Here is a 143,624-nt window from a genome sequence, read left to right on the forward strand (position 1 = left end):
TAAGTCTTGTCTGGTGGGTTTTATTAATATTATTCACTAGAAATAAAATAAAAGGGTTTGGTTGTGAGAATAGGAAGGAATTTTAAGAGCTGGGAGAAAGTGTGCCTGGTCTAGCAGAGTGAGAACATAAATGGACCAGGAAACAACCATGACTGGCGCTAGCACTAAGAAGCGCTTGTGGCGAGGGACCATTGTGGATGTGCATGTGTGTGGTTCCTTCCAACAACATTCAGCTGAAGAGGTGTAGGTGTAGAGCCGAGTGGAGGACTGGATTTAAGCTAGTAACAAGTTTTTAGAAAGTAAAAATTTTTTTAAATCTAAATTTTTTTTACCCTTCCCCCCAAAAAATCTAAATATTTTTATATTTTATATTTAATTTACTGTGTATGTGCATGCCACGCACATGTATGGAGATCTGAGGACAATTTTATAGGAGTTGATTCTGTCCTTCCACCCTGTTGACTCAGGTTGGTAGGCTTGGCCTTAACTTGCTGAGCCAGCTTCCAGCCAGTTCCCCCATCAGACTTCTTGAGCTAAGGGCTGGGCATGTAGCTCAGTCGGTAGAGCGCATGCCTAGCACTCAGGGGACCCTAGGTTCCACCCCAGCTCTGCACAAAACTGGGTGTGCTGGTGCACGCCTGTCATCTCGGCACTTAAGAGGAGTCAGAGGGTAGAAGGTCAGAAATGTAAGGCCATCCTTGGCTACACAGTCAGACTGGGGCCTGCTTAGGCTACAGGAGACCTTGTCTCAAAGACAAAACGAAACAAATAACCCAGAGTGCTCGACCTTAAACCACCCACGTGAATGTATGCTGTTCATTCTTGGCGTAGTCTGGCTTTTCCAAACCATGGTTTGCCCATCAACAGGATGTTCAAACAGCCTTTAGACTCATTTCTGTGTGTGTGTGTGTGTGTGTGTGTGTTTGTCTTGGCTTAGTTTCTTCCTTTATTTCCTGGGTTCTGCCTGCCTTATCTAGCTGTTTTATGGCTACCCGAATTCTGACTTGAGCTACTAATCCCAAAGCGGTTCTTAGGGTAACATTTCAAAATTCCTGCTCTAGGAGAATGTTGGAGACGTCGCTCATCCAATCACCACTCCAATGGCCAACTCTGTTCAGTTATTATGTGCTGTGTTCTTGTGTTTCCACCTCCTCCAGACAGCAGCCCCATAAGTCATGGTCTCTGGAGGGACCAGTTTTCTTTGATTCCTGGCATAAGATGAGGTGCTTTAGAGGACCATCTACTGGACGCTCTATGTTTTCACTTTTAAGCATTCAAATCTTTCACTGACCTAGGGTCAATTCTGATATAATTTGAATCTTTTTATTTCCAAATATTTCACTACTTGTCCTCATAGAGTTTATCAAATTATTTGAATGCTAATTTTCACCACCACCACCACCACCACCACCACCACCACTACCACCACCACCTCTCAAACAGCCTTCAAATCTACCTTATTCTTTACATCCCATTGTTAATGCCCTAGCTCAGGTCACTTCCTGCCAAGCCCTATCTAGATGACTGCCACAGCCTCTGACTCTTGCTGTTTGGTCCCTTACACACAGCTCAGACAGAATGACTTTTGTAGAACATAAAACTGATGATGTTGCTTCCACATACAACCTTTCAGCACTCATCCAGTTTTCTAAATATGAAGGGCTGAATGGCGTTAGCTTATTTATCTAGACTTATTCAGACTTGCAAGTGTGTGTGTGTGTGTATGTGTGTGTGTGTGTGTGTGTGTGTGTGTGTGTAACTACACCTCATGGCCTGTCCTAAGGGCTTTTTTTTTTTTTTTTTTTAGCATTCAGAACATTCCATGGTATGCCTCACTTTCCGACATCTGCTCTACTTTACCTCTGACCTACCTCCTTGTATTTTGGATGACCAAGTGTTTTGGATGACCAAGTCATCCACCCTTCAGATTTCACTAGCACAGCATGTCCTTAAAAGGGTATTTTGTGGGGGCTGGAGAGACGGCTCAGGTGTTAAGAGCACTGGTTGTTCTTCCAGAGGTCCCGAGTTCAATTCCCAGCAACCACGCAGGCAGAACACTATATACGTAATGATGATCTTCCTTGAGCCTAGAGAGTAGAAGCTTCTCCTGTGCATACTCTACTGCCTATACTTTCCCACCACAGCTCTAATTATGCAGAGTGGCAATATCTTATTCACATCTCTTCTAGATTGTAAACCACGGGAGAACCCAGCACAGAGGCTGCCTGGGTCCATTTTATCTGTTGGCGACACAGCCGAGCCTCACCCAGGAGCAGGGCCTCAATCGATGAGTCGCCTACATGAAACTGACCTGTGGGCATGCCTGGAGGGGATTGTCTTGATGGTTCGTTGATGTAGGGGAGCAAAGCCAACTGTGGGTGGTCTCCAGGCAGGGAGTTCTGGGTTGTGTAATGAGGCCAGCTGACCGTGAGCGTGCATGAGTCATCGAACGGCATGCCTCCACGGTGTCTGCTGTATTTCTTGCTGGGAGCGAGTTGCCTGCCTGGTTAGAAGGAATGCTTCGTGGGATAGTAAGCATGCCTGCCTTCGAGTTCCTGCTTGAGTTTCTGATCTCGCTTCCCTCAGCGGTAGACCGTGACCTAGAAGTATAAGCTAAATAAACTCTTTCCCCTCCGCTGTGTGGCTTTCGGTGAGAGTGTTTTATCATAGCACCTAGAACAGTGGCCCACGACTGTAATCCTAGCACTTGGGAGACAGAGACAGAGAGAGATCCATAGTTCAAGGCCACCCTTACCATGGGGAGTTTGAGCCTACCCTGGGTTATGAGAGACATTGTCTTAACAATAAATACCTTTTCTTTTTTAAAGGTAGGAAAGATGGCTCAAGCCCGGTGACCCGAGTTTGGTCCCTAGGACCCACATGGTAGAGGAGGGAACTGACTTTGGCAAGTTGCACACCACGACACTTACATAACTCCCCTGTACCTCACCACTACCACGACGCCACAGAAGAGAAATGTCATAAAAATCAACAACAATGAAAACCTTGTAAAACAGAATTTTATGTTCTACTCCATAATCCCTAGGACCTAACACATAGTAAGCTTGTTTGTTGGTTTGTTTTCTCTCCAGTGTTGGAGACTGACCAGGGTTGGTCTCTCAAGTAGCAGGCAAATGTTCTTTCCTCATCCACACATAGTAAATTTATGTCAATATTTTCATATTCTTTTTTTTTTCATTGGTGGCATATATTCTGTGGCTGTGTTTTGAATTCACCAAAAACGTATCAACTACAAGGATTATAGTAGACAGTAAACATAGAATGGCAAAATCATTTCAACTTCTGGGACGGAGACACACAGTAAACACAACAGTTGTATGGAAACAGTTGGAGTGTGTGTGAGAGAGAATTGTGTTGAATGGGATGGCCTGCGCTTGATCTGGACTCCGATACTAAAAAGGGAGAATAGGATCCTGCATTACATGCTGTGGTGTACTCACACCAGCCCTCACAGACATCACATCACACATAACAATAACAATGCATACGTGAAAATGTAAAGAGAAAGAAAATCTTAGGTTCACTCGGACGGCTTCAGTTTTAATCTGCTGCTGCAGGACTCATCTCAGCTTTCCCAGACACTCTTAGTTTTTCTTTTGACACACAACCTGACAAAATATAAAATGTTAAGCACATGTTGTATAACTGGGCTATACCTAAGGCTCTAAATGTTTTGTTTAAAATTAAGTTTTATATGGTTAAACATGTTGATATGCTTCTTTATGATTTTCATACGATTTTAGGCTTCCTGCACATGGCTGCCCTGTCGATCCTACTTCCTTATCCACAGGTCGGATAGTCACTATATTTTATTTTTGTTAAAGAGTTTTAAAAAGTTATACTTTTAACTCCATCCATCTGGAACTTATTTTGCTTTACTTTTAGCCATTGGGCAGATATTTCTAATACATGAGGAATATTATTCTAATGCCTTCCCTAATTACTACAACTTTTTATTTCCCATCTAAATCTGTCTTATTTTGACTTTGTATATGTTGAAATATTACATTTTTGGTAGTTAAATCTATTAACCATTAGCCATTTATCCTTGCTTTTCAGCTTAGAAAGGCCTCACTATTTAGAGATTTAATATACACGTATACTTTCTTTTTTTTCTCCTTCTTGCTCCTCTTCCTCCTCTTCGGCTTCTCTTATGGTTTGCATCAAGGCAGCTTTTGGTATACAGAACTACTAAGCTTGTCTAAATTTGTTTCAGCCTCTTGGGGGCTTACAGAGCAAGAAAACCATGGGATCGGGATTGGGGTGCGTTTCTTTATATCACGACCCTCTTTCCTTCCTTCATAAAACAACAACAACAGCAGCAGTTCAATGTCGAGTTTCCCAATACATAGTCATGTGTCTGGCAGTTAATAAACTGTTGAAGTGAAGGGTTATCTTTAGATATTTGGTGTATAAATTTAGCCATTTCTACTGAGAGAATGAAAAACAAAACAAAAAACAACAACAAAAAACTCAACCCGGCTCGGTTCTGAGGAGGTACTGCTTGTGCTCCTTACACCTTGGGGTTCTGTTGACGTCACTTCCCTTGAAGTCAGTGGGGTTCTGCGCAGGATGACTGCTCCAACAGCACCCCAGCCTCCATCCATACATGAAGGTGCGAACTGCCATTCCGATAAACCATTCGCAGTGTGTGTGGTGGGGGAAGCATTGGTTTAATACGCTTGGTGGCTGCCCTGCAGATCCCACTGTCTGTGAAAGCTTTGTTGGACCGGAGCAAACAAGACCGTTTTGAATCTTGACATACAAGGGTTCATTCAGTAGAGCTTCCCGTTATGAGGGGAGACACAGTGCTGGGCAGACATCGCCCGTTCTGAGCCAGCACACTGAGGGCATTTCTCTCACAGCCTCTCCATCTGTAAAGAGTCTGTTTTCAAGTCCCCAAAGTGATTTTCCTATAGATTGGAGGGATGTATAAATATTTTATGTGTTTATGCTCATGCAGAATGGAGAGCAAACTGCAATCGTATAAAAGTAGCCAGGCCTTTCCGATACGGAAAGAGAATTCTTTGCAAATTTTACTTGTAAAGAGGGTACTTAGTGAAAAGCAGAGTGTGTCATAGAAACAATGGGAGAAGCATTTATATGAAGACTGTATTGGAAACAGAATGGGATACAGTTGCTTTCAGCTTCAGGGGTACTGTTTTGTCCATCAGTCTACAGGATTCGCCTCCATCACCCATCCCAAGGTCCACTTCAGTTCGTTAGAGCCTAAATCAAATGATGGTTTTGGGCTCTTAATCCTATGAACACTAGAATGAAGAAGAGGTCAAAAAAGAGGTGGATCAGGGATCCTCCCACACCTATCCTATCCACTCGCTTTATAATGGTGTTTTCTTCCTGACTCCCTTCATACCATTTTGCTCTGTTTCCAGGTTTTTGCTTAGACTGTAGCACACACTCAACTTTAAAAGGCTTCTCTTGCAAGCCTGTCTGCAGGGCGCTATGCCAGCACATGGTCAGTTTTCATTTTGGATACCATCGGAGTAGAGGAGACATTTTCAACTTAACATTTGAAATTCCTTTTTTCGGAAAACCTGTGTCCAGAGTTACATTACAGACACTATTTACATCTTTGAAACTGAATGAGATAACCAACGGAGGAAATATAGATGAAGAAGAGAAAGGATGGAGTTCTGGGTATTTCAAATGTAAGAGATTGAGGGGAAATATGAGAACAACCTATCTTGGAGACCTTGACACAGCAGTCCATAAGGACTGACATCACTTTTTGAAATAACAGTCACATGGAAGGCCAGGTATGGTGAAGCCTATCTGTAATCCCAGGTTTTGGGAGACTGAGGCAGGGGTTTCCTAGTTGTGATTTGAACTCAGGTACAGCCATACTTAAAAAACAAAATTCTGGGGTTGGGGATTTAGCTCAGTGGTTGAGCGCTTGCCTAGTAAGCGCAAGGCCCTGGTTTAAATCCTCAGCTCCAGGAAAAAAAAAATCTGGAATCCTTTGATGTTTCCATATTTCCTATACTTCTTATAAATCCTTTAAAATATTAAGTTCCATCTGAGAGTTGGTCTTCAGATCATGAATGATGGGAGCGGTCTCCTCAAATGAATGACTCTGTTACTCAGTCTGCATTTATCACAAGATGCGTGGCAGCCTTACAGCTCATTTCTATGAGTCCACAACTCATCTCCCTAGCTGGCACTTTTATTCTCTTCTGGAGCTTGGAGTTCTTGGTATTCTCTGTAACGTCCTGTGCCTCGTGCACAAAAAGCACGCAATAAACACTTGCAGTGGGTTAGATCCAGGGATATTTCAAATTAAACATCTTTCAAATTGGGAATCACTTTGGATTTCTACATATGTATGTATCTTTTTAAGAGCCTTGAACTTTCTCTGGTAGGAGTAATAAAAGTTCAGCCGTTAATTTACTGTAAGAGAAACATTTTAAGTGTGTGTAGCTAGGAGTTATTGCTTAATTCTCCGTTCTTCCTTCTCCAAAGGTCGTTGGAGAGAACATTGGTCAGAGAGCTTTCTCTTGCTGTCTCCAGGAACACTCTATTCCCTGCTCCCCAGTATCATCTCCACGTGTGCTCTATTTTTGTAGGTGAGATGCTCTGCCCGTGAAATCCACTTTGCACGTGCGTTTCTGCTGTTTCAGAGAACGACTCAAGACTCTGCGCTTGGAGTCATTCTACATCCTTGGCATCTCTCCACGGCCACCGTTCAGAACGGTCCTGGGCTGCTGGGTTCCTCACCCTCATACACTCTGTGGAGACTAGAAAAGGACTCTATTACACTGCCTTGAGAATGTGATGGAAAATGAGACTTGCTCTACCAAGAAAGGAAAATGCTAAAATCTTAAAACAATTTTTGGGAGGTCCTGCTCTTCTAGGGCTTTAAGCACATAGGTTGTAAGCACATACATTGCCCGCATATTGGGTTTCGTTTGTAGGAATGTAAGAGATCTGATAAGGACCCAGTCTCAATACAGTATAACAAACCATCTGCCATGGTCACATCTGGGGAGAGGAAGGAGCCAGGGAATTGGGGTTACTAGTAGTAAAGAGGTACTTTCACGTTTTACCCCCATCCTCATCATATACAACCCAAACGTTGTCATTTATTACAAAAAAAAGCGGCAATTATAAATGGAAATAAAATGGTTCGCTGTTCCTTGTGCAGTCTACATTTAACACTGAAGGGCTTGGACAATGTTTGGTAAGTGCTAACATGGTAGTCCTGAGGACAGCTGAAATCATTCTTCAAGTGGAGGGTATTGACTTTGCTTTCCCGTCCATTCAATAGCATGGGCTGGATTACTGTCCATCTTAAGTTTCCTCATGCATGGGGTCTAGACGACACTAGCATCACTACATTCACTGAGCTCTTTGAGTTGACCTCTGGATGGATCCTCCTAGTGTCATTTTGCTAAACTCTCACAAAGACACAAGTTGGGCATCATTAGTTATCGTTTCATAATTCAAGAAACAGGGCCATGGGCTTGTAAGATGGCTCAGTGGTAAGGGCGCTTGCTGCCAAGCCTGAGGGATCTGAGTTCTGTCCCTGAGGGTCCGTGTGCGGATGGAGGAGCACTAACTCTCTCAACTTGTCCTTTGCCACGATGCATACCTCCAACAAACTAATAAATAAATGCGATTTAAAAATAAGAGAATCAGGCCCGAGAAGTTTGTCTCGCACAAGCTGGTCTCATGACTAGAAAGTATTGGGGCTAAACGGTCTCTCCCTGGCAGTCTATCTTCGTATTCTGCATAAGAAGGAGGGAATGGAACTGGTCTGTGGTTTAAGATTTTGATTTTATTTCATCTTTGGCATATACACTTTTGTCTAATTGGGAGGTAACTAAACAGCCAGCATCTGGGGCTGGCTGATGTGTTGGTTGAAAATTACTATTATTATAAGGATGATTATTATAGTATTTAGTAATTATGCAGTGCTTTATACTTCAAAGACCTGTGCTTTATAATCCTTTATTAGCTATGTCTCAAAACATCTCTATGATATAAGGATGCATTTATCATGTGTATTTTGCAGGAGGAAAAGCTGAGGCCGACCGAGTAAGATGGGCAACCATTTTTTAAAATAAAGTGAAAAATATTTATTATGTATGTGTTTGTGTGTGTGTGTGTGTGTGTGTGTGTGTGTGTGTGTGTGGCAGGAGGGTGTGTGTGTGTCAGAGGACAACCCACATACCATGTGGGTTCCAGTTATCAACCACAGGTCACTAGGCAAGCACGCATTCCCACTGAGTCATCTTGCTGGTTCCTTGGCCACCACTTTGATTAAAAATAATAATAATAATAATAATAATAATAATAATAATAATAATAATAGAGTGGGGGTGGAATGTAACCTCTTCATTCTTCACATTCATTTAAATAGCTCAGTCCTGGTAACAAGAGAGTCAGTTAATTTAACCCCTTTAAAGAACAGAGTAAGTTCTAATACTTTTTCTTAATAGCTAATTAAAAATAAAATGTGAAATGTGATTAAAAAAAAATTGATGCCCACTCCCTTTGAGGTTATTTTTGAGGTTTTGCTACATTTGTGTCAAGGCGACATTTTTGCTCAAATGCACTCTTGCTGTCTCCCATTTTCCCACCCCAGCACGATCTGACTACAGATACAACTTCCAGTGTCAATCATGTATCGTGTTAGTTTGCATCCATCCCAAGTGAGAGAAAAAACTTTATTCACTACAGCCTGAGGACTCAGTGATAACTTTCGATAAAAAAACAAACTTCACACAAGTAGCCTTTGAGAAGTTCAGAAAAAATTCAGATGCCTGGCAGTTTGTACACTTCAGAATGAAGATGATAAACGTGTCAGTATGTCGTGGGGAGCAGAGAGATGAGAGGATCTGGTGGGTTTACTACAAATTCCTCTAAAAGGCCTGGAGGAGAGGAGCATGTTCTTCCATAAATCGAGTGTCTTTCAGGTGGGAGGCAGTCATGGCTACGTCACATGGGAAAGGCTCAATAAATATTAGTTTAGTGGTTAGGACCGTGTCTCTGGAGACAGATTGTCTGTGTTCTAATCCTGGCTCTGTCTCCCGCTATCTACCTTAACCAGCTATGCGGCTGGTTCTGTGGCTGTTTCTCTGTTCAGAACAAAGGGGACAAAAAGATCAGATCTCAACCTCATAGAGTTGCTTCCAAGTATCTGATACTGTCTTTTCTCTTCCCAAACAGTTGACAACTGGTATCTACAGCTCCTTTAAGTTGTTGGTGGTAGGTGATCTGGGCACGCAACTCAGTTGTTCCAGTATTTACCCAACATGCTTCTAAAGCCCTGCCTGCCATCCTTCCATCTCCAGCACCTTGTAAACTGGTGGCTCAGGGCATCCTCTGCTACATAGTGAATTCAAGACCAGCCTGGGCTACTCATTTATTAAAACAACAACAAAACCCATTGGTGTTGACTATATAATTTGTTATCTATACTTGTCTTTTGGGGAAATCTCATGATCTACTCTCCAAGAAAATACTTTTAAACTCTTTCAAAGCATGTTCAAATAAATAATTATGACGAGGTTCTATACTCGTTTCTTTAAAATATCCATGTTCTCTTCTTCCCCAGTGGCCCCAGACTTAGTGTCGACAGTACAGATTTTACTTGGGAGGGAGAAGAACTCATTAACCTTGATGAAGAAGGTAGAGGCTTGTGAACCAAAGACAATGGTGCCTTGTGCCAGATATTTGCCAGAGTATGTTAAATTTCAAGAGTTGCCAGGAAAAAAAATTTGAGACAGGGTGGGTCTCGAACCCTGAACTTCCTGTCTCTTCTTCCCAAATTCTGAGATTATAGGCATGCACCAGCACTCTTGTGCTCTTAAAAAAACAAAAAAACAAGCAAAAACCCCCAAAACAAAAAAACAAACAAACAAAAAAAAAAAAAAACTTTAATGTGGTCCTGAGGAGTCAAACTCAGGGATTAAAAAAAAAAAATTCATTTACTTAAATTTATTTTATGTGCATTGGTGTGTGAAAGTGTCAGACTCCCTGGAACTGGAGTTACAGACAGTTGTGAGCTGCCATGTGGGTACTGGGAATTGAACCCAGGTCCTCTGGAAGAACAGTCAGGGCTCCTAACCACTGAGCCATCTCTCTAAACCCAAAGCCAGGGAGTTGTATAGGTAAACACTCTACAAACTGAGCTACATCCCCAGTCTCAATTTTAAAGCTTTGGATTTATAAAGCTGGAGAGATGGCTCAGCCTGTATGGTTCTTTTGCTGAGCGTGGTGGTGGATGTCTTTTAATTCTAGCACCTGAGAGGCAGAGACAGGAAAGTTCTGTGAATTTGGGGCCAGCCTGGTCTACACAGTTGGTCACAGTCCAGCCAGGCCAGCTAGGAAGACACGGTGAGACACTGTCTCAAAGACAAAACAAGAGGCAGGACAGGAGAGAGCTCCGTGGTTAGGAGCATGGGCTGCTCTTCCAGAGGACAGGGTTCGATCCCCAGTGCTCACGGCAGCTCACGATCATCAGGAACTCCAGTTTCAGGGGGCCTGATGCCTTCTTCTGGCCTTTGGACTGCATGCACATAAGTGCACAGACATACATGGAGGCTAAACACTCATACACATAAAAACAAACAATTAAAAAAAAACAAATTCACAGCTGGACACTGGTGGTGCACACCTTTAATCTCAGTACTTGGGAGGTAGAGGCTGGAGGATCTCTGAGTTCAAGGCTAGCCTGGTCTACAAAGAGAGTTCCAGGACAGAAAGGACTAAATGGAGAAACCTTGTCTTGAACCCCCGCATCCCCCCCCCCAAAAAAAACAAACCAACTCACAAATAATAAAAACTACTACTACTACTACCACCAGTAACAACAAACAAGACCACATGCTGCCCCCAAGTGTTCCTAGTACCAACAGTGGGTGGCTCACAGTCAAAAGACACTTAAGTCCCTGACCTCCACAGAAAGCTGCCCTCATAAGTATATATACTCACCCGCAGACACACGCCTACACACGTAATTAAAAATAAAATAAATCTCGGGGCTGGAGAAAAGGCTTGACGGTTAGGAGCAAAGACTGCTCTTGGAGAGGATTTGGGTTCGATTCCCTGTACAGACGTGGTGGCTCACAACCATGGATAAGTCCAGTTTCAGGGGATCCCGTTCCCCTCTTCTGACTTCTGTGGGCACAGACAAAGCATTCATATACATAAACTAAATCTAAAAACAAATCCAAAAAATGAAAAAAAAAAAAACTTTACAAAAAAAGAAGCAAGCTTTGTGTTTGTTTATTTATTTATTTTTTTTTGGTACAAAACTATGGGACGAACACATTCTAGAGCCGATTTTCAAATCTTTATACATACACTTAAACACATATAGTGTACCCAGCGCTACTACTAAAGCAATGCTTTCAAGCACTGTCCCAAAGAAGGACTAAAAGTTGAGGAAGACAAGGTGTGCTCATCGTCACATTTAAAAAAACTCTAGTCAGGCGCGAGTGACATTCCTCTGTGACCCCAACCCTTGGGAGGTGGAGGCCGGAGGATTCAGAACTAGAAGTTAGCCCGGAACTACTCAGCAAGAAAACATTTGAACCGCTCTTGAGTTTGGGAAGATTTGACGGTATCGGAGAGGGCCGTGCAAAATGCCATGGTGAAGTGTGGAGCCTAAGCCTTAAGCTGGGTGGTAAAGGAGCAGGCCTGTGTTAAAACAAACAAGGCCCAGACAAAGAACCTTATTATCTCAGGGCCTGGCAAAGGGTGAACACAGAAGTGCACAGCTCTTTTTGTTTAATCAACTGCCTTAGTGGGTCTGGGGATCGCCGCCGCTTAGCAGAGCCAGGGGCCCTGCCTTGCAGAGTTCCTAGAGGCATGGGGTCTGTGTGACTGGTACCCCCTGGAGCAACATTCATGCTGTATTCTTTGTGAACAGCACCTCCTGGGATGGCGGAACCGGCTATTAAGTCCGTAAAGATGGCCTGGAGTCTGGCCTGAGATAAAGATTAAGCACTAAATCCTCCCACATAATAAAATAACAGGAATTTTAAGTCTTCCTGGGGGGGGGGAGGTGGAGGCAGGAGGGTGGAGTGTGCTTGGAATGGAAAGGGGAAAAATGGTTTAGATTAAAAGTGCTTTTGGGATGAGGGTGGGCTAGCATTTGGTAACGGAGCAGAATCTGTAAACCTTGTAAGAAATTCCTGTCACTTAAATGACACATTTGGGAGGGTGGCAGGGGATAAAACCCAGGGTCTTGGGCATGTTAAGCATACTGTCATTGAGCCATACCCCAGCTCCTTGATTTTTAGTCAGGGGCTCACGATATAGGTCAGGCTGTCTTCAAACTTGTAACTGCCTCCACTTGCTAAACACTGGATTACAAGCACGTGTGTGAACTTCTGCTCCCTGTTCTCTGTGTAGTTTTAAAAACACACACAGAAGAGGGTGGTGGTGGCACATGCCTTTAATCCCAACACTCAGGAGGCAGAGGCAGGAGGATCTCTGTGAGTTCGAGGCCAGCCTGGTCTATAGAGCAAGTTCCAGGACAGCTGAGGCTACGTAGAGAAACCCTGTCTCGAAAAAACCTAAACCAAACCCAAAACACCCAAAACAACAACAAAAAAGATCCTCTGTTACTTTCTCTATCCTTTAGGAGAGGAGACCCTGGCAAATGAATTTAAACAACTATTTTTGGGGGGTGGGGCACTCTTCTCTATGAACCAAGGGAAGAACCATCAAAAACCTCAATGCCTAGGCTCACAAACGCCATGCGTGTCTAAACGCACAAGACCATAACTTGTTAGAGCCTTTTTACTGTTTTTCTTCAAAGAGCTAAAAGCACTTTTATTTCCTCATTTATTTTGACATTCTACTGTGGGAAGGGCAGATTTACGATAACATTATTTATAGACGGAGAAATTGGAAATAGAGATGAAATCGCTTACTCAAGGCTGCATAGCTAGGGTGGTGGAGCCACTGGAATTTGGTTCTCCCGGCCCCAGCCACAAAATGGAAAGAGCATGCGCGTTGGAATTAGAGGGATCTTTGAGCAATCCTGTTTCGACCCCGTAACAAGAATGTGGCCTTAAGTCAATTGCTTCACCTCAGTCTCAGCTAGTCTCATTTGTAAAAGTAAGACCGTAAAAACCCCACAGCACAGTGAAGATTAATTTAGAAAATGCAGGTAAAGCCTCGACACTGAACAGTCCTCAAGTATGATTTGTTTCCTCCCCCCGCAACCCAGAATTATCTGGTTCAGTTTCAGTACAGATCCAAAAGAATCTCCATTAAAACTCATTTTCCCCGACCTCATCTCTTGTCGAGAGAAAAAGAAGATGAATAAGAAATGTTCCAAAATGTCATTTAATTAACGGAAAGACCTTTTTTTTTTTTTTTTTTTTTTTTTTTTTTTTTTTTTTTTTTTGGCTGACTGGGAATGTAGCTCAGTGGCTGAGAGACACACTTCAATCCTCATCACTACAAAACAAATACTAATCCTCTCCTCCCCACAACAAAACAATCCCATGCTGTAGATTTACCACAATTAAACAAAGAATACGTGAAAAGCAGGCTTCTAGAGCGCTGCAGTTCTTTAACTGGAGAGCTTATCGGAATGCCCTGGTTGGGGAGGCGGGGTACTCCAAACAAAGATCGTCAGGTCTTATCCTAAAGTTACAGCTTTACGAGGTCTGGGGCGGGGCTTGGTAATTTGCATCTTTAACAAGTCCGCAGGTGATGCTGGGCTGCCAGACCGGCACACACCTCGAGAAGCGCTATCCTGGGTGAGTGGAAGGTTGGGGATGGGGCCAGCAATGCCTTTAACAGGCCCTCCAGGTGACGGCCATGCACTTTCACGCTTAAGAACTGCTTGGCAAAGCGGTGAGAATACAGATTCACTTTTAAATCCAGGCTACAGCGCTTACCAGTTAGTTGAGAGTCTGTGATTGAGGATTCCTCCTCTCATTAGGTCTCTAGGCCTTGGGGCATGTGTGTGTGCCTGGGATTGGGGGTGGGGGTGGTAATGGCTAGAGACAACTTAAATTTTGTCCGTGCAGGCTGTTTTTTTTTTTTTTTTGTTGTTGTTATTTATTTATTTATTTTTGTTTTTGAGACAGGGTTTCTCTGTGTAGCTTTGCGCCTTTCCTCGAACTCACAGAGATCTACCTGGCTCTGCCTCCCGAGTGCTGGGATTAAAGGTGTGGGCCATCCCACCTCCCACTCCCCCACCCCTGGCTGTAGGCTCTGTTTTTTGCTTCACTCTACTAGGAAGCATGGAAGGATGCTTGAACTTGGGAATTATGGAAGTATTTACAAACATTTCTGCAATTACATAAAACACAAGGCAGTATTTTAAATACAACACTTGTGATGGGATTGTTTGCATCTTAAGTTTGTAATAAGGGGTTTTCTTTTACCCTGTCTTTCTGTTTTAAGACTCCTCCCTGAAGTACTTAACAGACACTATGAATTCTTAGTCTCTCTCTCTCTCTCTCTCCCTCCCTCTCTCCCTTCCTCCCTCTCTCTCCCTCCGTCTCCCTCTCTCTCTCTTCCTCTCTCTCTCCCTCTCCCTCTCCCTCTCCCTCTCCCTCTCCCTCTCCCTCTCCCTCTCCCTCTCCCTCTCCCTCTCCCTCTCTCTCTCTCTCTCTCTCTCTCTCTCTCTCTCTCCTGGCTGGTTTTGGAACTCATTATAAAGCCTACACTGGTCCCACACTGCGTCCCTGCCTCATCCTTTAGACTGCCTGAAAACAGACACAAGGTATCTCTTAGACTGCTGGGAATACAGACACAAGGTATCTCTTAGACTGCTGGGAATACAGACACAAGGTATCTCTTAGACTGCTGGGAATACAGACACAAGGTATCTCTTAGATTGCCGGGAATACAGACACAAGGTATCTCTTAGACTGCAAGGAATACAGACACAAGGTATCTCTTAGATTGCCGGGAATACAGACACAAAGTATCTCACTAGGCTTGAGCCCCTTTTCCTTTTTTTCTTTCCAGTGGAATCTAGCTTCAGACAGAAAACCTGCCTCCGCTATTTGATGCTTTTCTGATTTTTGTGGTCAAGGAAATCTTTTAAGATCGTCCCTCTTTCCCTCTCCTGGCGTCTGACTCTGTGGGTTCTCTCTCATACTGTCTTTGGTCAGAGCTTCAAAATCCCAGGTCTTCTCTAGTGTCTGTTACTGGTTAGGTGTAAGAATCATGGACTTAGTCCTAGGTACTCTGAAATGTTTACCATGCATTAATTATTTTTAACTTCTACAAGCCAGAGATGAACACTACACACACACACACACACACACACACACACACACACACGTTTAAAAAGGTTAACTCTTCTACAATCCAGAGATGAACAACACACACACACACACACACACACACATATACACACACACACACACACACACACAGAGTTTTAAAAGGTTAACTAACTCATCAAGGTGAAAAGTAAAATAACAGGATCCAGGCACTAAGATTCCAGAGCCCCTTATCTCGGCCTTCATTGAAGGTGCAAAGGATGACCGATACAGGGGAATCGAGTTTGGCTCCTGCCTTTGAATCATCTGAAAAGTCTTGTTTGGGGCAGATGAGAGTTCTACACATACCACAAACTAAAATAAAGCCAAGAGCCAGCATCTGTGGTACAGCTTGGTGCCTGGCCGGTTTCCTTCTCTGTAAAGATGTAGAGAAGAGCGCCGGTTTCCCGGAGTCTGAAGGTTATTAAAATAGTTAAGGCGGCCGAGGGGCATTTAAACACACCATCTACCACGCCGCGAGCCTTCGATGAGTGTCCGCTGCCTTTTTAAGCGAGGCAGAAGCCAGCGGGGCTAACAGCGCGGGACAGTCGGCCAGCCGGGTGACGGCACCGGGGCTCGGCTAAACCAGATTCTCCGAGCCTTCCATAGAATCAGGTGGCTGGAGGGGAACAATCCGAAGAGCAGTTGAAAGAAGGGGTGCCAGCCGTCGCCGGCGGGGGGGGGGTCGCGGGGCCACCAGGGTTAGCAAGGAGCCCAGGGGGCGGGGCCGCGGGGCGCCAGGCTCCGAGGCTCCGCCCCGCCCGGGAGGCCTGGCAGCTCCAGCCCGGGAGCAGTTCCGGTGCCAAAACCCTGCCCTCCCCCCGCTCCCCCGGAAGTGCTTGTCTAGGCTTCGGGCAGGAGCGAGGCCTGGTAGACACAGCCGCCGAAGCTCCGTCGGCTCCGGAGTCGCGGGGGGTCGGGGTCGCGCGGAGAGAGTGCGGAGCTCCGCGGCCGCCGCCCCGCGCGCCCTCGCCGCGCCCTGGCGCCGACGGTGAGTAGCCGGGGCAAAGCTGTGAGCGGGCCTGCGCCGGGCGGGTGCCCCCCCTCCCCTCCCCCGGACCCGGTTGTCCCGCTGCAGGTTCAGCCGTCGGGGTCCGGGGGAGGGGGGTCGTCGGCCAGCCGGGGAGCGCGCGCGCCCCGCGGGGGGCCGGGGAGAGGCGCGCCGCGGGCGGCGGAGTGGGCGGGCGCGCGGCAGCAGCGGGTTCCCGGCGCTGCGACCGCGGAGGGGGGACCCCGGAGGAGCGGGGCCGGGCCGCCCGCGCTGCGACCCCCTCTCTCTCCCTCTCCCTCTCTCTGCCCGGGCCAGTGGGCTCGGCGCCCTCCGCAGTGGGGGTCCGTGCGCCCGGGCTCCGGGGAACCTGGACCGCCAGAGCGCACTGGACATCAGTGCCCGACTTGCGTCGCCTCTTGGGTCTGTCCCCCCCCCACTCCCGGCTCAGCAATGATCCTGTGTGTCCCAGGGGTGTCGTCTCCGTCCCAGGGTGGGGCGATGCCTGTGTGGATGCTGGCGATCTTGTGCGGGGCTTTTTCATCCCCGATCTGCGCCAGGGTCGCCTGGGTTCGATTTTGGACTCGGCTTGAAACTGCCGGGGTCTGGGTGTCTGCGTAGGGTCACGGAGCGGGAGCGTTCCGCGGAGGGTCTTGAGTCAACTTGAAAGCTGAAACTGTTGAAAGTCGCTTCTTTAAAAAAAACAAAGATTGGAGGAGAGTCGTAGATTCAGATGAGTTTTTTCCCGTTTTCTTGCTGACGTTTAAAAAAAAAAACGATGCCGATTCTCTTAATCAGTCTTAGGAATTCCTGTGCTCAACCGAAGTCACAGTTGTAAGAGTTCAGTCGGGACGTTGCACAAGTTGACTGCGAAGAGCTGGAGAATGGTATCCTTTTCTACCCCAGATTTGTTTACTTTCATACTTGGAGCTGTCATTTCTTGAGCTTAAAAAATAATGTCCTCAGTTTCTCCTCAGAGGTTCTTTGTATAGTCCAGCTGTTGTTGCAACGCGGCGGAGGTTCCCACAGCTGGCCAGAGGTGTGTGTTTGTTGATTTAAACGTATGAAGTGTTTAGCTCGAATAAACTGAGAATTTCCTAGAGAAGAAAATCTTGTAGGTACTGTTAGTAAACGGAGTTTAGGTGATAAAACTGCCGGTGAAAGGTTTGTAGGAAACACTGGAGATATTTTGCATTTTCGTTTGAGTTTTAAATTATAATCAGAAAGTTCATTTGTTGCAAATGACTTGTGTTGCTGCGGTGTATACGTAAGTTATTTTCATCAAACCAGTGACATTATCGGCTCTTCTCTTATGCTTAGATTCGGATCTATACTGATTTTTTTTTGTCTTGTCTGTCTGTCTGTCTTTCTTGTATTTGTCATTCTCTACCACCGGAAAGGGAAGGTAATACCATGAATGAGGGGAATAGTTTTGAAGTACCATGAACTGTCTTATGCAAAAGAAAAATTATTTCACTAAAAAAGTTTCTCTGTGTAATGCCAGATGTTGACGTTGGGTGTCTTCTTATATTTCTCTTTGCTTTTATTAGTATTGTTGTTGTTGTTGTTATTATTTTGAGACAGGGTGTCTCTGAGCCTGGAGCTTGGAGTTTTGGCTGGGCTGTCTGGTCAGCAAGTCCCAGGTTTTCTCCGTGTCCCCCCAATCTCTGTCCAAGGATTACAGACATGCTGCAGGACTTGATTTTTATGTGGGTGCTGTGGATCCCAGTTCAGGTCCTTTACCTGTAAGCCATCTCTCCAGCTCCCCAAATCTATGCCAAGGTTATTGATATTAAACAGATAGAGGTGGGTGTTTTTTAAGTTTGTGGGGAAAATGTGAGTAAAGCTAAGTTGCACAGTGTTTAGATTTGAATGAAAACGGTGCCTTCTTATATACCTATGTTGGAAGTACTCGATTGTTCAGAGCCTAGGGTTGGGATGTTGAAATTAGAGTCTGGAAAATGAGTCAAGTTAGATTTGGTTATGGATTTGTACTTTGGGTGTAATGTATTTTGAAGGGAAAAATTATGGGAGTTATAAAAGCAAAAAAAGGAAATTGGTGAAAATCAGATGCTTTCAGGCACTGTAACTTTTTAACTGTTGCTCAAGTCAATTCAAATGATACTGAGCATTTTCTATGTGTCAGGCTCTTTTAGGGAACCATGTAGGGACAAATAAAGGTGAAACCATTATGACTTAAGACTCATGTTTTGATAATTTTCCAAGGTGTGTTGAAATCATGAAGAACTGAATTGCACTGTCTAGGAATACTAACCCTCCTTTGAATTGGGACTTAATTTAGAGGGAAGTATTGAGTGCTTCATGAAAAATACTGTGCCAGGCACTCTAAGTCACAGAGATTAAGGTTGGTCTTTAGAAGTTGGGTCTAGTAGGAGATGTAAGGTTTTTGTTCAACAGTTCATAGTATAGATTAATGTCTGGCTGGATGTGGTGACGTGCATGTGGAGGCAAAGGAAGCAGAGGAAGATGATGGTAGCTGCTAGGCAGAGCGACCCTGCTCACAACAAATGAAGACCCTCTGAAGACAGAATGACATGTGTGCAAATACTTAACCACGTGAGTGGGTTTATCTAAAGTTTGGGGTTGTGCAAAAGGAAAATGTTTGTTTTAGCTTAAAGCCTCATGGAAAACTGTAGAGACGTGCTAACACTCAAGGGTAGTCAGTGCTATTATTTATCAGGCACTTAGTTCTATTACTGCTATGCTATCTCAACAGGAGAGCAGCTTCTTTCTGTGCCGACAGGGTCCCAGTGTGCAGGCAGGGTCTCAATGTGTAGGCATCTCTCATAGTCTGGATACTGAGTCTCAATCTGTTCAGTAACTTCCCTTAGAGTTATGTGGCTAGCATAATAGTCTCTATCTGAAGCCAGATCTGCCATGTGGGAAAGTTGGTACTTCCCAATAAACTTGTATTATTTTTATTTATTTGATTTAATTTTTGAGACAGGGTCTCCTGTGTCTTAAGTGGGCCTAAGGCTTGCTTTGCAGTTAAGTATGGCCTTGAACTTCTGATCCGAAGTCTCCACCTCTGTGTTGGGGATTACAGGCATGTTCCACTGTACCCTGCTCTTAAACTGGCAATCTTAAATTAGTTCGTGACTGATGGTTAAACTCTTCTAAAACAAAGATTCAGGAGTTAGGATCTGGTGGATAAAGAAGGCCTTCCAAATTAAGAGAATGACAGTTTTGGAGATGAGAAGGCTCATGATGTAGAGAAGAGTTAGTATACCAGATGACCTGGATGGTTTATTTTGGAATTAGAGATGAAGTTTGAATTTAAGTTGAGGCTGGATTGTGGAGCAAGTTTAGATGCTGTATTTAGAAGTTCAGCATTTGGAAGAAAACGAGAAGTGTGTACCTTGTGATAGTTTAGTGTGCAGAATGATTTGTTATGGCAAGCTATTAATATACTACTGTGCACACTGAGAGTAATGGTAGTGGATGAGAACAAAGGTTCAACAGAGCTCACTGATCAGTAGGTAGATAGGGGTCCTGATAGGAAAGGTTTAGAGGAGGCAGAAAGTGAAAGTTACCCTTTCTGACTGGATGATGTTGATGGTGGTCCTGTTCCTAGGGATAGGAGCAATGAGTTGTATAATTAGGTTTCATTGTTTTAAGATGGGGTAAAGCCCCACATTCATAGCCCTGCCTTTATCTCCAGAGAAACTGTGCTCCAGGCCTGGCTTGCCTGGTTTTAACATATTTACCTGCTGGGACTGCTTAGAGGCTTTTGGAAATGTAGGTTTGCAGTTCAAGAGAGAGGTCAGAGTTAGACATATATTAAACATAAATTAGGGAAAACAGATTATTCAGATAGATACACTAGTTGAGTCTATGTGAGGAAATGGAAGTGTGTAGAGGGAAAATAAAACCAAAGCAAAAACAGCAAAGCCAACCCTGTGTTTAAACGGCATCTGTTTAAAACAGAAAGGAAAAACACTAAGTAGACTATGTTATGCAGTGGGTAAGGAATTTGATAATCTGTGTAGTTTCCTTGAACTATAAATTCAGATGGAATAGAAAAAAATATGTTCATTAAAATTCCAGTTGAGGGGTGTTGAGATGACTCAGCAGGTAAAGGTGCTAGTTAACAAGTCTGATGGCCCGAGTGTTATTCCCGGCACCCACATGGTAGAAGGAAAGATCTCTGATCTCCACGTGCTGGCCATGGTGCCCCTCCCCAGCGCGCGCACGCGCGCGCACACACACACACACACACACACACACACACACACACAAAATAAACAAACAAATCTAATTTTAAAAAAATCTAAAAATCCAATGGGCCATGGAGGTGCACACCCATAATCTCAGCACTCAGGAGGCAGAGGCAGGCAGATCTTTGTGAATTCCAGGCCAGCCAGGGCTACAGAGTGAGTCCTTGTCTCAAAAACAACAGGCAGGCTGAGGATGTAGTGTAGTTGGGAGAATTTTTACTTAGCATGCTTGAGGCCCTGGACTGTAGGTACACTGGGGTTGAAGCCAGCCCAGGCTACCTGAGACCTAGTCTCCAAAACAAACACCCCTCTCCACTGCCCCCCAAACAAACAAATAACAACAAAATCAAGAAATAGAACTTCCTTGAGGTTGCTAGCAAGAATACTGCGTTACGATTGTTCTGTTTTCACGGAGATCAGGCTCTCAGACTCACCGGTTCGGAGTGTCAGGCTGATTACCTCAAAGTCAAATTTGGTTGTTTCCTTTGGGCTTGTCTGGTGAATGATATGTGAGGATTTGGTGGCATTTGATGTAGTATTTCTTTCTTTCCTTTTTTTTTTTTAATGTGTATGACTTTTATTTTTATTTCAATATTAGGAACCTCTGATAGTCAAAGACATTACTCGTGCTTCTCATGACGGTGACTGTTAACATCGCATTTTGTAAAAAATGGTATTTATATATTTTCCCTCTAGCTCTTTTATAATACCCTTCTTATTTTGTGGTGTCTGATCAAACCTGTGACTTCAGGCCATCTGTCTCAGACAAGTGATGTACCACCAAGCTCCATTCTCAGCCCAATGGAAGTACTTTTGATTAACATGAATAATTTTATTCAAATGCTGATTACCATACATAAAAAATTAAGATACTCATATCTGTCACATAATATATGTGAAGATTGTTTTACTCTGAAAATTTTTAAGAGCTATAAATTTGTAGGGTTTCACATCCTTTGCTTTTTAGATAGTTAAATAGGAAGAAATTGTATTTTAACCTGTAAAACATTGTTTGCAGAATGAGGCTCAGGGCTGTAACTTTTTAAAGGCAAGTTTGTTTTTAGTCAGAGTTGCTATAGAAGTATTTCTTTGTTTCTTAAGAATTAATACCTTCCCGCCAGGCGGCGGCGCACGCCTTTAATCCTAGCACTTGGGAGGCAGAGCCAGGTGGATCTCTGTGAGTTTGAGGCCAGCCTGGGCTACCAAGTGAGTTCCAGGAGAGGCGCAAAGCTACACAGAGAAACCCTGTCTCGAAAAACAAACAAACAAAAAAGAATTAATACCTTCCCTTTGCTTTTCAAGAGTATGTTTTTCCGCTCTATCTCAGGCACTAGGGGACGACGTCTAAAGGGTCCTGTGGCAGTGTTGTTGGAGCCAGGAGCCTTGTGTGTGCTTTGTCTGGGTGCTTGGTGTAGTTTCAGTGAGCTTGGTATTAATGGGGCAAAGGTCAGGAGTTCCATTTAGTTTTAGACTGAGTAGTGGCCAAGGGTACACCTCTCACTCCCACCAGCTGTCTCGGAAATGCCTTGGTTGTCATTGGTCACAGAAGGGGCTGGATCAAAGTGAGGCTTTATGCCACTGGGAAAGTTGAGCTTGATGATTGGGAATTGACTCTGGGATGTACAAATCTGAGTTAAAATTCTTGACCTGTGACTTTAGGAGAGTCCCTAAACTTCCTCCAGGCTTCCATTTCTTGTTATTGGAGAGGTTAATACTTGTTTCCAGCATGTTCTGCAGCTGGCTTCTTTGCTCAGGGGCCTAGCTCATTAGGCCTATGCTTCTCAAACACTGTCATCTTATGACACCCTTGTCGGTTGCTGTGTGGAATGAGAATGTAGACTGCTTTTTATAAGGCTAAATCTATTGAATTTAAAAGATAATCTTTTTCCCCCTAAAATTAACATATACCAATTTTGAAGGGAACACGTTAGTTTTTTGATGAAATAGTAATGATCATATAGTTTGTTTTTCTTTTCAGGTTGCTTATCATGTATATAGTACAGGCTGGTCTTGAACCCTCTACTAGCCAAGATTGCCCTGAAACTCGTGACCCTTCTGCTTCATTTCTCTCCACTGCTTACATTATGGGAATGTGCCACTATTCCTGGCAGGTGTGTGTGTGTGTGTGTGTTCGTGTGTTCGTTCTTGGCAGAATGAGAGCTGGCAGTGCTATGCTGGTCTCTCTACCCCTTTTAAAAGATTGTGCTCGTGTGAAATCTGGAAGCCTTGGCTTGGGTCGTATTTGAAGTGGTGGAGAGGGGCGTCCATCTTATGCACTTATGCCCATCCAAGCTAGGTTCAGGCTCCCTTCTGTCCCAATCCCGTGTAGGCGCTCATGACGGTTCTGAATACGGTGGAACATTCTGTCACATCCTGTCACATCCGTACTCCAGCACCCTTCCAGGAGCAGTGCAGACTGTTTTCAGGTGTTTCTTAGGTTCCCAGGAGAGAAGTGGTGAGCTGCTGGGATGGGGCGCTACTTTAAGGCTGTCAGCCAACCAGATAAATCACTTGCCTTTGACGTATGAAGTGAAATAGCAGGAACTGGCTTTCCTGTCCCCTTATGCAGGAAAGACAGAAGCTAGAGTGAGGAAAGCCTTTTTATTTCCTCTAGCAAGTAAATCTTGTATAAAGAAAACACTAGTATTCAGAATGGCTTCCGGGGACAAGGAAGAGTGCGGTGCTGTGCATTGTGGGAGGTGCACGTTGAGCCCCACGCGTCCTCCTGAGGACACAGACCACTGATGAACAGGAGTGTTTATGGAAATGGCACCTGCTGTCTAGAAACTTACTGAGTCCTTGTTCACTTAGGGTCGGGGAGGGACACACCTATCCTCGGCTACTGAACCAAGATGTAATATTAGAGCTGGGTGGTGGTAGCGCACACCTTTAGTCCCAGCTCTGGGGAGACAGAGGCAGGCAGATCTCTGTGAGTTTGAAGCCAGCCTGGTCTACAGAGCGAGTTCTAGGCCAGCCAAGACTACAGAGAAACCCTCTCTCAAAAAAAAACAAAACAAAACAAAAAAAAAAAAAACAAAATAAATAAATAAAGAAGATGTAGCATTAGTTTCCTTTGAGTGCTTTAGCTTGGATAATTGAAAAACTTGGGTGATCTGTAGAAATCCTTGAATTTGGGTTGGGATACCTAAAACAAAATGTTGAGGTTAAGTTGGAGCAGCCCAAGTATCTTGGAGGTTTGCTGCCTTGCATATTAAAAATGGTGTTGGCGTAGAATTTTCCTGTATATAATTGTTTTTGGCAAACTAAAAAAAAATGATATAAAAAAATCATATGTAATTCATTTATTTTAATAATGCTGTTTTTTTTCTACAAGCATTCCCAATGGCAAATGAATTGGATGAGTACCCTTAAAAATCTAGGGAAGAAGCCCAAATATTCCTTTTATAAGTTGAAAAGTCTTTGATGTCTAGAAAGTCTTATTTTATTTTTTAAATTTGCAGGGATTTTGCATTTTGTGTCTTTTATATATGTAAACAGTGTGTAAAGTACTTTCAACTAAAATTGATGTTCCCAGGAATGGCAGTTCATCTTGTAGATGACTTGGTTTATATTAGAGTTTAGTGAGAACTGTCTTAATTTTTTTCTTTTTTTATATACTGTGTGTGTATGTGTGTGTCTGTGTGTGTCTGTGTCTGTGTGTGTGTCTGTGTGTGTGTATGTATGTGTGTGTGTATGTGTGTATGTGTGTGTGTGTCTCTGTGTGTGTGTGTATGTGTGTGTGTATGTGTGTATGTGTGTGTGTGTGTGTATTTAGGTCATAGAGTAGAAGTTGACTCTCTCCCACTGCTCTGTATCCTATCCCTGCTGGCCAGAGACTTAGGGTGATCCTTCTGCCTCAGCCTCTCAGTGCTGTGATCATGGGCATGAGCCACCATGTCTGACTTCCATGATTTTATTTTAATCTTGTGGCAGTTATACCTATTCTATAGTTTTGGAAATTAAGGCTCAGAGACAGCTGATAAAAGGTAGCATTGGAATTCAAACTCCAGTCAGTATGTGTGAGACACTTTTTATTGGCTACAGTTGCTCTTGAAATTGCTGTTAATGTTTATAGTACTTGTACTATTAAATGTACACATAACATATCCATGATTGTTGGCTGAAATAGATTACTGAAAAGGTAGTAATTCCAGTGTAATTATATATTATAATATCTATTTATATGTGAATATAGATATAATGCATGTATCTATATAATAGACATAATTGTATATAATTGTTGAGAGCTTAAGGCTTATATGGAGGGAGTTTCTGCTATTTTGCGTAACTTCAGCTCTCCATAGAGCTTTTATGTAGCAAAGAAAAATCTAAAAGCATCAAGTGATGGAGGTTAGCAAGGCAGATTTTCTGGTGTCAGTTCAGTTTTTTCTAGTTGTTAAACAAGCCCTTAGGATTTGGGTAGGCAGGGATGGAGAGTTGGCTCAGCTCTTAAGAGAACTTTTTGCTCTTGCAGAGGAGCCAGGTTGGATCCCGAGCACCTACATGGTGACTCACAACTGTTTGTAACTTCAGTCCAGGGGAGTCAGTGCCCTCTTCTGAAATCTACAGGCACCAGGCATACATACATGTAAGCAAAATACTCATATACCTAAAAACAAATAAATACATCTAAAAGATTTGGATAATCGGAGGAGTTGACTTGATTATATTGATATTATGTTGCCGTTAGTGTGTATTGCTGGTTAGTATTTTCCTTTGGACTAGTGAATTAGTAGAACCTGGGCCATTATCCAGATTCATCCTTTTCCTTTCTTGGGATTTCTGTCTCCCGCCGTAGCCCATTTGAGTAGCTAGGATTATGGGTCTATGCCACCTCTACTTATTCTGAGTCAGTCCTGGAAGGGCTCAGCAATGACAAGTTGCTGATGGATGCATAAATAGTTCTTGGGAGGGTACTAGGTATCGAGAGCCATGCTAGTCATTGAATGTAAAATCATAAATTAAAATAGATTTTTCTTTTCTTTTTCTTGTCCTCCCTCCTTCCTCCCTTCCCTCTCTCTCCCCATTTCTTATTCATTTATTAAAAATTGAGACAGGGTTTCTTTCGATAACCCTGGCTGCTCTGGAATTCACCCTGTAGACCAGGCTCGTTTAACTCACAGAGATCCTCCTGCCTCTGCTTCCCAAATGCTGGGATTAAATGCATGTGCCACCATGCCTGGCTTTTTAACTTTTAAGGCAGGGTATCACTCTGTAACCCACATTGGCCTGGAATTCACTATGTAGCCCAAGCTGGCCTGAAACCATGGCCGTGTTTCTGTTCCCACCTCCCAAGTGCCGATACTGTAGGTGTATACCACCACATGGACTGAGACATACATGATTTAGTGTGATACTGTAGGTGTATACCACCACATGGGCTGAGACACACATGATTTAGTGTGATACTGTAGGTGTATACCACCACATGGGCTAAGACACACATGATTTAGTGCTGATGTTATAGGTGTATACCACCACATGGGCTGAGACACACATGATTTAGTGTGATACTGTAGGTGTATACCACCACATGGGCTGAGACACACATGATTTAGTGTTGATGTTATAGGTGTATACCACCACATGGGCTAAGACACGTGTGATTTACTGCTATGATGGCAGTCTAGTGTACTGTATCCTTTGTCTGGGGTAGCCATTTCTATATTTAAATTGAACATGTATAAGAAAATCCTATATTTGTGCAATGTGTTTTCTGTCAGGGAAGGAAGCTCTTGCTTAGTGGATTATAAGGGTGTAGGCTTTGGGGTTCAAAACTTCAGTTAAAGGTGATCTGAAAATTATTACTTTCATTTAAATGGAAGCCTTTTATTAAATCTTGAGTTAAACTGTGTTCACCTTAAAGGCTACCATTTTCTATTAAGTTGTCTGTGAATTTGATTCTTATATTTTACAAACCTTAAAAGATGTTGGGGGCTGAAAGGATGTCTTACTGGTTAAGAGCACTTCCTGTTCTTCTAGAGGACCTGAATTTAGTTTCCAGCACCCATATCAGTCAGCTCACAACTACCTGTAGCTCTGTGGGGCATATCCTCCCCCCCAATAATTAAATAAAAAATTGAAAAAAGCTGACTGTTATACTTATTGGTGCATATTTAACTTCTCATTTTGAAGACTCATAAGAAGTTTCATTGGGACTTGCTCACCTAGGTAGGGAAGAAGGTTCTCTGGAAAAAGTGATATTTAATCAGAAGCCTCAAAAATTGAGAATAGGGAGATTAAGGGTAAGAGTATGTCATACACGGAGAATAACACACATTTGACCACAGAACATGTGTTAACATGTATGGTGGATCCCTAGAGGGCCTGAGGTATGCATACCCACCAAACTTGTTGACATGAAATTCTGAATGTTTTGTGGAGTGTGATGGTTAATCTCTATTGTCAGCTATCTAGAATTAGATATATCTGTAGGGAATTATTTTGATTCGGTTAATTCAATTTAGAAGACCTACTGGTGGTGTGTGGCACGGTTCCCCCCATGGTATGTGACATGGTTCCCCAACCTCGGATCCTGGACTGTCTGAGGAGAAAGTGAGCTGAACACTGGCCTGGGTTCTCTTCTTCTTGACAGTAGTTACAATGTAACTGGTTGTCTCAAGCTGGCCGAGACTCCCCCACCTCCTGGGACTCTCATCTTGAGATCTGATACAAAATAAATGCTTTCTCCTTTAAGGTTTTTAAATTATCATTGAAGCAGGAAAAGTAACTAAGAATGAAATATCTTTCTAGGAAAACAAAGCAAAACAAAAAAAAAAAAAAACCCACAGATGAGCCTTCAGGAGTGAACTAAAGTATTTCTGGAGGCAGAGGGAGTAGTATTTCACTTCAGGTAAAGTGTATGAGGATATAAATCAATGAAAACAGATAAAGAAAAAAAGATTCAGGAAGTTTAGAAACTAGAGAAGATATTACTCTTTTGAATAAAATAGTTATTTTGGAGGTTTTCTTTTTCTTTGGTTCTGGGGTAAAATCCATGACCACCCCACATGACAGGTGAAAGCTGTGCTGCTAAACTAGAGACCCCAGGGTTGGAGATAATTGCTTTTTTTTTCTTTTTAAACAGTGATTTCATGTTATTTATAAGCCAACTTTAAAAAAATATTTATGTGTGTGTATGCGTGTTTGGTCTGTATGGACATTTGCATATCAGAGGGTACTGGATCCCATGGGACTACAGTTACAGACAGTTGTGAGCTGCCTTGTGGGTGCTGGGAATTGAACGTGGGTCCTCTGGAAGAATAGCCAGTGCTCCTAACCACTGAGACATCTCTCCATCCCATAACCCCAACTTCTTAAATTATCATTTTGAGCAAAACTGGGATCACATAACTGTATGTGGGTTTTGAAAAAAATGGTGAACAGTGAAGGATTTCTGAATGTGTACCAACCAAAAATTAATTCCGAATCAAACATGCACTGAATCTGAGGTGTTTGTGGTAGTGCTTGTCCTTGATGTGACGACCTCAGTGCAGCCTCACTCTGAAGACACAGCGCGCTCGCTTCACATTGTGTATGCCAGTGTGCCTCGAAATGCCGGTGAGTGGTCCCTGAAGCACCCTAGCACCCTAGCTCAGATTCCAGCTGTGTGTTACCAGCCATGGAGCTTTTACCACCACCACCCCCCCCCCCCGAGGTTTCTGCTCTCATAGAAACCCAGGGGGTTCATTACAGAAAGCAGGGAGTTTTAACATTTCCCTACCTCAGAAAACAGGGACTTTCAACTTTTCTCTACCTTCATTCCTCAGGATGTTCAAATTAGAAATCTTTGGGTTGTATTGTGTTATAATGCTTAAATTTTAAAAAACTTCTGCTGAAGTTGCTGACGTAAGTTTCATTTAAAAAAAAAAGTTAAATGGAGCTGGAAAGATGGCTTGTTGGTTAAGAATACTTGGTGCTCTTGCAAAGACCCAGGATTAGTTCCCAACACGCACATGGCAGCTAGCAACCATTTGTAACTCCAATTCAGTGATGATGCCCTCTTCTGGCCTCCAAGAGTAGCAGGCACACACATGGTACACATACATATAGACAAAACACGTATAGACATACAATGAAAATCAATAAATCCTTTCAAAAGAGTTAAATGGACCGGGTGGTGGTGGCACATGCCTTTAATCTCAGCACTCGGGAGGCAGAGGCAGGCAGATCTCTGAGTTCAGGGCTAGCCTGGTCTACAGAGCAAGATCCGGGGCAGCCAGGGCTACACAGAGAAACCCTGTCTCAAAAAACAAAGCAAAACAAAATAAACAAAACAAACAAAAAACCCCAAAATAAAAAGAAGTAGTTAGTGATTTTTAGTTTGGGATTATGGCAGAATTTCCAACACATTCTGAAATGGCCTAAATATATTTATGCCAGAAAAACAGGAAAATAAAGCAATGGCCCACAAACACAACAGCAGCGGTGACATGAACATACCGCTGCCATTTTGCAGTGGGAAGTGGTATTCTCAGCACTGATGTGCCCCGACCTGAAGAGCTGTGGGATTGACTTGACTGGGACCATAGGGATGAATAGAAATGACGCACACACAAATAGAGGTGGCACCAGAAGCCTGGAAACTCAGGGCATTAGCGCACACGCCTGGATGGGGAGGAGTGTTTATGTGTGAGGGTTAGCTGACCTTGGGAGGGTCTCTCTGGGAGAGCAGTCTCAGACTGCCATCATCCGGGAGGACAAGGCTGTCGTTGGTACTCAGCTTCTGTAGTACTCCGACTTGCGGAAGGTCTTGCCATGCCCATTGGTCTAGGTATTCTCCGGTTCTTGACATGCCCATGGTCCTGTCAACAGTACGCATCGACTCAGGACTTCATTTGATCTCCATTTTGATGACTGCAAAATCAAAGTATCAGCCAGCTCTGAAAGACATTGAAGAGGCTCTACATTGGCAGTGTGAATTCAGCCAAAATTTAATTATTTATGTAAAAATAAGCAGGCACATTCATCTCATTAGTATGCAGTTTTTTTTAAAATAAATGGTAAAATATATATACCAAAGAGTTGTTTTGCAATGATTTATTTTCAGTTACTGTTTGGTTTTATGCCTACTTTATATGTGTAACATACCTGAGGTCACATAAAAATTTCTTGGGCAAAAAGGGGTCATGAGTGGAATCAGTTTCCAAAGCCCTGACTACAGTTTTGTTTGCTGCTTTAAAAAGAAAAATTCTTTTTTTGCATTATGGGGATTGAACGTCTAAGTCTTGTAGCTGCTAGAAGTACTATATGTCACTAAGCTATGCCCTTGTACCTATACTAAGTATTTTTTGTAAAGCCATTTATCATTTTTAATTTTTGCTGTTATAGGAAATTATGTAGAAAATATCCTTGATAGAAATGTTTTTAATTGTTTCTTAAGGACAAATTCCCAGGTATGATTTTAGTTTTTAGATCAAAGGATATCAATAGTTGGAACATTTGATTCCATTGCTTTTCAAAAAAATGGTATTGTGAATGATTTGTTGTCCTTGTTAGATTACTAGTGTTGCTCTGTAGCTGGAGTTTTCTCCAGTCCTGCCTGGCCCACGGTCAGGACAAATCTCTCTCACCCGCCAGTCCTGCAGCCGCTCAGACCCAACCGAGTAAACACGCAGAGACTTATATTGCTTACGAACTGTATGGCCGCAGCAGGCTTCTTGTTATCTAGTTCTTCTATCTTAAATTAACCCATTTCTATTCATCTATACTTTGCCATGTGGCTCGTGGCTTACCAGTACCTTACATGTTGGTACTCATGGCAGCGGCTGGCAACATCTCCTGACCCAGCCTTCCTCTTCCCAGAATTCTCTTCTCTGTTTGTCCCGCCTATACTTCCTGCCTGGCTACTGGCCAATCAGCGTTTTATTTATACAGAGCGATATCCACAGCATTGCTTTTTCCTCGTAACTCAGGAGATGAAAGAGGCCTTACTTTACTGTTCTAATTATGGAGTCCTTTTCTTTATGTAAGTTTTTCCCTGAAGAAAAATTGGTTGTAATGTCATAGTGGCATGAACTTTTAAAATGAGGTCTTTCCTTATAAGTTTCTGGAGAAGCCTCCTGGTATTTGTGCCAGTGTTCAGCAGTGCTGATCTGGAGGTCGAGTCGGCAGACGCTTGTGTTTAGCTTACAGTGGTTCCCTTCACGGTGGCTGCTGGCTTCTGCACTGCCTTCCCTTGTCTTTGCTGTTATCTCTTCAGCCTCAAGCCTTGGCTGCCCCACCGTTTCTTGCTCAGGAGCTCCTGCTTCCTCCACTGGGACTGCCCAGCACCTCATCCGTTTCTCCTCTTCTTGTCATCTTCAAATGCCTGGGCCTGCTGACATGTCAATCTGTCCCTGTAATCTTATCCTTGCAGTGAAGTATAACCATCTCCCAGAACTCTGTCAGTAGACTGTGCTTTTGATAGTCATCACAGAAGTTATATGGCTATTGATGGATGAAGTGTGTTTGTATGTTTCTGTACAGAACTACCAGAAAGCAAGGAATTTATATACCTCTTTACCCTTGTTCATATTTTAGGGGACAGCGATACTTTTTTTGTTTTTTTGCTCATCTGAAACAGAGCCTCATGTAGCCCAGACTCACCTTGAATTCACTATACATCTGGGAATGATCTTAAATTGCTTCTTTAGAAAAATGCATTTTTTTATTTATTTGGGTGGTGGTCGGGGTGCAGCGTGCTGGTCAGAGGACAACTTGTTAGGGTTGGCTGTCCTCTTCCACCATGCATGTCCTGTGGATGGACCTAAGTTTGTCAGGCTTGGCAGCAGGAATTTTGACCCACGGAGCCATCTTCCTGGCCTGACCTTGCTGGAACTTCTGATCCTCCCACCTCCACCTTTCAAGGCTGGGGTTACAGGCATGTACCACCATGCACAGTGCATAATACATGGACACCATGCATAGTACATAAAATGTGGACACTGTGTATAATACATAATACATGGACACTGCATAATACTTAATACATGGATACTCTGTTTAATACCACTATGCATAAACATACTGTTAATGCAGTGCTGAGAATTAAACCCAGACTTTGGATACTCTAGGCAAACACACTATCATTTAACTGATCATCAGATCACAACAAAAGAGAACAAAGCTCTCAAAGTGAAATTAGTTTTTTAAAAAATGGTGCTGGAGCTCAAACCCAGGGCCATGTTCATCCATGCTGGGCAAGCACTCTACCATTGAGTTATATCTCTGACCTTCAAACAATTTAAATTTAGTGCTTACTAAGTAGTAGTCATTGTGTTTAATTAAGTATGTTTTATTTAGCATTCACAGTAACATAAAGTTTTGAGTATTACATATAAAGATCTCCTGTGATATATTTATTGCATATAAAATTGAAAAAAAAAGATTCATGGGAAATCATAAACAGACTTATTTTGAGATGAGGTTTTTTTGTATTGCTGAGACTGACCTCAAACTTTGCCTCAGCCCTTGAAGTTACTGGGAGTATAGGCACATGCCATTGAGCCTAGCCATATTTAAAAAATTTAACTGAAATTTATATCCTTTACTAATTTTTCCCACATAAGGTCAAGGGTCTTCTTTGCGTGTGTGTTCTTCGAGAAGAGTTCTGGGTTCATTTTAGAATAATACTGTCTTAGTTAGGGTTTTATTGCTGTGAAGAGACACCATGACCATGGCAACTCTTATAAGGAAAACATTTAATTGAGGTGGCTCGCTTACAGTTTCAGAGGTTCTGTCCATTATCATCAGGCATGGTGCTGGAGGAGTAGCTGAAAGTCCTACATCTTGCAGGCAGCAAGAAGTTGACTGAGACACTGGTGGTATCCTGAGCATAGGAAACCTCAAAGCCTGCCCCTACAGTGACACACTTTCTCCAACAACCCACTCCAACAAATCCACACCTCCTAATCATGCCACTCCCTATGAGATGATGGGGGCCAGTTACATTCAAACTACCACAAATATGTACCCACGAGGCATTATCTATTAAGTATCTTAGTACTATTCTTTCTTCTTATAGGAGAGAACATGAATAACTTTGTATGTTATACTGTAAAATACAAACTCTTCCTATAGGTATTTGTTTTGAGATGAGTATTGCTATACTGCCCAGACTGGTCTCTTGGCTCAGGCAGTTCTCCTGCTTCAGCCTCCTAAGCATCTTTGACTATTGGCATGTGTCACTGCCCCTGGCTCTGTGTACTTCTGTGCTTGTCTCTGCTATTCTTCTATTCTTACTATTTTTATGAATATATCTGTATCCTGTATATGTGTGGAGGTACCCATAGGAGCCAGAAGAGGGCATTGGATCCCCTGGAGCTGGAGTTTCTGCAGTTGTGAGCCACCTGATGTGGGTGCTCGGAGTTGAACTTGGGTCCTCTTGGAGAGCCCCAGACAATCTTAGCCCGAGACATTTCTCCAGCCCACGGCTCCTGCTCTGTTAAAGCTGTCTTATATGCACCTCATTCCATAACTGTACAAATAGGTAGGGACCTGACAGGATGGCTCCCCTCATAAAAGGGAACTGCTGCCCAGCCGGTGACCTAGGTTTGACCTCTATCCCAGGAGAGAACCTGCTTCTGTTTCTTGTCTTCTGACCTCCGCCTGCCTGCTGTGGTGCACGCGCATACCCCACCCCACCCCACCCCACCCCAGGTTTTTAAAGTTAGCCTAGAGTCTCTCTGAACTTTTCACAGAAACTATCTCTTTCTTGTCGTAATTCGTCAGGTTACCTAACTATAGTGACAAGTTGACATGGACGGGTTTGGGAACCAGTAGCTGTCTTCTCTTATTAAGCATCCTGTTCATTCAGTGAGAGCAGAAGGGTGAGAGTCGTTTACTTAGACGGCTTCACTGTGGAGGAATCAGGGAGAATGGCAGACTCTTGTTTCTGAAAGGACAAGGTGGACTTCTTAAAAGGATTTCTACCGAATTATTCTTCTGAGTTCCATCTTATAGTTGAGAAAACTGAGATGTCAGGAACTCAGTAACCCCAAAGTCAAGTAAATAAGAAAAGACCAAACAACAGGATTTTTACATAGGTCCGCGTAGGTTCAATGTTTGTGTAAGTTTTTATATACTACGGAGGTGCTGGATGCCGTTGAGGTCATCTGATTTATTCAGTCCTTAAGTAGTCTGCAGTGTCTTTAGGCTGGCTTGGGTAGCTTCCTTACCCTGTCTTGTATCCTTGGTCCTCTTTTATTTTGTTTCCTAGTTCTTGTCTTGAACTCTGATTTTTTTCCCCTTTAAAGAGTAAGAGTGGAATTAAACATAATTATTTTAAAAATAATTCGTTGGGCAGGTGCACATGGGGACAATGGCTTAAATACCGTGCAAGGTAGCTGGGTGTGGAACTAATTGAAATTAAAGAAGAAACATTACTGTTCCTGTTGCAATTCCTTAGTGATCTGGAATCTGATCAGTTTTCTTTATCTCTGTTCATCTTTATCTCTTTATTCATAAGCATCAGTTCATTTAGGACTCGAGAACTGTAGGTATAGACATGTATATCTGTTCTAAAGAATGCTTCCATCTTTTTCTGGTACCCACCAGCCTCTTTTTCTGATTAAACTTAATTGTTTTTCAGTTTTTAGAGTCCAGTATGTAGTCTTAGTTTACATTTTACTTTTCTAGAACATTTAAGAAGGTAAGTCACTCTATTTTTATTAATCTTGAACTGAGATTCAGTTTTGTTTTGTTTTGTTTTGTTTTGTTTGAGACAGGGTTTCTTTGTGTAACAGTCCTGGCTACCCTGAAACTTCCTTTGTAGACCAGGCTGGCCTCAGACTCACTGAAATCTGACTGCCTCTGCCTCCCAAGTGCTGGGATTAAAGACATGCACCACCACCGCCGAGCTAGAAATAATATTTTTTTACAAAATAGGTTTTCTACTTAAAACTTTTATTTTAGATTTATTTTATTATGTGTGTGGGTATTTTGCCTGCATGGATGTATGTGTACCATGAGCATGCCTCATACCTAGGGAAGCCAGAAGATGCCATCAGGCTCCCTGGAACTGGAGTTATAGATAGCTGTGATCTACTGTGTGCATGCTGGGAATCAAACCCTGGTTCTCTGCAGGAGCAACAAGTGTTTGTAACCTCTGAGCCAACTCTCCAGCCCTCAAAACACTTTATTTTAGAGATTTACATCATGCTTGTGCCTGGTGCCTGTAGAGGTCAGAAGAGGCCCTCAGATCTCCTGGAATTGGAATTAAAGATGGTTGTGAACCACTGTGTGGGTGCTGGGAAGCACTCCCAGGTCCTCTGCAAGAGCTAAATCACCAAGCCATCTCTACAGCTTCTAGATTTCCTATTTGGAAAAATTATTATTTATTAGTGCCAGGCGCATGTGTAAGGTCAGTTGTGTAATTGGTATGTAGGGTCTAGGCATCAAATTTAGGTCACCAGGCTTGTGCAGCTAGTGCCTCTACCCTCTGAACTCTCTCTCTAACCAGGCTTTTAATTGATCTTACTGAGGACTGTAACTACAGCCAGAGGTTTCTGGTCATGAGATAATTAGTGATACTATCATGAGTTTAGTTCCAGTAAAACCAAACCTAGTTATTGCGTTAAGTCAGGGTTCTCTAAAGGAACTGATGAAATCTTGGAAAGGCTGAGAATCTGGTTGTTGCTCAGTCCATGAGACTGGATGTCTGAGCTGTCCCAATCTAGCACAGGAGTCCTAAAGAATTCTGAAGAAGTTAGCTGTCATACTAATGCAGAAATGCCTCAGTAACAGGATAAATGAACTTGCCATAGAGTGCGACGACGGGCAGGCTAGTGTCATTTTATTTGGGCTGCCACTAGAAGGTGTGGCCCTGACATAGGGTGTGTCTTACCTCAAATAATCAGATCAAGAACGTCCCTTACAGGCATGCCCAGGAGCTTGGATTTTAGTTGATTCCAGTTGACAACCATGGTTAGCTATCACAGGTTCATCCCTTGTCAACTTAATACATAATCACTTTTCTTTGTGTCATACTTAATTTCCAAATGAAAACAATATCCAGGTCATAATTCTGCCTGACATGAAATAACTGTCTTATGTACAGTCACAAAATCATATATTTTAGAATAGGTACCTTAAGGAATGCTCGGTCTTTTAGTGTCTCATAAGAAATACAATAACCACTATAATCGATGTTACATCACATGACAAGAGAACAGAGGGAAGAAAGCACAAGTATCTGTTTAATGTGTGTGTGTGTGTGTGTGTGTGTGTGTGCAAGTATGTTTTTAACAAAATAGAGAAACACTGACGTCAACTACATCCTCATTTCTGCAACTGGTCACATGACCTTCGCTGGTACTTACAGCTGTGTCCCATCAAGGCAGGGAAGCATGGCAGCAGACATGGCAACTGGAGCTGGAAGCTCAGGACTGAAGGTTCACATCTCGAACCCAGACAGGAAGCAGAGTGCAGACCAGGAATGGCATGTGGCTTTGAAACCTCCAAGCCTGCTCCCACCATACTTTCTTCAGCAAGATCAAACCTCCTAAACTGTACAAAAGGGCCGTTAGCTAGGAACAGGAGTGCAAGTGTCCGAGGCTGGCGGGGTGGAGGGGCTGGGGCAGCACATTTCATTCAAACCACCACAGTCTGCTAAGTGCGTTAGTCCAACTTCAAAAGTCCACGCAGTGTTTCCCAGTCTCAACACTGCTTTTAAGTTTAAAAGTTCAACATCCAAACTTTCTTCTGAGGCGTCAAGGCAATCTCCTAGCTGTAACCCTGTAAACTCAAAAAGAAAATCACATACTTCTAGCATACAGTGGCACAGAATATACATTACCACTCCCAAAGGAATGAATAGAAGCACAGTGAGTGGCTGCTGGACCAAAACAAGACAAACAGTCAACAGGGCAAACACCAAAGGCTCCGTGTCTGGTGGTTTCAGATGGGGCTCTGTCCCTTCAGCCTTGCTGCCTGCCTCCCTCTCGTGCTGGCTCTACTCTCTGTATGCACCTCTCCTTGGCATGCATCCCACGGCTCTGACTCTCCAATATCTTGGGGTCCCCAATTCAACCCAGGCTTTGCTTGGCCTTGCAGAGACTCACTCCCCATTTCTGGCTCCTATGCTCTGAAACTGTAGAGGACAATTCCATGGTTCCCTTCTTCATGTGTCCTTTACAACTCTAAAGCCAGCACCAGCTGGATGATACCGGCATTCTTGAGTCACATTTACTGCAGCCCTTTATTGTTTCTTTTTAGCAGCAGAACATTTCTCAGGCCTTTTCACAAGTTGGAAGCTTAGCTGGGTGTGGTCTTGCCCCGAGGGCATCTTTCCCTTTATTCCGGTGCAGATCAGGCCTTCCCTGAATGTCCTTCTCTCTCTCAGCTCAAGACTTGACTGCAACATTGTTTCCTGGTGTCTTTTTTTTCCCTTCTAACTATACATTTTGTATTTCTTTCTGCCCCACTTGGTCTTTTTCATTATAAATCTGCCTCGGTGATTATTAGTAACTGTGTGACAGAGTCAATATTAGGCTGTCTTGAAATCTCTGCCAAAGAATTAGTCCATTACTTCAAAATTTAGCCTTAGGCAAGTTCTTAGGACAAGGGCAAAAAGCAACCACATCTTTTGCTAAAGTATCCCAAGAATGGCCTCTCGCCTAGTTGCTTGTATTGTTGCCCTCGGAAATTTCTGGAGATTTCCCTTAGTCTCTATGGCTCTCAGCATTACTGCCTTCCAAGCTCCTGTTCCTGGATGGCCTTTTAAGCTCCACTTGCAACGACAACCACTCTTCTAGCCCAAAGCCTTCCACATTTCTCCAAACAACATGGCCAGGTCTGTCACAGAAGTGCCTCGCACTGGGTACCACCTTCTGTAGTCGTTCCTTTTCTGTTGCTATGATAAAATACCATGACCAAGGCAACTTGTAAAAGGAGAGGTTTATTTGGGCTTCCAGTTCTGGAGGAATGAGCCCATCACCATCAAGGCAGAGAGGTGTGATAGCGTGCAGGCATAGTGACCAAAGCTGGAAGCTCAGGGCTGAGAGCTCCTATCTCGAACCACATACAAGAGGCAGAGAGAATGGGAATAACATGTGGCCTTTGAAACCTCAAAGAAGAAGCACACTTCTTCCAGCAAGGCCAGACTTTCTAAACTACCCCAAAAGGTGACTAAAACAAGGACAAGTATGCAAATGCCCAAGCCTATGAGGACATCTCATTCAGATCACCACAACTATTTAGTGAACGTATAAAGAGCTATCTGTATTTTGAATAGTGTATAATATTGCAAGCCATTTTTAAATCTTGAAAACTTGTCTTTTAATTTAGATGTTCTTCAAGGTAGGATTGAAAATCGTTGTCCTTACATATGAACTTTAGTGCTTCTGTGTGTGTGCTCATTAGTCTCTTACATGTGTTTATAATTAATGTAATAGACTGTATTCTGATTGTATTCAGCACTTGAGGTTTCTGGAGCTGTAATTAGTAAATTAAAAATTAATAGTTGGTGACATTCTGAAGGTCTATTTTCTTTGTAAATATCACAGTACATCAACACATACTAATTATGTGGCACCACCTCTTGCTTTGAGAATATCTTTGTTTCATGAGTCTCTTTTTGGAGGGGTGGCATTAATCTTGCAAAAGGAAGTCCTGATTTCTTTTTTATATGCTAGCTAATATCTTGTTTTCTAAGATATATTCAAGACCTCTCAGACCATGATTTTGTTTTATTTTATTTATTTTTTATTTTTTTGGACAGAAAACAAAGGTCTTCAAGTCTGTAAAATTTAAGCTGTCTGGTGATGTGGATGTGTGGTGGTGCCCATGTGGAGTTCTCTGGTGGTGCTCATGTGGAGTTCTCTGGTGATGTCGATGTGTGGTGCTGCTCATGTGGAGGCTGTGAGACAGCTTGAGGGGTCAGTTCTCTCCTTCCACCATAGGAATTCTGGGAATTGAACTCAGGTCATCTGGCAAGCACCCTTACTCACTGGGCCATTGTGATTTTTATTCTCAATGGTGAGGGCAGCAAAGCCTGTGGAGTAGAAAATGTGAAGGCAAGTGAGTTGAGGTGAAAGATGGAGAGATGGTGATGGAATGAAGGTAGGTTTTTTTTTTTTTTTCACTTTTCCAGTTGATCTACATTAATGCTACAAGCTAGGGAGGAAGTGAGAAGTGGGAAGAAATAGTTCTACCTAGGGACTCCTAATTCCTGGATTGCCATGAGTTGAGATGTGGTGCGTCTTAAAGGAGGTGATGGAGAAGCAGGAGACAAATGGAAATGGCTGTATTGTCAGACTCATAGTCTGAGGATAAGGGAAGTGGGATGGAGGAGATTTCTAGGGGTAAGAACTGTGTCTAGCAAACCAGTTTACTGTGATATGTACATTGTTGGAGGAGTTCTTCTTTTTTATGTTTTTTTGAGATGAGGTTTCTCTGTATAGCCTTGGCTGTCCTGGAACTTGCTTTGTAATCCAGGCTGGCCTCAAACTCAGAGATCCACTTGAATCTGCCTGCTGAGTGCTGGGATTAAAGATGTGAGCCACTAGCACCTGGCTGGAGGAGTTCTTTTTATGGATTGTTCTGAAGAAGAGGACAGTAGCATTTTGTGTCATATGACTCTCTCTCTCTCTTTTTTTTTTTTTTTTTTAATTGAGACAAGCTCTCTATAGCCTTGGCTGTTCTGGAACTTGGTATGTAGAGCAGGCTGGCTTGGAACTCCCAGACATCTGCCTGTCTCTGCCTCCAGAGTGCTAGGGATTAAAGATGTGAGCCACCATGCCTGGCCATATCATGTGTGCTTTTCAAGAGTACTCTGACCATTCCTCTCTGAAGTGAAAACACACAATGAGTATTCTCCATCTGTTATATCCTGTGAATGTAAAGGTATCCAGTGTTCGTCTCATTTGAAGGAGTAGCACTAATTCTCTTTTCTTTTCTTTTTTTTTTTTTGGTTTTTTGAGACAGGGTTTCTCTGTGTAGCTTTGCGCCTTTCCTGGAACTCGCTTTGTAGACCAGGCTAGCCTTGAACTCACAGAGATCCGCCTGCCTCTGCCTCCCGAGTGCTGGGATCAAAGGCATGCGCCACCACCGCCCGGCTAGAAAAGGATCTTAAACCTGCTGCATATGCGAAACTAATGTCTTGTTTGTAGATAGGAACTGCTCTTGTCTTAAAATCCTTGGCTTAAAAATAATTGCTACATTTGTGCATTTTAAAAGTTGCTTGTAACACACCTTGGGTGTGCTGGAGCTCAACCTTTTCAGCAAAGTAGTCAGACTGTTAGGTACCAGTCCTTTTGGTCTTATTCCGTCTCACAGCATTTAGGGAAATTAAGATGGCTTGTGGAAATCAAGAATTCAATAAATGTCCATTAAATGTAATATGCATTTAAAATATCACTTAAATAGTCCTTAAACCTGTTAAAGTGTGTTGCCATCATCTGAATTAGAAATTTAGCCAAGTATTGCTAAAATGAGAAATGATAGTACCTGTAATATTTTTTTTTTTTTTTTTTTTTTTTTTTTTTTTTTTTTGGTTTTTTTGAGACAGGGTTTCTCTGTGTAGCTTTGTGCCTTTCCTGGAACTCATTTGGTAGCCCAGGCTGGCCTCGAACTCACAAAGATCCGCCTGGCTCTGCCTCCCGAGTGCTGGGATCAAAGGCGTGCGCCACCACCGCCCGGCAGTACTTGTAATTTTGCTGGTGTTCTTTAAGTATATTGCTTATTGCCTTTAGGTGATACTAATTGCATAGCTAGGATTCTGTTAATTAAAACAGTGATTTTCCCTCACTTTTATCTTCCTAATTTTGTTTCATCTAGATCCTGTTAGTGTGTATTTGTTGCCTCAGGATTTGTATGAATTTTGCCTCTCAGTTCATGTGCTTTTTTATATATTTTGTTTTACTCTTAGATAGCTTATAACATTTAAAAACTTCTTTGAGGCACAAAGTAAATTTTCAGAATTTGTTTTGGCAATTTACACACTGTAATGGGTGATATGTTGTGGTAAGCAGGTAGTTCAGAATGCTATATTATATATGTGTGTGTGTGTGTGTGTGTGTGTGTGTGTGTGTGTGTGTGTGTGTTAAGTATACAAAATCCATAAAGGTAAGAACTCCACCTTAAAGTTCCTTGAACTTGAATAGATTATACAGAAATAAATCAATTTCCATGCCATGAGTGATTTATCGTTTGAAATTATCTGTGAGAAGTCCACAGAGCCCTGTCTCTGACAGAACTCTTATTCTCAAGTATGCTAACTGATATTTTAGCCCACTCCTCAGGGCTTCTGTCTGTTTTCCCTGCTGACAGTCTTTCAGTATAACACAGTACACCCTTATGTCCCTCAGAGAAGTGTTAGAACCTGAAGGTCACTGGCTAATAACTCACAGAGCTGAAATATTGTATGTTGAGACAGATAACTCAGGCTGGCCTCGAACTTGTTATGTAGTAGCTGAGGATGACCTTGAACTTCTGATCCTCCTGCCTTCATCTCTCAAGTGTGTCACCATCCTTGGTTTATGTGGTTCTGGGATCAAACTCAAGGCCTCATGCATGCTAGGCAGACACTTTGCTGTATGAGCTAAATCTCAGCCCTACAGCTGGGATTCTAGGTTTCTGTTGTTGTTTGTTTGTTTTGCTTTTGTTTTGAAACCAGGTCTTCTCACCTTGTACACTATTGGCATTTTGAACTGTATGTATTTGGGGGAGGGAGGGAGGGACAGAGACATATGGAGACAGACTCTATCCTGTGCATTGTAGGATATTGACTCTGCAAAGGGCCTGGCTTGTGATAAGGCACCCTCAGCATCTTCTCCCTGCCACTCCCCCAGTGATGGAGATAGAATAGGGACCTGTGTATACTCAGCAAGCATTCTGCAATGGAGCCACACCTCCAGGTAAAGTGTCTTAGTAACGAGAAAGGACCCACAGTTTTCATTTGGTAGATGCTTTGCAGGTTACACAGTGGATGTATAAACTAAGTTACCCACATACAACAACAGTGTATAACTGTACTCTGATATGTAGAGTGTTTTAGTAAAAAAATTACAAAATAGTAGTAGTTTGTAGTTTTTTTTACACAGCATAACTTGGTTAGAGAAGATAGTAGTTACCTTTATTTATTTTTGCCTGTAAAAATAGGTATGCTTCAAACATGAATAAATGTAGTAATGTAATTGGATCTTAGTAAGCAATGTATAACATTTCTGTATATAAGATAGTATTCTAAGCCAGGCGGTGGTGGCGGCGCACGCCTTTGATCCCAGCACTCGGGAGGCAGAGGCAGGCGGATCTCTGTGAGTTCGAGGCCAGCCTGGTCTACAAAGCGAGTTCCAGGAAAGGCGCAAAGCTACACAGAAAAACCCTGTCTCGAAAAACCAAAAAAAAAAAAAAAAAAAAAAAAAAAAGATAGTATTCTAATCTATATGCATTTATAGTCTTTACAACAAGCCCAGTGATTTGTGGGTATTTTAATATCAAATTTATGAGTGAGGAAATAGGCAAAAATGAAATAATGTTACTAAATATAGGTAGTATTCAAAAAATTGAGCGATCAAATATTCTAGAGCCAATTCAGTCTAGTTATTCATACATATTTTTTAAAAGTTATTTATTTAAAAATTGTGTGTGTGTGTGTGTGTGTGTGTGTGTGTTTTATACACTTGCCTGAGGAGTCAGGTCCTCTGGAGATGGAGTTGTGAGTTGTCTGATGTGCGTGCTGAGACTTGGACTCGAGTCTTCTGGAAGAGCATATGTACTCTTAATGGCTGGACTATCTCTCCAGCTCCTGGGTGTATTTTTGACAGTCGGCAAACTAGGATCAAAGATTGAGTGTAGGGTCATAAATGATTAACAGCACCATTATTTATTCATCTCCTACTATGTACCAATCATTTTATTACATGATATGCAACTGTATGCTATGCATAACAAGCATTTCTTTTTATAAATGCCTTTCTGAGTTACAGGCTAGGTATATCCAATAAGTCCAATGGAGCTACTATTTGAACACTTGGAGTCTAGATACACCAAAACGTCACAGAACTATTAGCTGGGTTGGGTCTAGAATATAGAAGCTCTTGAAAATCTGACCGGATAGGCAGGTGTAATGATTATAGGTTCTGTCTTTCCATCGTGTGTTCTGGTGATTGAACATGGGTGTAGATGTAACCAACCGTCTTATTAAATAAGAAACACAGAACCAATGTAAAAGAGAAAGCCGAGAGGTCAGAGCTCAGAGCTAAAATCTCACCCTTCCTCCTGTGGTGGTCCCAGCTTCCCGAAAGAGAGCTATTTCCCTGTGTGTAAGTCGTTTCATAGTCATTCTGCCTTCTCATTGGTTGTAAACCCAAACATGTGACTGCCTCGTCACTGTCTGTATGTACAGCCCCCCACGTCTTAAAGGCATATGTCTCCAATGCTGGCTGTATTCCTGAACACACAGAGATCTATGGGATTAAAGGCGTGTGCCACCACCGCCACACTCTGTCTATGGCTCTAATAGCTCTATGGCTCTAATAGCTCTGACCCCCAAGCAACTTTATTTATTAACATACAATCAAAATCACATTTCAGTACAGTTAGAATACCACCACACATGGGTCATCAGGTGTGGCTGCAAGTGCCTTTACGCTTTTAGCCATATTGCCAACCCCTTGGTTGACTTTGATGGTGAGGTTGCCAGTCGGGGTTGAGGGTGGGGGTGGTGATTCAGAACAGCATGAATTTATTTAGTTAGAGTATTGAAGTTGATATGTGAGTATAATTCTCTAAGTTGAAACATGGAGTTTACTTTAGAATTTGGGGTGAGCAGAGACACCAGGGGATGTGGAGGAAAAAATGGGTTTTAAAGTGGCCATCGTTTGCCGGGCGGTGGTGGCGCATGCCTTTAATCCCAGCACTCGGGAGGCAGAGCCAGGCAGATCTCTGTGAGTTCGAGGCTAGCCTGGGCTACAGAGCAGGTTCCAGGTTAGGCTCCAAAAGCTACACAGAGAAACCCTGTCTCGAATAAAACCAAAAAATAAAAAATAAAAAAAAAAATAAAAAAAAAAAGTAGCCATGGTTCTGGTCAGAGTAGTTTGTGACATTTAGTTTTTAGAGGACCAGTCCAAAATTGAATTATCTCCTTAATACCAGCCTTTAAACTACTCTTTTAGTTGAATGCATTGTATTAAGGGAGAAAATAGACGGTTAAAATGGCTCAGAGGGTAAAGAGGTTTGCTGTCAAGTCTAGTGACTTAAGTTCGCTCCCTAGAATCCACACGGTAGGAGAAAACTGACTTCCTGACTACCTCAAGGTCTTGGACCACCACATGTTGTCACACATGCAATCTGGTGCGAGTGCATGTACCATGTACACACACATGCACACGCACACGCACACGCACACGCACACATGGTGGTGGTGGGAGAATGAGAAGTAGAAGCCCTGAGACTTTCTCATAACATGATTGTTAAGTGCATGCTACCTAAAGCATGTACATCCTACGTTTGGACAAATACTGAGAAGATGACAGAGAAGGAGGGCTGGGCAGTGGGACCAGAGCCAGAGAATGATGAGTCAAATGAGAACCAGGAAAACATGATGATGCTGTAGAAGCCTTACAGCGGTTACAGTGACGCCACTGAAGAGTCAGAAGGTTTGGGACAACTTAATTATGTGATCCTGCTGCTTGGGCATGGTGGTGCATATATGTAACCCTAGTACATGGGAGGCTGAGGCAGGAAGACAGGGAATTAAAGGCCAGCCTGGGCTACATAGTAAGGTCTTGACTCCAGGAGATAAAGAAAAAGATGTGTTTCTGCCTGTTAATATGCACATTAAATTTCTGGGTGCTGATGATTCTCATTTATTTGGATTTTGCTAATCCCCACATAAATTAATGAGCTTCTTGCTGTCTTAACAAGTTTTATCTAGTAAATAAGTGATCGAGTTTGAGAAGGTCCTTGACAATGAAGAGGAGGAACTTGGTTTCAAATACAGTGTGTATTAACTCTTAGAAGAACTCTTAAAAGTCTCGGTCATTTTGTTTTCCGATGCTGGGGGTTGGACCTGGGGTCGGAGCCGCTAGCACATGCCCTGCTGCATCTGCAGCCACATTGCTTTGGCTGCAGTCTTTTGATAGAGATTTACAGGACGAGTTCATTCAATAGCAGTAATTCAACCAATGAGATCTGTGGACAGCACTGTACATAGATGAGACCGTCATCCTTTATATGGATAGCTTCTGCAAAGAAGAGGGGGATTTGTTTTTAGAGATCTGTGTTTGAGAAAATTTTGTTATATATTAGAAGTAGGGAATAATTTTGAAGAGTGGTTAATGAAGTTTTAAAAGCTGACTTCTTTGCATATGTGTGAACCAGAATAAGCACAGAGTAGTTCTTTTTACCTAGATGGCTTTGTGAGGAAAGTGGATACACTGATAGTTCACCTGCGTCTTTGTCGTCCTTGACATGAAGTCCATAGTTGCATTCTATCATCAAACATTTATATTAATCCCTCCCTCCTCGTCTCTGGACGAGATGTATTCTAAGACATGCTAGTAAATGGATGGCTGAAACATACATGTGCTGTTCTTTTTTTTTTTTTTTATTTGCATGCGTGTAATAAAAAACAATTTATAATTTAGGTTACTTAGTAAGAGATTAACAGCAATAATATAGAACAGTATAATGATACACTCTAATGAAATGGTGTGATCGTGGTTATTCTTCAGCGTTATTTTGTAGCAAGGTCTTGCCTTGTCCTCTAGGTTGCCCGTGACCTCTCCCCCCTCCTGTCACCTCACTCCTGTCTCAGGCTCCTGAATGTTAGAATTACATGCATGCATCCCCATTCCTGGCTCTCCACAGTGTCTCACGGAACTGAACCTGCCCTTCTTGTGATGTGAAACTGCCGAGTGCCTGCATAATGAGATGGAGTGAAGTACATGGACATTTTGGTGTTGTGTGAGGCCACGACCTAAGAGCTCCTTGGACATATGTGTTGTAATACTATGGCAATCGGATAAGCAAGGTGGCTGCATGTAGTAGTAGAAAGTTTGGGACATAATGTTTTGGGAAGATAGCTTTGTGGAGCATTTCTCTGCTTTTTCAGTGGTGAGAAAATAGCATTCATTATGCAGCTAACTTTGGAATGCTAATTCCTTAAAATAAAACGGATAAATAATAAATAGGAATTAATCTGTTTAACCATAAGATAAAGTGCTGGATAAACACCAGGGCCATTCTCATTACTAGAGACAAGTTTTGATCCATTGTATCAATGAATAGTATATCCTGTAAGCCTTGATTTATACTTTCAAGTATACGGGTGGTTTTAGTTACATCTAAATAAGAATAGTGCTTAAAAAGACTTGGGGTAGAGAAAGTACTATTAGACATGGAGCTATGTTTCTGCCAGTAACTCAACATTTTGAAAAGAGATAGCATCCCAGTTCCAATTTGAGATTGAGTACAAAAATATCCTAGGGCTGAGAATGCGCATAGTAAATTGTACCAACAAAAAACTGTGTGTGTATTTATAGTGGAAAGAAAACCTTCATTGTGTTTGTACAGAAAAGTGTGATATAAAGGCATAGTAGATAGACCCTCATTTTATGGTTATTCTATATGATTAATCTTTACTGTAGGATCCGGGAATGCTTCTGTACTTGACTCCGATTAGTTTGAGCTCCTCTCTTCGGTCACCTTCCAGTTGAGAAGTGCTTCATTAAGTTTCCCTTGTTTTTGTATTTTCTTTAATGTTTTTATACTAACATAACAGTTCCCTTGGAACTTTAAGAAATTGTGAGACAATAAAGTTGTCTTCAAATGTCTTTTCTTTTCACCCAGCACTGTCTGAATTGGCTGGTAAGACATGCTTATTTTGCGTAATTCTCTTCATGGAGAAGTTACTTTTAGTATTAACACGTCTGGGAATTATTTCCAAATGTAGCTCATTGTCTTACTTGTAAGAGGAGTTGCAGAAGTCTTGGAGGCTCTTCCTACTGTTGTTGGTGTTTGTCCTGTGTCCCCAGAGGACGTTTGCTTTGTTGTTTTAATTGGTTCCTGTAACTCTGAATTGGTTTGCTCTCACATCCTCCATACAGTTAGAGTCATTTTTAATAGTGTCTCCAGTCTGTTAAGGATTTAAAATAGTGCTGCAAATAAAATTATGCAAATAAATTTGGGAAGAACTGATACATATGCTTTAGTGGAGAATACTAATAAATGAATGCCATTAATAATAGATATTTTTGTTAAGTATGGGACTGTTAAATAAACCGTTGATACTGTAATCAGCTCGTAGAGTAAAACTTGGCGGCGGCAGCAGCGAAAGCTGTCCTCTAATGTCTGAAAATTCATAAGCAAAGTTGTGTTGTCTGTTTCTGCAAAGTTACATTTAGGTATAGTATGTTGCTTATTGTAATAATTTCATATATAATAGCCTGTTGTGTATGTGTGGATTTCACAGAATTAAAAATAATAACGTTCTGACTGACCTGTGAGACACCTTAGTGAATGTTACTATTTATGATTTATTTTATGAATATGAGCAGTAAACACTGTTCTAAGTATCTGCATTTTTCTTTTATTTCCTATCATTTTTCATTTTTTGAGATTATAATTTCCTTCTCTCCTTTCCTCCCTCTAACCCCTCCTCTTACTCTCCTTGCTCTCTTTCAAATTCATGGCCTCTTTTTCTTCCAGTTGGTGCTGACTTGCTCTCATTCCCAAATATAATTCTTCTGTTAATAAAATTTTAGATATTAATCTAACACATGGTCAGGATGACGTATACTGAAAATCACAATTATGCATCCACACTACATGACTCCTTAGAGTGGTTAAGAGCATGGATTTTGAGGTCAGGCTATCTGTATTTGTTTCCTGTTTCTACCACTTAATTAGTGTGTGGATTGGGTAGGGGATTCTCCTACCTTAATATTTTCATCTATCAGATGTAGTGTGCACGTGTGTCATAAAGAGGGTTAAATGGATCGTAGAATGCTCCAGACAGTTGCTGACAGATGTAGTGTGTACCTGTGCCATAAAGAGGGTTAAATGGATTGTGGAGTGCTCCAAACAGTTGCAGACACACATGGTGGGCTCTGTTGAAGTGTTGGTTAAATAAATGTCTTGAAATTACAGCTTGCAAAGCAATGTGTGTTCTTTCCCTTGGTTGTGACTGCAGTCACAGGAAGATGTGGGTTGGAGCTCTCCCCCAGTGCCTCTCAGCTGTGTAGTCATGTGACTGCTGTCACTCTCCACCCACCCCACCCCACACTCTACTTCTGCTAGGACCACCAGCACCAGCACCAGCATCAGCACCAGCACCACCACCTCCACCAGTATCAGCACCACTACCAGCACCAGCACCACCACCACCACCAGCACCAGCAGCACCACCACCAGCACCAGCACCACGACTTCCTATGTGTGCCTTTGGAGGATAGATGCAGTGATTTGAAATGATACAGGAGGAAGATTGCTCAGAAAATGGCAGAGTTTGTACTAAGACTGTGGTCCTTTGTTTTTGTATCATGCCACAGCTGCTTCAGAGGGCGGAGGGCGTTGTTGTGACTCCATTTCAGACTCTTCCCCTCCTGCACCCAGGTACAAATAATCACGTATGAAACATAGTCAGGTGGGGAAGTGGCTCGGATGGTTAAGTCCTTGCTGTGCAAATATGAGGAGCTGAGTTCAGTTCCCCAACACTCCTACAAAAACTTGGGTGTGGTGGTGTGCACCTGTAATCCTAGCACTGGGGAGACAGACAGAGGATTCTGGGAGCCTGCTGGCTGCTTGCTGCATTGGTGGGTTACAGGGTCATTGAGAAGCCTGTCTCAGAAAAGATAAGGTGGAGGGCTGGCAGTGTGGCTTAACAGATACAAGTGATTGCAATGAAAGCATGATGATGAGCTTGATGTCTAGAACCTGTGGAGGAAAGAGGTAATCTACTCATGCCACATGTGCTGCAGTGCATACATGTGGATATGCACACACATGCAGCCTAATAAATAAGATGGAGAGTGATAGAGGAAGACACCCTACCCACCCTCTGCTCTCCACAGGTGTGTGCATGCTGCATGGACTAACATGTATTTGCACACATGCATACAGCACACAATATAGCCTTGAAACTTCTGGGTAGTAAATAAATGGGGTTAGTGAATTCAGCAGTTCATCCTTCTGGACATTAGAGGCAGGACATGGCTGTGGCTCAGATGTTTCAGGTGGGAAAGTAATGGGAGAACACAGGCGTCTTCTGATCTTGGTTATAAGGTCTCAGAAGACAGTGAGGGTAAAGGTCCTGGGGCTTGCTGATGTTAGACTAGTGAACGCTTTTCATTTATAACAAGTAATTCTGTGTGCACCGGAAACATGCATTCCATTCATAGCTGTAGAACAGTCATAAGAATTTATTAGAGAAAGAAATATTTATTTTTGAGAGTATTTGAATTTCTGAGAATATAAACTCAATAACTATATGGTGTAATATATTCATTTTTTTATACTGTTGAATTTGGACATATATTAATATTGTACTTTATTTTCAATATACATATATTTATTTTCAATCCCTATTTATAAAGCTATCAACTTATAACCAAATAATTTAGAAGAAACTTTGAAAAGTTGTGGGTATAAATTCTTTGTAATTTTTGTGACTTTTTGCTCTGACCTAGGAGACATTAACTTTTCAAGCCATCAAGTGTCCTGGTGTCTAGAGGACAAACTGGGATAGTAACATGTCTCAGCTTACTGAAAATATTATGGTGTCTGTCATGAAGTTTTCTTGATTGTAAGTGAAACCATGGTGTGTTTCAGCATAGTTATCTGACAGTTAGTGGTCAGTTTTGCTCACAGCGTGAGGACCGGTGGGCTCAGCCTGTGTACAGGTTTGTGGCTGTGACTGACCTTTCTGTGAGCTTGTCACTGGAAAGGGAGTGCAGAAACTGTATGCTCTTGTTCTCTCTCAGATAACGGAATTAGGTTAACTAAAATAATGTGAACATTAATTGAAGTACATGATCCTTTATTAAAGTGCTTTTTAAATTATGGATAACTTGCTTTTAATGTATTATTTTTTTCTTCTCTGGAAGTTCTTTTTAGACTGTTTTCCTTTTTCTTTTTGATTTTGCATGTATGGTTTCTCCATTATTTTTCACTGTGAGAAAATTCATAGAGCAGAAGCAAGAAGGAGAGAGCAGACGTGATTTTTATTCCCATCTCTGTGAATGCTTTTGTATTGCATTTGGGACTGAAGCTGGTCTCTGGGTTTGTGTCCAGGCCCTCCCTTAGCTCCCCCTGCGTTCATGTTTGTGGTTGAGTTCAGTTGTCCTGCTCTTGCGAATTGCCTGTGGTTACTTATGTCTTAGACGTGCCACCTCCACTAGGCACTTCTTGTCACGTTGCCTGGCTGGCCTGGTGCTCCCTGTGCAGACCAGGCTGGCTTTGAACCTGAAGCAATCCTCAGGACGCTGGAATTACAGGCATGCACCCTTCCTGTTCAAGCTACTGTATCGGATTTTTTCTTTCCTCCATCTTCTTTTTTTCTGGTTCTAGGAACAGAATCTCTGGCCTTGCCAATGTTAGGTGAGTGCTCCATGCCTGAGCCCCACTCCCAGCCCTCACCATACAGTTCTCGTACCTCCTCCTGTGCTGCAGATGCGTGGACGGAGGTCCTTGTCTCCAGCGTCTCTCCCTCGTGTCCCCTCGTAGGATGGACACTCAGTGACAGATACTTGGGGTCTTCTTTGGTTGCTGCTTTCTGACTGTTTCTTGTCACAATATAAATTATTTTAAATATTAATTGCCTTAAATTTTGTAATAATTGCTTTAATTATTTTTACACCATCGTTGCACAGTTGGTAAGTGAAGTCTGTCGTGGATCACCACCCTCTGTAAAAGCAAACCAAAGTGGACAGCTTCAGTTTCTAGATGAAAAGAGCTTCGTTAATTGAAAAGAGTTAAATAAATCCTGATGTAGTTTGTGGGTTTAATCTTGTGCTTTGAAGTGTTTTCTTTTTCTGGAATCAGGTTCTTGGTTTAGACTGTAGAAGTATGCTAATTAGATTATATTTAGTTGGTGAATTTGTGCCCACAAAAATGTGACTTTTAAAAAGTTGCAAGTTTGCTACAGTTCTTGTAGATAAGATTATTTCCTGTTTTCTTTTTCATATTTAGTACTTTGTATATTTTTCCCTGAGGAGACCCTTCAGTTATATCATTTGACATTCACATTTAAATATAATTTTAACGATATAAAATGTCAAAAAATGTTTATTTGACCTAAGAGTTGCCCATAATTCCTCAGGTAATTATCCCATGTTAATTTTTTTGTGCTTTGTGCTTGTTAATGCATTTGCAGCTATCTACCAAGTCTGAACATTCTTTGAAAGTTGGACATGTCAGATAATCTCTGAGCTGCATTTTCTTCTTAGGGACAGGCTTCTTCATTCTGAGCAGTTAGGCATTTTGGTTTGATTTAGCCACGACTTGCATTTTTAAGATTTAATTTATCGCCGGGCGGTGGTGGCGCACGCCTTTAATCCCAGCACTCGGGAGGCAGAGGCAGGCAGATCTCTGTGAGTTAGAGGCCAGCCTGGGCTACCAAGTGAGTTTCAGGAAGGGTGCAAAGCTACACAGAGAAACCCTGTCTCGAAAAAAAAAAACAAAAAAAAAAACAAAAAAAAAAAAAAAGATTTAATTTATCTACCTCCTCTCCATCCTGTTTATTTTATCTGTTTGCATGCAAGCGCCAACCTGGGCATGTACGTATGGAGGCCAGAGGTCAGCAGGCGTCTTCCTCTCTTTCTCTCTGCCTTGGTTTTTGACACAGGGTTTCTAGTGAACCTAGGGCTTAGCTTTCTGCGGGAAAGGCTGGCCAGAGCCCTGAGGCCTGCCTACCTCTGCCTTTCACCCGGGGCTGGGGCCATGATCCTCGCACTACGGCCGGCTTTTATGTGGGTGCTGGTGTGCTAACCCAGGTCCTTGTGTCTGTACAGCGAGCACTTTACCCCCTCAGCCAGCCTCCCCTACCTCAAGAGAGGGATGTCCAGGCCTACAATCTTTTTTAAAAAAATTGTTGTGTGTGTGTGTGTGTGTGTCTTTCTCTCTCTCTCTCTCTCTCTCTCTCTCTCTCTCTCTCTCTCTCTCTCTCTCTCTCTCACACACACACACACACACACACACACACAGTTTTTTTCCCTGCCACCTTGTAGGATGCTGAGATCAAGTGCAGATGGTCCAGCATGTGTGCAGTAAGTCCTTTACCTTTCATCTCACCAGCCTGCCTTTGATTTTTTTAATGTAAGGTTTCAGGAAGAATGTTCCGGTCAGTCATGCTTAACTAAAGACCTTCCACCCCCTTTTTTTGTTGTTCTTTAGGAATTTATGTATTTTTGACGCACTGTGTAGCCCTAGCTGACTTGTAACTGGCTGTATAGACCAGGCTGGCCTTGAACTCACAGAGATCCTTCTGCCTCTACCTTCTAAGCACTGGGATTAAAGGCGTGTGCTGCCATGCTGGGCCTTTCTGAACAGGGATTTTTAAAGGAATTCGCAGGTCTGCCCCCCAGAACCTTACAGCCATGTTAGCTGTACAATTCAGCTGCACGCGTGGTCTCCGTTGCCACTGCTTCCCGTTTTGTGTGCAGGGTTTGACACCCGTGCCCACCTCGACCCTTTTCCCTTTCCCTCTCTCGTTCACCCAAGGCACACTGGTTGTGCTAACACATATTCTGTCCTGCCGCAACATTTTCATAGTGAGGACCCAGCCTTGCTACGGGAGTGATTTTGGAAGAGGCTTGCCAGAACCCTCCATAAGTCTTTTTAGATTCTCTTGCAGGTCTGGAGAGATGGCTCAGTAGTTAAAGTGCTTGTCACCCAAGTGTAAGGACCAGAGTTCAGGTCCCTAGCATCCATGTACATGAGGGGTGGATGTGATGTGATCTGTGACAGGACCCCTGGACAAGCTGACTAGTTAGACTAGCTGTATCTGTGAGCTCTGGGTTTGAGAGATCCTGCTCTAACAAATTAAGATAGAGAAGAATTGAGGAAGATTCATGCATACAAATCACATACACACACGTTAGAAAAAGAAAGATGCAGTTGAGGTTTTCCTTTCATACATCTCTGAGTACCTTAGGCACAGGTAATTCCTCCTGCTGTGTCTTGATCCCTGAGAGCAATTCCCCTTTGCTCATTTGATGCTGCGTCTACCGGCGTGTACTAGATGTCTACATTGTGTGGTTACTCTGTCTTCGTTTTCTTGGACTGTGTTCTGAACATTTAGATAACACTGCCACGTTCTGTTGAGTTCTTAGCTTATGATGACAATAAACACTTACTAAATGAATGAAAATAGCCAACATTATGGACTGAATATCATATATTCTGGAAGCTTGTTGTCATTGTGCCCATAATCACCAATGGTTATTGAAAGCTGTCCAAAACCTGTATCTAGTGCTTTTGTTTGGTACTGGTAATCAGAACCACATTGGGATTAGGGATATGGCACAGAAATAGCTTATGTTGTCTATTTTAAAAGCCTGCTTGTGCCTCAGTTTACCTCAAAACAAAATACCTACTCAGTACTGTTGTGATGTTGAAATGAATACATCTGAAGTGCTTTCTGACGCTCTACACACTGTCTTCTAGTTAATCTGTTTTTCAGCCTCATGAAAACATTGTCTGCTGTAGCAGTATTGGAATCTGAGTAACAACAGAAGTGAAAGGCCACATCTAACTAGTATTTAAAGCACTTGGCACCTTTAGGCTTTCATGTTCTGAAATGATGCTTATGGGCAGTAGCAGATCAGGACAGGTAGTAACTTCAGATGGGAGAAGAAATATGCACCGTGTTACATGTCACTGTATGACTTAGACAATGCTTAAACTTGTGTAAATCTGAGGGACTGTTGGTCTATAAAATGGGCATAATGTTAGTAGCTAAGGAATTTGTTGTGGACATTTAGTGAGACGGTGTATTTGCTGTTTTCTTTATACTCATTCCCTCTTCCTAAGGCTTTTCTCCACAGTCTTGTTGGTCAGGGACAGTGTGGTTTTTTTAGGTGTGAGCGATGCTTTGTAACAAAACATGGCTTTGTTACAGCCGTCTCAGCCTCTCAGCCTCTCAGGCCATGCGACCGTACGGCTGTCCCTGCACCTCCGTTAGCCTTGGAAGAGGAGAAGTAGCAGCATGTGTCCTTCTGGTTTGTCGCTCTCTCTGTCTTTTGGTTCCCTGTACACACACTTCTGTTTTCTCTTCGTTCGTGTCCCTTATTTTGATGGAAATTGTTAGCTCCATTTTTACTTCCAGTGTGTGGACTGCCTTCACAGCGTACTCCTCCTGATGGAGTAGTGATTCAGAAGTCGCTTTCGGTCCCTCTCTGTGCTACCTCTCGGCCTCTCATAACAACAGCTCATTTGTAGGATGAACTTGAGTTATCTCATTTTCAAAAAGTTAGATTTTTGTAACTGTTTCTCTTTTATTCCTCTTAGTAAAAACTCCCACTATTTTTAGCATAAGGTGACCAAATTTTTCTGATGGATAGAGATGACTTTTTTTTTTATATATAAAGTAGGTGAATTATGAACAGGAAAGCTTTGTTGTTGTCTTTGGCTTGAAGTCGAGGTTTTAGATAGAAGTTGCCTTCTGTAGGATGACAAACAGTACCTCGTCACAATTGGTCCCCAGTGAGATAGCACCTAACTTACAGGAACACGCTTTTTGCTTCAGGACATATCCTAGGCATTACACAGGGGTAGACCTAACAGACAGGTTCTTCTCTCTTGACAATTTTTCTGTATTGATAACTCCATGATATTTATGAATTATCACAAGTCAGAAAACGAAAACCAGTTTGAGTTGAGTTTCCTGCCCTGGGTTTAGGTTTGTTGTTGTTTTATTACTGTAAGTCTTTACGTAATGTCATGTGACCTTCAGTTGATTTCATCTTGGCGTACATTAATTTCATTTTGACGTTCTTGAAGAGCACGTGAACTTGTTCAGTGGTGGGCCAGCCTGGCCTCAGGAGATCGGTTCCTGAGCTGTGCTGCCTATGTTCCAAGGCCTCAGCCTTTTCAGTCCTGTCATAGCTCTAATACGTGGCATCGTGAGCTCTAAAGTTCTGAACGCCAAATCTCTGTTCAAGTCTGGATTTTTACAGATAACTTCAGTGTATTCGGTATACATTCGTTATCGATCTACGTTTCCAAATGCTTAGTTGCTTTTTTTAATTTAAGAAGACTAGTTGAAAAGACTGTGCTTGATTTTGTTGAAATTAGTATTTTGTTCTTTAACACATCAAGCAGCCTCTCCACATCCACAGGCAGATGATAATTTCCACATCTAATAACAAAATAGAACAGTTGTAGGTACTCACGTGAGATTGCCAGAGTCGCTGTCCTTGAGCTCAGGGGGCTCCTGTTAATAAAGTAAGGGTTGTTTGAGTGTAAACACTCCCACACTGTGACAGCCTGGTGAGCGAGACCACTGTGAAGTGACTAGAGACTGGGTAGATTTCCATCATGGCTGTGCTGTGCTAAGAGACGATTCGCCCGGTGACAGGACAAACCGTGGCGATGGGAGAGCTCATCTGAATGTTACACAGTTGAAGACACATTGCCGAGCTGGGCTGTACAGCTCGGTGGAAGAGCATGAGCTCACCAAGGAGGCTCTGGGCTCTGTCTCCAGTAGACTGCTGCCCACAATCTATCCGTTTGTGTGTAGATGGTTAAACTGTTTATTATCCATAACTGACCACAGATAACAGACACCACGGGCGGTGAAAACGTGACCAGCAGGGACTCCGCGTGGCTCCTTGCTCCTGAGACTTTCATCTCCGAGTTTGCCCTTCATGCAGACTCTGTGTCCACACTGTGATCTGTGCTTTTAGACACTGAGACACGGACTGAGCTTTTAGACACGGGAAAAGCACCCCAGAAACACAGTAGAGACTGGAGCACAATGTGGTGGGAGAATGGAAGAGGAGTGTATACCAGCCAGTATCAACTGGGCACTGCCTTGTGTGCTTGTTCAACAGAAGGGTGAACCGTTGTGCTGTGTAGATGTTTTACTGAGTTATTTGTTCAAACAGAAATTGTTAAAGCATCCTCCCGTGTGTGTGTGTGTGTGTGTGTGTGTGTGTGTGTGTGTGTGTGTGTGTGAGTTTACTCTTTGATACTTCCACAGTTTTGCCATTTGTGGTCTTAAACAAGGTGACTCTTTGGTTAAAGACACTTTGTGAAAATCTCCTGCTAGGACATCTGCTGGGAACACACAGATCAGTGCTGTGTTTTTACTTTGCTTGCTTATTTAGCTGGGCATACCTACTCTACTTCATTTGCTTGCTTATTCATTCATTCATCCATCCATCCATCCATCCATCCATCCATCCATCCATCCATTCATTCATGCATTTATTTATTTATTTGCTTAGCAGGGCACACCTGTTTCGCTTTATTTATTTTTATTTGCTTACTTACTTATGGGGCATACCTACCTCACTCCATTATTTGTTTGTTTGTTTATTTATTTATTTGCTTACTTAGCACACACCTGTTTCCCTCCCTCCCTCCCTCCCTTCCTCCCTCCCTCCCTCTCTCCCTCCCTTCCTTTCTTTATTATTTGCTTACTTAGCAGGGCACACCTGTGGTGATTAGAGGACACTCTGGGAAGTCCTGGGGGTTGAACTCAGGTAGTCAGGCTTGGCAGCAAATGCCCTGACCCACCTGTGTTACCACTTCTTGATAATATTCCTTAGAAGTAGATCATTTTCTAAATTAGGAAAACAATTGCTCAGACCTTATTAAAACAAGGCTGCAAGAAATCCCAGGATAAGCCGTAGATTGAAAGCGGGCGGCACTTTTTCTGTGTATTTGTGTATTTGTTTTTGTTTTTGTTTAAAGAAATTGACCATGCCACCCCCTTCTTGCTGATGGGGTTGGGGAGGTGAGCACACCGGCTCCTCTCCTCGAGGGGTCGCCGGACTCTGGAAGTGGGAAAGCCAGTTCAAGCGTGTCTTCCAGTGTAACGGGCGCAAGGGTTCGTGAATCAGGTCAGGGTAAGCAGGCAGGAACAGTGCCAGAGTCACACTGCACAGGACCCTGTGAGGACGCCAGTGGCAGCTACAGACAGACAGACAGACGCCACGGCCTGTCCCAGTGACACTGCTGGCTTTGGACTGCTAAATGCTGCCATCTCTGCCCCAGACTTGACCTTGACGCGACTGTGCCAGCATCAGTGTGTGGACAAGTTCCTCCTCTCTACTCTCCTGATCACTTGGCCCCTCCTAGTCTGCATTGGATGCGTGTGTGATAAAGTGTGGGGAAACATGGAGCTTCCTGAGGTCATCAGGTGGGGCAAATTCTCCAAGTGGAAAGTGTTTGATCTTTTAAAATAATTATATAGGGAATGTTTTAGCAGACAGGAAGAATGGTTCCCGATGCTCTGCTGCTGTTGAGTCCTCACTCAGTGCCAGGTGCCAGGCTCAGTGTTTTATAAGCATTATCCGATGCCACTCCTACACAAGAGCAGCATTAACGCATCATTTTAGAAGAGAAGAGCTGAGAGAAAGTGACTTACCCAAGGCCACACAGTCAGTCACAGCAGAGTTGGACATACATTCAGAGGCGTGAGTCCAAAGCCTGGGTTTGTAACCAGTGTGCTAAGCGACTTTTCCTTTTCTCCCTGGTCTATTTAGCTCAAAATCTGTGAGGCTGAGTACCTCCTGTGAGAAGTTTATGCCTCTGGTCTCAGATGTGTGTGTCTTTTCTTGCTGAACACCTTTATTGTAACCAACATGCTTAAAATTGGAATAGGCTCTCTGGAGGACTGAAGAGATGGCTGGGCACTTGAGAGTGTGCACACTTCCAGAGGACGGAGTTCAGTTGCTAGCTCCCAGTCAGTCTTTTGATAACCACCTATGACTCCAGTTCCTGAGGGGTATGAGTCCTGGCATCCACGGGCACCTATGCTCATATGTATACCCCCACACAGGCACACACACATACACACATGTCAAAAACAATAAAACGGGGCGCTGGAGAGATGGCTCAGCACTTAAGAGCACACTAGCTGCTCTTGCAGAAGACCTGGCTTTGATTCCCAGCACCCACAGGGCAGCTCACAACCATCTGAAATTCCAGTTCCAGGGAATGTGACACCCTCTTCTGTGGCCCACTCACATACACACAGGCTGGCAAAACACTCCTACACATGAAATAAAAAAATAAGTACATTTAAAAAAAACTTTAATAAACTCCATGCTTCAAATAAATTCTATTAAGTCTGGACAGAGTCCTTTCAGGTAATTAAAGTCTTGTGTCTTATGTATGGCACATGGGCTTGTGAGTTTTAAACTTGAAAATTTGTGGCTTTAGGGGCTGGAGAGATGGCTCAGTGGTTAGAAGCACTAACTGCTCTTCCAGAGGACCCAGGTTCAATTCCCAGCACCTACATGGCAGCTTACAACTGTCTGTAACTCCAAGATCTGACACCCTTACATATACATGCAGGCAAAATACCAATGCAAATAAAAGAAAGAGACTTTGTGGCTTTGACTTTGTTTATGATGAAGTCTCACCTGTTCAGTCCAGGCTGTCCTGGGACTCCGTATGTAACCCAGGCTGGTCTTGACTTCCCAGTTGTCTTCACCTCCTGGAGGGCTGGGCTGGCAGTGCCCCACCAGGTCTGACTAGTCACTTTACGTTTGAGTTGGTGTTTGAAGAATTAACCTTGGGTTTGGTTTTGTGGTACATGTCTCAGACCAGGTGCGTGGTAGACAAGGGCTAGGCTGTTGTCTTTCCGGGCCTAATTTCTGCCTCGTTGGCTCATTTTGTGACAGTTTTCAAATACTTTGATCCAGTCTGTAATCTGATGTTTTCTTTCTGAAAATCTGGGCTTGAACTTGAGTTACTGAGTAAGAAAGAGACAGCTGTCCATGAAGGAGAGGGACGACAGATAAGAGTCACCAAGACTAAGGAAGAGATGTGTTCACACTACACAAGCACACAGACAGACAGAAGCTCACCAGAGAGAGGGACACACTCATGCCGGCCTGCAGGGAGCGAAGTTGAAAAGACTGGGTTCCTTCTGTTGTTAGGTTGAAAGACAGACATTCTGTGGCCTGCCTTTATTTATCATTTTGATGAGTTTGACTCAGTGCTTTCCCTCATAAGTCCCTGCAGGCCAGTGAAGGCGCAACGCCCATCAACTATTGCTTTAGTACAGGTCTGCCCTGCCGCAGCTTTCTCTGGCTACCAGACAGCGCTCCCTAATCATGTGTGCCCTTGCCATGAAATAGCCAGGCTGGTCCTTGGAAAACTGAGTCCTTGGAGTGTCCTTTTCTGCATACCACGTGTGGACTACCGTAAACGTGGAATGCTGACGCAGGGAAGATGTCCACGAGTTAAAAAGAGCCTTTGTTCTCTAGGATTAATGTCCATGTGGAGTACACTGTGCTTCTGTCCCGTCGCCGCCCGCTCTTTTTAAGGCTGTAAGTTTTCACTTGAGAACTGTCAGCTCTTTATAAAAATGTTTGTTTGGGGTCCAGTGTAAGTTGTCTACAATGGATTTTTGTATATATGTTATTAGGATTACATCTTTGAGTCTTTAAGATTATACCCCCCTGTATTAAACCAGCCATCTTCAAATAATCTTTACTCCTTTTGTTAAACAACCAAGTTGAAAATCAGGTGTGTTGATAAATGCCATTTCTTATCTTTAGAGGCATTAGCTAATGGTAAAGTCAGTGGCTCACCTGAGTTATTTAGAACTCTGTATTTCCTAAAATATACACAAATCATTTCTAATTTACGTAACATACACGTTATTGTACTCAGAGTCATGAAATCATCCTGTTTGTTTTTTAAAAGTTGAATTTTCGCCGGGCGGTGGTGGCGCACGCCTTTATTCCCAGCACTCGGGAGGCAGAGGCAGGTGGATCTCTGTGAGTTCGAGGCCAGTCTGGGCTACCAAGTGAGTTCCAGGAAATGCACAAAGCTACACAGAGAAACCCTGTCTCGAAAAACAAAAACAAAAACAAAAACAAACAAAAAAAAAAAAGTTGAATTTTCTTCTTTAAAGATTTATTTAGTTAGACGGTGGTGGCGCACGCCTTTAATTCCAGCACTTGGGAGGCAGAGGCAGGTGGATCTCTGTGAGTTCAAGGCCAGCCTGGTCTACAAAGCGAGATCCAGGAAAGGTGCAAAACTACACAGAGAAATCCTGTCTTGAAAAAAAAAAAAAAAAAAAAAAAAGATTTATTTTAATGTGTCTGATGGCCAGCAGAGGGTGTCAGATCCCGTGGTACTGGAGTTACAGGTAGTTGTGAACCATCTGGTGTGGGAGTGGAGAACCAAGCCTGGGGCCTCTGCAGGAGCAGCAAGTGCTCTTAACTACAGAGTCGGCCCTCTGGTCCCTAATGAATTAATTTTAAATTCTTTAGTGGCATGATCTGTTCTGATTTATAAATCAGACTTTTTTTTTTCTGTGTGTGTGTGTGTGTGTGTGTGTGTGTGTGTGTGTGTGTGTGTGTTTTCTAAATGTATGTTCGACTGGGTAATCCTGGGGGAAAATAACCTTTGTCATGTGAAATCTAGTACTTCTTTACTTTTTAGTTTTTTAAGACAGGGTTTTTCTGTGTAGTTTTGGTGCCTGTCCTGGATCTCACTCTGTAGACCAGGCTGGCCTCGAACTCAGAGATCCACCTGGCTCTGCCTCCCGAGTGCTGGGATTAAAGGTGTGCGCCACCACCACCCGGCGATACTTCCTTACTTCCAAGTAACTTTAGCTATAAAATCTGAAGTGATTTAGTAGGTTTTTGTAGATGTTGTTCGTTTTTTCTTTTTTCTTGCCACTCCCAAAATCTGTTTTGGTATTTCTAATGATTACCATTTTATGGAGTTTGTCCTTTTTACTCTTCCTAACATTTCTGTTCCTTGTGTGACACTTATATTTTATGTGTACAGATGGTTTGCCTACATGTATTTTGGTGTACCATGTGTGTGCCTGGTGCCCACTGAAGTCAGAAGAATGTGTCAGATTCCCTGGCACTGGAGTTATGGATGTCTGTGAGCCACCATGTGGGTGCTTGGACAGGAAGCCAAGTCCTCTACAAGAGCAGCAGCCAGTGCTCTTAACTCTTTGGCCTCCTGTGTGTCATTTAAAGATACACTATTAAGCACAGGTCATTGATATATAATGAAGTGGGTATATGATAGGGAGAGCCATGAATTTCTGGGTAATGTCTTACTGCTGTAATAACTCTAGGGACTTTAAAGATATCGTATTGCAAGTGTAGCTTGTGCTGTGGTTTGTGTGTGCTCGGGGATCCACAGGTTGGGAGGCTGGTTCTCAGTGTGGTCTGTGTGGAGGTGGTGGAACTTTTAATGCAAGATAAGTAAGTCCTGGCAATTGCTGTCTTTAGAATGTGGGGCCCTGGGCAGCTCTCCTAGAGCTGTGCTGACAGAGCAGGATTGGCCACTCCCTGTCTTCCAGTGTCCAGTTCCATGTGATCTTTTTTCTTTGTTGTGATGTTTCCCTGGAGATCCTCACCAGAACCAGCTCCATGCTGTTCAGACTTTCAGTCTTCAAAATGGTGAGCTAAATAAAATTCTTAAAAAACAAACAAACACTCTCCAGGCATGGTGGCACACACCTTTAATTTTAGCACCTAGGGGGCAGAGGCAGGTGGATCTCTGAGTTTAAGGACAATCTGATCATGACAAATTTCAAGCCAGTGAGGCCTACATAGGGAGGCCCTGTCTCAATTAAGTAATTAACCTGAAAATGCAGTGAAAAGTTGATGGAGTAAAGTGGCAGTCTGTATGACACGTGTAAAAACTGAGTATCTTGGTCCCCAGGTAACTCCCTGGAGAGCATAAAAGTAAGTCTATTTTGAGGCCAAGCCTTTCTGCATAGTGAATGTTTTAGGCATTGCATTTAAGTTTATGAAAAAATAAAGTCACAATTCTAGTGATGCTAATTTAGATTTGTATACATCTTTTGTGTGTGATGTTGAAGATTTGGAAGAGAACTTGGCAAGTTTCTACCTTTATTCTAAATAGATCACAGTGGGCAATGTAATAATTTCTGTCTAAAAATACATTTTGTAGCTGGGCAGTGTTGGTGCACGCCTTTAATCCCAGCACTCAGGAGGCAGAGGTAGGCGGATCTCTGTGAGTTGGAGGCCAGCCTGGTCTACAAAGCCAGTTCCAGGACAGCCAGGACTATACAGAGAAACCCTGTCTCAAAAAATAAAACAAATAAAATAATAATAATACATTGTTGTTGGGGTTTTTACTCTTTTGGAGGGAGGCCACCACCCAGCTCCCAAATAAATCACACATGGAGGCTTATTCTTAACTATGAATGCCCGGCCTTAGCTTGACTTTTTTCTAGCCAGCTTTCCTTAACTTTACATTATCCTGACTACCTTTTGCCTCTGGGCTTTTCCATTTCTATTCCTAAATACCTTTCTTTGTTTCTTATTCTGTGGCTGGTTGTGTAGCTGGGTGGCTGGACCCTCGAGTCCTCCTCCTCTGGCGCTCATCTTAGATCTCTCTTCCTAGTTTTCTCCTTCTCTAGATTCTCCCTGCCTGCCAGCCCCGCCTAGCCTTTCTCCTGCCTTGCTATTGGCCAGTTCTTTATTAGACCATCAGGTGTTTTAGACAGGCACAGCAACCCAGCTTCACGGAGTTAAACAAATGCAACATAAGCAAAAGTAACACTCCTTGAAATATTCTACTATGACACATTAAAAAAAAAAAAAAAACATTTTGTGTAGTGGCCTAGAATGTGGGCAGGAAGTCTATATAAAACAAAATTTTAAAAATAGGACATTTATTAATTTTATGAGCATACATAGGAAGAAAGACCAGACAATTACTGATTATAAAGATTGTATATATAACTTTCAAGAGACACCTTGTACATTTCACATGCCATCCAATCCCTTTGAAGCCAGGTCTAAAAGCAAACACTACTAATGATGCCTCAAGTATTGAATTGAAACCACACAGACAATTCCATTATCTTCAGTTGATTATAATTATATTATTGGACATGTTTTGCTGAAGAACACTAAAATCCTGAGTTTTTTTCCTTTTAAATCAGGTTGTATTATTTATAGTCATTACTGTGAGAATGTGTCCTCTCTGTCCTTCCCTCCCCCTCCATCATCCCTACAATGACTTGAGATTCTGAGAGGATGTTTTAAGTGTTAGTTTTTGTTGACACTCCAGGATAAAAATATTTTGAATTAGCATTTACATTTAGTCGTTTGGCAACTTAAAATTGATAGCTCTTGCATATCTCCTCTGTGCAAAGAGCTAGGTTGTATTAATGTTGAAAGACATATTTTTTTTTATTCATAGTGATAATTTCTTTCAAGGAATTTTCATTTTCTCCAAATAATTGAGGGCATTAGTATAGCAAGACCAAGTTATTGAAAGTCTTTAAGGTTTTAAATTACATTTACTTATTGTATGTGTGAGTCTGTGCACACACATGCGCATGGGGAGGTCGGAAGACAGCTCTGAGGAGTCCATTCTTTTTCCACTGCGTGGGTCCATGAGGGTGAACACAGGTTGTCAGGTTGACAAGTACCTTTGCCTGCTTAGCTGTTTGCTGGTCCCGTCATTCATCCTTCAGAGAGCTGAATTTACTAATCTGATTTCTAGATGACAAGGTTTTCTGTTTTAAATAGTCAAGGGTTCTCCCTGCCTCCTTCCCCCAAGTCGGCTTTTAATGCCAGCTTCCTGGTTCTGCTCTGGAAGCAGCAGCCCCTGCTGACTGTATTTCTGGGGTTCTGGGTTTCTTTCCCCATCTTGGGTTATATGATAATAGGTTTGTGAACTTGAAGTGAAAATAGATGGTTCAGATGAAAAGTTGGTTGGCAGTACTTTGGGACAGCTCTAGAGGGTGGATGTGTTTGGTTTGGTCTTCAGGGACTGTTAAATGTGATGACTGAGTCATACTTGGTGCTTCTTCTGTCCCCGGGCTAATCTCGGTTAAACCCGAGGTTTGCCAGCCACGGGACACTCAAAAAGCAGAGCAGGCCTCAGCCCAGGGGGAGTTTGTTTATTTCAAGAAAAAAAAAAATGAAGTTCAGACATTCCTACAGTGTTGCATCTCATTTACTTATGTTAAGAGTTAGTGTGCTCTTTTGATTCTTTCCAGTGGCCACGATGCCTAAAGATAACACGTGAATTTGAAGTAGTTGAACTTTTCCTGAACAGACTTGGCACTTTATAATCACAAACAGAAGTGCTTAAAGAAGCAGGAGGAAGGGAATGTCATTGCTCTTGGGAATTGTTCTAATGGTGCTCACTTGATTAAATCTGAGCTGCTCCTTGTGGAGTTTGGTACCGGGTATTTGGAAACAAAACAGTAAGAAAAGCAATGTAGGAGATACATCTTCACTAATTTTTTGAAGTGAGGAACATAAGAATCTTTTTTTAGGTTTTTTGGGACAGGGTTTCTCTGTGAACAGTCCTGGCTGGCCTGGAACTCATTTTGTAGACCAGGCTGGCCTTGAATTCACAGAGATTACCTGCCTCTGCCTTACCCAGCCACAAATAGCATTTTGTGGATTGTCATTCAATTATAGCATGAGAAGTAGGGAACTGCCAGAATTTGGGTTATTTTTGCAATCTGTAAGAGTGGCAGCTTTTCACTCCCTACAGAAGACTTGTATGCCTAATGGTCTCTGCAATACCTTAAAGGACATGAATGTTTAATAAAAAATACCTGCCCACCCCATGCCTGGTACTTGGCAAAATCATATATTCAGCTCTTCTTCTTCTTGGAATCTTTACCAAAGGTGAAGATGATCAAGCTCCAAGGTGGCCTAGGCTTTTGTTCTAGTTTTGTGGTTGGGAACATGTCTTTGTTGTCTTTTATGGTTTTTTTGTATTGATGAAAAGATGATGATGTAGTTGGCATTAGTGGTGTTTTTGTGGGAGAAATGGTGTTTGAGATGTAAGCATTTTGGCTTAGTGTTTCTGTTTGCTGTGAAGAGACACCACATCCATGGCAACTCTTATAAAGGAAAACATTTAGTAGAGGCTGGCTTACAGTTCACAGGTCTAGTCCATTCTCATCATGACAGGAAGCATGGGGGCATGCAGGCAGACGTGGTGCTGGAGAGGTAGCTGGGGGTTCTACAGCTGGTGTTGTGGGCAGCAGGAGAGAGAGTGAGTGACACTGGGCCCGGCTTGAGCTTCTGAAACATTAGAGCCTGCCTCCTGTGACGCACTTCCTCCAACAAAACCATACCTTCAATTATGCCACTCCTGTGAGTCTGTGGGCGCCATTTTCTTTTCTTTCTTTCTTTCTTTTTTTTTAAACATAATTTCTTTATTGGATCTTTAGGAATTTTACATCATGCACCCCAAATTCTGCTCACCTCCCAGTCCTTCCATATTCTCCCCTCTCCCTTGCATTGCCCCCGCCAATGAAAATCAGTCAATCAATCAATCAAAACCTCTTCCCTCCTCCATCTTTCCTGCCTCCCCACCACCTCTTCATTTGCCCTGGAAGCACTGGGAGCTGCAGTGTGTCACACGGTGTACCCTTTTGTCCAATCAGCTTTACTTGCAAATATTCAGTGCAGTGTGTCATTGGTTTGGTTCAAGGCCTCTGGTTTCTGGTACACCATCATCACTCCTCACCAAAACTCCTCATGGAGATCCCACAGTTATCAATCCACAGGACCAGTCCCTTTATGAGCTCCAGAGGTCCTAGATGGGCTAGATGTTAGGCTTGGCCAACCCCAGTGGGCCTGGGTGATAGTTGAGCTGGTCAGTCCAGGCCGCTGGGGCCTGTGGGTGGAACTAGCTCCCCCATGCCAACTTCCTCGGGGCCAGCTCTCCCCTGCCCATGATGAGGGGTGAGGCTAGCTATTTCAGGGCCATCAAAGGGCAGGGCTGGCTCAGCATGGTCCTGATTCCCTCGTGCATGGCTCACATGGCCCTGTGGGGGCTGTTTTCGTTCAGACCACTGTATATTTAATCAGTTGGAGTTAACCAATAATCAGTTTATTCGTTCTTTGAATAAACATGTATAGAGTACTCATTGGCACAATAGCCATTGTTTCAGGTGCCTAAAGTCAATAAATAAAATGGACAGACTCCCTTTCTTGGGTTTTCATTTTAGGTGTAATGGATAAATAAACAGTGAGTGGGCACTTGCTTCATGGGGTTCAAAACGTGCCATTTTACGGTTTCCTGTGTGTATCTTTTTTGTTCCAGTTTATAAATCACAATCAAAATCTATAAGGCCCAGCAGGAACAAAGGTATTGAGCACTGAAACATTCTGGTCCTATAGGACAGTATGTTTTTAAATCTTACATAACTCTTAGCCCTGCTAATGTTTTCTGTTAGGAGTTTGTTTAAGAACTTTGTTAATAGTCCTTACTGGTCACGATAATGTAATTAACTGTTCTTAAAGAGTTTATGGTTTTATAGTACATGAATCACATTCTCAATTACTGTACTTTATTTCAGAAATGGCTATCAAGAAGTAGATGCCCAGATGTAACGGTGAGGAAATAATCCACGTGTCATGAAGTAAGATGCAGCATAGCGTTCCTCCAGATTAGTAAGTGACCAAGTCTCTCTCTTTCGTCCTAACAGTTCTCTATGCTTAATTAATTAATAAGAATGTGGGCATAAGAGTCACACTAAATTTCTGGTTTTACTGTGTAGTACACATTCTAGCATATGGTTCTAGAAAATTTGGGAGGCAGATGCAGGCAGATCTCTGTGAGTTCAGAGGAAGCCTGGTCCACAGATCTGGGATAGCCAGGGCTACACAGAGAAACCCTGTCTCAAAAAACCAACCAAACAAACAAACAAATGAATAAAATTTAAAAATTTAAAATAGAAAAGAAAGAAAGGTTAAAATAATGGGACCCACTAGCTGAGGAAGAGAAGGGAAGGGCAGAGTACCAAGACTGTTATTTGGCACCGGGGGCTTGTGACTCCCGGGACAGGCGCTGGGGTCAGGAGCGCAGGCTCCCCTCACAGGCTTCTCCTGCCCTGTCGTCCTCCGACTTCAGGATGTTAAGAAGGTCTTGGGATGTACATAGTGTGTTCACGTCTTCAAGGCATTGAGAATGTACTTCAGTAGAAATTCAGAATCTTCTTGCTGTGCTTAAAGCAAAAGTAGAAATTTCAGAAGATTTAATCTCACTAACCTTAAATCTGTCCTTCTTTGCCATTTTCTTTTGGAAAGTGGAATTTAAATCTTCTACATCAATATAATGTACAGTAGATACATAATGATGATGGCTTATAGTGTGTGATACTTTTAGGGCTCCTTTTATTTAGAGGAGGTAAAGTGTGTGTGTGTGTGTGTGTGTGAGAGAGAGGGGGGGGATTTTTTAAATTTATATTTATTTAATGATACTAGGGATTGAACCCAAGGCCTCATATGTGGTAGGCATGCTCCTATTCCTGAGCTATGCCTAAATTCCAGTGTTTTTATTTTGTGTCTGTGTGAGAGGCCAGAGGACAGCCTCCGCTCTCATTTCTCAGGCACCAACCACTTTTTTTCTTTGGAGACAAGGTCTCTTTCACTTGCTTGGAACTTGCCAAATAGGTGAGGCTGGCTGGCCAGAGAGCCTTGGGGGTCCTACCTGACTCTGTCTCCATAGTGCTAGGGTTACAAACACGTATCACTCTACACAGTTTTTTCTCATATGGGTTCAAGGAATCCATCTCAGGTCCCCTGTTTGCAAGACAAGCACTTCACTGACTGAACCATTAGCACACTCTTCATATATCATACATACAATATCACTCTGCTGTGTAGTTAAATGTAATAAAGGGACAGTGCCAACCCTAAAAAATGATTATACATTTTAAAAACTAGTTGAAATGGTAAGGTTTTTTGTTTTGTTTGTTTGTTTGTTTTGGTTTTTTTTGTTTTTTGTTTTTTGAGACAAGGTTTCTCTATATAGCTTTGAGCCTTTCCTGTAACTCACTTGGTAGCCCAGGCTGGCCTTGAACTCATAAAGATCTGCCTGCCTCTGCCTCCCAAGTGCTGGGATTAAAAGCGTGCGCCACCACCGCTTGGCGAGATGGTAAGTTTTACATAGTATATTTTGTTTAAATTTTTGTAAACCTATAAGAGGCCGAATGTGTGAACATTTCAACATTTTACTTAAATTCAGGAATATTGATATTAAAATCTTCTTTAGTTTGTTCCATCATTACTGACTAGTTCACTTAAAGAACCATTCTGTTTTTAATGTTTGTTCTGCATATTATTTTGTTTATAACATAGGTTTCTAAAAAATACTTTGTGTGTGTGTGTGTGTGTGTGTGTGTGTGTGTGTGTGTGCATGCACACGTTGTCTGTGTGTGAAAGTATGAGTATCTGTGTTTGTGAACTTGTATGCATGTGTGGAGGCATCCAGTATTCTCCTGCTCTCTGCCCAATCCTTATTTATTGATTGATTTACTTTGTGTATATGTACGGGCTTGTGCACATGAGTACAGTGACCACAGAAGCCTCAAATCTCCGGGGTTAAAATGGGTGTGAGCCGCTTGATGTAGGTGCTGGGAACCAAACTTGCTTAGAAGGCGCTAAAGGTACTTGTCAGGAGGGCAGTTTCTTAATCTGAAGTTAGGGTCCTTGGGGCTTAGTTAGGGGTTAGGGAACCAATACGTGATGGAGAGGAATAGAGGAAGCGTCTTTGTGTTGCTCTAATAACACACTACCGACTGACAGAAACTGATTTCTCCCCGTTATGGAAGCCCAGAATTCTAAGATCAGGATACAGGCAGGTTCCTTGTCTGATTGCTGCTTCCTGCAGAGAGGAGGAATGCAGTGTCCTGGGATGGCCGGGGCAGAAGAAGAAAGGCCAATATGAAGGTTTCTGTGAAAGCCTTCATCCCTTTCACAAGGGGGAGCTGCATGACCTAATCACCTCTCAGAAGCACCCCCGCCCCGCCCCCACCCCCGCCCCTCCTATCAAGCTGGCCGGTGAGTCTGGGCCTGAATTTTGTCCGGGTAGAATTCAGACTGTATCAGGAAAGGAAGGACTGCACGTGTCTGGAAACAAAGCCAAGGTCGATGCTTTCTGAAAGTAGGTTTTTGTTTTTTAATGTCAATAATGTGAAGTATTTATAAAAAGATTTGATGAGGCCGGATGGTGGTGGCACACACCTTTAGTCCCAGCACTCAGGAGGCAGAGGCAGGCAGATCTCCGTGAGTTCAAGGCCAGCCTGGGCTACAGAGTGAGTTCCAGGAAAGGCGCAAAGCTACACACACAAACCTTGTCTCGAAAAAACAAAACAACAAAATAAAACAAAAAAGATTTTGGTGAGAAGACTAAAAACTGTTGAAGTTGATAATGATTTTCACATTCCAGAGATTGTCAGATATTGATAATGGTTTTCACATTCCAGAGATTGTCAGATATTGATAAAGGTTTTCACATTCCATAGATTGTCAGATATTGATAATGGTTTTCACATTCTATAGATTGGCAAATATTGCACCACTCTTGAAAGGTACAACTCAGAACTGAACAAGTAGCATAGTTCCCTTTTGAGTATCTTTTGTTTTTGAGTCTTATGTATATGCATACCAGTTTCACGATTCCCACTTGGCATACTGCATGTGAAGAACCTAGTGGTTGTCGTTCACAAACGGTAGCCGGGTTTAGGAAGACGGGTGTGGGGTCTTTCTACTTCCCTGCCAGTGGACGCTCTGCTGCGTGAGGAAGATAACAGGAACTAGGGTCAGTCTTTACAGAAGGCCTTCTTTGTTGTTGTTGTTGTTGTTGACATTTGTGTGTGCGTGCACAGTGTGTACACGTGTGCGCGGATGCCGTGGTGCACAGGTAGCTCGGTCAGAGGACAGCTTGAGAAAGTTGGTCTCTTCTTCCTCGAAATCAGGTGGTCAGGCTTGGTGGCAGGCCCTGTACCCACTCAACTATCTTGTCAGCCACCTAACAAGAACCTCGTCGTCTGAAAGTTCAAAAAACATGTATGCAGTTAAAAAAAACATAGTCAGTGAATAATTTAGGTAGTAGTTATTTAATGTTTTTAAATTTTTTACTTTTTAAAAATGTGTATGAATGTTTTACCTACATGTATGTCTGTGTACGGAGTGCCCATAGAGGCCTGAAGTGGGCATTGGATCTTCTAGAACTGGAATTATAGATGGTTGTGGGTCACCATGTAGGTACTGAAAATCAAACCTGAATCCTTTGGAAGAACAGCCAGTTCTCTTAACTGCTGAGCCATCTCTCCAGCCCCAGTTGATTTTATATTTTTATTTAGTATACTTATTTTTTGAGTTTCATTAAAGTAGCATTTATTACATTAATAGGTTCTACCGCTGCTATAGAAAAATATTTCATACATGTTTCCAATTTATCACAAACTTTTAGTTTCGAGTATTCTGGTTTACTTTCTTTAGAAGTTAGATGTCTAGTTTTGTTGGGTAGGCCTTTATAGGTTATAGTAATGAGCAATTTGAATATATTTCAGTGTCAAAGTTTCTCTATTTATTCATAATATGAAAATCACGTATTGGGTTATAAAACTGTTTCTTTTATTCTGAAAGGCTTGATTTGGTTCAGTCCCAGGTACAGCCGAGATATCAAGATTGGTTTTGAGTAGTTCATGTTATCTGTGTCAGTCTAATAAGGTCTTCAGATATGCTTATTACTTGGTTTAGTTGAGCATTTGGAAGGATTAAGAAATTGCCCATGTAGGTAGTAGAATAAAAATACAGATTGATAGTCCATTAATTAAGTGCATTTGGAACTTGAAGTGTAGCAGTTTGGTGGTCCTGGAGACCCACCCCAGAGTCCCTGGCTTGTAGGCAAGTGCTCTCTGCAAGCTTCGTGTCTGAGGGTCAGAGATGGGCTGTGATAGTGAGAAGTGAGGACCGTCGGACTCAGACCTTTTGTTATGTGTCAAGGCCTCACGTGTTACAGTTAAATTGAACTGAAGCTGGACTTTATTCTTGAAACTCAAAAGTTTCACATTTTAACAAGAGTACAGTTGTCTTATAGCGTTTCTGTGTCGTGTTCCACTCATAGACTCCCATATGATTTAGTTGGATTTTGCTGTTTTAGTTACTTGCTTTTAGATTTAAAAAACAAAACCCCAAACTCAGAGTAGGTTGAAAGTCTACAAATTGCTACCACAGAACAAAAGTGCTGATCAAGATGAATCAGGCCCTGCAATGTGTACTGAAAGGAAACCTCTCCTCTCTCCCAGTTTGAAGAACAAGCACTTTCCTTGCCAAGGAGGCCTGACTTTAAATGGACCAGCTGTCCATATTGGGAACAGAGGGTTGCTAAGGTGACCGTGGCTGTTTAGAGAAGAATGCCGCTGGAGGGCAAGTTCTTGATGTGTGAGCTGAGGGAAAGAATGTGGTGTGATTGTGCATCATTCCTCCTGATCACATGCTCACAAAGTGCTGTGTGGGCAGCATGCAGAAACACAGGGCTGAGAGCCCGCGCTGGTGTGTGTTTAACTATCTTGTTTTCATGAGAGCCAGAGACTGACAGTCCAGAAGGAAAATGTCTGTGTGTGTCTGGGGGCGGGCGGGCGGGGGTGTGTGTGTGTGTGTGTGTGTGTGTGTGTGTGTGTGTGTGTGATGTTGAATGAAATAAGAGTGAATTTCTTTTACTTGATGATATAAACAGTCATTATATCCAATATTTAAAAAGTATTTGCCATAAATGTTTACTTATTCCATCTCATCCTTTTTAGTCATGAACACAGTGTTGATAAGTTCCCGGTTTAATGATGTGTTCTTTGCAGTTGTGTGTATTTCTTTGACTTGACACTTTAATCAGAATTATTTGGAAAGCCTCCTCCCTGCTTTCACTAGTCTAAGAACAATCCTCCCGAGCAGACCGGGCAGCAGGCTTTCCCTACTGTGCCTGCCTTGGTTGTCCCCTCCCCCTCCCTACCTCCCTTATTACTCTTTCCAAGGAAGATCCTGTCTTTGTTTTTGATTGTTGTTTGTTTACTTGTTTTTTACTTTTCTTTTTTGAGATTGGATCTTACTTTGTAGTGTGTAGGTGGCCTCAAAGTCATGACTCCAGCCTCAGCTTTCTGAGTGTTAAGATTACAAGTGTAATCTTACCACTTTTGCCCAGCTCCGGAGATCTTTCCTTTGTGTATATGTGTGTTTGAGACAGTCTTTCACTGGACATGTATAGGCTGGCTGGCCAGCAAGTCCCAGGGATCTTTCTGTGTGTTTTCCCAGTGCTGTGGTTATAGGCACATGCCCCCGCTCCCAGCTTTGTGAGTTGGTCCTGGGATCTGAACTCAGGTCTTCTTCTCCTTGTGTAGCAAACACTTTATCCACTGAGCCATTTCCCCAGCCCTGTGAGATCTTAGCACATTGCTCATCCTCTGAAGCATCTGCAGATAGTAGAAAATGCAGTGACTTAAAGGGAGCTGGAGCGACAGCTTACAGTTACAGCGCTTGATTCTCTTCTGGAGAACTGGATTTCAGTTCCGAGAGCTTAGTCGGGTGATTCCCACCTGTACTGACTGCAGCCCCAAGGGACCCAGGGCTTCTTCTACGTGGCCTTGATTCTCACAGACGCAAACTATGTCATAAAGAAACAGTCACTCAGTCACAGTGAGAAAGACCCATCCTCAGGCTTCAGTTCTCAGACCCCTTTTCAGACTACATGAGCACTGCTGCTCACACTGAAGTGAGACATACATGGAGACACAGACTGAAACATGTGTTGTTTGATTTTCCCATTCTTTCCGAATGCCTACAATAATGTCTGGTCTTTGTTGCCATTTTGCTTTTTTGAGACGGTGTGTTATGTATCCCAGGCTTACCTCCAACTTGATGTGTACCACAGATGGCTTTGAGCTTCTGATCCTTCTCCTCTGCCTCCCAAGTGCTGAGATTACAGAGGTGCCACCATGCTCTCTCTGTTTATGTGCTGCCACAGATTGAATCTAAGGCTTTACCCAGGCTAGGCAAGTGCCCAGTCAACTGCGCCCCATCCCCATCCCAATCATCTGTTTCTTTTAAGGCATACAAAGGTAACATTTAAGATGTGAAGTAGTTGGAACAGTTACAGCTCTGTAAGTCAGGTCTTACTGTGTAGCCTACCCTAACTTCAACCAGAAATCCTCCTTCCTCAGCCTCCAAAGTTTCCACTGCACTTGGCTCTTTATTTTCTTAATTTGATTTGACAATTTTTTGTTTGATTAGTTTTATAATTACAAAATATGAAGGGTAACTAAAGAATTACAATGATTTGACCTGTGAGTTCATTTGGCTACTTGACATTTCACAGTAGATCTTGGTAACGTTTGATGCCACCCCACATAAGCAAAGCAGAATCAGTTTACATGCACATACACTCTCACAACAGTCCTTCATTTGGATGGGGTCAGATGTGAAGTGGCTTTTCCTTTACGGCTTATCCTAAGAAAGAAGTTTTCATATACAAGAGTTTTATTTCTGTATGCTTTGCTTTATTGCACTGGACTGTCTAGTCTTGAACCATTGCTTATAGAGGTATGTCTTAGACATGTGTGAGTTCAAGGCCAGCCTGGCCTATATAGTGAGTTCTAGACCAGGCTCAGTTAGAGACCCTGTCTCTAAACAAACAAGCAAGCAAACCTTTAAAAAAAGAATTCCTGGGCATGGTGATGCCTATGCCTCCAATCCCAGCCCTCTAGTGGCAAAAGGATCAGGAGTTTGAGGCAGCCTGGACTACATACATAGTGAGTTCCAACCTGAACCACATAATTAAGTCTGTCTTGGCCTAGGGCTTCATGCATCCTAGGCAAATGATCTACCAACGGGGCTGTATCCCCAGTCCACTGTAGTGAGATTTAAACTTTTCTGCCTTTATTTTTTTTAACTCTCTTTTTCCAAGAAAAAGACTATGCTCCAATTTTAGAGTTTTTAAAATTTGTTCTCTTTTATATATTTGAAACATGTCAGCTAAAAAAAAAAAAAAAAAAGGCATTCTCCAGTAAAAGAAACCATCATCCTTTAGGGAAATGGCTGATTCTAGGACCGAGACAAACAAGAAGCAGCAAAGGATAAACCCTACAAAGATGGGACTATGTCAGAGGACTAGGAACGAAGTAGAAGAGCTCCAGTGGCCAAGATGAAATGGTCTGAGCGACAGTCATGTAAAGTAGCATTAGGTATCACTCGGAATGTGAAAGAATGTCCACGAGTCAGTACTGGTATAAATATGTGACTGAATAGAATAAAAACAGGGAAAGACAACTGTCCTGTGCAGAAGGATTCCAAATAATTGGTCACTGCTGCAGCTGTAGCTGGGTGGAGAGAGTGCCAGCCTAGCGTACCAAGCAGTTTGACAGTGTTTTGTCTTCAAAGTGAGATGAAGTTGCCCCACACCATCTCCTGTGTTGTACATGTCATTCTGGGGACTGAGCCCAGGATCTTGTGTAAATAGATAAGAGCTTTCTCTACCACTAAGTAAGACCATCAGCTGCTTGTGCCCCACACCACTCCCATCCCCGTCCCCAATGCTGCCATTGAACTCAGCCTCGTGAATGCTGGTGACTGTACTCAGGGAACTGCCTTCTAGCCCACATCACTCACCTCTTTTCATTGTGAGATAAGATCTTTCTAAAGTTGCCCAGGCTAGCCTGTAGCAGGCTTTCTTGGACTGCCAGCCCCCAAATCATGACACAGAGACTCATTATTAATTATGAAAGCTTAGCTTTAGCTTAGGCTTGTTTCCAACTAGCTCTTATAGCATGAATTAACCCATTTCTATTGATCTATGTGCTGCTGCATGGCTCATGGGTTTTACCTCTCCTGTGTGTCCTGCTTCCTCTCCGTCTCTTCCTGTGCCTAGATTCATCTCCTCTAAATTTCTCTCTGCCCAAAAGTCCCACCTAACCTCTTCCTGCCTAGCTATTGGCCATTCAGCTCTTTATTAAACCAATCAGAAGGTGCCTTGGCAAAGACACATCTTCACAGTGTACAAAAACATTATTTTACAACACTAGCCTTAAACTTAGAATTCTGCCTTAGCCTCCTGAGTATCTGTGATTATAGGCCTTTACCACCATGCTTGGCTTCCTTGCTTTGGAAGTGTTGGCCTTCTTTCTAAAACATATAATGTGGAATAGCTTCTGGGTGGAGGGAGGCAGGCACCACCCCAGCTAGGTGACCAGGTTCAACATGAGCCACAAGTCCTGCTGATAGTGGTTATAAATTTTATCTCTGGTTCCCCAACCTCATAATTCTGGTCTAATTATAAGAAAAGCATGAAACTAAAGAGCCTTATAAAGTATTTAAGCTAGGATTGCTGAGAATTGGAGAGGTCACCAGAAACAGGGTACATTAGGAGAAAATGTTATAGCAAAGAGAAGCCTTAAGACATTGAATGACTACATAGAATACAGGTATCCTGGATGGAATGAAAAAATATATGTAAAAACTAAGTAATCCGAATAAGTATACACTTCACTTTTTAAATCAATTTTTAAATTGTTTTTGGTTTTCTTCACAGGATGTCACACAGTAGCTAGGCTGGCCTGGAACTTACTCTGTAGCCCATGAGTCCTCCTGCTTCAGCTTCTTGGCTGGTGGGATTAAAGGCTTAAGTTTCTGTGCTGGCCGTAAATGTGTATTTTAGTTGTTAATGATGTTATCTGTGGTGTTCCGTTACTACAACAAATGACCCATCTAATTTAAGATTTTAAAGTGGAGAAAGGTGGGGATGGGGCTATGGGATTTCTCTGCACCATTTCTCAGTGTTCTTCTAGTATTAAACTAGGCCTTTTCAAGTGTTTTGTCATCCCAGAAAATATGTACCTCGTACTTATTGAAAACCATATTTTAGGGCTGGAGAGATGGCTCAGTGGTTAAGAGCACTGACTGCTCTTCCAGAGGTCCTGAGTTCAATTCCCAGCAGCCACATGGTGGCTCACAACCACTTGTAATGAGATCTGGTGCCTTCTTGTCTGCAGGCAGAGTACTGTATACATAATAAAAAAAAAAAAGAAAAGAAAACCATATTTTAAATAATATCACTCTTGGGCAGCTCATGTTTTTATTTTAAAATCTAGTAAATATAGCAGAGGAGTACTTTGCCTGAGGATATTGAGTAAATGATTCTTGCAAAGAGGCCCTGTATTTGGCTGCATTTGTGGCCCTCTAAAGACATATTCATAAATGTTAGAGTTATGGGTTTTTTTTAACTCTTAATTCCTTTAAAGACATTTCAAGTTGGTTTTGTTGTTGTTGTTTGAATATTTAGATTGACTAAAATTCTTAATAATATACTGACTATACTTCAGATTGTGTAATTTTTTTTTTTACCTGTTTTTATACTGAGTTTCTTTCTTTTTCTGTTTAGCTTAACTTGGAAAAGAAAGGCTGCTATGGTAAAGTTACTCAGTTCACTTTATTCTAGTACAGAAGTAGCACTGTGCTGTAATTCAGATGGAGCAGCTTGGGCTTTAATCTATACTTATTTTTGTACAGATTTTTCCTTATTAGCACACAGTTTTAGTAATTTAAAGAGAGATACTGATTTCACATAAGTAACAGTTATTTTTCAGAATAGTTCTGTATTAAACACTTGAATGATCTGGTTATTCTTTTGTTAACAGAGCGAATGCCATCAGGGCCGTGGAGGAGGAACACAGCACTCACTACTTCCTAGCTCATGTATTCTGGGGAAAGGAAGAGTTCTGAATATTTTCCTTTACCACAAGATTTTCTTAGTATTGACAAAATACACACATTCATTTCTGGCATTTTAATTAAAGTGTGAGAACACATATGCTGCCAATTTCAATCATAAACAGTTTCAGCCTTATTAGCAGGAGGAACTTAGAGTCTTTGTGACAACTTTACCCTTAAGGTTAAAGAAGAAGATGAACTTTTTATTCATTGATTTATTTTTCCAAATTTCTAAGTGAACTCGTATAAAGAAAGCTAGTGTTAGAAGAAACTAAGATTCATAAACTGTTATTGCAGTAGTTTGTGATGTTTTAACACTGTTCCTTTTCCGCCGGATGGTGGTAGTGCATGCCTTCAATTCCAGCACTCAGGAGGCAGAGCCAGGCGGATCTCTGTGAGTTTGAGGCTAGCCTGGGCTACAGAGTGAGTTCCAGGAAAGGCGCAAAGCTACACAGAGAAACCCTGTCTCGAAAAAACAAAAACCTGTACTTTTTACTATTTGTACAAATACTCCTGTTTCAGCTAAAGAACTATTTTCAACACACCAAAGATACCAGTGTTGGGATTATATGAGATAAAGTCATACTCAAAGTAGGTGTTAGCTAATATTTAGCACCTTTAAAATGTTTATTTGTGCCGGGCGTGGTGGTGCACGCCTTTAATCCCAGCACTCGGGAGGCAGAGCCAGGTGGATCTCTGTGAGTTCGAGGCCAGCCTGGGCTACCAAGTGAGCTCCAGGAAAGGCGCAAAGCTACACAGAGAAACCCTGTCTCGAAAAAAAAAAAACCAAAAAAAAAAATGTTTATTTGTAAAGATTTTTATTTTGTGTTTATGAATGTTTTGCCTGTATGTGTATCTGTGCACCATGTATGTGCATTGCCCTTGGAAGAGGGAGTTGGGCTGGGCTGGGCGGCGGTGGCGCAGGCCTTTAATCCCAGCTCTCGGGAGGCAGAGGCAGGTGGATCTCTTTGAGTTTGAGGTCAGCCTGGGCTACAGAGCAAGATCCAGGGCAGGCACCAAAACTACACAGAGAAACACTGTCTCAAAAAACCAAGAAGGATTTGAATCCCCTGGTACTGGAATTACAACAGTTGAGAACTACCCAATGTGCATGCTAGGAACCAAACTTTGGTACTTTACAAGATTAGTATGTGCTCTTAATCATTAGGCTGTCCCCAGCCACAATATTTAGCACCTTATGTTAAAAATGAAAAGCTCTTAGCCGGGCGGTGGTGGCGCACGCCTTTAATCCCAGCACTTGGGAGGCAGAGGCAGGTGGATCTCTGTGAGTTTGAAGCCAGCTTCGTCTACAATCGAGTTCTGGGACAGCAAGAGGTGTTACACAGAGAAACCCTGCCTTGAAAAACAGCACAACACAACAACAACAAAAATTAAAAGACCTTAATGCTTTAGGACCAGAAATCCAACATGGAGAGTCATGACAATCTTGGAATCTATTCACCCTCACGTAGATCTATCTTAAAACTTCAGGACCTCTGAGTAATGTAGCTCGGAGGAAACAACAGAGCATGGCTGACAGTTGTTAGCGGCTTTACACACCTGACTATGTAGAGATGCACTACTCTTCAGACATTGAGTCACCTATGGACAGAAACCAGATGGCTGTGCCGCAATCTCTGTAATATGAAAAGTAGACATTTGTTACTGACAGTCTTGGTTGGGATGGGGGGGTACTATTCACTTTGATAACAGTATGATAAACATTCCTTCTAAAAGAAATTTGGGGATGCTGTATCTTTTTCAAAACAATTTTCCCCCACGAACTAGCTGACATTGTAACAGTAAATAAACATGGAAGCCTATGTGGGTATAGGTCTCAGTTAGCGTTTCTGTTGCTGGGAAGAAACACCACAACCACAGCCACTGTTACAGTTTCAGAGGTTCACCCATTGTCATCGTGGTGGGGAGCCTGGCAGAGTGAAGGCAGACATGGTGCTGGAGCTGAGAGTGCCACTAATTGTGGGCAACAGGAAGTTGACTGAGGCACAGGGAGGTATCCTGAGCGTAGGAAACCTCAAAGTCCATCCCCACAGTGACACACTTCCTCCAACAAGGCCACACCCACTCTAACAAAGCCACACCTTCTAATAGTGCCACTCCCTTTGGGGGTTATTTTCTTTTAAACCACTATAGGGTAGTTTTATTAACATTTCCATGTTTCAAAATTTATAGATAAAATTTGTGAATATTTTTTTAAGACAGGTTCTCTTATATGTAGCCCAGGCTGACCTCAAACTTGACCTGATCCTTCTGCCTTAGCATCCAGACGGCTAGGATTGCAGGCATGTGCCACCATACCTTGCTAAACACTGCGAGGTTTTTAGAGATTTATTTTATTTATATGAGTGGTTTGCATGTGTGTCTGTGTACCATGTGCATGTCTGGTGCTGAGGAGGTCACAAGAGGAACATTAGATCTTCTAGAATCAGGCTTACAAAGATGGTTGTGAGCTGCCGTGGGTCCTGGGAATTGAGCCATGATCCTCTGCAAGAACAAGTCTTCCAGCATGGCTGTTTAAATAATGTCCACTCCTAGAGAATTAGTTCCCTAAAGTTTATTGAGAATTTAATATTAGCACAACATACCAGAAAGAGAAGGAAACTTCACCAGCATAACAAAAACATTGCTTTTGTGTTCAGAAAATTTACAGTGGGCGTCGTACTGAATGATGGAAGACCGAAAGCATTTAAGATCAGGAGCTAGCTGGGAGTGGTGGCGCACACCTTTAATCGCATTACTTGGGAGGCAGAAGCAGACAGAGCTCTGTGAGTTAGGGGTTCGAGGCCAGCCTGGTCTTCGGAGTTCCAGGACAGCCAGGGCCATACAGAGAAACCCTGTCTTGAAAAAACAACAACAAAAAACAAACAAGCAAAAACCAGAAAATTCAAATACTGATGAGGGTATAAAAAAATCGGAACCTGTTCACTACAAGTGAAAATGTAAATGTACCAATGTTGTGGGAGACAGTGTGGCAGTTCTTCCAAAAATTAAAAATAGAAAAACTGTATAATATACAGTGCTTAATCTTTTGGGTATCTATCCAAAAGAGCTGTACAGTCTTGAAGAGATGTGCAACCCAAATGGCCCCTGAGGGAAGAGCTGATAAATGAAATGTAAATCCGTCTAGTGGAATACTTACTTCTAACTAAAGGAAATTCAAGCTAGCCATGGTGGCGCAGGTCTGTAATCTCAGCACTTGGGAGGCAGAGGTGGAAAGGTTGTTCCAAATTTGGAAGGAGCTTGTTCTGCTCAGCAGGTTCTGGGCCAGCACAGTGAAAATGTGTTGAGAAAATAAGATTTTGCAGCATACAGTGAGACACAGATGGATCCTGCAGACATGCTAAGTGAGATAAACCAGCTACAAAGATCCTGTAGAGTCTAGGATTTCATTTAAATGACAGACTAGTCAAAAGCAGAGCTGAAGGGGGAATTGTAGTTTCCAGTAGCTGAGGTAATGAACGTTTCTGTTTAATTTACAAGACACAAAGTTGTAGCGATGATAGTAGTGATGACTATATAACAGCATACATGTGTCTAGTACCACTGTGTGTTTTATATGGTTAAGATAGCAATGAGCATTAAGTCAAAATACAGTTAAATGTCATTCATGGACATGCAAATTGTGTCCAGTAGAATGCAATTGGATCCTGGCTATGTTAGTATACCTATTTCACATCAATTTACAAATTCACTTCGGAATTCTTTATTGTGTGTGTGGTTCTTAGAATTTTTCTCCAAACCAGTTCCATCAACAGTTAATTCATGTCTGATATGTTCACATTTTTGAAAAGTCATAATTTTTTTTTTTTTTTAAATAGGGTCTCACTATGTAGACCTGGCTGGCCTGGAATCAGATCTTGTAATGGACCTGGGTTTGGTTCCCAGTAGCCGTGTATCAGGTGGCTGACAACCACCTGTAACTCCAGGTCCAGGGGCTCTGACTCCTCCTTCTGGCTGCCTCAGGCACCTGCATTGATTTGGTGCACATCTATTGGAAAATTGATTGATGGGATCTCACATATCCCATGCTGGGTTCAAACTCTCTATGTAGCTGAGGATGATTTTAGACTTCTCTTTTTTTTTTTTTTTTTTTTTTTTTTGGTTTTTCGAGACAGGGTTTCTCTGTGTAGCTTTGCGCCTTTCCTGGAACTCACTTGGTAGCCCAGGCTGGCCTCGAACTCACAGAGATCCGCCTGGCTCTGCCTCCCGAGTGCTGGGAATAAAGGCGTGCGCCACCACCGCCCGGCTTAGACTTCTCTTTTTTAAAGATTTATTTATTTATTATGCATACACTATTCTGCTTGCACATATCCCTGAAGGCCAGAAGAGGGCACCAGATCTCATTACAGATGGCTGTGAGCTAGCTTGTAGTTGCTAGGAATTGAACTCAGAACCTCTGGAAGAACAGCCAGTGCTCTTAACCTCTGAGCCATCTCTCCGGCCCCAATTTTGGACTTCTTATTTCCTAGCTTCATCTCTTGAGTGCTGGGATTACAGGTGTGTACCACTGGGTTGAGTTTATGTGGGATTGGGGTTGAACCTAGGCCTTTGTGCATGGTTGAAAGGCACTCTGCTAACTGAGCTACATCCCCAGCCTCACTAATCCTTTTTAGTAGTATTTGTGACTGGGGCTGGAAAGGTGGCTCAGTGGTCAGAAGCCCTTTCTGGTTAAGAGAACTTGCTGCTCTTTCAGAGAACCCGAGTTTGGTTACTAGCACTCATACCAGGCAGCTCAGCACCACCTATGAGCCCCAGCTCCAAGGGATCCAGCGTCTTCTTCTGGCCTCCGTAGGTACTTACATTTCCCTACATTCCAACTTGAAGGAGCTGTAGCGAATCATTTCTTAGAGTAAGCTTGGCTCTGGGTTTGTGTGCTTGTGTGTGCATCCTTGATCTGAATCGTACCTTCCTAGCTAGTTCACATCTACCTTTCAGGACCCAATTTAGAAATCTCTCTCCCCAGAAGCTTTCCTTCCCACTTCCTACTCAGTTAAAAGTTCTAACAGCACTTGCCTGTGGTCAGTAACTCTGTCGGGTGTTTTTCTTCTTTTCTGTCTTCCTCCCTGTGGAATCTGTTTTTATCAGGAATTACTGCATCCATTTGATTGTTTTCAGAAAATGTTTATTGGATGCTCCAGTGTGTAAGTAGAGATGACCGCATTTTAATTACCTTAGTATTAACTGTTTACAGATCATTTGAATCTACTAAGTAGCTTTTCTTAGCTTACCTGAAGCAGCTGGGGTTGGGGATTTAGCTCAGTGGTAGAGCGCTAAGGCCCTGGGTACATCCTCAGCTCAAAAAAAAAAAAAAAAAAAAAAAAAGTCTACAGTAGAGAAATACTAAAGCTACTTCAGAAAGTGAAGGTGGTTTAAATATTTGAAATGTACAACTTCCTCTTCTTGGTCATCCTGGTTTCATTTGTGTCTTATAGAGAAAACAAGAGGAATCTGATTTAACTTACAGTAAGGAATTTGATAAGACTTTCTAAATTACCAAATACTTAAGTGATCTGTAAGTTATATAAATGGTTTTTTCCCTAAAGTCAAAAAAGGGCTGGAATGTAAAACCAGGCTTGGTTATACATGCCTATAATACTAGCATTGGGGATGGAGAGGCAGAGGCAGGCTGTTCTCTGTGAGCAAGTTTCAGGATAGGCTCCAAAGCTACACAGAGAAACCCTGTTTCCAAAAACCAAAACAAACAAAAAAATCTAGCATTGGGGAGGTGGAGGAAGGATTACCACAAGTTTGGGGTCAAGTTGGTCTTTATGTAGCAAATTCTAAGCTAGCCAGGGTTACAGAGTGAGACACTGTTTAAAAATAAAACAACCAACAAACAAATGAAACAAAAATCACCACCAACTCACCCAAAAGGGGTAAAGGGCTAGGGAGTCGGTGGTAAAATGCATGCTTGGCATGTATGAGGCTGCCTCAGGTAGCTCCCCAGCACTGAATGGGGTAGGGGAATGTTAAAAAATGGCAAGTGAATGGTTATAAATTGTGAAATGGTTTACTAGTATTTCCCATAAACTTAAAAACCTTAGAGGAGGGCTGGAGAGATGGCTCAGAGGTTAAGAGCATTGGCTGTTCTTCCCAAGGTCCTGAATTCAATTCCCAGCACCCACATGGTGGCTCACAACCTTCTGTAATGAGATCTGGTGCCCTCTTCTGGCCTGCAGGCATACATGCAGGCAAAATACTATAAGGATGTAAGCAAGTACCTGGTGTGCTTGTTTTATGTACAGGTATTTGAAGTCAGATTTGGAATTATTGATTATCTGTAAGTATATGAATTTGGAAGTGCTTCTTTCCATCTGCTTGTGAACTCTGCTTAGTATGTAGGTCAAGATGGGATTCTCTGACGCTCTGATACAGTACATGATAGATACAGTGTAGGTGTTTACTAAGTACCTCTCTGCTTGGGTGAGTTTGATCCCATCTTCTGTTGTGAACAGATTGATCAATAAATTAACGAGGATACAGGGAATTCTTTCTTTTTGTTGTTGTTTTTTGAGACAGGGTTTCTCTATGCTGTTTTGGTGCCTGTCCTGGATCTCCCTCTGTAGACCAGGCTGGCCTCGAACTCACAGAGATCCACCTGCCTCTGCCTCCCGAGTGCTGTGATTAAAGGCTTGCACCACCACCGCCCGGTGGAAATTCTCTTATGACTGTGGACTAATTTATTGTTAGACTATCTTATTCTGTGACTCTTTGGAAGGTTTTTCTTTTTGTTGTTGTTTTGTTTTTGAGACGGTTTCTCTGTGTAATAGCCCTGGCTGTCCTGGAACTCACTCTGTAGAACAGGCTAGCCTTGAACTCATAGAGATCTACCTGCCTCTGCCTCCGAGTGGGGATTAAAGGCGTGCCGCCACCACCGGCCGCCGAGATGTTTTTCTTATCATCAGCTTTCAGATTGGTTAATCTCCCCTGGCTCTGGGCGGGGGGTGGGGGTGGGGGGGGTGGGGGGGTGGGGGGGGGTGGGGGGGTGGGGGGGTGGGGGGTGGGGGGGTGGGGGGGGGGGCGGGGGGGCGGGGGGGGTGGTTGGGGGGGGATAGGGTGTGTGTGTCTGTCTGTCTGTCTGTCTGTCTTATGGAATAGAAGATACAGAGCTGGTTTCTAAAGGAGTCTTGAGTTTGAGGAAGAATCACCAAGAATGCAGGGTTCATGTACTGCACTCTTAAACAGGACTTTAGGTGTAGAAAGGAGCGATAGTTCCAGCAGAGGTGTCTGTTTAGGGAAGTGAACCAGCCAGTATGGTAGCTGTAGTAGAGAAGCCAGAGCCATCAAAGAACTTAGGTGGATACATTGTTACTTTATCTTTTTACAAACCTACCTTAGATATTAAGTAATTTTAAATCAATATTTTAGATACTCGAGTTTGTTTATATAGGTCAGCTGAACTAGTATAGTAGTGCTACCAGAAGCCTCAGAGTGAGAACTTTTATCTTAAATGACTCACTCTCAGGGCTGGGTGTGTTCTTCAGTGGTTAAGAATGTGTACTCAAAGCTGGAAGTGGTGGTGCATGCCTTTAACCCCAGCACTCAGGAGGCAAAGGCAGGCGAGTCTCTGAGTTCAAGGCCAGCCTGGTCTGCAAAGTGAGTTCCAGCACAGTCAGGGTTGTTACACAGAGAAACCTTGTCTCAAAAAAAAAAGAAAGAAAGAAAGAAAAGAAAAATAACATGTACTTAGATTGTATGAGGTTCTGGGTTCAACTGCCAGAAAGAGATTAATTTTTTTTTCTGTTACTTCTAGGTTAAGTAGCAGATGAAGACATTGTATTTTGAAATATGATTAATCTCCTGATGCAGCATCAGAGGCTAACAATATTAATGGCCAGATCTAGGTAAGTTGAAATTTACCTTAAAAGAAAGGACCAATCAACTTAATAGTGTTTTGTTGAATGCAGTCACGTTGTGTTTTGATTTACTGACTCCCCCATTCCCAGAAAATAAATGCAAGTGCTTTAATTAAACAAACACAGTATATCAGGAAGCGTGTGGAAGTTAATCACAGATGAAAGCTACCTGTTGTTGAATGTACTCAGATGTCAGTGTTGTCCTGGGGGACCATAATATCTCTTACATATGCACTGAGTTCTGGAGAAATGTACTCATGAGAGCAAATGGTTATTCAGTGTTTAAAATGCCAGTGAATATTATGAGGTGTCATAACTGAGATGTGGCCTCCAGATACTAATCTGCTCTTCAGAAATGGGAACTATCCAGCACCTCGCCTTTCCCTGTGCCCATGAGACTGTGGGTCAGAAGGAGGGCCTTGGAGATTTGAATGGAAATTTCACATCTTTGGGCAATACACAGCCATTGCAGTCAGGAGCTCTCACCAGCTCTGAAGTCCACACAAGAATGGGCTTGTCCACAGCAGGCATGGGTGGAGGAGGGGCTCAGGGCCCCGCCCCTCGCTGCAGAACCATTTCTTACTGATGAAGTCAGAGAGAGGAGGACTCATTACCTTCAGTTGTCATGCGCTGGTGACCGTGGCAGCTTCCAGTGTTAGTCCCAGTCCAGTAGTCCCTGGTATGGTCCTGGTAAACTGAAGGAGTCACACCAAGACCAGAGTCCAGGAACAGACAAGTGGAAGGAGGATGAAGAGATGGAGAAGACTAGAACAACCAGAGTGCATTTAATCAGCTGATGTCGGGAATGGTAGTTTGTTTATTCTAACTAGAGGTAGGGTAGTTTGACCAAGGCAGAAGCCAGTATTGGTTTTTAAACATGAAAATGGTTAAGAAAAACAAAACGCTGAATTTAAACGGTTTCAATCAGATCTGTAACTGTAATGCTGTGTGGCTCTTGTGTGTCTTTCCCTACCCTAGGTAGCAAATGGCAAATGTATTCTGTTCCTCTGCTATGTTTAGAATTAATGCTTTGACATTCTCTTTTGTTTATTTGGAATGCTCTTGAACACTTATTGTCATCTCTGTAACCTTTTTTGACCTGTAGCTGGAGAATTTCTCTCCAGCTCCTACATCCCACCAGTCCCGGAACCCACTTATAAAATAAAGACACAGACTCTTACATTATTTAAACTGCTTGGCCATTAGCTCAGGCCTATCATTGTCTAGCTCTCAGTCTTATATTTAGCCCTTTTCTATTAATCTATACTTTGCCACGTGGCTCAGCTTACTGGTACCTTACATCTTGCTTGTCCTGGCGGCGGCTCCAGGCAGTCTCTCTCCTCCTTCCTCCTACCTCAATTTTCCTCTCTGTTAGTCCCGCCTATACTTCCTGTCTGGCTATCGGCCAATCAGATTTATTTACATATAGCGATATCCACAGCACTTCTCCTTTTCTTATTTTTTAAAAAGGAAGGTTTTAACTTTAACATGGTAAAATTACATATAGCAAAACAATTACCGAGCAAAAATTACAGTTACAATATTAAAGAAGATGTCCTATCTATCTTATATTTGTGAGTTTAAGGTTTTATATCTAACTTATCTTTTATCATAACTGAGGAAATTACAACTATCTAGTTTTCAACCACATCAAAGACCTGAGAAGGAACATAATGGTACCTGAGAAATGGTAGATGGATGCAAGCAACTTTCGGGAATCTTGTAAGAGTATACCAAGACAGCTGGCAGCCTGGACAGTCACCTAATGTTTCTCAGCATTGTTGGTGCATTCAAATTGGCTACAGGCCTAGAGTATCTGACAGACCATTTTTAGAAGCAGGAATTTTAAGAGACCATCTTACCCTGTCTTGGCAGAGTACAGTGGTCGCTTTCCTTGTGTCCCGCTTGTCCAGAAAGGACAGCATTGCATTCGTACTGTCAGCCATCAAGGCAAGGGCAGTTCTTTGCCCAGTAGGCCATTTTGTGCCAAAAAGACAAACTTCCAAATGGAAATGTCTTAGAAGCCCAACATTCTCTCGGGATCAATTGGTGCAGCCAGGAGCAATTGTGTCTCACGTCAACAGAATTCTAAGTTATTTAAATGCCATATTCTCCAGGTCTATGAAGTGTTTGAAGATTACCTATCTATCTGAAATATATCTATGTATACCTAGAAGACTTAACTAACATGGCTACAGATATGATTATCATAGATGACTAATTATTAATCTATTTTTTAATTATCCATTACAATTTTAAATGAGTTATATAAACACAACACCTCAAACAAGAATAGAAATATATACATATATAGAGAGTATAACAAAATTAACTTCAAGTTTGTATCAATGAACCAAAATTTATACCAATGTAAAACATTTTAAACATAAACTAAAATCTATACCAATGTAAAACATTTTAAACAAGTTATTCTTTAAAAGTAGGTTCATTAATCTACCCTTTTATCTTATCATCTCCATATCCTCCTATGTATCATATCCCCTTTTCTTTTTTAGAAAGAGATCACATTTATAATCAACCTGTTTTAAATAAAAATATTGGTTTTTCTCTGTCCCACACCAGAGGGCTCTTCTGATTTGGGACACAAGAATCCCTTAACCATTTTTTTTTTTTTTAAAGCAATATGTCTGGGTTTAGAGGGGGAGTGAGCCAATTCCACCTCTAAAGCCAGCTTGGTATATTTGGGAATTTGGGCGTAGCATCTCTTACTACTTCCTGCTGGAGGGGGGCGCTGTATCTTATGGGGATGCAAAGAAAATTTTAGACCTATGGGGTAGTCCGTGAGGCTGTATTGTGTGAACCAGTTGCCTTGAAACCGATCTGGATGTTGGATCATCTGGGCCATGGTGTCATCGGAGTCCTTTCAGGGGGTCTTGGCTGGTGAAACCTGATGTATCTTAATCTGGAACAAGTCCACAGCCTCTGGCTTTCTGTGGAAACAAAAGCAGAACCTCTTTTCCAAAGTAACATATCCTTATATCCAAATTTTGAAGTCAAGGTACCTTTAAAATATACATTTTGGCATAACTCAACAGCTTTTGTAATCAAATGTTTTTCTTTAGTTATGAATATCAAAGAGAACATAATCCAGATTCTCTGTGTGGTAGCCATCTTTATGTGGCTTATGTTTTATATTACCTTGAGCCTTGAGCCTATTGCTTTAAACTGTACCATTGTAAGCCTGAAACGGCGCTGTGGCTGCTGGCTCCGCCCACTTCAGCTTCCCAACATGGCAGTGGTACGTTTTCCGCCAGCTCTGGGAGTCATCAAGTCTCAGAAATAGTGGGTCTAAGCTTTTATCAAAGCAGCGTGTAGCCCAGAAACCTCTTTTTTTTTTTTTTTTTTTAAATACTAGTAAAGACTAAATCTACCACACAGCTTAATTTGCCGCTGGCAGATGCCTCATTTCCGCCATACTGCCGGTCAAACGCACCCGCCAGGAACCCGCCAGTGTCCAAACTTGCGTTTTGCCACATCTAGCTGCCCGTATGAGACAAGAAGCAGGAGCCTGGTTTTGGCTCTGTTTAGAATTGGTTATTAAATATTCTCAGGTTTAAGGTGGAAATTCGAGCCGTTGGGCGCCATTTGTAGCTGGAGAATTTCTCTCCAGCTCCTACATCCCACCAGTCCCGGAACCCACTTATAAAATAAAGACACAGACTCTTACATTATTTAAACTGCTTGGCCATTAGCTCAGGCCTATCATTGTCTAGCTCTCAGTCTTATATTTAGCCCTTTTCTATTAATCTATACTTTGCCACGTGGCTCAGCTTACTGGTACCTTACATCTTGCTTGTCCTGGCGGCGGCTCCAGGCAGTCTCTCTCCTCCTTCCTCCTACCTCAATTTTCCTCTCTGTTAGTCCCGCCTATACTTCCTGTCTGGCTATCGGCCAATCAGATTTATTTACATATAGCGATATCCACAGCATTGACCTTCTGTGGCAAAGGATTAAATAGACAAAGGATGTCAGGTTGGCCAGGGTTGTGTGCTTTAATCTACTGGTTGAATTTTGAGTTGACCTTCTTTCTTACTAATGTACTGTTTAAAAGTTGGTATTGTGTGTTGCTTGCCAATGAACTCTTGTCTAATAGGATCCATAAAAGGTTGCATGTCTGTCTTGGGTTATGTACAGCATTAAGGCTTCCTGCGATTGCCCTTGCACGACTATGGGCAAAGAATAGCCGGGCAGTGGTGGCCCACGCCTTTAATTCCAGCACTTGGGAGGCAGAGGCAGGCGGATCTCTGTGAGTTCGAGGCCAGCCTAGGCTACCAAGTGAGTTCCAGGAGAGGCACAAAGCTACACAGAGAAACCCTGTCTCGAGAAAAAAAAGAATCAAAATACCTGTTAGCTAAAAGGATAGCCTCCTTTTTAAAAAAGTGTGTGTGTGTGTGTGTGTGTGTGTGTGTGTGTGTGTGTGTGTGTGTGTGTGTGCTGGCGAGCTGACCTGGAACTCACTCACTATATAAATAAGGCTGGCCTCAGACTCACAGATAGCTGCCTGTCTCTGCCGGGATTAAAGGCGTGTGCTACATGCCAAGTTTTTGTTTTTGTTTTTGTTTTTAAGGGTGAACATGAAATTTCTGATAAGCCATAAAAGATTAGTTTCTTGATGAAGTTGTGGTGGTATTGTGTTCCCCAAAATATGGTGTACTTTAATAAACTTATCTGGGGTCAGAGAACAGAAAAGCCACTAGTTAGGCAGTGATAGCACACGCCTTTAATCCTAGCATTCCAGAGGCAGAAATCCATCTGGAATCTCTGTGAGTTCAAGGCCACATTGGAAACGGCCAGGCATGGTGACTCACGCCTTTAATCCCAGGGAGTGGATGGTCGAAAGCAGGAAGGTATATAAAGCGTGAGGACCAGAAACTAGAAGCATTTAGCTGGTTCAGCTTTTGGCTGGTTAAGCATTCAGGCTTTTGAGCAGTAATTCAGCTGAGACCCATTCCAGATGAGGACTCAGAGACCTCCAGTCTGAGGAGACAAGACCAGCTGAGGATCTGGCGAGATGAGATAGCTGTGGCTTGTTCTGTCTCTCTGATCTTCCAGTGTTCACACCAATAACTGGCCTCGGGTTTGATTTTATTAATAAGAACTTTTAAGATTCATGCTACATGAAGTATTGAATAACTGAAGGCAATTGTTTAGGTAGTGGTACATGGTTTTAGAATAACCAGACATTTATACTGGAAATGTGAGTTTCTGTGCCCTGCCCCTTATATAATTGATTCTCACTAAGCAGAACTGACCAACTAGTTGAATGAAATTTAGTTCTAAACATTAACATCATTGGGCTTTATTTTCTTCATCAAAGTATCATGCCTGTGTGGGATGCTTTCTAGTCTTGTCCCGTTTTTTGCAGTTTTGTATCCTGGTATAGTAATTTTCTTCAAATTGTTTTCTGTGCAGCGCTCACATGGTCTTCTGAAGAAGCCATGGGTAGCTGTTGGAGCTGTCCAGATAAAGACACTGTCCCAGATAACCATCGGAACAAGTTCAAGGTCAGTAAAGCAGCAGAACTTGGTTTTCTTCTTCTGCCTGCTTGGATGTACGCGAACACTGAATTTATCTTGCCTTCGTTCTTTTTATTACCCAGAGTCTTTTATTTCTCCCCCTTTTCCACAGTCCACCTTTTCCTGAGTAAATGATGACACTTTCTTACCAACAATATGGAGTGCTAGTCCGTCTCTCATTACTGTAACAAATGCCTCCATCTGAATACTCAACCAAGAAAAGAGCTTTGTCTAGCTTACACCTTGAGTAGAAAAGTTCAGTCCGCACAGCACTGGCCCTGACCAAGGTGCCCTCTACTAGACTGCCTGCCGTGCTGTGGTGTAGTATCACAGTGGTCTGCGCGAGCAGGACTCTGAGAGACCGGGGACTGTCTGGAGTCTCACAGGTCCTATGTTGAGGGCTCACCCCCTAGTGACCCGAGGACCTCCCAGATGCCCGCCTCTTCAAAGTCAGTCCTGCCACCCCAGCACTGCCACAGTGGTGACCAGGCCTGCGGCAGATGAACGACTAGGGGAACAAACCATGAGAGGATCCTCCTTAGTTTTCCTGTGGTCCTTCGTGTCCAGGTCACCACACAGTTGTGGTTATCGTTTCTTTAAAATGTCACCTTACAGTCGTCCTGTCACGTGTCAGCTTTCTGTCACTGTCATGAAGTCTGATGTTGAAGACGAGTTTTATTTCGGGTCAGTCTTGGAGGTTCCAGCACATGATCCATCAGCCGCTCTACAGGACAGTGGTGCAGTAGCACACCAGGACACAGCAGAAGACGCAGCCGGGGTCTTCTTCATAGACGCACCACACTCACCAGAAGACCCCGTCCTTTATAAGTGGTGCCGCAGACCGGGGTCTGTGCCTTTAACACTCAAGCCTGAGGGAGATACTTACGATCCAAACTGTAGCACCATCATTTAGACGTCTGCGTGCGTGCTTGGATGACTCTTTTTTTTTTTTTTTGGATTTTTTTGTTGTTGTTGGGGCTTATTTTGTTTCTTTCTTTGATTGTTTTTGGTGTTTGGTTGTTTTTGTTTTGTTTTTTGTTTTTTTAATTTTGTTTTGCTTGGTTTGGTGTTTTTGAGACAGGGTTTCTCTGTGTAACAGCCCTGGCTGTCCTGGGACTTGGCTTTGTAGGCCAGGCTGGCCTCAAACTCAGAGATCCGCCTGCTTCTGCCTCCTGAAAGCTGGGATTAAAGGCCTGCGCCACCATGCCCAGCCATTTTTTTCTCTATAAGATGGTCTCACTGCATACCCAAGGCTGCCTTGTAGCCCAGTCCTCCTCTTTTCTGCTCTAGCTGGGACCGTCGGGTTGAGCTTCCGTCTGGCTTGATTTCTTCACTGCACTGCACTTGCAGTCACCTGGGAGCCATCCCGTGGTTGCCATGCACTTGGTCCTCGTCCATCCTTCAGTAACCTGTGCTAACATAGGCTAAATACTCCCAGGGCTATTTAGTGTCACTTACAATCCACCCTCGGGTGTGTTGTGTTTTAGCTTCTGGATGGCATGTACCTTGTGTGGCTTCCAGCTGTGTTCCTTAACAGCTTTGCGCTCTTGGGCAGTCTGTATGATTAGTAAGTCTTACTTCCATTGGTTCGATGGAGACCTGTAGTCTCGGGTTGTTACGAAGATTAAATGGGGAAAGTACACGCCAACCACCTGTCTGTGCCCCAGGAGCATGACACCTTCTCCACAGATAGCACCCTTCCGTCTCAGTCTTTGCCTGTGTTCTCTGCTGGCAGCATGAGGAGTGGACGAGTGGAGCCAGGGCCTCGAGCCTGCTAGTCCAGGGCCTCGTGCCTGCTAGTCCAGGGCCTCGTGCCTGCTAGTCCAGGACCTCGTGCCTGCTAGTCCAGGGCCTCGAGCCCGCTAGTCCAGGGCCTCGAGCCTGCTAGTGCTAGTCCAGGGCCTCGAGCCCGCTAGTCCAGGGCCTTGAGCCCGCTAGTCCAGGGCCTCATTCCTGCTAGTCCAGGGCCTCGTGCCTGCTAGTCCAGGGCCTCGTGCCTGCTAGTCCAGGGCCTACAACCTGCTAGTCCAGGGCCTCCAACCTGCTAGTCCAGGGCTTCCAACCTGCTAGTCCAGGGCCTCCAACCTGCTAGTCCAGGGCCTCGAGCCTGCTAGTCCAGGGCCTCGAGCCTGCTAGCCAGGGCCTCGTGCCTGCTAGTCCAGGGCCGTCTCGGGGTTCTGGAGCTCAGCACTACAGTCCTTTCCTTAGACGGACTTTGGGGCTGTCTTAATTGCTCTCTTTAAAGGTACTTGCTTTCCTCTGTTTCAGCATTGTGTCTTCATGTTGTGTTTGTATCTTGTGAGCCACCAGACTTCCCTCTTACTGGATTCCCTCTCTAAAGTTAATCATGCTTGAGTCTAGTTGAAGATCCTCCCTGTTTTCTTCAGCCACCTTAGGCATTTGTTGCTGCCTGTAGAGTCTCAGTTGCATTCATTTGTCAGCTAATCTAATAGAGTTTGATTGGCGTTTGATTTCTCCAGTGGAAACATAAACTCTTTTTTGGGTTTTTCGAGACAGGGTTTCTCTGTGTAGCTTTGCACCTTTCCTGGGACTCACTTGGTAGCCCAGGCTGGCCTCGAACTCACAGAGATCCGCCTGGCTCTGCCTCCCGAGTGCTGGGATTAAAGGCGTGCGCCACCACCGCCCGGCATAAACTCTTTATTTATTATTTTATTGTTACATAGTTCATGCCCTACACACATTGACAGGCGGGTAAACTAGCAAGTGAGAAAAAAGCTGATCTAATTATCAGCAGTGCATTTTTTCCTGAAAGTTGGTCAAGTGTTCACGTTACTGTTGCTTCTTTTAGGTCATTAATGTGGATGATGACGGGAATGAGCTAGGCTCTGGCATCATGGAGCTCACAGACACAGAACTGATTCTATACACCCGTAAACGCGACTCGGTGAAATGGCACTACCTCTGCCTGCGACGATACGGCTACGACTCCAATCTCTTTTCTTTTGAAAGTGGTCGAAGGTGTCAGACTGGACAAGGTAGGGAAAGCCGTTATTTCCTGCAGTTATCAGTTATTCTGTGTGCAGCGTTTCATTTCTGAAGGAGAGACTGGGAACGGTGACACATGCTTGTGCACCTAGCACTTGGGGGACAGAAGCAGGAGGATTGCTGCAATTCTACATAGCAAACTCCAAGCCAACCAGTTTAAAAAGGAAGACCCTGTGCCAATAAATAAATAACCCACAAAACTCCCAAACAGGACTGTTTAAAAAAAGGTAAATTATGGCCAGGCTTGGTAGTGCACATCTTTAATCTAAGCACTCAGCAGACAGAGGCAGGTGGATCTCTATGAGTTCAAGGCCAGCCTGGTTGGTCTACAGAGTGAGTTCTAGGACAGCCAGGGCTACACAGAGAAACCTTATCTTGGGGGAAAAAAGGTAGATTAATTGTGAATTCATTTATCAAGCATGCACTAAACGCTTTGCCCATGGTAGAAATAAAATGGCTAAGTATCATTTTTGGTTCTAACTTCTTGGGCAAAGAATGTAAACAATGGAGTCAGATAGAACATGGTTATTAATTTATTAATAATAATGATGATGATAATAATAATTTTGGCTCCCTACTAGTGGAGTGGCCTTGGCAAGTTATGTGCCTTCTACTGGAATTTTGTAAAGGGGGAATGATAGTACCTGCCTTATAGAACTGTGACAATGAACAAGGAAATAATTATACCCCCAGCCAGGCCTGTTCAGTGGTAAAGCATTGCTTTGTCACTGGTGACTGGGCTCCCCTTGCTGTTAAAGCTTCTGGAGTCTATGTGCAGATCTCCTTTGCTCTGCCCTGAAACATCCGTTCAACAAACAAAAATTATCTGGGACCTTTACAGCTCTATGCCTTGAAATAAGGCATAGTAATTTATTCATCAGAAGTTATTTCTTGCTGTTGGCACATTAGGATGCTGTCTTAGTCACTGTTCTATTGCTGTGAAGAGACACCGTGACCAAGGCAGACCTTATAAAGGAAAGCATTTCGTTGTGGGCTTGCTTGCAGTTGTCCTCATGGCAGGGAGCAGGTTTTGCATGCATGGTGCTGGAGCAATAGCTGAGAGCATTGCATCATCCCTCTTGATTTATATTTGCAGGAATCTTTGCTTTTAAGTGTGCCCGTGCAGAAGAATTATTTAACATGTTGCAAGAGATAATGCAAAATAATAGCATAAATGTGGTGGAAGAGCCAGTTGTAGAAAGGAATAGTCATCAGACAGAATTGGAAGTTCCTCGAACACCTCGGACACCCACAAGTAAGTAGCCATATTCCCTCTCATTTTGCATGTCAGACATTTATAAGATCCAGGTTGTGGATATTTAATCTATATAACAGTCAGAAATGGAGATCATCAACCACAAAACCCCTGTTAGCTTTAGCTACAAACATTTTTAAAGCGAAAACATTAATTATTGCATATTACCTAAAATGTGACTTAAAAGCCAGGAGTATAGCTCAGTGTCAGAATGCCTGACTGTGTGTGTGTGTGTGGGGGGGGGGTGGTGCAGATCCTTTATCACCAGCACTGCCAGATAGAACAGTAGCTGATGCAGTAAGACTGGGTGAGCTGCTGTCTGTGTTCTAGTGTCTGTATGTCCTGACAGGAATGTCTTACCAGCTCGGTGCGTATTTAGATTCTCACTCATTTTTATTCTCTACCCCACTCCCATATCCTGTCTTTCTCCTCAACTCAATAAACACAAACTCAGCTCCAGGGTTTGCTGCTCAGAACTTACCTAATGGATATCCCCGCTACCCTTCATTTGGAGATGCCTCCTCCCACCCCTCCAGCCGGCATCCTTCTGTGGGAAGTGCTCGCTTACCCTCAGTCGGTGAAGAGTCTACACATCCTTTGCTTGTGGCCGAGGAACAGGTAAGCAGCCACCACTGTGCAGAACCCTCTGTGGAGTGAAGTGTTGTGGGTTAATAAATACTTGGAGCTTTTATTCAGTATGGATTACAACTTCCATTGTGAATTACTTCTGCATTGAAAATTAAAGAAGTGGCCTGTATTTGCTAGCCTGTGCTGAAATATGTACAGATGTTAGGGGAACTTAACTTTGTTTTGAGAAAGGGTCTCACTGTGGAGCCCTGGCTTGCCTAGAACTCACTGTGTGGACCAGGCTGGCCTTGGACTCCCAGAGAGATCTTCCTGCTTCTGCCTCCTGAGTGCTGGGATTGAAGAAACTTCCGAGTAGTTTATGTGTCCATAGAGAGGTCCATCTGTCAATGAAGAAAGACAGACTCAGTCGGTTCTCGGTGGGTTAAGAGTTGATGCTGCTTTTGATGTTTTCGTCTTTGTTATCAGTGAACTACAGATAGAAGGGTAGGTAGGTTGTGCTGTGGAAGTTGCTTGGAGCCATTTAGTGTTCCTCACTAGGTGGAACCAAGTATTTGAACAGTTTTATATTATCAGATAAGTTTATCTTTGTAAGTTATATGATCATTTGTCAGTAAGGGATTTTTAGTGTTTTTAAAGTAATTTCGTGTTCTTTATGTAGTAAAAATTTTATATTATTTACTGTAATTACATTTTCCTCAGTTTTGCATTTCATTTTGAATCCTAAAATTTTTAGGTTTAGTCTTCCAGATCTCTTTAGATTGTCTTTCTAAATTATCACTGAGCTTTCCTAAGTGGTAGTGGTGTCTTCCTGGGTGGCATATATATATACACACACACACACACACATATTGGTTTTTCGAGACAGGGTTTCTCTGTGTAGCTTTGCGCCTTTCCTGGAACTCACTCTGTAGACCAGGCTGGCCTCGAACTCACAGAGATCCGCCTGCCTCTGCCTCCCAAGTGCTGGGATTAAAGGCGTGCGCCACCACTACCCAGCTCTTAGCAAGGTTTTCTAAACCAGCTGCAAAATGATAATCCTGTTTCATTCTGTTCTCCTTCCACTCCTTCCCTCCTTCCCTCCCTCCCTCCCTCCCTTTCCTTCCCTTCCCTTCCCTTCCCTTCCCTTCCCTTCCCTTCCCTTCCCTTCCTTCCTTCTTTCCTTCCTTCCCTTCCCTTCCCTTCCCTTCCCTTCCTTTCCTTCCTTCCTTCTTTCCTTCCTTCCCCCTTTTTTGAAATAGGGTCTTGTTATGTAGCCTATGATAGCCTCAAACTTAGCTATCTTCCTGCCTCTTCCTCCAGAATACCAAAATTATAGGTATGTGTCACCATGATCAGTACAATACTGTATAAATATAATGCTGTATGTTATTTTAAAGTAGTTATTCCTTTTTAACAAATTAAAAGATTTCTGCATTCTTTGTTCTCCTCCAATCTTTCTATTGGGTGAAGGAATAGGTGCGAACGTCTTAAGGTAACAGTGTATTTAAAGGGGAAGCAGTAATAAACTTCCCTTAAGTAAGCCAGGAATGGTGGCACAACCATTTGGGAGGGAGAGGCAGTCGGCTCTAGTTTGATGCTGACCGGGGCTGCACAGTGAGACCCTGTCAGTAAACAGATAGAATGAATTGACATGACCACGATCTTTTAAAAAAACTGATGTGTGTATGTGTGCAGCCCATGTGTGAGTGCCTGCAGGGGCCAAAGGGAGGCGCGGGCGTTACAGACAGTTGTGAGCTGTCACGTGGTGCTAGGAATTGTGAACTCGGGTCCTCTAGCAGCTGAGCTCTTAACCACTGAGCCATCTTTCTAGCTCCTTCATCAATCAAACTATTTTTGCTCTGTGCTTTACACTTGACTGATTTGCTTTGTTTTCTTTTTAGGTACATACTTATGTTAACACTACAGGTGTGCAAGAAGAGCGAAAAAACCGTGCAAGCGTGCATGTCCCCCCGGAGGCAAGAGTTTCTAATGCGGAAAGCAACACACCAAAAGAAGAACCAAGTAACACTGAAGACAGGGACCCTCAGGTTCTTCTTAAGCCCGAAGGAGTGAAGTTTGTGTTAGGCCCAACCCCTGTTCAGAAGCAGTTAATGGAAAAGGAGAAGCTGGAGCAGCTGGGGAGAGACCAAGTTAGTGGAGGAGGTGCCAACAGCGCCGCCGAGTGGGACACTGGCTATGACAGCGACGAACGGAAAGACACTCCCTCCGCTAACAAACTGGTGTACGAAAATATAAACGGGCTGTCTATCCCCAGTGCCTCCGGGGTCCGGAGAGGTCGTCTGACATCGGCCAGTGCCTCCGATACTCAGAACATCAACAACTCCGCTCAGAGGAGGACTGCATTGTTGAACTATGAGAACCTGCCGTCTCTGCCTCCTGTTTGGGAAGCCCGCAAGCTAAGCAGGGATGAAGACGACAATTTAGGACCAAAGACGCCATCTCTAAATGGCTACCATAATAATCTGGACCCAATGCATAACTATGTTAACACAGAGAATGTAACTGTACCGGCAAGTGCTCACAAAATAGACTATTCGAGGCGTCGGGACTGCACCCCGACAGTCTTTAACTTTGACGTCAGGCGCCCCAGCTTAGAGCACAGGCAGCTCAATTACATCCAGGTGGATTTGGAAGGCGGCAGTGACTCCGACAACCCTCAGACTCCAAAGACTCCTACCACTCCCCTTCCCCAGACCCCCACCAGACGCACGGAGCTGTACGCCGTGATAGACATCGAGAGGACTGCTGCTATGTCCAACTTGCAGAAAGCACTACCACGAGACGACGGGACATCTAGGAAAACTAGACATAACAGTACTGACCTGCCCATGTGAGCCTGGAGAGCATTACGTCTTCTGCACCGTCGTGAAGTTTTTAAAATGAAGATGCGATGCTTCATTGTCATTTCTACACTAACTCCTTTATAGACTGATCCGTTGTTTTCTGACTAGTTCATGTGCATCTTTAAAGGGAATTAATGTAGAGCAGGTACTCCTTACAGAACACTAGTTTCATTATATTCTACTCATTATTGTACAGCAGCATTCCCATTTTCACAGTGCCTATTTAAAATGAGATTTGAAGTGAATGACATGCTGGTTGACTTTATTCCATGTTCAGGACATATGCATATCTTTCACGTCTAAGTTGTGTTGGCATTTCAACCTTTCATAAAGTCTCTTGATAATGTGCATTGCTGACATAACTCTAGGCTTTGAAGGTAGGATTCACTGCTCACAGTGTATGCTCTCCAGCATGGAACATGAGGAATCTTATTTCAGTAATTAAAGGCTTTTTGACTTGGGCCAAAAAAAAAAAAAAAAAAAAGAAAGAAACAAAAGAGCCACACCTCCTTTTGTACCAGTCAGCTCCTCTGTCTTCAGTGTTACTAGAAAGAGTCCAGTATCATGAATATAGTTATGTATTGGGAGGCAGGCAGGAGACAACGTTTTGTTTACTCATCTCATGGCGTCATTTGAAGGGCATGTCCAGATATCTTACTCAGAATGATGGTGGCTTTAGGAATCAGTCTCAGGTCACTTTACCCAGAAACATTTGAAAAATCTACACCATGATCTGTTGGCGTTTCTCTTCGATAGGTTATTGGCAGCACATTGTTTTCTGGAGACATTTGTACCATGAAATTCCCATTTAGCTTCAGGTTTTTTGTTTGGTTTTCCCCTTTGGTGTTTGGGTTGTCTTTGTTTTGTAACGTCTTGCTCAATTTCCAATACAGTGTTTGCGTTTGTATATCATTTTGGAATGGGATTGTGTGTCTGTTGTTACTTAGTCTGCATTTTTGTCAAGTTAGGGTCTTGAAGGTCCACTTGGAGCCGACTGTTATTTTCTAACAGGGTTGCTCTTGTCCAGTATTTATTTATCTGCTGTTTACTTGTCAGGTTGATGAAAAACCATCGTCTCGATTTTAAATGTCATTTGTGTGCTCTCTTTAGTCGCCGAGAAGAAAAGGAAGATACTCCGAGGCATGTGAGTTCCCCAAAGGTGGCATCCTCCCCGTGGGGGCATTCCCCAGCACTTTAATAGGGATTGCCTCAGCGGCATGGATACAGTCCTGCTCTGCCCGCTCTGCTGTGCCGGGCTCTGCTGGCCTTTCCGGGGAGCTAGGCTGGCTCTCAGTAGCCCCTGATGTGGGTGAGCTGTTGATATTGTTGTCAGCATAGCAGGCACGGGGAAGGCTGGATGCAGTGTGATTATGTTGCAGTTGAGGATCTGAAATGAACTGAAGTGGATAGAAACTGATGTCGAACTCTTGAAAATCAAGAATGCTCCAAATTCCCAACCCACTGTAGAATAAAGAGAAGGGCGGAAGGACAGGCAGCCTTACAAAATATTTTCCTTTTTTCTCTAACATTGAGGAAGTTTTATATGGTGATCCGGATACACCAGGTGTGACTAAGATTGATTTAACAAGAAAGGGTTCCAGTCATAGAACATTCAGTATATTCGGGAACTCATCACACAACAGTGAATAGGTTAGCAGTAGAGTGGGGCCGTTATGAAAATAAAATAAAAATGTTGTCTTCATCGTTCTTAGTGCCATTGGTTTATAGCAGAATTTTCTTTTTTCCTTCTTTTTTCCTCTGTACACTTGGTGCTTACTGAAATGTTCACTGTTCTCTCTAAGAGAGCAATGGCTAGATGTGCAGAGTTCATGTCTAATGTGCTGTTCCGTTTATTCTTTCTTCTGAGTAGATTGCTAACTGTGCCAAATGCCAGTGGGGGTTTTTGAATGTGGGTAAGAACTGACGGCTACCGTGCACACGGTTTCCTCTGTGCCAGCTTCAGGATAGCCCAGCTCTCCAGGGAGAGAGAGGGCCGGTCTGTTTGGTCATGCTGGAGGCGGCGAGGTTTCTTCTCTCTTTTCTTTGTTCTCTCTGCATTTCCCTTCAGATCGGAATTCGATTTTACACTTGTCTGGTGACTCCTATAATCACCACAGTTTATGCTTTAAAAAGTATATGGTTAAGATAAAAATGGGACCAATTTGTCTGCTAAACATTTGATTTTAGGGTACTATGTGAATATTGATTAGGAAGAGTTAAACAGGTGGTGTTAATTTCTAGATGTCTTCTGGAAATTACTTTTGTTTCTATTTAAGCAGTCATTGAGAATACCACTGTCCTTTACAGTAGTCTCATAATGGGCATTAAGCTCTGTCCTGGAAGAATGTACCTATTACTATTTGAATTTTAAAGTGAGACATTTTACTGGCACATATTTGTGGCCATATGTCTCAAATTTTCTGAGACAAACCTAATTTTAGAAAATTGGTTTTGTTGATTAGACCATGAGATCCTACTTTTTGGTTTTAGAAATAGAATCCTCGCTCCCTTGTTTTTCCCGGAGAAAATCCGTTTTTATCCATATAGATCAGACAACATTTTTCCCAGACCAGGGGTGGAAAGTGATAGGGGGATTGCTAGTGTTTTTCTGAATGTCTTACTTCTCAGTTTCATCTTCCTTTGAAAAATGAAAATATGGTGCCTTCCTTCCCCCCCCCCCCCAGGAGATTGGCAAATAGTTCCTTGTATTTCCTGCTGCTGTGGAGTGATGAGACATGCACTTTACTCTTAAAGACTCAGCAAAAAGTTTTCACTTCTCAGTAGATCCAGAATAAATCCTGGTTGGGACTTAAACTTTGCCAAGCAATCTTCGTCATGACAGTCATTAATGTTGACCCCTGCCATGTTGTAAGTCAGACTGGTGTGCGTTTATTCTCCCCGCTGCCCCCACCTCCCATCTGTGGCACAGCATAGAAAAATGTACCTCAATAATGTTCTATTAAAAATGGGACAGGGGCCTTACGTTCTCATGATTCTCCAACAATGTGCCACCACGTATTTGCCTCAAGGTAAAGGTTTTAACAAGCTAAAAAGTACTTCCCAGTTCCCCTGTGCTCTTTTCTACCCATAATGCCCAAGTGTTTTGTGCAATGTGTAGTGTGTATGTATAAATATATATATATATATATTCTTGAAATAGACATAACATCAGAGACATCATTCAGAAGTAATGTATTGGCATCTCATTCATATTTCTGATGTGAACTATATGGTACTATTTACTTTTTCCTTAATGTTTGCCAAATTTGAATCAAGGCATTGGTACGAAATTACAGAATGTATAGGAAGCATTTTGGCTTGAAAAGTTAACAAATGAAAGTATTCAGACCTATCACAATGTACTCTGCCCAGACCAGCACCCTGTCTTCTTGCTGCCTGTTCTCTATTCCTGCTTCCTCATCTTTCAGGGTGTAACCGTTCTTTTCTAGCATCCTGTAGTTGAATTTCTCTGGCAGTTGGACAAGACAGCATGGAAACAGGCTGGGATCAATAGTACGGTAGTCACCAGGGTGCCACATTTGCATTAGTGAATGCAAATAGATGTTTTATAAAAGATAAATGTTGTGTTATGTTTCTATTTTCATTACATTGTATAATAATGTAAGATTATTGTATGTCCTAATTTGCATTATAAATGTTTTTTTCCTACATAAAGGCATAAATATAGCAACTTTGTATAAAGGTAGCTTATTAGATTTTAATTTTTCTTCTATAAAAGTTGTCTACAGTGGGACTACCATTGCCAAATTGTATATGAGATATGAATTTTACCCCTATGGTTAATTTCTTTTCTAAACATTCCATATTTCTCTAATGAAAGATGTGATTCTGTACTATGCATAAATTGTGTTTTAATGCTGTTTCATATCAGCATTTTAATTTTGGGTTTGCATTTTTAGTATTGGCAAAACTTAACCACTGTTAATTAAAATAAAACCTTGTTGTGTATGTAACAGCATCGTTTGCCCTCCCCCCTTCTTGCCCTTTGTTCTTCATCTCCCTGTCAGTGCCAACTTCATACATTTTGTAGCATGGCAATAAAATATAACTTTTACACTGAGGCCGAGTGTGGCTTTTTGGAGGCAGTCGAGAGGGAGGATTGCCACCTAGTTGTCCTGGGATGTGACTCCTTTGCCATGTAAGCCGTGTTGTCGGGCATAAGAAGTTATATCTGGTGTAAACATGCTTTTAAGGACAAGTGTGGATGTGCTTTAGAGCTTTGTTTTCAATGTAACAAGTCATAAATAACTAATTTTTAATGTTTGCAAAAGTCGGAGTTCTTGAAGTACAATCAAATCTTTATTAACTGGAGTACTTAAAGAATAAGCTAATAATGGAATTTTGTTAAACAAGGGCTAAGCAACACTTTTTAAAAATTCTTATTTATTGTGGAGTATTAGTATACTTTACTATCCTAAAATTATAATGTGTAAAATATGGTTTAATCTTAGACAATGTAGCATCTTGCAATGCCTTACTGTTATCATTCTGGCATAAATATCCATGATGAGGTACTCAAGTTGATACTGGAAGCTGAGCTGACTATACACTGACCTTAAGCATTCATGAAAAACTGCTTTGTTGAATAAAATCTGATGAGTTCTTATGGTCATTTTTCCCTTATTGCCAAAAGTAGATTGCAATAAAACCCAAATAAAAGCTTGGTTGGATACTTTTAAAGTTTTATTGTATTTATATTCCATATATTACTTGACACTTTATGATAAAGGTTACATTTTTTTTAAAAAAAGATTTTATTGTTAATCATTCTTAAGTTGGGGTGTTCTTTGTTTTTGTTCTTTTTTGGGGGGCCTGCCACCCAGCTTCCAAATAAATCACACACAGAGGCTTATTCATAATTGTAAATGCCTGGCCTTAACTTAGCTTGTTTCTTGCCAGCATTTTTTGTTTGTTTGTTTGTTTTTTTTGTTTTTTTTGTTTTTTTTTTTTTGAGACAGGGTTTCTCTGTAGCTTTGGAGCTCGTCCTGGACTAGCTCTGTAGACCAGGCTGGCCTCGAACTCACAGAGATCCACCTGCCTCTGCCTCCCGAGTGCTGGGATTACAGGCGTGCACCACTACCATCGCCCAGCAAGCATTTCTTAACTTAAACTTAACCCATCTGTCTTTTGCCTCTGGGTTTTTCCTGTTCTCTTACTTCTGTAAATCTTACTCTTACTCCATGGCTTGCTGCGTAGCTGTGTGACTGACTCCTGATGTCCTTCTTCTCCAGCTACTTCTTTTTCCTCTCCTTGAGCTTTCCTTCTATGTATTCTCTGTTCCTGCCAGCCCCGCCTAGCCTTTCTCCTGCCTCGCTATTGGCCGTTCAGCTCTTTATTAGACCATCAGGTGTTTTAGACAGGCACAGTCACACAGCTTCACAGAGTTCAACAGATGCAGCATAAACAGAAGTGACACACGTTACAATAATACTCTACAGCATTGGGGAGTGGTGGTGTGCGTGTGAATGCAGTGCCCTTGTAGGCCAGAAGAGGAGGTTGATTCCCAACAGGTAGGGTTAGCCATCTGACTGTCGTTGGTGAAGCACAAACCAGGGACCTCTGCAAGACCAGTGTGTGCTCTTGACTATGGAGTCTTATCTCCAGCCAGATTTGTTTTCAAAGTGAACCTATATGGGCTGATTTGGCAGACTTTCTCACTATCCAATGTGTGTGATCATTCCAATTTGTCTTTCTCAGTTCTAGGAGCCCAAACCTGATTTTAGCCACTGAATGAGATTGCCAGGCCTTGTCTGGTACAGCAGGGATGCAAATCGTTTAAGCAGTGTAGGGGGGTAGACAGACCCACAGATCATGGGGTATGTACACAAGGGGGTAGACAGACCCACAGATCATGGGTCTGTACACAAGGGGGTAGACAGACACACAGATCATGGGGTCTGTACACAAGGGGGTAGACAGACCCACAGATCATGGGGTATGTACACAAGGGGGTAGACAGACCCACAGATCATGGGGTATGTACACAAGGGGGTAGACAGACCCACAGATCATTGGTGTGTACACAAGGGGGTAGACAGACCCACAGATCATGGGGTCTGTACACAAGGGGGTAGACAGACCCACAGGTCATGGGGTCTGTACACAAGGGGGTAGACAGACCCACAGGTCATGGGGTCTGTACACAAGGGGGTAGACAGACCCACAGGTCATGGGGTCTGTACACAAGGGGGTAGACAGACCCACAGGTCATGGGGTATGTACACATTCCACACATTAGAGAGCACTCAAATTGGGTGTGTACATGTGTCACACATTAGAGAACATTCAGATTGGTCATGATGATACAAAGCATCTCTGAACACTAGGATGCTAATGCTCAGAACTTTAAACCTGCTTTGAATTATTTATGTATTTCTCCCATGAAGATCTTCTGAGGACAGCAACTGTTCACGTGTTCTTATTTAGCAGGTGGGCTTAAATTAGGCCCTGTGCTGGTCCCTGGAAAGAATCTATAGTTAGACCATCACTAAAGATAGAAGGCAGTATCTTTCCTCCCAGACAACTAAGCCCTGAGACATAACTGTTGTATTACAACCAACTTCTGTGAGAACTTTAGAAGGATGGTAGCCAGTTTCCTTAGAATTGAGGAGAGGGTTCCTTTTTTAAAAAGTGTGTGTGTGTGTGTGTGTGTGTGTGTGTGTGTGTGTGTGTGTGTGTGTGTGTGTGTAACAGGTTCTAGAGACTTACTTCCTCATGAATATTATATTCAGTGATGTGGTTAAAGCTTGTATGGATCCTAGGACATGTGCATAGGTTATGGAAGAAGAATTTCTTGTGTACTGTAGCTGTCAAGACTCCTTTAAATATTTCCTGCCTCATTTAAGTATAATAGTGGTTCTTTTATAGAAGCTCCACCAGCCGGGCGGTGGTGGCGCACGCCTTTAATCCCAGCACTCGGGAGGCAGAGCCAGGTGGATCTCTGTGAGTTTGAGGCTAGCCTGGTTTACAGAGCAAGAGCCAGGACAGGCACCAAAACTACACAGAGAAACCCTGACTCAAAAAACCTGAAAAATTTCCCCTATTTACTACCAGAGGGGTCAGTATTGTCCCCATTGAGAGTCACAGGATCCAGAAGCTACCTATAAACACAGACAGCAAAAAGCACCTGTAATGTAGTGTATTGCTTTAATACTGACAAGGTTTTTTTTTTTTTTTTCACAGAAATTAAAATTTTGGCTTGTGAAAGTGCCTTAACTACCAGGTACTAATGCTAGCTTATTTAAAAACATTAAAAAGTTTATGTGTATTTTTGTATGTATATGCACACGTATGTGCAGATACCCATGGGAGCCTGAGAATGTCAGATTCCCTAGAGTTACAGGCATTTGTGAGCTCCCAGATATGGGTGCTGAAAATCAGACTCCTGCAAGCACTCATAACTGCTGAGCCGTCTCTCCAGCCCCTGTGAGCTTACTTTGACTGTCCTGGCTGGCTGTTTGCATCTGCAAACTGTTAAACTGCAGCATTGCACATGGTGAATGGTAGGACGATTTAGTACCAAACAGCGAGAATCCAACCTTGACTGTGGAGTCCTGACTTCCCTACTCTAGTATTAGGCAAGTTCTTGAGGAATGCAGAGACCTCTCATATTGTTATTTTAATTAGTTCTATCGTTCCAGATATAACAAGTGGTTCTCAACCCATGGGTCACAGCCCCTTTGGGGGTCAAACAACCTTTTTTTTTTTTTTTTTTTTAAGATTTATTTATTATGTATACAGCATGTATGACCAGAAGAGGGCACCAGACCTTATTACAGATGGTTGTGAGCCACCATGTGGTTGCTGGGAATTGAACTTAGGACCTCTGGAAGAGCAGTCGGTGCTCTTAACCTCTAAGCCATTTCTCCAGCCCCAAACAACCCTTTCACAGGGGCCCCCTAAGAGCATCAGAAAACACAGATATGGGGCTGGAGAGATGGCTCAGTGGTTAAGAGCACTGGCTGCTCTTCCAGAGGTCCTGAGTTCAATACCCAGCAACCACATGGTGGCTCACAACCATCTGCAATGAGATCTGGTGCCCTCTTCTGGCCTGCAGGGATACATGCAGGCAGAACACTGTATACATAATAAATAAATAAATCTTTAAAAAAAAGGAAAAAAGGAAACACAGATATGTACATTATGATTCATAACAGCAAAATTAGTTATGAAGTAGCAACAAAAATATTTTATGGTTGGGGGTCACCACACCATGAGCTGTATTCAAGGGTCGCAGCCTTAAGGCTGAGAAGCACTGCTCTAGACAGTGACTCCCTCCTTCTCCCCAAGTCACCTCTATCAAATAACCTTCCTTATACGACAGAGCTTTGCATGTTATTCCAAGCACAGCAAACCATATTGAAGTTATAACTAACTTAAATAGAGCTTGCCGTAGCCCAGGCATCCTCTAAGCAATTTAGTATTGCTTTTGGGAGATGCACATTCTGACTGTGTCTATTTCATACACCAGGAAATTGAGGCCCAGAGGTAATGTAGCTAGGGTAGCCAATTAACAGACAATTACTAAAAGAAATTCAAACCATGGGGAAGGAAAATTGTAGTCAAGCGGTGGTGGCCTACAGCTTTAATACCAGCACTCAGGAGGCAGAGACAGGTGAATCTCTTGAATTAGAGGCCAGCCTGGTCTTCAGAGTGAGTTCCAAGACAGCCTGGGCTCTACAGAGAAATCCCATCTCAAAACAATCGAGGAAGGTCACAAAGACAGAGTGGGGAAAGCTAGGAGAAAACAATGTGAGGAATAAAGAAGGGAAATAAGCAAGGAGACGTCCATGGAGACACGGATCCCACAGTCTCACTATTTCTGTGGACCCTAGAACATACCCAATATAAATTGCCATACAATTTATAGAAGATGTTTTAGGGGGTGAAATGATACATTCAGCAAGTAGGACTCTTTGGAATAGCTTTCAGTGGGTGAATCGATTCAGAGGGCCTATGGAAACCCTGGATTACAAAAGTAGTTGTAAAAACAAGTTGAAACTCAAATCATTGCAGCTTGGTTCTAGAGGTTGAATGTTTAACCTCTCAGGTGTGGGAGACGCACCAAGAGGTGAAGGGGAGTCAGGAGAAACCAAAGAGCTAAAGTCTATAGAGTCCCCATCACAGGGGGCTCCTGGCTTCCTCTCATCTCATCTACACAAAGGCAGGGTCTGGCTCCTGTCTCCCATCCAAATGTCCACTCACTCTTCCGAAGTCTGACAGGCAGGGGACACGGAAATCCCATCATCCACAATCTCAAGTTGCCTGCCACCCACTGGACAGGAGAGTAATAACTCCTAGTAAATAATCTGTCCATAATAAAAGCAGCCTTTTAAAATGCGCAGGTAGGTTAGCTTCTCAGGGTGACTTGCTTCCAAATGGGATCTGGGGTCTGCCCATTAAAATACATTTCCTGCCAGGCGGTGGTGGTGAACGCCTTTAATCCCAGCACTCAGGAGGCAGAGCCAGACAGATCTCTGTGACTTCCAGGCCAGCCTGGTCTACAGAGTGAGTTCCAGGACAGGCACCAAAGCTACACAGAAAAAACCCTGTCTCAGAAAAAAAAAAAAAAATACATTTCCTGATAAAAATTTCCCAGCAACCGAAAACTAGTAAGTTTCAAATAACAATTGGCTGGGCCTGAACATACCCCTTGTTACAGTGGACCTTAGGACAATGTAAACCAGGGTCACAGACTTATTTAAAATGACTGTTGTAGGCTCTGCATACCCATGACTATCATAATCACTTAATTCTTTGTAACTGTCTCAGGATGAAAAAAAAGAACATGCCCTTCTTTGAACAAAGCTTTACGGGCATCGAAATACTAATTTCATGAGTCATGAATTTTTTTCAAACATTTGAATATAAACACCTCTTAGTGCTTGTGGGTTGGGTTGCTCACTACTCCAGCTCCAAGGGATCTGATGCCTCTTTTGGCCTTTGCTAGTACCTACACACATGTGTGAAAACACACACACACACACACACAAAGAGAAATAAAAATTTGAAAAGTAGGCTCAGTGGGTAGAAACCTATGCTGTTGAGCCTGACAACCTGAGTTCAATCCTCAGGACCCACGTGGTGACAGGTCAAAACTGAAGTCCTCTGACTTCCCTGTGTGTAGCATGGCACACTTAGATATGCATCCATAATTATTTTTTAAACAATGCTTAAAACTTTAAAAGCAGTTGGTAACTAGATTTGAGTCTCCATAGCTTTCCCACCCAATATAAATTAAGTTACTCTATCTGAGAGTAGAAATAACTAAAAATTAAAAATGCCTTAGTGTTAGCAATTGTCAGAAATATAGGTACTTGCTAAGTGATCAAAGAGAAATGTTACCAGAGGATAAAAGAAAAACTTTTTTTAAAAGCATTGAAACCTAGGATTCCAAGAGTAAGGAGAAAACTTTTTTAATAAACTGAAATATTTGGGACTGATCTTGATCTTCATTGAGACATCATGGAATAGTTACATTAGTTTTGTTTTTTTTCTCCCCCAGGGAAAACAAAATGAAGAGAAAAACCTAAATTGGATGACCAGGGCCAAGGCAAAAGTCTCAGCCAAGCCTCACTAGCCCTTGTCCTAGGCAGCTAATATCCAATCACAGCGTTTTAAAATTAAAGAGAACTCCAGGAGCCATGGCACCGTCTTTAATCCTGTACGCAGGAGGCATTGGCAGGTGGATCTCAAGAGTTCCAGGCCAGCCTGGTCTACATCATGAGTTCCAAGCCAAGCCAGAGCTACACACTAAGCCCTGTCTAAAAAAAATTAAGATTCCTTTATAATGATAATGCTTAAAAGTAATAAAAGTATTATTTAGTAGTATATTGGTAAATAATCCCCCCAAAGGGGAAAAAAAACAACGAAAAATTGACTGGATGCTTCCATGGAGAGTACATGATGGAAATGATTAGGGTGCAACACTTGAAACTGTACATCTGACCTTCAAAATATTCGTAAGCAGAAACTCCGTTTCTGTGGCAACCAGCGCAGCACACCGTCCCTTTGTTCTGGAGTTCTACGCTAAGTCAGCCCGCCCCTAGCCCCGCCCACCTCGGCCGGGACTTCCGCCGCTGGGCGTGGCGCGAGCCGAGGCCCCGCCCCTTGTCCCTCCCTCCCTCCCCCCCCGCCCCGCGAGCCGCTCCGCTTCCGGCCCCGCCCCCCGCGGTCGGGCGCGTCGTCACTTCCGCCCTCCCTTCCGCTGTCTTCCCGGCGCGGCTTGCGAGGGCTTTTTCTCCTCCTCCTCGTCCTCTCCGCTGAGTTCCGTCGGCACCATGGTGAGCTTCGCCTTCGGCCCACGGCCTCCGCTCTCCCCGCTGCTCCCCCTCGTCCAGCCGGAGCCGCCGCAGCCTCCTTGCTTGCGGCCCTCCCCTGGGCCGGTGGCACATGGCTCGGGCCGGGCGGGAGGCCTGCGTGGGGTCCGCAGACCGAGCTCTCTACGGCGACGGGGACGCGCGAAGGGAGGAGGCGCCCCGAGCCAGCATCTCCTCCTGGAAAATCAGGCCTTCCCATAGCTAAGGGACCCCCCGGCGACCCCCGGGACTCGCCCCACGCGGAGAAGTTTCTGGCACTCTTGGTCGGTCCCGCCCTCCGCGGGGCGGGGCTCGGAGGGCGGGTGGCTGTGCAGGCCCCGGGAAGATGGAGGAGAGGATGCCTGCCTTGGTGCTTGGTCCCGCTGCTCCGCGGCCCACGCCTGCCTCCCTCCGCCTTCATGGTGCCCTTAGTTCGCCCTACGTCGATGTGTTTATTATTCCCGGCGCCTACCCGCAGATCCTGCTCGCCCTTTTCAATAAATGCCCACTCCCACGACGGACTCCCGAAATGCTATTGTAAATTGGTTTTCCTTTGGGTTAAGAGACTTAGCAAATCTAGCGAGGGGCTTTAGGTAACGTCCTGGCATTCAAACGTCGTGTCTCGGTTTCCCCGTTCAGGCGTCCCTTTCCCTTGCGCCTGTGAACATCTTCAAGGCCGGAGCTGATGAAGAGAGAGCAGAGACCGCTCGCCTGGTAAGCCCGTTCCGCCTCTTGTACACGACAGAACTGCGCTTTTCTCTGGGATGGCAAGTCTTGACCACCTTTTCTGATTTTTCTCTCTTTTTTTAAGTCGTCCTTCATTGGTGCCATCGCCATCGGAGACTTGGTGAAGAGCACTTTGGGACCGAAGGGCATGGTAAGGAAAATTTTAGAGAGTGTGTTTCTAGTTTTCTTTCTTTCTTTCTTTCTCTCTCTCTCTCTCTCTCTCTCTCTCTCTCTCTCTCTTTCTTTTTCTTTTTAATGAGATACAGTCTTGTGTTGCAGCGGCTGGCCAAAAATAAAAGTTTTAAAATTGTTTAAAGCCTTTAGTGTAAATTTAGTTATTAATTTTTTTTTATGTTTTGCTGTCTAAAACGTTAAATTATAAAAAATCCTCCTCCTCCAATCACACATCACTCTGCAGTGACAAGTGTAACCATATAGACGCAAAACCTGCTACTAGTTTCTGTTCACTTATGGATACGCTTGTCATAGATTTTTGCAATGCATTTTACAATAACAGATACTGCTTGTGTTTGTGTTTATGTGCTATTGGTGTGTACTTGTTTTTAGTGTCCTATTTTAAATTTCTACCTCTTTTTAGAACCTGCGTAAATTATTTTTATAGCCTTACCTGTCCTACCCACAAACAATCCCTTCAAACGTTCTCTCTTCTGCTCCAGCCCTCTTCCTTTCAGATCTATACGAGCCTTTCCATCCTTACACTTCCTAAGACTGACTTCTGCCCCTGTTGCTCACACCTCTCCGAAACTGTAGAACACCATCATGGCTGACCTCGTCTGTGTGCTCTTGCTGCGACCCCGCTTCTCCTCACTAAACCTGACAAACTCGGACCCGCTCTCACTGTCTGTCTCCTCTCGCATCTCCTCCACCACTCCCAAGCTCACCTCCTAATTTACAAAGGGCTCCACGGTCCTTTCCGCCGTCTCAAGTTTTATCTCTCCAGAATTCTCTTATCAAAAAACCTCATTCCTTACCTGCCCTCCCCTCATACTCACCCCTTTTCCTTAACATTCTCCTTCCTGCCCCAGAACCTCTACACTCCTATCAAAAAACTCCCAAGACCTTCTTCCCCATCCTTCTCTTACACTTTTTATATGGATAGCAGCTCCTTCCTGCCAGACGGCCACGTCAAACTGACCCCTCCATTATCAGTACTCACCCTCACCCTCCAGCTCCTGTTCTCTCATGGCCACCTGTGCCCCACAACTCTCATCTCCTCCCTCCTTCTTCTCCTCTGCCCAAGTGATTGCTGAATACCTAGCACCAGCTGACTCCTTTAAATTCATTAACTGTCCAGATGTCCTTAGATACCGAACACTGAACAAATCCCACACTTCACTTACAAGATGTAACTAAATCTAAGCCATCTCCTCTCTGACACACGCACAGTCAAGGTCACCCAACAAACTCTCGCTTCCCTGAGCCTCCTTCAGTGCCCCCACTTCTAGCTTTGAGCCTCTCTTCAACACCCTGTGTTAGTTGAACTTTGGCCGATACCCCAGGTGCCAATTTTTTTAAATTGATCTTTTAGTTAGCATAAAAAGGGTCCCATTGTGATGGTTTTTAAAAATATGTTTCATCTCTTTAACCACGATACAGTATTCTGGGGTTTGCTCTTAACTTTGTGTACGGACATTGGTTTCCATCGTTGTCTGTCATGGTGGTGTAACAAGCTAGTTTGTGGTACCTGTACTGCTGAGTTTTTAGGAAGCATTGAGGTTTGGTTGTAGGCTGCATGCATTGGGAACATTTGGTGGCAGATAACCATCCAGAGTGTGTCCGTGTCAGCAGTGTGCGGCTAGTGCAGTTCCTGACGCCAGGATTCGTCAAGAAGTGCTTAGACCTTAATCTGACCCAAGTCAATTTCCTTCCAGGACAAAATTCTTCTAAGCAGTGGACGAGATGCCTCTCTAATGGTAACCAATGACGGTGCCACCATTCTAAAAAACATTGGTGTTGACAATCCAGCAGCTAAGGTTTTAGTTGGTGAGTCTTACTTCCTTAATGGTTGTGTCAACTATTTAAATGATAGCCATCCTTTACCATCATTAAAATGAATATCAGAAGTACTGTTGTCCACTTGGGGCAGCTGCAACCACAGACTAGGTAGTTTTGAAATGATACAAGTCTGTTTGGCTGAGCTGTGAAGTCCAAGACCAGTGGGCCCTGTCGGTGAGGACCTTTTTGCTGTGTCCTAACGTGGGTGAGACAGAAAAGGGGATGGCGTTTCCATGAACTTGGGAGGGCATAGTCAAGCCAGCGTATTTGGAACTTAGGTCTCCCAAACTTTGTCAGCTGTGGAACCTACTGTAAGTGGGGTTTAGATTTGTTGCGGGTGTTTTTTTGTTTGTTTGTTTGGTTTTTTTTTTTTTTTGGTTTTTTTTTTTTTTTTTTTTTTTTTTTTTTTTTTTTTTTTGGTTTTTCGAGACAGGGTTTCTCTGTGTAGCTTTGTGCCTTTCCTGGAACTCGCTTTGGAGACCAGGCTGGCCTCGAACTCACAGAGATCCACCTGCCTCTGCCTCCCGAGTGCTGGGATTAAAGGCGTGCGCCACCACCGCCCGACTTGTTGTGGGTGTTTGAAGAGAATTGCGGAATGTGGAGAAATAATTTTGTTTTCCCCCTAGATATGTCAAGGGTTCAGGATGACGAGGTTGGCGATGGCACCACCTCTGTTACTGTTTTAGCAGCAGAACTGCTCCGGGTAAGAGCCGCGCAACACTTCACCCTCTTGTTGTCACTGATCTGGAGCAGTAGAAGTGTTCCAGTCCTTTACTACTTTTATTTTATTGACAGGAAGCCGAATCTTTAATCGCAAAAAAGATCCATCCACAGACCATCATTGCAGGTTGGAGAGAAGCCACAAAGGCAGCAAGAGAGGCCCTGTTGAGCTCTGCGGTTGATCATGGGTTGGTACACCAAAATCCTGTTGGGAAGTCTAATGTAGAGAACCGTGAGAAACATGCACGACCTCATCTTGCTGCCGCACCCTCCACGGCACCTCCAGAATAGCCTTTCTAATCTAGCTAGCACCGACACTGAAAGTCTTTACCTCAGCCTCCTGTGCTCTAGACAGAGCTCCACCTGCCTCTGCCTCCCCAGTGCTGGATTACAGCGTGTGTTTCCACGCCTGCTTTTTAACCTGGTAGATAACCCGTGTGTTTCTGGGTGTTGATACATTCTCTTGCAGTATCAGCTGTTAGGTGCTTCAGAATATGACTGATGGAATTTCCTTAAACTGTCTGCCTTTGGAAAATTGTGTTTTTGAAAAGTTTAGCTTTATGATAATGTCGGAAATTTGTTACCCAAGAAATATTTCTAGACGTGGAATTGCTGAGGCTAAATGTATCTATGTATTTTAGTTTACCTTTATGTATATTAATTTCCAAATCTCCAGAAGCAATTTCTATTTGTGTTGAGTGTGTCACAAACAGTTGTTTGCCCACATTCTTTTTTTTTTCATTTTTTTATTAAGAAATTTTCTACTTGCTCTACATACCATCCACAGATCCCCCCTCCTCCCTCTTCCCACCCCCAGCCCTCTTTCCTGAGCCACTCCATATCCCCATATCCCCCAAATCGAGGTCTCCCATGGGGAGGCAGCAGAGCCCAGCACACTGAGCTTAGGCAGGTCCAGGCCCCCTTCCCACCGCATCAAGGTTGTGCAAGGCGTCATGTCACAGGCACCGGGTTCCCAGAAGCCTGCCCATGCACCAGGGACAGATCCCAATCCCCCTGCCTGGAGGTTCCCCACATTCCTAGCAACATTTGATCGTCTTGCTTATGCCTCACCCTGTTTGGCAGTTGGATGGGAAAGATGGTATCCATTGTTTACATGTTTCTTGATTCTGGTGACATTAGAGGCCTGCTTAGAGTCAAGTACTTAGGTAAATTTTGAAAATTAAAGTATGCTTATTATGTTTGAATAATTTAATAACAGGTGGGTTTCCTTTTTGTTTGATTGGTTTTATTAGTTCTGATGAAGTCAGATTCCGGCAAGATTTGATGAATATTGCAGGAACAACATTATCCTCAAAACTCCTTACTCATCACAAGGACCACTTTACCAAATTAGCTGTAGAAGCTGTTCTCAGACTGAAGGGTTCTGGTAATCTGGAGGCCATTCATGTCATCAAGAAACTAGGCGGGAGTCTGGCAGACTCCTATTTAGATGAAGGTATGTATGTGTGTCAAATACAGAAAAGATTTGATTGGTGACTGAGTCTTAAATACTCAACCATGCTTGCTTCCAGTGATACAACAAAGCCAGAAAACTTGTCTTTAGGGCCCATTCATGTTACAGCTGTTTTGTCATTTTATCAGTTTGTAGTGTTGACAGTGCTTCATCTTCCACACTATTTCAGCATCATCCTACTTCCTAGATCTCACACGGGAAGTCATTTGCTGTCTAGTAGAGAAATGATAGCTTTACCAAACCAAGAGCTGTTCCCAGATGCTACTTTTCTCAAGATTATATGTATTTTCCAAGCAGAGTCTGGATACGTCAAACCACTTAATTAGCAGGTTGTTGAGGATAAAGAACTTTTGTTTGATTGATATTTTACTGACTTTGTGTGACATCTGTCTTTTTTTAATTAAAAATTTTTAATTAAAAAAATTTTGGGCTGGAGAGATGGCTCAGAGGTTAAGAGCACTGGCTGTTCTTCCAGAGGTCCTGAGTTCAATTCCCAGTAACCACATGGTGGTTCACAACCATCTGTAATGAGATCTGGTGCCCTCTTCCAGCCTGCAGGGATGCAGGCAGAACACTGTATGCATAATAAATAAATATTTTAAAAATTTTACACTTATTATGTAAGCCTTTTGCCCACATGTATGTGCACCACATGCATGATTGGTGCCCAGGGGGTCAGAAGAAGGTACCAGAATCCCTGGAGCTGGAGTAAAGATGGCTGTGAGCTTCCATTTGGGTGCTGAGAACAAACCCAGGTCTGCAGCAAGAGCAGCAAGTGCTCTTTAACTGCTGAGCCATCTCTGCAGGCCTTGGTACTTGTTTTGTTTTGTTTTTAGGTTTTTTAAGACAGGGTTTCTCTGTGTAGCCCTGGCTGTCCTGGACTCACTCTATAGGCCCAGCTGGCCTCAAACTCACGGAGATCCTACCTCTGCCTCCCGAGTGCTGGTATTAAAGGCGTGCTATTGTTCAGCTTTGTTAATAATCTCTCATAGCTAGTGGTGGCCTTGAATTTACTGTGTGTATAACCAAGGATGACCTTAAACTTCCTTCCGCCGTCATCTCTCAAACTTGGAGGTTTCAAATATGCACCACCACACCTGGCTTATGCCGTACGGGGATCCATCTAGCTAGGGCTTCGTGAATGCGAACTGAGCACTCTTACCTCAGCTACATCATTAGTCCCAGGAAAAAGCTTTGTCTCTAAGATTAGTGTTTTTAATCATGTGCATGCTTGTTTCTGCCAGTCATGTGTGCGTAGGTACATGTTTGTGGCCAGCGGTGGTAGCCCTGCTCAGGTGGGAACACAGAGTGGTGTGAGCCAGCCAGTGTGGGTACTGGGAGCCACACTCTGCTCCTCCACTCCTCTGCTACAGTAAGCACTCTTCCAAGTCTGAGCTCTCTCTCCAGCTCATTCCGTTAAGACGAAAGTATTTTCAAAGTTTCTTTAACTAGCAAACAGTGTATATGCTTAGTATGTAGGGATGTAGTTTTTAAGGACTGGGTCTTGGGAGAGGCTATTTTCTTTATAGTATAGTTTGTAGGGCATAGGTTTTCCAGTGTCTTCTCATTGTATTTACTTTTAAATGAACCATGGACTGTGTAGGCATTTTCTTAAAAGGGGTAAAAAGAGTCAAGTTGTGCTTTATAGCTACAAGTCATTAGGAATCTTGATTTTGCTGTGTGTCTTATGCCATTTGTTTTATGTGATTCTGAAAGTATTTTGGTTACATTGATATGCAAAGGCTCTGTAATGTTTCTGGTGGGCTGCCAGGTTGAGGAAGATCCTTAAATCAAAGCGGCACATACTGCTCCCCATTCTTGTGTATGTGCTCTGTGCCAGGAATTGTAACTGGAACTTTAATCCTTTAGTTCTCGTAATGATGATCTCCTGAGGACAAGATTAAGAAAGAGCAGAAAGCACAAGATGGCCTTAATGAGCTGAAAGTTTCTTATATGTCTGAAAGAAGCCTGTGAAGGTGGTCAGTATTAGGTCAACAAGGCTAGGCTGGTAATTAGTATCTCTACCTTTAGTTGCACATGCTTTGCATATGAGTATCTGGTTGACATTCATCCAGAAGCCACTAAGGACTAGAGCATGATTGAGACCAGGTTTGTCTAGTTGTGTTGACTGTGGTGTTTCTGGTTTACTACTAGAGGGAGTTCTCTGTTAGTTATTTGAGGCAAGGTCTCCTCTATTTTGTCCTGACTGTCCTGGGACTTGCTATGTAGAACAGGCTGGCCCCTGCCTCCCTAGTTCTGGGATTGAAAGCACACACCACTATGCCAGGCTAGGCTGAGTTCTTTGGAAAGCATAGCAATTCATAGCACATCCTTTGATTTCAAATCTTCACTGCTTATTTTGTCTTGTTGGTTTTAAGCTAGTAAAAATGAACTTGAAAGTTTTTACATTATAATCAGTAGACTCCGGTCTGTTGTATGTATATGAAGCAAGTTTCTGGGTGATGTGTTTTGTTCTCTGCTAGCTGTAATATTGCCTTATGTGTATTCTCTTTTATTTATTTACTTCATTATTAATGTGTGTGGGTGTTTTTGCTACATTAATGTCTGTGCCATGTACATGCCTGGTGCCTGACAGCCAGAGAGGGCTTTGGATCCCTTAGAATTGAAATTATGGATGGTTGTGAGCCACCATGTGGGGGCTGGGAATTGAACCCAAAACCTGCAAGAGCCAGCAAGTACTCTAAAACCTTTGAAACATCTCTCCAGCCCCTTATGTTCTCACTTTTAAATATATTTGAAGAATGAGTTGGTGTTTGTGACCACTGCTGTAATAATGGTACATTGTCAAGACAGGGTTTCCCTGTGTAGCTTTGTGCCTGTCCTGGATCTCTCTCTGTAGACCAGGCTGGCCTCGAACTCACAGAGATCCTCCTGCCCCTGCCTCCCGAGTGCTGGGATTAAAGGCATGTGCCGCCGCCGCCCAGCTGGTGCATTGAAAAATTTTTAAAAATGCCCTATTTGAATGACTAGTTTGGTATCACAGATAATTTTGCAGGTCTAGTAATGCATCCTTTAAGTATTTATTACCCTCTTTATGTTTGTTGTAGGTTTTCTATTGGATAAAAAAATTGGAGTAAATCAACCAAAGAGAATTGAAAATGCTAAAATTCTTATTGCCAATACTGGAATGGATACAGACAAAATAAAGGTGTGTGACTATATTTCTTGAAATTTTATTGCTGTTAATGCAGGAGTCGGGTACGTTAAACAGCTTAGAATCTGTTTAGAAATAATACACTTATCTATCCTTTGATATGTACGTTCATAAAAATACTGGAATATACTGTGTTACTAGAACTCTAAAGAGGAGCGAAACTTGACTCTGTTTTCATATCTTTCATCTTAGATATTTGGCTCTCGGGTAAGAGTTGATTCCACGGCAAAGGTTGCAGAAATAGAACATGCAGAAAAGGAAAAGATGAAGGAGAAAGTTGAACGTATTCTTAAGCATGGAATAAATTGCTTTATTAACAGGTCTGTGTTTGCTTGTGCTGATAGTGTCTTTAACAAACTAATGTTATTATTTTCATGAAAATTGTATTTCCTATCACATTACCGTTAGAAACTGCTGCACATGGTTTACTAACAGTTACAGATTGTTGCCATTCAAGCCGTCAGCTAAGACACACATACAGTCAGTGGACTCTTAGATTGAAGGCAAGGCTTACATGTTTAAGATTCCTCAGACCCCTACTGCTGTTCTCAGTGCTTTACTGTACTGTACTCAGTTTTCGTGTGGTGATAGAAGGATCCAGTGCTCGATGTGGCAGATGAAGTGAGGCTGACTAGTTGGGGATTGTCATTTAATGTAAAGCTGTGTTAGTGTTGAACACTCACAGTGAGAGAACGTCAGTTTTCTAATGTAGAGGATCACTAAGTGTCAGCAGGCAGAAGAACAGACCATGTGGACTCACCAGACACGATTGAAGGTTCCTAAACTTGTGGGACAGAGTAGAGCAGTGTCAGATTTCTTCTAGATACTCAGGATAGGGAATGATTTAAATATGATGAATTGTTTGTCTTTGGAATTTCTGATGAAATAACCCTGGTTCTCAGTTGACTCTAGCTGGAACCTGAGAAACGAATCTCTTAATTTCTTTTTTTGCTTGTGCTATAAGGTCAGAGGACAACTTGTTGGGAGTGGGTTCTCTCCTATCATTTGAGACCCAAGAGTTGAGCATAGATCATCAGGCTGTTTTTGTTTGTTTGTTTGTTTTTGTTTTTTTTCCTAGTGAAGTAAAAATGCTCGCAGGTTTTGCATTCTAATGTTATTCATCATGAGAAGTAGCTGTTTTGAGCATAATGTTCTTATATATTTTGTTTGCAGACAGTTAATTTATAATTATCCTGAACAACTCTTTGGTGCTGCTGGTGTCATGGCTATTGAGCATGCAGACTTTGCAGGTGTGGAACGCCTAGCTCTTGTCACAGGTATGGAAAAGACATTAGTCTCTAGTAAGTATAATTGTCATTCTTGTGTTTATTGAGCGTTGCTGTGCAATACATGGTTGAGAATAAGAAGAAACACCTTAAGCAGCTAAGAGTATATAAATAGTTATTCTGAATTATGCCTTTAGTTACAGTGTTTGAAGAACTGTATTGATTGATTTTTGTGTGTGTTGGGTGCATGTGAGCCATGGCTTGCATATGGAGATCACAGGCAGCTTCGTAGACTTGATTCTCTCTTACTATGTGAGTCTTGGGTCTCAAACTCAGGTCCTGAATCTTGGTGGTAAGTGCCTTTACCTGCTGAACTGTCTTGCTATCTTGCTGGTCTCATTATTATTATTATTATTATTATTAGTAGTAGTAGTAGTAGTAGTAGTAGTAGTAGTAGTAGTAGTAGTATAGGTAGTTTTTTCTCTTAGAAATGCTTGGTACTCAGAAGTTTCTCAGATTTTGGATTTTGGGGGTGTGGAGTGCGATGTTTGATCATGCATAGTGAGATAACTTGAGAGAAGACCCAAGTCTAAACATGGAGTTCATTTTTATTAAGTATGTATGCCTCATAAACAGTGACTTGCATTTTTACTGGTCCATTGCATGGACTCATACAGATTTTTCCTCTTCTGTCATGAGTTGTACATGGGACTGGAGAGATGGCTCAGCAGTGAAAAGCACTGGCTGCTCTTCCAGAGGACCCAAGTTCAATTCCCAGCACCCACACGGCAGCTTACAACTGTCTGTAACTCCAGTTCCAAGGGACCTGACACCCTCGCACAGACATACATGCAGGCAAAACACCAATGCACATATAAAATAAAAATATCACTAAAATTTTTTTTAAAAGTCGTGCATTTAGGTTCCAGTTTACAGATGTTTCAAGTGTATACCGGATTATATATATATGCTAGGTTGGCCATGCTGTAGAGGTCCTTGTGCTGAGGTGTTCCAAGACAACCAGTTCTTCCACACAAATACCAAGACTTAAATCGCTAGGCGTAGTCTAGACAAATTTGAGCTGGAAAGAGGAGTTTTGAGTCTTAACTAGTCTGTTTGTTTTGCTGAATATTTACATTCTTTGTGCCCTGTGTGAGGTAAAGTTACAGTAACCTTTAGTGAAGACTTTTGTGCCTTTCTGAGTGAGTGAAGTATGTACCTTGTGCTTGAATTTAAACATGACTTTCCTAAGTTTTAATTTCCCAAATGGTAAAATGTTTAAATAAGTAAATCAATCTAATAACAGCCTCAAACTCACGGAGCTCTGCCTGCCTCTGCCTTCCTAGTGCTGAGCTTAAAGGCGTGCAGCCCCATGCCCGGCTGAGAACAAATTTGAACCCTGGAATGTGTTTATGTTCACAGGTGGTGAGATTGCCTCCACCTTTGATCACCCAGAGCTGGTGAAGCTTGGGAGCTGCAAACTCATAGAAGAGGTCATGATTGGAGAAGACAAACTCATCCACTTCTCTGGGGTTGCCCTTGGTGAGGGACTGTGTCAAGTTTGGCTTAAGTACCTAAGTCCTTGCTGGCCTCTTGAGGCAAAAGAAAAGTTACTGTAGTACTAAAGTACATTGTTAGCTGGTGGATAGCTCTGGGTGAAGGTGCTTGGTGCCAGGCCTGATGACCGAAGTTCTTTCTCTGAGACCCACATGGTAGAACCAATTTCCACCTGACTACCATGCACATAACATCCCCCCAACCCCACGTCCACACAGATTAATAAGTGGAGTGGATAAATCTTATAAAGACAAATAGATTTTTTTTTTTAAATAATTAACTTTATTTTATATACATTGGTGCGAAGGTGTCAGATTCCCTGGAATTGAGTTACAGAAAGGTGTGAGCTGCCATGTGGGTGTTGGGAATTGAACCCAGGTTCTTTGGGAGGGCAGCCAGTGCTCTTAACCACTGAGCCATCTCTAGCACCATAGAAGATAAGTTTTGAGAGGGCTTATTTTGTTTTGTTTTAGTGTCTTGAAGTCTTCAGTTGATATTTGCTGTGCCTTTTGGAAATGTGTACCTTTAACATCGATTTTTCTTGATAACTTAGAAGACTTATGAACATGGATTTTTGTAGGGAAAGCATTGTTTGGGGGAAAACATGAGCTACCAAATAGTCATCCACTTCCGTAGATAATGGAAAGGAAATGGTTATGTGGTATGTGACTGACTTACGAATATACATTTAATGTTAGGTGAGGCTTGCACTATTGTACTCCGTGGGGCCACTCAGCAGATTCTGGATGAAGCCGAAAGGTCTTTGCATGACGCCCTTTGTGTTCTTGCCCAGACTGTGAAAGACCCCAGGACAGTGTATGGAGGAGGTGAGCATTTGGAAAGTGTTGAGTTCTTGTTTTCTCGTTGTGTGGTATGACTCATAAGTGGATGGATTGGCTCTTGTAGAAACTATTCATGTGAGCCTTTGATTTCAAAATGACAAATTGTTTTGGAGACAACAGAGCACCTAACAGTTTTGGATTTTAATTTGTAGGTTGTTCTGAGATGGTGATGGCTCATGCTGTGGCAAAACTTGCCAGTAAAACACCAGGGAAAGAAGCTGTAGCAATGGAGTCTTTCGCTAAAGCGCTGAGAATGGTAACTATGGAAAGAGACCTGACCATCAATTTCATGGGAGTTGATTTTAAACTGAATGCGTTTTTCTGTCCTAGACAGAAAGATAGTTAGCCTTTTGCAAAGCTGAAATGGTTCACAACAGTTTGTATTGGGCTGCAACATCTTATACTCCATCATGAACAGTTATTAAGGAACAGCCAGCCAGGCATGGTGTCTGCCTAGAGACAGTGACTAGTCCTTGTTTTCATGTTGTAGTTGCCAACCATCATCGCTGACAATGCAGGCTATGACAGTGCAGATCTGGTGGCCCAGCTCCGAGCTGCTCACAGTGAAGGCCAGACAACGACTGGACTGGGTAAGAAGTCAAGTGGACTTGTGTAGTCACTGTTGAGAGTTATGTTCTTCACCTAACAGAGACTTTACACACACAAACCGTGTGTGTGTGTGTGTGTGTGTGTGTGTGTGTGTGTGTGTGTGTGTGTCACACACTTGGTCATAGTCCCCCTCCCCATTGTTGTCTTAACACCTTTCCTCTTCCACTGAACCCTATGTTCCCAAATCCCTCTCCCCCTTAGATGGGTGGAAGGCTATTTACTTGGATAAAGGCTCCTTTTCAGAGGCTGCACCCTGAGGAATCTCCTTCCCCAGCAGCCATTAACGACCTGTAGGGCTGGGACCTTCTGAGCCCCTCTCCTGTCTGTGATGGAGTGTTAACAGCTGTGTGCACTGGCCATGCCATGTCCAGAAGGTAGCGTTCCACAGCACTCCTCCTTCTCCTACAACTCTTAGGCACATCCTACCCTGTTCTGCAGTGTCCTTGGAGACCTGGAGGGAGTGATCTGCATGTTCTGTTCAGGACTGAGCACTCAGCAGTCACTCCTTTCTGTACTTTGACCAGTTAGGAGTCTCTGCATAACGGTCGCCCACTGCAGACTGAAGCTTTCTGAGTAAGGCTTTGGACAGCACTAGTGCATACATACAAACAGGTGTTTAGATGGCAGTTGGACATAATGTCTGTTTAGCAAAGCAACAGTAGTCGGTTCCCTCTTCATTCAGTAGAGTTTTTTGTTTTGTTTTGTTTGTATTTTTTCTAACTAAAAGATAGCAGTGCTAATTGCTTTTGTAATTACTGTGTATGGGGATGTGTTTTAATTTTTGTATTCATAGCATTGCTCTAAGAGGTATAAAACTACTCAAAAGATTGTTTACAGTTTGATATTAGGATGTGTGAGTAGAGCTTATATTCTCAAGTGTGACTTAGAACACAGTATCGCTTCTAATTTCATAACAAACATTGGCACAGTTTTGATTGTAAACCTCTAATAAATAAATAAAGTAGTTACAAGATACCACATATGGGCCTGGTGCCTGCAGAAGCCCTCGGAAGACAGAAGGCATGGGATCTCCTGCTACTAGATTTAAAGAGTGTTATGAGCTGCCACATGGGTACTGGGAATCAAACCAGGCTCCTTTGGAAGAGCAGTTAAGTGTCCTTAACTGCAGAGCCATCTCTCCAGTCCCCCTTTTTATTGAGTCAGGGTTTCACTGTGTTGCCTTCTCTACCTTGGAGCTTGTTGTGCAGACCAGGCCATCCTTGAACTCAATTTCAAGTGCTGGGATTAATGGTGTATGTGTACAACTGTGTGTTCACATTCCATGGCGCTAGCGTTTGGAGGTCAGAACAGCTTGCAGGAGTTGGATCTCAGTTCTGAGGATCAAACTCGATCACAATGCTTAGAGGCAAGGACCTTTACCTATTAAGCCATTTTGCTAGCTTGCCCCTGTAAGTTTTTGTTTGATATTGTTGTCCTCTCTTAATAAAAATGATTAGTATTGCCTAATGTTGGGTGTGTGTGTGTGTGTGTGTTTTAAATACTTATGAATATGTGAATGTGCCTGTGGGCACACTAGAGGATGATGTAGGGTGCCTGCCTCTACTGCTTTCTACCTTACTGCCTTGTTTCAGGGTCTCACTAAACGGGAAGTTCGCCATTTTTGCTAGCTGAGTGGCCAGAGAGCTCTTGGGGAAGACAGCGCTGCCTCCCTCCCTTTCCTTCCAATGCTGGCTTTAGAGGCACTTGACAGTTGTGCCTAGCTTTTTTGTATTTGTGCTGGGAATTCAAACTCAGATCCTTGGGTTTTCAGGGTGCAGACATACATCCATTAAACCATATCCACAGCCCAATTAAAAGATGTTTTTTTCAAAAGGTGTGTGTGTGTGTGTGTGTGTGTGTGTGTGTGTGTGTGTGTGTGTGTGTGTATACACACCCTCAGAGACCAGAAGAGGTTGTGAGCTGCCCAGGTAATGGGAACTGAATTCAGGCCATTTTCAAGAACAGTAAATGCTCTTAACCACTGAATCTTTGATCCAGGCCCTACAATTTAAAAAATGTTTTAAAGTTGTCTTTGAGTGCTTTTATAGACTGATCTGCTAACTAAATCAGGTAGTTAGGTGCAGTTAACAGGGTTAGTTTTATTACAAGTCACTAAGAGACGCTTTAATATCTTATTTGTTAAATGGTTACTTTAATTTTTTTTCAGATATGAAGGAAGGTACCATTGGAGACATGGCAATACTGGGTATAACAGAAAGTTTCCAAGTGAAGCGACAGGTCCTTTTGAGTGCGGCTGAAGCAGCAGAGGTGATTCTCCGTGTGGACAACATCATCAAAGCAGCACCGAGGTACCAGGCACTTGGCGTCTTAGGAAAGCTTGCAGGAGGCAAAATCTAGGGAGTTTATTTACTTGATCATCATATTTAATGGAACTGTCATTTTTAAAGTGGAGTTACGCAAATTATCTAAAATAAGTGATCACAGGAACAAGGCATAGGCAGCCCCTCGGATTGGAAGTGTTAAGGAGCCAGGCTTCTGAAGGTATCAGGGAGCTCTGGCTGCCTGGTGTTTTTTTATGGGGTGAGGACATGCTGCTTGCCTTCTTGGATATGCTTCCATGTAGATACATGGGTGGCTTTGGTTTGGAGATGGTCCTGCTGTGTAACCCGGGCTGACTTAGATTCGGAGTCCTCTTCCCTGAGCTTCACGTGCTGAGATGACAGGTAGTTGCCTCGCACGTGGCTCACACTGGCACTCTCCAGCACCCATTGTGCAAGGCTCCATTACAGGTTCATATTCCAGAACTTACCTTCAGTTCTCTTAGAGAGCACTCTCACAAAGACAGTTACATGAGGTGCATCAGTCTGTTTCCTGTTGCTGTGACAAAAAGTCTGATATAAGAAAGGAAGGATACAGATTTAGAAGTTTCAGTTCATACTTGGCTGGTACTATTGCTTTTGGGTGGGAGGAGAGGGATGCCATTGAGGAAGAGGAGTACCAAGTGCACACGTACCCAAGATGCCAGGTGAAAAGAATAGTTAGGAAGAAGAAACAATCTGCCAAAATGGCTGTAGGTCAAGGAAGATAACTGTTCACTTTAAAAACTGGATTTCAGCCACATTGGTTTTGACACGCAGTGTTAGTGGAGTGGCGGGGATCAGATTCATTCTGTAGGGAGTTGAGAAGAGACAGAGGAGAACTGAAGTCGACTGTGGTTTGAGGTGTCGTGTAAGTGAGAGCAAAGAAGCAGGCCCTTGGACGAAGTGTGGGTGTCTGTGGAGTCCAAATAGCTAAGTGAAGATTTTTGGAAGTATGTTTAAAATTCTGTGATTTTGAAACTTCTGAGAATCCCTGGGGAAGCTGGTTTACTCTCTGAATCTGACACGCCAGGAATTTTAAAATACTCACTTTATTTCCCCTCTGTATAATTCTAAAAATGTATTATACACATGTATACACGTGTGCACATGCATATATACATACACTTGGTTTAAATATTTTTTTACAAACAGAAATATGAAGAGTTTAAAGAGTTCACTAATATTCCTGCTGTCTTTTTGCAAAAGATTGTTCTCTCTCCAATCACTATGATTGCCAGAGACTTAGAGATACAAGGCGAGATTATTGGATACTGAGGCACATCCACCCAGTCTCTAGCTTGTCTCTGGCAGTAGTACTCCTGAGTAGGTTGTTCTCTAGAATCCCTGTGTGTTGGAACTCTGTGGCTTTATTTAATGCCATCTGGCTAATTTGGTGAACTTTTCGAGTACTTAGATAGTATATTCCTTTGAGAGACTGAGGCAGGAGGATTGCAAGTTAACATCTAATTTAAGGATATATACAGCAAGATCTGGCCCTCAAAAAGAAAAAAAAGAAAAAACCAGGTTGATCTTTTTTACTTTTCTTAATTGTATGATTTTTCCTTATAGGAAACGTGTCCCTGATCACCACCCCTGCTAAGCATTCCCATTTGCTGTTGATCTCTGGACCAGTTCATAGCAAAATTGTATTTGAAATTCAACCTTTAAAAGAAGACTATGGAATTGATGTGTCCATGATAGCCTTAAGTTTGAACATTTAGCTGACCTTCTGTTTTAAACATGGGTCTAATTTATTTGCTATTTCATTTTCCATACAATTCAGTTGATTTACAAGTTCATTTCTCATACTGTGTATTAAAATAAAAAATCCAGTTACTTACCTCTTAATGTCTTATTGATTTGTATATATCCTACTGGAAATCTACTTAATGGAAGTGATTGTTTTCGGTGTGGAGTTGTGTCAGCTTAATCAATTATTGACCTTAATCTTTTATGAAATAATTATCTTGATTATGCCCCAGAGTTAAACATGAATACATTAGTCTTGGCTTTGTGGATAGGCCGTATATATACTCAGTCATGCATAGCTTTTACTGCATGTTAATTTGGAGTAAAAGTACCATAAGATACAATATTGATTTAATTTTATGTGAGTACCCTTTTTAACTTACATTAGATTAAAAGTTTCAATTTCTGTTAAGTTTGAAAATGTCATATATAACTGTCTACCTCTCCCTGGTGCCCTAATAGGTAACATTCTTTTAAGATAATGGGTTTACTTAAACTTCATTATGATTATTTTGTTAGAGTTTCTGTTTTGGTAGAGAAAGGAAATGAGCATAGATATATACTGAGTTTAATTTAAATTTGACATAGATCTGGAAGGTAGTGTATTGCAGCATACGCAGAATTTAAGAAAGCTCAAAAGCATAGGAGTTTTCCGGCTGTCACTGGCAGCCTCAGAATGCCCTCATAGGGGAGAGAGGGCCTTCAGAGTTGGTGTCAGAGGGCTAGGAAGTGGCACAGTCAGTGAAGTGCCTGTCTCAGCATGAGGACCTGAGTTCGGGTCCTCAGCATGGGATACGTACCTGAATCCAACACTGGAGAAGCAGAATCTGTAGGATCCTGGGGTTTAGCTAATCACAGCTAGCCTGGTCCATAGGTGGGCGTCTGGTTCAGCCAGAGCTAGAGGGAAGCATCTGATGTCAGCCTGTAGCCTCTGTGTGTGTGGAGAGAGAGAGAGAGAGAGAGAGACATGTGCCTGATGCCTGAGGTCAGAAGAGGACTTGGGATTCCCTGGAACTGGAGTTAAGAGTGGTCGTTGACCACTATGTGGATGCTGGGAACTGAACCCAGGTTCTCTGCAAGAGCAAGTAGTCACTTTAATACCTGGAATCTGTTAGGGGCAGGCAGGGTGGCTCAGTGGGCAAAGGTGCTTGTTGTCAAACTGGAGGACTGAGTTTAATCCCTGGAACCCACATGGCAGAAGGAGGAGAGAACCGACTCTTGCAAGCTCTCAGACCTCTGGATGTGAGTGGTGCCCAGCCCAAACCCCAAATGAATAAAGAAAACACAAATTGGTACATCAAAGAGTCAATGATAGTGTCACTGCATAGAAAATCATAAAATTTTAGAATCCAGTAAGGCCACACTGGCCTGCCTTTGGTGGCTGACTCGGGTCCATGAGAAGTGAATTGCTACTGGTTTAACATAGCTGCTGGCAGGATGTGGGGGGGATATCTGTTCTCTTCCAGACTTAGAGCAGCTCCAACTGCAAGATCAGCTTCCAATTTTGTGTGTACATTGGGGTTTTGTGTGCATGTGTGTCTCTGTGAGGATCCCACATCCTGGAATTGGAGTTACGGACAGTTAGGAAATGCCATGTGGGTACTAGGAATTGAACCTGGGTCCTTTGGAAGAGGGACCAGAGTGGCCAGTGCTCTTAACTGCAGAGCCATTTCTCCAGCCCCTCTCATTGTTGTTTAAGATCGGTTTTTAACTGTGTGTCTGGGGGTGGGCATCATGTGTATTTGAGTGCAAGTGTCCATGGAAGCCAGAGTAGAGCTGAAGTTACAGGTGGTTGACTTGAGGGCTGGGAACCAAACTTGGCCCCCTTAACCACTGAGCCATCTTCCCAGTGGCTATTTTGACATCTGCGCCCTGCTTCTTCCATGGCTATTCTAATGGGTTTGAGTAATACTTTCCTTTCTTGTGAACTCAGCTGTATGGATCACAGTTTGCTGCTGTTGGTGGTGTCTGGATTACTGTGGCCTTTGTTCTTTATCCTCTTCAGTCATACTCTTGATAAACCCGCCAATGCACCCATCCAGTGGTTTTCCATTATCTCTCTAAAGTCCCCTTGGTACATTTTGACACCCTTAGAAGTGGGAACTTGTGTAGATCACAGTCACTGTAGAACTTTGAAGTTCCTAGCATGAACAATAAAGGCAAACTTGGTTTAAATTCCAGACTTCATTATTAGTTAATTCCTGTTGAGGCAGAAGCCGTAGTGGGGAGCCCTGCTGACTGGACTGGCTTTCCTCTCATAGCTCCTTTTGCTTTCTTACAGCACCCAGAACCTCAGCCCAGGGGTGGCACCTTCCCCAGGGAGCTGGGTCCTCCCACATCAACCATGAATCAAGAAAAAGCCCACAAACCTGCCCGCAGGCCAATTTGGTGGGGGCATTTTCTCCGTTGACGATCCCCTCTTCCCAAATGACTCCTGTAGCTTGAGTTGACAGAAAACTAGCCAGCATGGGTGGATACCACTCATGTTATTTGTGAAAACTAAAATTCTACATACGAAGTTCTGGAAGAGTGAGGACAGGCCAGTAGTGAAGAGCTTGACTAGCTCCTTCCCCATTTGGGGGATGGTCTGCAAGAGATTTTTCCAGTCCGTGGGGTTTCCAGACTTAGACTCCAGGGGTGAAATAGTTAGATTTGGTGCTGCATCCATTCTTCCTTATTTTGCTGACAGGTGATCTTAGCATCTCCCAGACCACCAGAAGAGTTCAAGGAAAGGTAAATACCATATAAAAGTGATGGAAAACCTTCAGTGAGAACATTTTTAGGCAGCAAAATCAGCCTTGCTTGACAAAGGTGCGTTTGTTGCAAGCTTCCTGATTTAGAAGAAAACAGTTTGGCTACAGGCCAAATGTTGGATGCAGAGTAGTTAGCATACTCAGAACTCTGAGGTCAGTTAGCTTCAACTCAAGGCTGCAGCTTATGCTGGAGAAGATAGGCCTATTCGTCCTGAGAGGGCAGACTGGTCAAAAAGCAATCTAAACTGCTATAGCAGAAGCTTGGGAGGCAAATTCTTGTTTGCAAAGTGTGTTTAGCATCAGCTGAGCATATGGCTTCAATCACCCTGAATAAGAATAGACTTACCCAGCACTCGGGAGGCAGAGCCAGGCGGATCTCTGTGAGTTCGAGGCCAGCCTGGGCTACCAAGTGAGCTCCAGGAAAGGCGCAAAGCTACACAGAGAAACCCTGTCTCGAAAAACCAAAAAAAAAAAAAGAATAGACTTAAAAAAAGCCTGCATTCTAGCAAGCTAGTAGAAAGGTGGACTCAATAGAAAAAGAAACTGTCCCTGTGGATGTAAACGTACTTTATTTAATGATTAGAGGCATCTTTGGTGGTCTGATCTCTCAGCTGCAGGTGCTCTGTATGGGGAGGTGGTGACAGGGTTATGTGATACTCTGGGACTGCCTCTGACTTAGCCAGCAGTATTTCTGGAAGGATTCAGAACTGTGCTTGTGAAGGTCAGATCCTCCCATAGCTCTAAAAGCTCAGGATGGTTTGTCTAGGTAGGATGACAATTTGTGTCCTTGTGTTTTGGAAAGATTATTAGGTAATCTGCTGACAGTTAGTTTAGAATTTATGTATTTGTTATAGTCTCAATTTACATACTTCCATAAATAATGCCCCAAATACCTAGGTTTGTAGACTGGCAAAAGACCCTATGAATTAAAACCCAAACTGTGATAAAAGGCCAGAATGTGTACGTATAAGACAGAGACTTCCAGGCGACCCTGTGACCTCCAATTCAAGCTTCAAGTGCTTAAGTGAACTGATGTTTACGTTCTACCTTTAACATAGTATGACTCTCTGGAAGCCTGGCTCTGCTCCGGAGGGCCGCCCAGACTCACTGCTGGAGTCACGTGGCTGCATTGGGAAGAAAGGCTTAGCTTTCCAGATGACAGTCAACTGAGCAGATCTTAGGCCAGACCTTGTAGGGGAAATGAGTGGAGCTGGCATGAACCATTGCGAAGATGGGAGGGGCCCAGCTCCACCAAGAGGCTCCTCTCTGGTCTTTGCAGTGGGTGCTGGACAAGTGAGATCTTTGTAACAACAGCTCTTTCCTTTGAATCAAGATTGACTAGGTAGAGGTGTCCTGTTCAGGAGCCAAATTAGTAACAGTACATTGATACTATTCATGGTAAAGAAATAGATAAGTGTGAGGTGCTAGAGACAGACCACCTGAGCGTTTGATAGTTTTTGTTTATTTTAACGTATCATATTTGAAGCACTCACCAGCCTCAGGACCAGCCATTTCTGGGTAGTGGAAGAGGCCAAAGGGCCCTGGCCCTTCTTCTCTTCAGTGTTTCAAAATAGCTTATTTGAAGAAGCTGCTTCAGGAGCGACAGTCACTCTGGGTGGGTTCCAGGCCACCAACAAACAGCCCACACCTTCCTAGGAAGAGGTGCATTGGACCGGAAATGCTTTCTTCTCAATATCCCTTTAGATACAACATCTCACCTGGCTCTCCATCAGCCTTGGGGTGAGCCGGGACTCTTCCGTTCTAATGAGACTGTCTTCAGAACAGTTACGCCCTCTTAAACTGGCCTACAACTGAGAGGCTCTTCATGAGCTGGGAGGAAGAAGGGGAGCAGGTGGCTCTTGACTCTCTTCCTGGACCAGTGCATATCGCCTTGCTTTTCTGGGCTCAGGCTCTGGCGTCTCATCTGCCCATCTCCCAACACGGCGCACACCTTTGCCCACCTTGGGGGCATTTCGGCAAGGGTTGTGGTCGTAGATGACCAGCTTCAGATTAGTCAAGTGGGCCAGGCTGGGGAAGTAGCGGATACTGTTCCGATCCACGTCGATCACCTCCAGGAAGGGCATGCGCAGAAGCACAGGGGGGAAGTCGGCGAGCTGGTTGCCGGAGAGCCAGATGGTCCTGAGCTCGCGCAGGCGCCGGAGCTGGCCGGGCAGCAGCCGTAAGGCGTTGGAACCCGCATGCAGGGTCTTCAGGAGGCTCAGCTCACACACCACCTCGGGCAGCTGGGTGAGGCAGTTGGCCTCCAGCCACAGGGTGCGGAGGTTCTGGAGCAGGCTGAGCTCATCCGGGAGGTCACAAAGTTTGTTATTACCCAGGTAGAGGATGCAGAGCTGTTTCAAGGTGCACACCACCTGGGGAAGGGCTTTGAAGTTGTTGAAATCCAAGGCCAGGATCTGCAGGTTCTGCAGCTGGGCCAGGTCTGGAGGCAGGCTGTGGAGGCGGTTGTCGCTGAGGTAGAGCTTCACCAGCTCGGTGAAGTTGCACACGTGTAGCGGGAAGCGACGCAGCTGACTCCCACTCAGATCCACCGTCCTGTCCAGAGGCATCTCCCGGAGCTCTCCCACCACGTAACTCTGGCAGCGGTCGGTGGGGATGAAGGCCACAAGGGCCCGAATGATGTTCCCCATGTGGAGCCCACTCCCGGGCGAGCCTCTGCCCAGTCACCCTGCCAAGGAGCGGGGCTGGCTGGGCTGACTGCCCTGGATCCTTTGTACCCTCCCTTTATAACCCGGAATTCTGTGACAAAGGCCAGCTACTTTGACAGTGAAAAGTGCTCCTGATAGCAACTTGAGTGTCTGGTGACAGACCCAACCGACAGGCAGGGTCTGGGAGGTCATGTCCAGCTCACATATTTGCCTTTAATCACTTACGCCCTGATCTCTTTTATCTACTCTCTCCTAATTGTTTTTCCCCCAATGATAAAATACTATGACAAAGGCAGAGACGTATAAAATGAAAAATACCCATATTTCCACTATGCAGATACAACTATAAATACTTGAATGTATAGTCCTCTCACCTTTTTGCTACAAGTGATTAATTATTTTTCTTTTTTCTTTTTTTTTTTTTTTCAGAGCTGAGGCCTGAACCCAGGGCCTTGGCAAGCACTCTACCACTGAGCTAAATTCCCCAACCCCTGTGATTCATGTTTTAATTACACATAAATTAAAAATAAGCACATCATGGAAGTATTTTATACTTGCAGGTGTAAAATGTACAATTATTTTAAATGTTTGCATAGTACTCCTTATGCATAAACAGTGATTTCAACAGTTCTTTACATTGGACCAATAGATTACTCATAACGTGTGGCCATTATAAGCACCCTTGTAAATAAGTACAGATGTAGGGCAGCAGGGCTGGGAGATAGCTCAGTAGCAGAGAGCTTACATAACCGGTTCCAATCTTCAGCATGGCAACCCACTAGGTTTTCTAGGACTCGTCCTTGAAAGTGTTGAGTCAAAGGTCTCCATCATTTGGAGATTTTTCTCCCCAGCTCCAGCAAACCTGAATCAGGACATATAATCAGAGGCAATGGCTTCAGCTTTGTATTTTCTTGTTTCTGTATTCTTACCAGCGAACATCTTTTCACGCTTTAAAAAGGTACACTTGAAGCCAGGTGTGGAGGCACACCCCTCTAATCCCGGCACTCGGGAGGCAGAGGCGGGTAGATCTCTGTGAGTTGAGGCCAGCCTGGGCTACAGAATGAGTTCCAGCCAGGGCTACACAGAGAAACCCTGTTTGGAAAAACTGAAAAGGAAAAAAGATAAAAGAAAAAAAAAAAAAGGTCTGTGTGAGCTGGGAGCTCAGTGGTAAAATGCTTGCCTAGCAGAAGCGAGGTCCTGGGATCTGTCTCCAGGGCTGCCAAAACAAACACAAAAAACCTTCTTTTTGACAAAGAACAAGAAGGAAATGAGGAGACAGACTAGCCTTCTAAAGCATAGATTAATTAGAATGTAACCTTAGGGTGCAATGTGCCAGGTGCTTTTAAGTGCCCATCAAAGCTTTGTGCTTCTCTTCTGTAGTAGTGTCCCATTGACAAAAAGCAGCGGCCAGTCAGAACATTCCAAGGACTGTTCAAGAATGAGCTTGTAGTAGTTTGGTTTGTTTTTGTTTTTGTTTTTTCGAGACAGGGTTTCCCTGTGTTGTGTAGCCCTGGATCTCACTCTGTAAACCAGGCTGGTCCCCAACTCACAAATTTCTGCCTGCTAAGTGCTGGGACTAAAGGCATCTGCCACCATCACCCGGCCTGGTGTGGTCCTTTGAATGTAATTGGCCCCTGCAACCTCATAGGGAGTGGCGCTATTAGGAGGTGTGGCCTTGTTGAAGTAGGTGTGGCTTTAGGAAGTATGTCACTGTGGGCTTTGAGGTCTCCTATTCTCAAGCTATGCCTAGCTCAGTTGCTTCCTGTTGCTTGCGGGTCAAGATGTAGAACTCTCAGCTCCTTCTCCAGCACCATGTCTGCCTGCATGCTTCCGTGTCCTGTCATGATGATACCGGACTAAGACTCTGAACTGTAAGCCAGCCCCAATGAAATGTTTTTCTTTATATAGAGTTGCCATGGTCATGGTGTCTCTTCACAGCAATAGAAACCCCAATTAAGATAGAAATTGGTACCAGGGACTGGGGCATTTCTGTGATAGGCCTGGCCATGTTTTTGTTTGGAAAATGGAGTGATATGAACTTTGGGACTGTGGATTAGAAAAGTTATTGAATGCTTTTTAAGCGCTGCTTAATGGGCCACACTAGAAGGACATGGGGACAGTGGTAAGAAGAGTGTGATTTGATGAGCTGTAGGAGCCTGGCCTAAGAGGTTTCAGAGGAGAAGGATTTTAGTATGCCGCCTAGAGACCATTCTTGTGACATTTTGGTAAATGGTATTGAATTGGTGAAGAATGTGGCTGGCTACCTTTTGCCGTTGTCTGAAGAGTCTGCCTGAGGCTAAAGGGAAGAATTTTGGATTACTTCCATTGGCAGAGGAAATCTCCAAACAGCCTGGTATAGACTCTGTCCTGTAGTTATTAGTGGTCACTCTCAGGAAGATCTGTCATGAAAAGGAGCGAGCTGAGCAAGGAAAACTAGAAAACGTACCAATTGGGGAGAAAAGGGTTTCTTGGACTTACGCTTCTATCTTGCTGTTCATTTTTGAAGAAAGTCAGGGCAGGATCCTGAGGGCAGGAGCTGATGGCAGAGGCCATGGAGGGGTGCTGCTTACTGGCTTGTTTTCCCCGGCTTGCTCCGACTGCTTTCTTATAGAACCCAGGACCACCAGCCCAGGGCTGGCACCATCCACCGTGGACTAGGCCTTCCCCTGTTGATCACTAACTGAGAAAATGCCTTACAGCTGGGTCTCACGGAGGCATTTCCTCAACTGAGGCTCCTTCCTCTCTGATGACTCTGACTTGTGTCAAGTTGACACACAAAACCAGCCAGCACAGAGGGCCTTTGAGTTCCGACCACTGGGGGCTGGAGAGATGGCTCAAAGGTTAAGATCACTTGCTGCCCTTTCAGAGGACCCCAGTTCCATGCCAACCTTCATATCGGATGGCTCCAACTGCTTTTAACTCTAGCTCTGGGGGATCCAGCACTCTCTTTTGGCCTCTGTGGGAATCTACGCACTCTTGTGTATGTGTGACCTCGTGAGCACACACACAGAAATGTAAGTATTAAATTAAAAAAAAAAAAATCCCGTCTACTGGAAATGGAGGCGAAAGTGTTTAATGTCTCCGTGACGTGGCTGTGGCTGTAAAACAGGAAGCAGGCTCCTCACCCTCCTCCATTCTCTTCTCCATTCACTGGCCATGTGTTGTCACCTGGGGTGACTTCAGAAGCCAGCGAGTATGGAAATCACAGGCTAAAGCTGGGAGCACTTTGGGTCATCCTCGATTCCTGGATAAATTCTGGGAAGAGAATGGTCCCCCCCTCATCACCCTGGGCCTCACTCAACAACCCACTGAATCTGGGAAAGTGAAAAGCACATTAACCGCGCCATGGAGATCTCACCCGTTATATTACCTTGTATATTATAGGTTAACTATTAAAAATAAATAAATCTATATAAGTTAATTTGAAAAGATACTTTGGAGAAGTTGGGAAGAAAACAAGCAAGGTTCAGAACAATTTTTGTGATTTCCAGCTATTAAAAAAATAAGCATCCACCCTTGTGTGAGAGTAAATATTTCTCTTAAGTAACAGTGATTATAAGAAATCTTCCCGGAGATTTAGGATGACAGAGGGATGTTAACTTTTCCATTTACACCCTCCCTTTCGTGCTGTTTGTTTTTTTTTTTTTTTTTTAAGGGCATATATTAAAATTAAAACTTGGTTGGGCGTGATGCTTCACACCTGTAACCCTAGCACTGGGGAGGCTGAAGAAGAAGAATTGCCTCAAACTTAAGGCCAACCCAGACAACATAACGAGTTTCCAGTCAGCTTGGTCTATAGAGGGAGAGCCTATCTAAAATAATAATAATAATAAATAATAATATGTAAAACGAATCCAGAAAACGAAGAACCCAGCTCACCAGCTTTAGAAAGAGCAGCCGGGCTGGTGGGATGGCCTTGGTCACCCCTGACCCCTGACCCTCCTTCAACACCTGCACTGGAACCCAGCAGCGGGGCCAGGAGCATGCATGCCAGGGATTCCCTGTCACCACTCATTTCCTGCTCCCAGGATCGTGACCAAAGCTGGTGATTTGGGCCTCGCTAGACTTTGAATGTCAAGGGCCCTTATCTTGAGCCTTGCGTATTTGCGTGGTTATAATACGTCATCTCTGGACAAGCTCTGCACTTTGCCTCTATATTTAGCCTAGCCAAGGGTGACCACAAATGGTCATGAGGCAGCTTCCCCCACGGTCCCTAGGAATGGTAACAGTAGAAATACAGCTGCTGGCTGGTGTTTACTGAGCATCTACTAAGTGTTAAGCAGTGCCGGGTGCTTGGGCACAGCATATAAAATTCTCACACACAGTTAAGTGTTTCACTCCGCTTCTCATAAAGAGGAACACGTGGCTTCCTAAGGACGTCACATACCGACTGAGCACTTGCTACGCTCAGATCCAGGGAGCCTGGGGGCAAACAATGGGCTCCCCATCTCACAGAGGATACCATTTCACCCTGGCAGGGAACCTACCAGGCCAGGGAAAGTGGAGAGCGTTCCCTGTAATCTGTGTTCCAATACACACACGGGACTTCTGTTCAGCACTTTTAACCCCAGCCCCCGAGGGAAGGTGGGTAGCTCAGCCAACCTCCCATGCTTTGCAAGTAGTCTGATCGCTGACGTGTGTCTCTCGCCGGTGGTACCGGCTGCTGCCCTGGCCCTTGGCTGTCTCTTTTGCAGAACGGCCTTTGTTTTAGCTTCATCCCGCTTCTCTGCATCACTAGCAGCTGAATCCGGGGCCCTGAGAAAGGATTCACTGGTCCTTGTCCCCCCACCACCCACCCAGCTGAAAGGAGCGGCTGGAGTTGAGTTTTCAGATTCAGTCACAGGGAGTAGATAACTTTCCAGGCCCATGATTCGATTCACAAAGTGAGAGGGATTCCTGAAATATAAGATGAGTTGTGTTGACAGCCAGGGAGATCCACAAGCGCCTCCAGGGCTAGCCTGGGGTTCCCCTTCTCTCCCTGTGACTGATCATACACGGTGATTTTCCTTCCCGTATCCATGGGATTGCTGTGAACAGTTTACTGAAGCAGACTTAATTATGGGATGTGTGCTGCTCCCCAGAGCTGGGGCAGGAGTGGTTTTCTAAACAGCCATGCAGTGTGAAGAGGTCTTGAGTGGGGAGTTTTATGATGTGAAGACTCCAAAAGAATCCAGCCGCGTTCAGCGCCGTAACTGCATTAGCAGTTAGAAGTGCAACTCATAAGGGGAAAAAAACGTCCGTCCGTCCGTCCGTCCGTCCGTTTAAACATCACCAGTAGAGACCGAAATGAAAGCCATCCATCAAAACAGAGCTCCTGCTGGAGTGGCATTCGCTTAGCTTGATTCCATGATCCCCACCCCCATCTCCCCAGGCCCCACCCCTGTCTCCCCAGGCCCCACCCCTACCCCCGTTTTCTGAGACAGGGTTTCTCTGGCTGTTCTAGTACTCATTCAGTAGACCAGGCTGGCCTCGAACTCCGAGAGATCCGCCAGCCTCTACCTCCCCAGTGCTGGGATTAAAGGCGTGCACCACCACTGTGTACACCGCTGAGTTGATACTGGAGTGAAGTGAAACTGAGTAAATTGAGACCAGCCCCGTGAGCTCACACATCTGTCCGTCTGTCTGTCTGCTTTTTCTCCCTCCTCTTCAGGAACCGAACCTCAGGTCTCATACATGCTAGGCAAGTCATCTACCACGGATGCCTTTTCAGTCCCCTCCCCCAGGATTTATTTAATACAATTTATATCTAGAAGGCACTATCACATTTTGCACGGGAGACCGAACTCAGGGTCTTGCACATCTTAGTGAACACTCTACCGCCGACATAATTTTTGGGAAGCAGGGGCCCTGGAGGAGCTCATAGAATCTTCCCAGCTGGAGATTTCCTGGGTGCCCTTGCTTTGGAAGTGTGTTAGGTAGCCGGATGACGAGGGAGCAGTTGTGTGACCGTTGCGGAGCAGATGAGATGAGACTACTAAAGCATCTGGGTGCATCTGGCTCGCAGGTGCGGCAAACAAACGCGGACCCTTCAGAGCCTCAGGGTGGGCTAGCTGTTTTCCTCTTTGGGGGGCCTTTTCATTCGCCCACTGGGGAGGGGAGACTTGGTATCAGTTCAGTATTGTCCCACTTGAGGCGTCTGTTGGTTCTAGTCCTGGCTAGACACGGCCCATTTGAACTGCCCTCTTCCTGTGGGGTAGTGTAGTTGGAAGGGTCCAGGACTCGGACTCTGAAGGTCTGTTTGAACTCTGGAAATTGCAGCATTTCCTAGTTTATCTTCCTGCGATCTCTTTCTCCTTCTCTGGAAAGAAGAGGGTTGGATCGCGTGTCTCTCACAGCCCCATGAAGCTTGGAAGTGTGAACTTCCCACTGGGAGACATTAGAGTTAACAAATGCCCAGTAAATTTTACCTGGAAACGTTGGCTGTGCTGGATAGTTTTATGTCGACTTAACTTGAGCTGGAGTCATTGGAAAGGAAGGAGCCCCAGCTGAGAAAACGCCCCATAGATGGGCCTACAAGCAAGCCTGGAGAACATGTTCTTAATTGGTGATCAACAAGGGCCCAGTCCATTGTGGGTGGGGCCACCCATTAGCTGGTGGTCCTGGGTTCTATCAGAAAGTAGGCGGAGCAAGCCAGGAAGCAACACTCCTCCATGGCCTCCTGCCTGAGTTCCTGTCCTGACTTCCTTCAGTGGTGAACCTTGATGTGGAAGTGTCAGCCAAAGGAACCCTTTCCTCCGCAGCTTGCTTTGGTCATGGCGTTTCCACCAGAGCAGGAATAATCCTGACTAAGCTTAGACTGAGTGTGGGAGATGGGTTGAAGATCAAGCTTGAGAAATGCATTGTCGTTTGAATTGTAATTCAAATTCTAGACCACAAAGTTAAGATGAACACAGTCCCAACCCACTTGGGTATTACATAGCCCCCTTAAGACATTTAGAGGGACCAACACGCAAACAGAAAGGGACGGATGTGGGTTCTGTGCTCACGCAAACTTGAGTAGAAAATTTTGCTCTCAACTCTGCTATTGCCTGGGATTGGCTAACATCTCGCTCTCTAAACCGGGCTGGCCTTGAACTCACGGACATCTGCCTGGCTCTGCCTCCTGAAGGCTGGTATCAAAGGTGTGCTTGTGCGCCACCACCGCCCTGGGTAACATCTCTTAACCTCGGTTTACTTATCTGCCAGATTGGGCTTGGCTGAGGTCATGAAGATAATGGGTTCAAAGTATGTCACACACGGAGGCTCTTTTGTGTTATTTTTCTTTTATTATTAATGCTATCATCAGATGTGGGGAAGGGATTATTCCAGGAAGTCCTCGGATGCTCAGACGGTTGGGTCTGGGCCAGCTCTGGAGTGGTATCTCCCACTCTTAGCCCCCAGCTGGTTTCTAGATTGGTTTCAGAGAGACCTAAAGCTATACCCTCTTGTTTCATTACCTCTTCCCTACGGCCTCTCCCCATTGGGATATAAAAATGCACGTTGTCTTTTTAGTCTCTGGTACAGTTTGGCTTTGACGTGGCCTCCAAAGGCTTATCTGTAAGAGGTTGGTCACCAGCCATGTGGCGCTATCTCTTTAGGAGACTGAGATCTACTGGGAAAGTTAGGTAATTGGGTCCATGCTCTGGAGAAGACCATCTCCAGTCTCTAATCACTTCCTTTCTGGTTGGCCTTGCTTTATTCACCATGGATGCTGTTAGGATGTTTTTCTTTATTAAAGGCCCAAAAGATACTTGTCATGGGCTAAAACCTCTGAAGCCATATGCTTAAATACATCTTGCGCCTTTAAACTGATTTTTCTTGGGTCGATTGTCACATCCCAGAGAACGAACATTGTTTCCCATATAGATGTTTGCTTCTATTATAGCAAAATTTGTTTTTTGTTGACTTTGAATGGTATTCTTTGAGAAGTTAGCAAGTTGCTACTGCTTGGCCAGTAAGTGCCTTCCAATGTCCTACACTTCTCTTCGTGGGGCATAAAGTCACGTTCCACAAAATTCCCCTAGTTGGCCTGTTTGTTTGTTTGTTTGTTTGTTTGTTTTGGCTTTTTGGGGAGTAGTCCAGAAAACTTAGGACAGAACCAACCTGCTCCTTGGTCAGAAGTATAGGCTTGGAAAGATCACTTCGGCCTAGAAATAGGGCAGCCAGAGTGGTGGACGAGAGCCTTCCGGGGGCTTTGTGATGAGCCTGCTGATAAACGCTTTCTGTTTCCAGTGTCCAGATGACTCGCAGCTGCTTTTCTGAACAGAAGGCCCTGGGGGTGCTGGCCTCATACCACACTTCAGGTGTTTGTCATCAATTGCCACATTCCAGGCAGGAGTGGTTCCAGCAGCCTGGGGTGGCAAGGGGCTGTGTGTCTGTAGTTAAATAGTCTCCCTGTTCAGTGCGTGCACTCTCTCTCTGTCTCTGTCTCTCTGTCTCTGTCTCTTTCTCTCTCTGTCTCTGTCTCTCTCTGTCTCTCTGTCTCTCTGTCTCTCTGTCTCTCTCTCTCTCTCTCTCTCTCTCTCTCTCTCTCTCTCACACACACACACACACACACACATACACACAAAACACACACACATTTTTCTTCTAAGTTCTACCAGAAGTTGGATTTTCTACCCTTCTAGTTACAATAGTTGCATACTGGTCCAAGGGATGCTCTCTGGATCCTACTTCCTAGGTTTAAGGTCTGGTTTTTGTTTTGTTTTACCTTTGAAAACTCACCTATTTTTGTGGTGTTGGGGATTGAGCTCAGGGTCTTGCACATTCCAGGCAAGTGCTCTATCAGCTACATGCACAGCTCATAAAATTACGTTTTTAGGAGCAGTTTTTAGGTGCCTGGTGGCAAAATTGAGTGGAAATTGCAGAGATTTCCTACAAGCTTCCTGTCCCTCACACTTCAAACTCAATCACTGTTAACATCCCCCGCCTGAGCGGCGTGTGACTGTAGCAGATAAACCTCCTCTGGCATACACCATCACCCCAAATCCACAGCTTACGTTAGGGTTCACCCGTGGTGTGGTGCGTTCTATGGCTTTTGAAAAGTACGCCACTGCATGTCACCCACCGCTGTGGTGACAGTACACGGGTACTGTCGAGTCAATTACCCTAAACAATCCTCCCCCAGCCCCATCAATTACTCCCACCCAGCAACTGGTTTTCACTGTAGGTTTACCCTTTTTAGGATATCCTACAGTTGGAATCTTACAGGATGTCACTCTTCAGACTGGCCTTTTTCCACTCAGCAATGTGATGTCTGCCCCCTGAATCTCTTCTCACAGCTTCCTAGCTCATTTCTTTTTCACACTGAATGAGTACTGTTTGGATGCACCGGCAGTTATTTATCCACTCACCTACTGAGCAGCGTCCTAGCTACTTCCAGAGTTTTACATTCACAGATAAAGCTATTACAACATTAACAGTCATCTACAGGTTTTGTGTGTGTGTGTATGTGTGTGTGTGTACATCAGTGTTTGATTTATCTGAGTAAATGCTGAAGAACATGGACTGATGGATTCTACGGCAGGAGTACAGTTGGCTTGCTAAGAACCTACGCATCTCCCAAACTCTCTTCCGAAGTGGTGGTGCTGTGTTGGCTCCCCCAGCACACACACTAAAACTGGAGCGATCGCTTGGCCCCCGTGCAGACTGGCTGTCCCATTCCCATTCCCTCCAGCCCTGAAAAAGGCCTTCAGACATTCCCCGACATTTGGCGTTGTCACATGTTAGATTTTGATCTTATTTTTGCCATTTGCAAGGGTTTTCGTTGTTGGTGGTGGTTTTTTGTTTTGTTTTATTTTTTAATACTTGCGATTGACCGCAAGGCCCCTGGGCATCCGAGTCAAGCGCTCTGCCCTGCAGCTGCCCCTACCAGCCCTGCTTCTGATGATCTGAGGGACGTCGTTAACATGTCTTGGATTCCCTGGTTTGTGAAACCCAGAAGCAGCGGCCCTTACTATCACTGGGTTGACCCGAGGAATAATGTAAGTCACATCCACTTCAAACAGGTCCAACTTACGTGCACCCAATAAACATTGGTACGACACTGGTTGGACTTCTGTTTTAGGAAACACTTGAGATTCTTGGCAAAAAAAAATGTTGTTTACTTTGGGCAAAGATTCCACGGTTATTTTTAATAATAATAGCTGGCTTCAGGCCACTCACCACGCCGAGGAGGGCTTTTTAGAGCACATCATTTGAACACGCCCAGGCTGCTCATTAGATGCTAACACCATTCTCTGTTTTCAGATGCAGATGGGAGGGGAGGGGGGGTTCACACCTTGTGCAGGAGGCTCTGGGACCGAGTTTCAGAATCATGGCTACCCTCCATGTGGTCAATATTTGGTGTTGGCTGTAGTAGAGTCCTTGCTGTGTTCTTAAGAAACAGTTCCGGGAAGCGGGGAACAGGCAGGCAGGTGCAGGAGGGACCCCCAAGCTTGCTGTTAGGTCTCAAACCCGAGCTGATATTGTGTTCCCCAATATATTGTGCACCCTAATAAACTTATCTGGGGTCAGAGAACAGAACAGCCACTAGATATAGAGGCCAGAAAATGGTGGCACACACGCCTTTAATCCTAACATTCTGGAGGCAGAAATCCATCTGGATGAATATCTGTGAGTTCAAAGCCACACTGGAGGCCGGGCAGTGGTGACGCACGCCTTTAATCCCAGCACTTGGGAGGCAGAGCCAGGTGGATCTCTGTGAGTTCGAGGCCAGCCTGGGCTACCAAGTGAGTTCCAGGAAAGGCGCAAAGCTACACAGAGAAACCCTGTCTCGGAAAAACCAAAAAAAAAAAAAAAAAAAAAAAAAAAAAAAAGCCACACTGGAAACAGCCAGGTATAGTGACACACGCCTTTAATCAATAAGACCTTTTTTGTTTTGTTTTGTTTTTTCGAGACAGAGTTTCTCTGTGTAGCTTTGCGCCTTTCCTGGATCTCGCTCTGTAGACCAGGCTGGCCTCAAACTCACAGAGATCCACCTGGCTCTGCCTCCCAAGTGCTGGGATTAAAGGCGTGCCGTCACCACCACCGGGCCCTAATAAGACCTTTTAAGATTCATGCTACACAAGCCCAGGACAAAAGGCTAAGATACCTATTTAACATATCAAAGAGGACCTGGCTGCCAGGTTCTCCCAGCATCCCTCAGTCCCTACCTGTTATAGGGTATTGCTGGCATACCCTGCCCCGTAGCCTAAACTTCTCCAGCTCAGGGCTCACCAAGCTCTGAGCCTGAGGCCTCGGGTTTCTGGCTGTCCAGGGCTCACCAAGCTCTGAGCCTGAGGCCAGACAGTTAAATAACCACGGCTGGAAGTGAGCCATCCCCATGTCCCCAGTTGCCCCTTCTGGAGCACCTGCTCAGAGAGCAGCGTCTTCCGATGGCCCGTGACCTGTCCCATGTGACCTGTACCACGCAGTCTCCTTAGTAACACCGGCTCTCTCTGGGCAGTGCCCTGGCGCAGTCTGGGATGCCAATGAAATACTGGCACAAACTCCAGGTCAGACTGCCCTGGATGCCCCAGGAAACACCTGCTGCTGGAAATGCAAACCTGTGGAAATCAGAAAAGAATCATACACCCAAAATGGAAGTGTTTGGTGGAAAGTATCTTTCTTGGGCTGGAGAAATGGCTCAGTGGTTAGGGGCACTGGCTGCTTTTCCAGAGGATCAGGATCCACACGGCAGTTCACAACTGTCTGTATAACTTCAGTCCCAGGGAATCCAGCATCCTCTTATGCAGGCACCAGGCATGCATGTGGTACACATACGTGTATACAGGCAAAATACTCATATGCATAAAATAAAATGTTTTCAAAATATTTTTAAATATTTAAGAGGGGACTGAATGTCCCAGAGGAGAGCAATCTGTTGTGAAGGAGCCCCAAAACAGTTTGACCACACAGCTGCCATGACAGGCTTAGAGGCAGACACAGCTTCTAGCAGGCAAGAGCCATAAGCTGACTCCACCCAGTGGGGCCTGCATCTAAGAGGAAATACCTGACGTTCCAAACATTCCCTATACCTCTAGACAAATGTCAGCCAATCAGGGTCCTGAGCCCTGGAAATCCCCTCACCTCGACCTCTGCTATGATTAAACCCCCTCCCCCTCTGCCTGGGCTCTGGGCTCTTTGCTCTCACTGCTGCCTTGAGCTTGAAGATAATAAAGGCTCCTTGCTTTTACATGCGGGATTCGGTCTCCGTGGTGGTCTTTTGGGGGTCGCTGCGATCTGGGCATAACACTGTAAAATGTGAAATGCAGGAGAGCAGACTTCATAGAATTCGTGTGAGTCTTAAAGGGCGCAATCTGAGTAAGATTTTGACTATACATTTGTATCATGATAAATGTTGATATTATCAACATTAAAATAATCACTACCGAGCTGGGAATGGCCTGGCTTCAGTACTCCAGGAGAAAAAAAAAGTTAGTCATATGACCACCAGGGGGCACTCCTGGCCCAGGGAGCCCACCCCAGCATGGGCCATTACGATTCATAGGTAGGTAGATGGGAGAAAGCAGAAATGCCATCTCCTTGCTTGCTGATCTGGAACCCTCCAGCCAGGTGTTGAGAAAGAAACCACTTTCAGAGCTTGAACTGGAGGAAGCAGAAGCTGACCTGGCCGTTTCAGGAGGCCACATGCCATTCAAATCAGATCTGTCTCCAGCAAGGAGGGCAGACCTTCGCCCGAGAAGGGCCGTGCCACTGATCCCCAGGATGTGTTCTTATTTATTTATCTTGATCCTTAAGACAGAATTTATTGGTAGACCCCACTACCAATCCTGGACATATTAAGGTGAGAGAGGGATGGATATTCCCCCCTTTAATTGAAAAAATATATTTTTTCCCCACATAATATATCCTGATCACAGTTTCCCCTCTGACTACACCTCTAACTTCCTCTCCACCTTCCCTTCCTATCCAGACCCACTCCCTTTCTGTCTCATTAGAAGACACACAGGCTTTTGAGGGTTAATAACACAATAAGATAAACCAAAAAAAGAACATACCGGAACAGGACAAACACACACACATAGAAGGAAAAGAGCCCAAGAAAAGGCACAGGAAACAGATAGAGACACGGAGACACAGCCGTTAGCACACTCGGGAATCCCACAAAAACACTAAACTGGAAGCCAGACCCAAAGGACCTGTAGGGTAAAAGGAGAAAATGTAAAAAATATGTATAAATAAATAAAATACAAAATAAGATAAGATTAAAAAAAGAAAATGCCCTGACATGGCACTATGAGACAAGGAACCTCCA

The 143,624-nt window shown here is 43.5% G+C and overlaps 3 protein-coding genes across 4 annotated transcripts; 2 read left to right on the forward strand and 1 right to left on the reverse strand.

The window, feature by feature from the left end:
- The first annotated feature begins 13,744 nt into the window (after positions 1–13,744).
- Positions 13,745–101,936, forward strand: Frs2 (fibroblast growth factor receptor substrate 2). 2 transcript variants are annotated; one of them, XM_037196749.1, is made up of 8 exons: positions 13,745–13,763; positions 65,947–66,040; positions 83,904–83,994; positions 89,440–89,531; positions 92,353–92,539; positions 93,646–93,804; positions 94,259–94,422; positions 96,273–101,936. In XM_037196749.1, exons 4-8 carry the CDS (start codon positions 89,466–89,468, stop codon positions 97,224–97,226), a joined length of 1,530 nt encoding a protein of 509 aa, XP_037052644.1. In that variant the 5' UTR covers positions 13,745–13,763; positions 65,947–66,040; positions 83,904–83,994; positions 89,440–89,465; the 3' UTR covers positions 97,227–101,936. The 2 variants fall into 2 exon arrangements, with proteins under 2 accessions (XP_037052644.1, XP_028733768.1); XM_028877935.1 differs by lacking the exon at positions 13,745–13,763 and adding an exon at positions 16,110–16,275.
- Positions 101,937–108,431: 6,495 nt separating this feature from the next.
- Positions 108,432–125,063, forward strand: Cct2 (chaperonin containing TCP1 subunit 2). Its single transcript, XM_028877936.2, has 16 exons — positions 108,432–108,538; positions 109,193–109,267; positions 109,365–109,430; positions 111,172–111,283; positions 111,922–111,998; positions 112,091–112,203; positions 113,269–113,471; positions 116,558–116,658; positions 116,857–116,984; positions 117,838–117,941; positions 119,313–119,432; positions 120,146–120,274; positions 120,442–120,545; positions 120,780–120,879; positions 123,066–123,207; positions 124,789–125,063. The coding sequence occupies exons 1-16, from the start codon at positions 108,536–108,538 to the stop codon at positions 124,817–124,819; spliced, it is 1,608 nt and encodes a 535-aa protein (XP_028733769.1). The 5' UTR covers positions 108,432–108,535; the 3' UTR covers positions 124,820–125,063.
- A 3,210-nt stretch (positions 125,064–128,273) lies between these two features.
- Lrrc10 (leucine rich repeat containing 10) lies at positions 128,274–130,426 on the reverse strand. Its single transcript, XM_028877937.2, has one exon. It carries the CDS (start codon positions 130,367–130,369, stop codon positions 129,545–129,547), a length of 825 nt encoding a protein of 274 aa, XP_028733770.1. The 5' UTR covers positions 130,370–130,426; the 3' UTR covers positions 128,274–129,544.
- Positions 130,427–143,624: the final 13,198 nt, after the last annotated feature.

Source organism: Peromyscus leucopus, chromosome 18 (genome assembly GCF_004664715.2).
Source record: "Peromyscus leucopus breed LL Stock chromosome 18, UCI_PerLeu_2.1, whole genome shotgun sequence".
In the NCBI taxonomy this organism is placed as follows: Eukaryota; Metazoa; Chordata; class Mammalia; order Rodentia; family Cricetidae; genus Peromyscus; species Peromyscus leucopus.

What these genes read in the sequence shown, in the direction of transcription:
- Cct2 (XM_028877936.2), top strand. An exon ending in ATAAATTGCTTTATTAACAG is followed by an intron (nt 116,985 to 117,837) that starts GTCTGTGTTTGC and finishes TTTTGTTTGCAG; the next exon opens with ACAGTTAATTTATAATTATC. An exon ending in TCGCTAAAGCGCTGAGAATG is followed by an intron (nt 120,546 to 120,779) that starts GTAACTATGGAA and finishes TTCATGTTGTAG; the next exon opens with TTGCCAACCATCATCGCTGA.
- Lrrc10 (XM_028877937.2), bottom strand. Translation starts at nt 130,369, where the DNA reads ATGGGGAACATCATTCGGGCCCTTGTGGCCTTCATCCCCACCGACCGC.
- Frs2 (XM_037196749.1), top strand. Translation starts at nt 89,466, where the DNA reads ATGGGTAGCTGTTGGAGCTGTCCAGATAAAGACACTGTCCCAGATAAC. An exon ending in ACCATCGGAACAAGTTCAAG is followed by an intron (nt 89,532 to 92,352) that starts GTCAGTAAAGCA and finishes TGCTTCTTTTAG; the next exon opens with GTCATTAATGTGGATGATGA. An exon ending in AAGGTGTCAGACTGGACAAG is followed by an intron (nt 92,540 to 93,645) that starts GTAGGGAAAGCC and finishes TTATATTTGCAG; the next exon opens with GAATCTTTGCTTTTAAGTGT.